This window comes from Wolffia australiana, chromosome 6 (genome assembly GCF_029677425.1).
Source record: "Wolffia australiana isolate 7733 chromosome 6, ASM2967742v1".
NCBI classification, from domain to species: domain Eukaryota; kingdom Viridiplantae; phylum Streptophyta; class Magnoliopsida; order Alismatales; family Araceae; genus Wolffia; species Wolffia australiana.
The window spans coordinates 12,149,909-12,294,087 of record NC_135840.1 but is presented as its reverse complement, the minus strand read 5'-3'; the positions used below and the strand labels follow the sequence as shown (position 1 = coordinate 12,294,087).

Here is a 144,179-nt window from a genome sequence, read left to right as displayed (position 1 = left end):
TTCTCAAAGACCCACTACGTAATATATATTCCCCAATGCCCCTAAAATCTTATGTGTGTAGCCCTCTAGGACCATGTATCATTCTAGTCAATAATTTTATTGACCAATTTAACCGAATAAAAATTAGTGGCCAACCTTATTAATTAACTATATTAACATATAGATTAAATAACTACATACCCAATCGATAGGTTAATTTTGCAGCCCGTGGGGTGTCAAGCTACACCTTGTGCTCTAAAATATACAGGGTAGTGTTCAAACTCACCTATAGAACCTTCACCATAATCAGTTATCGTATAATCCTTCATCTACGCGAGATTCTCGAATGACTTAGGGTATGGTTGATCGTTAATCTTTATTTGTCATTCAATTAGTACTGACGAGTAATGTGGATCATTGGAGAATGCCATCTCTAATATTCTCACCACCCTGGCCAAAAATTTACTTCATTATCTTTCTTTAGTCAATCTCTTCTTATACTAAGGGTGGATGATCCCTTATTGACCATGCAATCATTTTTGTGAGCTTCTTATTACATCCGACCTATGACTTGTTTAAATCCCTCGGTTAGAGACTTGTAAGTCATAGTCAAATGTAATCGTCGACCCACAAGATGTCCTTAGTGTCTCAGCTTAGTGGACCACTTATACAATCTTGACATGAATCAACCTGATTGACGTTTAGGTGTAATACCATTCAAGGATTTGTATGGATCAATTCAGTGAACTCTTTCTCCAAAGAGCACCCACTATCTGTCCTTAGTGTGGCCACACTAATAGCCACATGATCAGCGATACTTATCGTATAAGTAGCATCAGCTACTGCTATTCTATCAAGATAATTCAATGTCTGTCTCGACTATCCATCGAATATGAATATTTACAATACATATTTAAAGACTATCGATCATTGTATTATCATCTCATCATAATTCACCATGTCATTGCATGTATTCATCGACTTCATTATAAACATCACAGTACAATAATAATGAATGTAATATTTTATTCCATGAACTTAAATAAAACATGATGGTGTGAGTTGGCTTGTCGACCACATTGATGGAAATATATGTGGGCGACAAGCCAATCTGTATCACACTCACCTATCTAACCCGAGCGCGGAGGAGGAAATACAAAAGTATACTGAAGAACGTAAAGGACGTAAGGAAAGAGAGTGAGAGAAATACCGTCGTCGCGCCGGCGACTGACGCTCGTATTCGGAGATCCGTAGAGGTGTAGAAATTCGGAACGCAGTCAAGAGATGTCGAAGATGGGCCGCAGGAGAAACCATCGCCTGCAACAGCTCGCGCGTAATGGATAGGTGACCAATCGGGACAACGCCGATCGTAGGATCCGATGACGAGCACGGCCCGCACTCGCAGAGCGTTACTGGTCAGAACGGTCACCGCCGGTGGGAGGGTAGGGTGATCGGTTGGTGGTGTTTCGGCGACGGGATGAGCGGATGGGTAGATGGTGGGGAGAAGGAAGCATCGAGGTGGTGGGATGAGGAAGTAAGGGGGTGAACGGGGTAAGGGGAGTTAGCGCAACGGGGATAAGTAAAGGTTGGATGCAAGGAGTGAGAACGGGGAAGAAGTCAAGCGTTGGAAGAGTCGAGGGGTGATAGGTGGGAGAGGGGTGTGGAGAGATGTGGGAGTGATGGAAGAGTCAAGGTGGAATGGAAGGGGATCAGTGGAAGAGTCAAGTGGTAGTGGGAGAGAGAGAATGGGAATGAGATGATGGCGAAGGTGAAATTGCGAGAGGGAAACGGGGACGGTGGGAGGTGGAAAGAATGGGCGGACCGTCGTCGTGCGGGTGAGAAGATGGCGGTCAGAAAAGAAAATAAAGGGGAGAAACGACGGCATGGATGCGAGGAGGAGAAAAAAAAAGTAACAGCAGAGAGGCACGACGGAAGTTTGCGGGAGGAAGAATTAGCGCGGGGAAAAGAAAAGAAAGGAAGGGGGGGGGGGGCGCGAGGGTGAACTGCAGGGGGTAGAAAAATCACGGTTAGAAACCTGCGAGATGCTGTGTCTGACGGGAAGAGACAGAGCGACATAGCAGAGAACGGGGCGGAAAGAAAAGCACGGCCGAGCGGAACAACGGCCACGCGGGAAAGGATGAGGGAAAGATGCGGGGAGAGAAATCGGCGGCGGGGAAGGTCGAGGCGTCGGTAAGAGGTACGGGACGACGCTACGGCGGTGGAATCGGCGGTTTACGGCAATCAGACAGCGGCGTGATGGACGCGGGGAGTCCGACGGCGGCGCTGCGGGTCTACGGCGGGGGAAAGGCCATGTATCCGCTGGGAGTCTTCTCTTCTTTCTTCTTCCTTTCTTCTTCTCCTTCTCTTCTTCTTTTCCTTCTCTTCTTCTTCTCTTTCTTCTCTTCTTCTTCTTCTTCCTTTTCTTCTTCTTCTTCCTTCTTCCTTCCTCTCACGAACGTGACTCTTCCACTTCTTAAAAATAACTGTCAATTTTGGAAAGAGTGGTCTTGGGCGCCCACCTCTTCCCCTTATATAATGGTTGAAGGTGGGCCCCCTTTTAACAACAAAGAAATAACAGAAAAATAGGAAGATAATGGGTTTGTCAGGCCCATGTGAGGGGAAGACGTCCTCATATGGGCTCTTCCCCTCACTACACGATGACGCATAAGATACGAAGCAAAACGAAACAAAAGCGAAAGGGCAAAAGTGGCAGCTCCGAAGGTGACGTGCGCGCGCGTCATGCCGAGTATTTGAACTCAGGGTCGTGTGTCGCTGCGGCGGCTCGTCGTGTCGGCTGGACACGTGGCGGTGGCAGGCTCGATGACGACGGTGGTTCCTCGCGTGCAGGCTCGATGACGTCTGGAGGCTCCTCGCGTGCTGGCTCGATGACGTCCGGTGATGCTGCGCCATCAGGAGATCACTAGTCTTTAAGCATGTAATCTAAACATTCATATTCAAAGGATACACGAGCAGGACATCGAAGTATTCCGATAGAATATCACTATCTAGCCTCACTCATATGATATAAATGGCCGGTTCCGTAGCCATTAGTGTGGCGACACTAAGGATAGATAGTGGGTGATCTTTAGTGAAAAGAGTTCACAGAATTGATCTGTACAAATCCCTAAATGGTATTATACCAAACTGTCAATCAGGTTGATTCACGTCATGGTTGTGTAAGTGGTCCTTAGACTTGAAACACAAAAGACGTCTTGTGGACGGACGATTGTACTTTGACTATGGCCAACGAGTCCCTAATCATGGGATTCTAAGCGGTCTTAGTTCGGGTAGATCAAGAAGTTCACGAAGATGATAGAGTGGTCAAGAAGGGATCGTCCACCCTTGGTATAAGAGGTGACAGCTCAAGGAAGATGATGTGATGAATTTCTTGGTCAAACATGCAGTGAAATATTGAGAGAAGAGTTCTCCGATGATTTTTGAATGCATCAGTACTAAATCGGATGATCGATTAGGGGCTGACAGTTAACCATACCCTAAGTCATCCAAAGAGCGTCAAGTGGATGAGGGACTATAAATACATAGTAACAGGTGATGAAAAGGTTCCATGAAGTGAGTCGATACACACTCCCTTGTATCTTCTAGAACACGAGGTGTAGCTGGCCCCCTACCTGTTAGACACTTGACTTATTGATTGGGTTAAATTGATCCGACATTAATTATTCTATATGATGATATAATTAATTAATTTAGAAGGCCAATGAAGGTTATTGGGCCGCTGGAGTCGTTAACTAGAATGATACATGAGCCTAGAGGGTCACACACAAATGGTCTTTTGGAAGTTAGAAGATATACTTAAGTATTGGGGGCCTTCTCCTTCTTCTCCACTCTCCCCACACCCCTCTCCATGCCCGATGCGATCACAACGGCGTAACGACAATGGTGGAGGTAGAACGGGGCTCATCAAGGAGAAGGAGGAGATTCGACGTGCCAAGAATTGTGTGGATATCTCTAGAGGTTGCACATGTGAGCAGCTCGACTCGTCTCACTCCGGGATCCAAGAAATCACGGATACGATCCATAGAAAGGTATCGATGCCATTTTGATTCCGTTATGTGTCTTCTGTTGCATGGAATCCTCGTCTTTATCCATATCAAGGCCTCTAGAACCCAACAGTAATAATGAATGTAATATTTTATTCCATGAACTTAAATAAAACATGGTGGTGCGAGTTGGCTTGACAACCACATAATATCTATCAAGGAGATCAAGATCAGAGATAGCTATGATAGGGTGAGATGATGAAGATTGTCATGAGAATGAGATGACGATGAAAACAAGGATGTGGACCTAACTAAAAGGACATGAAGGACAGAAACCAATGTAAGACGAGAGACAAACCCTATATCCTTATGTTTTGCTTGGATCAAGGCACTTTTCTGATGCAAATCAGCCTCTCCACTTCTATGTTGATCTTCCCCAATCACTCAAAACACCAAGAACACCTTGATGGACCTTCAAAGCCTTCACACTCTTTCAATCATCCTTTATAGGAGGAAGTTACTTCAAAGATAGTTTTTACAAAAATATGAGGCTCTATTTATAATCCAACTGTATGGATGAAAATAGGCGGGAAAATGAAGGTTCACTCAAAATTTTAGCCCAAACTCTTTCTAGATCGTGAAATATTGCAATTTGATTTTGGATCATTCTCAGTCCGACGATTTTCTCTCCTCTAATTTTCTCTCTCCTTTGATTTCAGAAAAGTCAAATGGCCACTAAATAATTCCAAAAATAGATATTAATCAATAAAATATTAGAAATATATTTTTCTAATTTTAATTATATTCAAACTCAAAAAATTAGGTTCTTTTAGAATTTAATGTCTGAAAATCATTAAGAATACTTAATATTGAAAAAGTATAAATATCATTCCAAAAATAAATTAAATCATTTTAGGATTTTTAAAATACATATATAATCAATTTATAATATGTTTTTATCATATTATAAATTAATATGATAAAAACACGCAATACTAAAAGCCACTAAATACCAAGTGCTTTGACTTCTTAATATTAAGGATCATTGTAAAAATCATCTTGAACTTACTTCTTACTTTTGTGGGCTGATTGAAAGATAATGAGTTCTGAGATCCATCAAGAGTGTTCTTGGTGTCCAGGGTGTGTGGGGAGAAGCATTGGAGAAGAGGGGGGAGCTTATCGGCACTCATAAATTGCCATGATACTGGCAGAACGTAAGGATCTAAGGTAAGTATCTTTGATAAGCCGAAAAATCACGTAAAATTACGTGGTCTTTGCGCTTTTTAGACTTATGCAATAAATTTATAATTCCCTTAATTAATAAATAAGAATATAGAGCAAGCAAGGGGTCGATCCGCAAGGAAGCAACAATTCAGAATTTTCAAACAATTTTTATGAATCAAGTCAAGTAATTTTGAATTTTGCAATATTTAATTCAATTAATATTAAATAATATTCTTAAAATAATCAAAATTAAGTAAAACTTAATTTTGATTTCGGTCAGATAATTCCAGATAAAAATATAAATTATTAATTTCCCAATTTAATAAAATTTATAATAATTTTCAGAATTAAAATTGGGAAATTAATAATCAAGAAAGTGATTTTTGAATTGGAGTTCAAAATGGATGAATTTTCGGTTCAAATTTTATTTATGGGTTTTTATATATTAAATTAAATTCCTAAACAATAAAAACCGAAATCTAGAGAGAGAAACAAATCAAATTAACCTAGAGAGAGAAAGTGAAGAAATTGGGGAAAGCCCCAATTTCGACCCTAAATTAAAAATGTAATGAAGCAGAAATGTCCTAAAATGATTAAGAATTAATTGTCAAAAGTCAGATCTCAAATCCAAATCAAAAAGAAGTGCTGATGCATTCAAAACATGAATCTAGGGCATGTACATTTCGCCCATGCCAAGGCGTTTTCGAATCGTTCTAGAAGATGATCAAATACAATTCAGAAACTTACAAATTTGATAAAGAGATCCAGATCTGACGACTTCCAGAATGCCTCCTGTGTCCTTCCTGGCCAATTGCTTGGGGAGAGCCTCCAAAAAGTGAATTTCGCCTTTTTTTTCTGACCTCTATTTAAAGATCCAACCGTCCAGATTGTAGAGGAGGAAAAGACGAACCTGCCCTCAAAATTTCAGCCCAATCGGAGTTGTAGATCTCAAGATATCGCAGTTTTAGTGAGATCAAATGTGGGCCGTTGGATCTCTTTTATTTTCTCTAAAAAATCGGAATTTCCTATTGGCTGGGCTTGATTTTCTCGCTTTCCGTGTTTCGGGACACGTGCACCCTCGTTGTCCGCGTCGGCCGCACTTTCTGACTTTTCAAATCTCTCTCCTCCTATTAAATATCTTTTCTTCTCTCTCCTCTCTAGCTGCTCTACTCTCTCTCCTCTCTCTTCCGCTTTTCTCTCTCTCTTTTAATCACTCTATTTGACTTTTCCTATCTCTCTCCTCTCTTCTCTCCTTTCTTATTTAATTAATATATCCCTTCATTCGCCCGAATTTCGGGCGAATGACGTGGATATTCATTTTAAATGCATTTAAAATGCAAAATAAATAATCAATATATTATTTAATTAAATAAAAATCATTTCTTGCCTAAATAATGGTCAGAAAAATTCAGAAAAATTCATAAAAATATGGAAAAAATTCAGAAAAATCAGGAGATGATTTACTGACCTTAAAGCAAGCAAATAAAATCATGTAAAAATATTTCTTCACTGAAACAATGTCAAATTTCATGTAAAAAATGATAAAAAATATGAAATAATAGAAAAACGACATGTTAACTGATTTCAATGTATTTTATCATGATAACATGCAAATATGACCATTAAAACACATAAATAGAATGTATAATTCAGTAATTAAGTATATTAATTTGCATGTTATCAATCTTCGCCTCACGTTGTCTCTTTCTCGACACCATGGTTAACATAATTAGGGTCTATCATCATTCTTGAACTCTCATTTTACTCTAGTTTCTCGTCTTTTCATCCTCATCACCGTACCACTACAAATTCATTCACTATCCTTGTTCATACCATCGTCCATCATCGTGTTCATCACATTCACATCTCTTTTCTTTAAGTCAAATTAACACATAACATACATATTTTTAATCAATATCACTAGCTGATATCTTCGAATATTGTCCTAATCTATCCTTTCGTTGATCATCACTAGCATAAGAAATTAAATCCGTAATCATCATTCCCTTTGGAGACGATCTGTACTCATCACTAAGTATTTTCAAGTACGGTTAAATATATTTTTATTGAATAACCTCAATTAATGAAGACAAATTTTAACCCTAAATTTGAGATTATCACCTATCTCTTTCCATCTAGAGGTAAGCCCTCTTCATTTCCTTTTATTTTTTCATCATCTTATATGTATTGTGTTTTTTCAGAAAATGCACATATAAATTTAATCTCTTTAGGGCCCAACATCATTAACTCTAATTAAAATGCCCTTCATCTTGAGTCTATGTGATGTTCTCATCACATCTTCTCCAATTTATTATGTTTGACATGCATCACATGTTGATCAATTATCAATCTAAATTAAAAAATTTCCCCTATTGATAGTGTGTGTCCCTAATTTATGTGTTCTTATGTTTTGACTGATACCTAATGCAGGTTATTAAGTCCAGATTCCTGCATTTTCTTATCACTTAGTTACACTCTCTATGTATTGGTGTCACACTGTCAAATCTCGAGCTAGGACTCTTTGCTCGGAATTGACGTGTGCCGGCCTTAGTGCTTGGGCAGAACACTGAGCAGCCTTGATCTCTTGCAGCGGAAGCTCTTGGGATTGCTTAAGATTGTATAGAAGGGGTTAGAGGAGTGGTTGGTGCTAGGCACCGTCAGTGAATAGGTCATTGTATTAGTATCATCAAGAATACATCGTAGATTACATGGGGGAAGACGAGGGGTGTTACAAGGAACGAGACGAGGCGCCTTGCGCCGAGGTAATGTCGCCACACCGCCTCAGGGCTGCCGCTCCACGCACACGCGTCCGCTCTGCCGCTCATCCGTGGGCCGGGTCGGGCGTCGCGCGCCCGCGGGCGTGGCCATCACACACGCCACCCCTGCCTTGACGATCACACATGCCGCCAACACCCATGTCTACACTCTGGCGCGCAGTCTGCGCAACGCCGCCGCATTCGACATCCCCAAGTTGGGCGCTGTGCGCCCAACATTACCCGCAGGAGCGCCACGCGCCCACTGTGTCATCTCGGCGCTCTCTGTGCACCACATGCCTTAGTCTCCTGGCGGGGATCTCTCCCAGCCGCGCGCCCCGCACACGCAATGCGCGCGTCGCCCCCGCGGTCGCTGCGCGGCATCCCGTACAACTCCGCGCGCTGCGCCCGCGGCATGCCGCCCGGCCTGCGTGTCCCGCACCCGCGCGCAGCGCTTCCCGCTCCCATGTGCATCGCTCGCCGCTGACGGGTAACGATGACGCCCGTGCCCGGCGCTTGCACGCGCGCCCCTGTGCCGTTCAGCCCACGCGCCCAGCACGCGCGGACTGTACCTGATCCGTCCCGCCTTGGGCGTGGACGGGCACGTGCGCAGTCTGTCGTGAATCACCACCGACAGTGGCAATGGCCTAATAGATCAGGTATTTGGATATCGCTATCCATTATGAGTCAGTCCTTTAGAATGTCGTGAGCCAAACATGCGGACAAACCTTCCTAATAAGCACGTAGGCCTCTGGGCAAGGAATGCCGACTAGTTAGGGGCCTAACAATTGGAGATAGAGGCTGGACATATATATTGATATCCAATCCATTACAAGGAGCATTTGGAGCACTAGGAGAAGGAGATCTTCCTCACGTATCTTTATTTTACAACTTGACATGTATAACTTCTGAACAAATTTTTGCTTTGTATTAAAACTTTCAAAGAGTAATGTTCACTTTGCATAATTCATGTTCCATAGAGGATTACTAATCACTTTATTCACAAAAAAATAGACTATTTCACTCTACAGTTGTCTAATTTGATTTTTAATTATTTTTTCTCTATTTAACAAAAAAAATTTGGCCAAATAGATGTGCATGTCATGTGGATAACATGTGTCTTTAATTCTATGAATTTTATATGAATTTAAGGATTTAAAATTTTATTTTATCATGTTATTATTTATTTTATTTTAATATTTCTGAATTTCATAGAAACATCATTTTATCTACATTTCAGGATTTTTAAAACTAACCCTACTTCATTTCTATGGCAAGAAGTTTATTTCACTGATGAATATGTTCCGAAATTTAAAAGAATCAAATTCGGTAATAATTAAAGGGGTAGAGAGCAGCACAGGTGGTTTTTAGTGCTATTGATTTGGGATATTGGGAAAAGTCTGATCAACTTTAGTTTTAGGCTTCGAACGAGAAGTTAGATAGGTTTAAGCCATGCCTTAGATCCCTTCAAAATTTCCTCTAACTTCCCTTTTAACAAAGATTATGAGATTAAACTGAAAGATCTCCCAGAAATTCGAATTCAAGCAATGGGAAGAGATGAAGGAATGCCAAGGAGAGAAAATAGGAAAAAATAGAAGGCTATTTTAAATCATTTCCTGTGTAAAAATATTTTCTTCATATATTGATAGAGCTAAAAAAGGTGTGTTAATGTCATTGTTATCAATTCACTTCTATCACAAAGTATTTATGAAATTTTAATCTCACTCAAAGATCTACAGCAGAGAGGAAGGTTGTCTCATCAAGGATTGACTCTTATAAATAGAATTGACTAATGATTTAGAAGGCATGGATAAGGAATTCTAGAATAATAATACTAATTAGCAATTTTATTAGTATTGTTATTTGAATTCCAGATAGGAAAATGTGGAAGATAACTCTGAAAATGGTTAAAGGGAATATAAAGAGGTAGTTAGGGGGATGGATATTTGCAAGAAACAAAGGAAATAAAGCAGAAATTGAGGAGAATGAAAGAACACCACTAGGTGTTTGTAGAAATGTCTAAGGGAGAGAGATAATTTATAGCAGTTTTTATAAAGAAACTTTACTCTATGAATTGTTTTTTGAAGCTGAAATATTATATAATGAGAATAAAATTAGATTACAGAATTAAATTAATTTTTTATAATTTTGTGGAATTAGAAAATATGAGAACAAATTAATAAATTCAACTTGAACGTATAATGCATACCAACTGTTCGAGGAAATGCCTGAAATACCAAAATATTTTTATATGATTTTGAGTTACTATTTAATATGTTTCCTTGTTTTAATTAATGTGATTGCAAGATATATGAATTGAATCATGACTTAACAGATCTCGATGTTGTGAGGGATGATCATCATTGGCTTCAGACCAATCAAGATTCGCGACGTGGTCCTCCAGGACACTCATGTCTCTCATCTTCTATCACTCTCTCATAGATCTCTCTTCAGATCATGGCCCTGAACCACCACTAACCAAAAGAACCAAGAGAAAATGAAAAAGAGAAAGGATGATCTTCCCCCATTTTATATTTTAACATTCAGATTCAAATTTGGTGAGAAAGATGATGTTCGGAGCAGGAAAATTGGGGTTTTATAAGATGGGAATGCTCCAAGAAGTTTTATTGTCGATATGGGCCCAGTCCCTGCTGCTTTTCGGTGGTGAATGGGCAGAAATCTGCCCTCTCATCACCAAAATCTGGTTGATGGCGATGAAGGGTAGAAAGGGATGCTCTTGTCCCTCAACTGTCTGATAGTGTCTTGAATGGGTCAACGGATACAATTAAATCGTTGCCGTAGACCCTCTTGTGTTCCATTGGTCCTCTCTTAGTCAACAACCTTCCACGTCAGCTCCAATTTCCCAATGGTAATGCATCATGGGTCCACGTCAGCGCCCATCACTCGCCTGTCACCTATAAGAAAGAGAAAGTTATTATAATCTGTAGATTCAACCTGACCATTCGATGTTCTTACAAAAGATCAATGGTCAGGATTAAATTGTTGGCTTTAAGAAAACCCCATTCCGACATGGGCTTTAAACTGGTGAAAACATGACTTATTCTCCAACGGCCCGTGGGCCTGGTGAAAACGTGATATATCTGCTTGGCCTGGACCGAACCTTTCCAAAATATTGAATTGTTAGTCCCATATCGAAATAATAAAAATCCATTAAGGGTATATAAACTTCAAAATTTTATTGCATTTGATTTTAAAAGAAAGAGAGGAAAAATGTCTTGAGCGTGCTTGCGCGGGGACGCACACTGATTACCTTCTTGGTTTGTGCTTGCCATGTGCTCCCTTCACCTAGGACAATAGATGTGGCCTTCAACAGCCAGACTACGGCTATAGCTATGGCTGTGATTGTGGCCTGGCAGCTGCGTCGGGGCCAACACAATTTTTTCTTGCCTCTTTTTTCTTTCTTTCTTTGTAAATTTTTTTTACTTATCATGTTTAGATCATATTCACTATCATACTCGTGCTAAATTCATAAAAATGGAAAAGTTTACATAATGGGTGAATTGATGCATCAAATGGAATTTATTGATCATAGATCAAGAAATATTCTAGTGTGATGTTTATAATGAAGTCCATGAATTCGTGCAATGACATAGTGAATTATGATGAGATCATAATATAATTATCTCTAGTCTTTAAACATGTATTCTACATATTCCTATTTGATTGATAGTCAAGACGGACATCGAATTATCCGGATAGAATAACACTAGCCGATCCTACTTATACGATTAGTATAGGTGATCCTATGGCTATTAGTGTGGAGACACTAGGGACAGATAGTGGGTGCTATTTGGAGAAAGGGTTCATTGAATTTATCCGTACGAATCCCTAAATGGTATTATACCTAACTGTCAATCAGGTTGATTCATGTCACAGTTGCATAAGTGATCCATTGACCTCATACACCAAAGACATCTCGTGAGTGGACGACTACATTTTGACTATGACTTAAGAGTCTCTAATCATGGGCTTTAAATTTGTTATAGATCGAATGTAGTAGAAGCTCACGAAGATGATTGAGTGGTCAAGACGACATCATTCGTCCTCGGTATAAGAAGAGATTGACTCAAGGAAGATGATGTAGAAAATCCCTGGCCAGGGTGGTGATGATAGTGGAGGAGTTCTCCAATGATCCCCGTGACGTATCAGTACTGATCGAATGACGGATGAGGGTTTGATGATAAACCATACCCTAAGTCATTTGAGAGTCTTGCGCGGATGATGGATTGTACATATATGGTAACCGATGATAGTAAAGGTTCTATGAGAGAGTTCAAACACTACTCGGTATCTTCTAGAGCACGAGGTGTTGCTTGGCACCCCACTGGCTGGAAATTTAACCTATCGATTGGGTTAAATCGATTTGTAGTTAATTAATCTATATGTCAATATAGTTAATTAATAAGGTTAGTCAATAATTATTATTGGGCCATTAAATTTATGAACTATAATGATACATGGGCCTAGAGAGTCACATGCATAAGGTCATAAGGGCATTGGTGGATATATTTTACTTTTAAGGGTTTTTGAGAAAAATTTAAGTAAAATATAAATAGGGAAGGGGAACTCATTTCAAGCACCCAGGCCAACCAGATTTGAGAGCCCTTACCTTTCTCCACTCTCTTCTCCACTCGTCCAAGGAGAGTGTCTTCATGGTGAGAAGATTTTCAAGAAGAGTTGAGGAAGAAGACGTGGAGATCCAAGAGCCGAGTGATCACGTGGATACTTCTGGAGGCCGGACACGTGAACGGCTTCAAAAAAATCTCAGAGCGGCAAAGTCAAGGGTGGAACATGTTCCCCACAAGATACATTCAATTTATGATTTTAAAGATCGATTATGAATCGATCACCACGCTTCCGCACCCATGGAATCATGTTTTCCATGGATGAACCAAGGCACCAAAATCCAACAGTGGTATCCCTTATAATAAAAACTTATCACATTTAACGGCTCAAGAACCTATTTTTCTTCAGTACTTTTTTCCTCATGAAGATTTGAAACAGAAAACTCTTACCAAAATTTTCTTTGATTATGTGGTGAATCAATGGTGAAAATGTTTTGATCGCCAACTAAAATTGATTGTTTCACTCTTTTAATTAATCATTAGACCTAAATTTTTTACTGTACTTGTTTAACTTTGATCTTGATTTTTGCTTGGTACTCATCATCAAACTATATGTTTTACCAAACTGAGACCGTACCAAAGTTTAGATATTGGTTTAGGTTATTACAAAAAACCAATATTGAGATCAAAGCTTTCATTCCCTAGCCATGAGAGTGATCATGCATTTTGGGAAGATTTGGGGACAAAACAAGGTGCATCACATATCTTGACTTATTATGTCCCATCATCCATTCCAACCTTAGGATGTGTGATGGGACAACGTGACACATCCTAGTGTCATTGGGACACCATCCCATTAGTTGTTGGAGTATTATTAAACTGGTTTATTAAGGTTCAAAAATAATTTTTTTATAACTAATTTGAACTTATACAGTATACTAGATCTTCTATATTATGTATTATAGTTATATACAAGTTTTTTTAATGAAATATTTATATACCAATGTCATCCATGAATGACACATCATCCATATTCCTTGGATGGAATATGGAAGACATGATTACATAATGGCGTTTTCCTGTCTCCAAGTCAGAATCTCATCCTCCAAAAAAACCCTAATTTGGGAAGAGCTCTAAGGAGAGTAATGAACCTTTGTCGAAGATTGAACCTAGGAATTATCAAGATAAGATAAAGAAATATCATGTATTGTCCCCTCTCCTTAGTCCCCATTCATTCAGTATACATACATACATACTCTTACTATGATTAAATCCAATAAATACTTGAGAGAAATTTCAAGAGGAAAAAAAAGTACCATCAGCTAATTATAAACACCACACCCAAATTATAGAACTAGTAACACCTTCTGTAACCATTTGACTAATTTGATCAAATTTGGATCTTTTTATTTTTGATTTTGGAATAAATGCCTTAGTCAAATCTGCTTAGATTTTGGAAAATATAATATTCCCAATAACAGAATAATTTTACGGGGATGATGAATCCAACGGCTGAGGAATACTGATTCGTGTTGAAGTCCGCCAAGTCGGTCACTATAAATAGATCTCCCTTTCTCTCTTCACCGATCTTCTGCGTGCATTCCCTCAGAGTCGCCGTTCCTTGCCTGAATTTCTCTGGAGCGATGGCGGACGACGTGGGATCCGTGGTAGTCGATGGGAAGATGATTGATGGCGAAACGAGAGAAGAAGGAGAGTTGGAGGACGGGGAGATCGAGCTCTCGGACTCGCCAATGGAGTTACAGGTGGGGCCGGCGCAGCTTCACCCTTTGGAGCATTCTTGGACGTTCTGGTTTGATAATCCGGCTGCCAAGGCCAAGCAAACCACCTGGGGAAGCTCTCTTCGCCCTATCCACACATTCTCGACGGTTGAGGACTTTTGGGGGTATAAATGTTGTTCCTTTGACCATTTTTATGGAATTTGATTGGCGTTCTCTTCTGATTTCGTTCCTAAATACATGTCATTCTTTGTTATGTCGTCGTCGTTTTTTTTGTGTTTGTTGGGGAGTACAGATTTAATATATTTTGCTTTGTGTAATTGCTATCATCACCAAGAGGCTTGAAAGATGTCATGATCCTGATTTTACGTATCATTTATCGAAGTTAAATTTGTGATCGTGTGAGCCTTAAGGCTTTAGGTTGTAATGTAGTGAGTGTAAGTTCTCATTTATATTTAATTTTGCTTTATTACCTGTTCTTCCTTGAATATTTTAGGGGGAAATGATATCCGTAATCTTCTGTGTTTAATTCCTAAACATATGCCGTGTGTTATTATCTCGTTTTCTTCGTTCTTATGTTTGTTGGGGAGTGCGGACCACGTATTTTACTAGTATAATTAGTGTTACATTGTTTGTGGAATATGGAATCATTACCCAGAGGTTTGAGAGATATGATCCGAAAAGTCATCATCTTATCTTTTACGTATCCTCTCTGAATGATTAGTCGTAAATTCTTACGTACGCGATTTTTTACTTAAATTGATCCAATCATGATGGTGCAAGTTTAGCCCTTAGGGCTAGAGACTTGGATATATGGTAATTGTTTGAAGTATTTCCAGTCTGAAACATTCTTTCAAAAAAAAAAAATTCCAGTCTGAAACAACCACAATTATATTTTTGTTCTGTAACGTATATCACTATAGTTGGTTGAGAAAACGTAACCTTGAGTCTTTCTTATGGATCTTGATGTTCTACTGCAATACCATCCATATTTTTTAGTTCTCTAATCAAGCTAGAAGTCAACCTTGGTTAACGCCTCTAAGTTCCTAATCTTCGGGTGCCTTTCAAGGGGGGAAAAAATCTCCCTCTTGTTTCATCCTTATGAACGATTGGTTTATATTCCCTTTTCTTTTCATTTCACTCGGTGTAATCGCCCACACAGAAAAACATAAAATATAAGGAAATCAGGGCTCATTCAAATGAATAAGGTTACTAGAAGAAAGCTTTGAATCATTCGATTCTAAAGATTGGTAGATCATGAGACGGTTGGGATCAAAACGGGTGTAAAACTAAACATAAAATAGAGAAAATATTTTAAACACCTTTTTGGTAGTTTTTCGTTCTCGGGGTGTAATCATGCACACAATGAGAACCTCGTTAGACCGTTGGAGCTAAAAGAGATTATGAAACTAATCATAAAACATATCGACAGTTATATAATAGCAATAAAAGGGTGATAGCACAACTAAATGTAATGATTACTTACATAAGAAGGGTGCTAACAAAAAATAATTATTATTTACTTTTTTTGGTCTTATTTTTTATGTAGCCTGTATAATAACATACACCAGCCAAGCAAGCTTAGCACAGGAGCAGACTTCCATTGTTTCAAGGAAAAAATAGAGCCAGTTTGGGAAGATCCAGTTTGTGCCGGTGGAGGCAGGTGGACCATCACCTGCCCTAGACCAAAAGTTGACACGTGGTGGCTGTACACGGTGGAACTTTGCCCTAGATTTTTATTTTGATGAATTCCGACCTAAAAAAAATTCTGGTTGTAATACTTGTGGAAAATTTGATTTGTTGTCCTCCAGGTTCTGGCAATGATTGGTGAGCAGTTTGATCACGGGCAGGAAATTTGTGGAGCTGTGGTTAGTATACGACCCAGGCACATGAAAATAGCAATGTGGACTAAAAATGCCACCAATCGGGAAGCCCAGGTACTCTTCTGTCCAATTGTACATAGGGTTTCAGCAATCCAATCTTAAAATCTGATCAAACTCGGATTCGATTTTATCGATCAAATCGTTTGAAGTAGTCAAGTTAATCGGATCATACTGGTTTTTATTATAATTGAATAGTCTTGATCTGGTCAATTAAATCCAGTTTCAATAACTTCATCATTGTTAGTTCGATTATAGAATGGCGGTCTTGTAAATTTAATAGACGGGGGACTTTTGGGTCCTTTTGCTTATTTTTGCCACATGTCGCTTACTATTTGGCCGTCTTCACGTATTTTGTGCCATATGTCGCATACTTTTTTATGAAATTCGCCTGACTTTTTTTATTGCTATCCTTATCATTAATGGATCGATCAAGATATGTTGACGTAGTAACGATTTTTTAACCCTTTAATCTGTTATATATTTATATTTAAATAAAATAATTTATATTTATTTGTATGGGCCCAATACAGTTTACTCCCGTTGAACATTTTTTCACTGTTCTGCGTGCATTGTTCAAGTGTGGTTTTTGTGCAGTTTGTGCTCCTGTGAAAACAATTTAATTAAATAAATAGTTTTAATTAAATGAACTGAAGACCGGCTTGCAATGTATGGAAAGTTATTATTTTGTGGCATGTATTGGTGCATGTGCTTTTTTCAACAAATAAGTATAAATTTCATCAAAAGACCCTGATGCTTATCATCTCCAGTCTGTATGCCAAATTTTAGTCTCGTATTAGTTCTTTAAAGTTTAACTGTTCGGTTTTGTAGAACGATTTTTTGAGACTTAAAATTTTTAACTAATAAAAAACGTGTTTATGCAATGTCAAATTTGTACTTCAGACAGCTTTTTTTGTTATTTCTGTCTGGAATTTTTGTACGGTATCTCTTGAATGAAACAAGACTTCAAGAACGTCCTTTTATTTCTAAATAGAGAAAGAGTTAATTTTTATCGAAAAATTCATTTTACTGATATTCATATCATTGCTGAAGCATAAATCCTAGAATTTCTTTTGATCGAGCAGATTGTTTTGGATTGGAGAAGCTCTAATTCCTCAATTATGTTAAAAGTTTTCCTTAGATTTATTCAATGGTAATCGTCATATTTCTGTTAAAAAACTAGGAAAGCATCGGCCGGCAATGGAAGGAGTTATTGGATTACAACGAGTCGATCGGCTTCATCTTCCACGTAATTCTCCAAACCCTAAACCCTACACCCATAATAAAACCATGTTTAATCATTATCCAAACCGTAAACCCTAACCCTGGATTAAATTGAACTTTGACCTGTTTGCAGGACCATGCGAAGAGGCATGACAAGGCCGCAAAGGACAGCTACTCGGTGTGATTTTGTGCCAACTTCTGTTCATCGTTATGTTTTCTTGATATTTTTGTTAATCCACGGTAGTTTTATTTTACCATGTCTGCTACCAGTTGATCCTTTTTAAAATTTTCACAATCGGCTGTTTGGCTATGATCTTGTAAAAAGCAAAATATTAACCTAAATGCCAACTCTAGCTGTTTTAGATGAGCCTTTGTTATTTAATGCAGACTGTAACATTTCTTCTATTTTCCAATAAATTGACGAATACGGTTGTCAAGGTTAAGTAAAGAAATTGCCCATAGAGCTTGTTCTTAGATCGGATCAGCCAGAGTGGGTTGATCTGATCTAAAATCCAACTAATGTTTGCTTAAATTAATATAATTGACAACTCTATCTGTGATACCCAAGTTTTGACTGATGAAAACAAAATTTAACATTTGTAGAATATCCTGCCTGCGAAGAGTTTTTGAATAGGGTTTTTTGGATATTGATCAGAGTTTACCGAAGAGCTTGTTCTATGTTGGTTGGCCGTGAATGACTGAAATCTTATGCCTAAATAATTATAAAAAGAATTTCATGAAAAAACCTCACAATTTTCGACCATTTATGATTGATTTATTTGAAGCTCCCACTCAATTTTTAATATTCTATTTTTTTATTAAATTGGATAAGTCGATTCTAAGTTGGTTGACCGTAAAAGAAAAAGAAAAAAAGTGGGTCGACAATCGTTGTCAAAAAACTCACCTTCAGATCTGGGTCATGATAGTGCAGCAATCTACTGGTGAATGTCTGAAACCTTACGCATAAAAAACTACTACAAGAAAATCATGAAAACCCTCACTTTTGTTCAACAATTTGAGTTTGATTTATTCGAAGCCCCCTTTGAATTTTAAGTTCTAGTTTCCTATTAAATTCGATTGGTTGATTCCATAGACCTAATCAGTCACATCAGTCTGAATCTGCCTATTCTTCTTCCTGATTTCTCATTTCTTTTTTTCACCATTTTTTGGTTAATTTTTTTAACGTAATTTTTATTTTTTAATACTTTTTGTGCTCTTCATTTTTTATTTGTTACTCCTTATATCTATTTGTTACTCCTTATTTTTATTATTTTTACTCTTTATATCTCTCTTTTTTTTTTACACTTCATTTATAACATAAATTTTTCTCTTGAAGTTTATTTTTAATTTAATTTTTCTTTTTACTCTTAAATTTTTAATTTTCAACACTTTATTTTAATCTTTTATCGTTTGATTTAAGTTTTTCGCTCTTTTGTATTTTTAAATCTATTTGTTATTTTTCATTCTATTTTCATTTTTTCTCTTTGTAATATTATTTCTATTTTTCTCTTTAGCTTTTATTTTTTGTAGTCTTAATTTTTTGTTTTTAACGCTTTATTTTAATATTTTGTTTCTTATTTCAATTAAAGTCTCTCTTTTTTTAGTTTTTACTCTATTTGTTATTTTCACTCTATTTTTTAGTTTTCCCTCTTTATCACTCTATTTCCCTTTTTCTTTTTTCATCGATTTTCCTTTTTTAATTTGATTTTACAGTTTATTTTTACATTTTTTACTTTATTTTTAATCTTTTATATTTTGTATTCTATCTTTGATTTTTGACTGTTTAGTGTTTATTTTCGATTTTCCATTTTCAGTTTTGGTTGACGATTCTCGTTTTTGATTTTGATGTTTTATTTTAGTTATTTATTTTAAGCTAGTGGAATATTGAGTTTGGTTCGACAGTTGACGCTTAATGTTGTTGAAAGACCAAGTCTTACAAGTGGATCAAGTCTTATTAGCTGTTGACGAAGAATAAACTAAGTTGATAATCAAGTCTACATGCTCAAGATCAATGACCAAAGATCGGATCAATTTTTGGTTCTAACGAATGTTTTTTTAAAAAACTTCATTTTTCTTTATACGATTAAAATTGATAATTCAAGGCTACCTGAGAATTCACACGTAGTATAAAAACGACAGAGCCTCAAGCCACACATATTAATATAAAGCCCTAAAATAAAAAGGGGGAAAAAGAGGAACCTCAAAATTCTTTTTATATACTGTACTGCCCAACCGACCGAAAAGTCAACAAACCAGAACCATTCATTTGGTATATTCAAAGAACCTCTCCTAATCTGGGGGTTTTAATGCAATTTTTATACAAACGGCTGAACCTAAAGTCGACAACATATATCAGTCACATCAGCTACATTATGGATTTTCAAAAATCGTCCGATTTGATGGCTCAATTGTAAATAACTCGACAAGTCCCTCAACTGCCACGGAAGCTTCTGGAGGAGGATTACTAGCCAGAAACGTAGTAGGGAGAGTATATAAATATGTTTATTGAAGAAGTGTATAAACTCGTCTAGAGCCCTCTCGACGACGGTCAACTCTGCTCGATCTTGCTATTCGATCGTTGCTTGGATCTAGAAGAGCGATCGCGTCGTCTTAGGAGGTAGATCGGCGGCTGGAAATGACTCATATCCTTTGATTCTTACCAGATCGGTGTTCTTTGAGATTATCTGTTGTTTTTCTGTGGGTTTCGCGTCAAGGACGATGTAGATGTTCTCTTTTCGTGTGCGGAAAATGTTTCGATTGCAAAGATTTATCAATATTTTCTTTTGTTCTTGGAGTCATTGGTTCCGTCTCCCTTGTTATTGGTTGCCTCTTGCGCTGTGTTGTTACAGTGATGGGAATCTGTTGCGCTGTGTTGTTACAGTAATGTCCTCTGTTTCCTAATTAATCCTCGATTCTTCGGCCGGTACGCGTCATTTTTATTATTATTGGAACTTCTGTCGATTAAGTTTGGCGCGTTTGTCGGAAAATGATTCGCCTGTTCTGCAACATACCTTTTAAGTCTCGGAATCCTCTGTTCTTGTCTTGTGTGATCCGTTTTTGCTCGCGCTTTGTTAAAACATTGCTGGGAATCTGTTACAAGTTTAGCCCCGATTCTTCTGTTGGCAAGCCAAGTTCTCCGGAAATTTCTGTCGATTATGTTTGGCGAGTCTCTCAGATAATAATTTGATTGCCACATACCCAACTTTCCTTTCCTTGAATCACCGGTTCCCGTCTCTTGCACGATCGTTACAACTAGCGCTATCCTCTCACACTGCTCGTAATATTTAAACTCGTCCTTGGTTTTTCTGTCCGTACGTGGCTATTGTTTTGGTTGTTTTATTCAGCTTGTGCAACGAAAATGAACCTACTGTTCTCCATCTTTCATTCCTGGAATCAACGATTCCCATTCCTTGTCTGATCGGTTTCTGCTCTAGCTATCTAACGACATCTCTATCAATGTGCTTAATGTCCTCTTTTTCCAAGTTTATTCTTCATTCTAGGATCCGCAAGTACCATTTCTTTCTGTTGTGTTAATTAAGTTAGGCACGTTTCTCAGAATATGACTCACCTGTTACGCATCTTTTCTTTAATTCTGGGAACCATCAATTCCCGTATCAAGTGGCGTTCCTTGGAACTTGCTTACTGTCATATATTTCCTACTTTTACCCTTTATTCTTCGATTAGCACGTGAAAATCTCTTTTTTTTAATTGTTTTCTAGATTAGTAAGATTCAGTTTCCTGCCTGGTATACGCTTGATCATATGTTTCCGACAATTTGCTTTTTAATTTTACGTGTAAATTCCTATTATTCGCTTGCCCTCTATCTTTTCTTTTATTCTTCTAACTAGCAATTCCCATTCCTTGTTCGATCGATTACCAATTGCGCTATCTTGTTACATCGCTTAAGAATCAGCGTAATGCCTCTACTTTATCCTTCACTCTTCTGTCAGTTAGTGGAAATTTCTTATTTATTATTTTTCTGTTGATTAATATAATTCCCTTATTCTACATCTTTATTTGTCTTCTTCGAAACATTGATTGCTGTTACTTTTGTTCGATCTGTTACCACTTGTATTCTCTTGTTATATTGCTTTGAATCTGCTTAATATCTTATATTTCCTAGTTTATCCTTGATTCTACTGTCGACACGTGGCAACCAGAGAGAGCGCGACCGCGAAAGGGCGCAAGCAAGAAAGCCTCCGGCTGGCAAGGGCAAGATAGACGACTTAACCCCAGAACAACGGCGCGAGAGGTATTTCACTTTCCCTAAATTCAAATGATGGAAATATTGAATTAAATCTTACCGGTTTATATCAGGGATTATACTGTCTGTTTTATTTTCTAGTTAATTCTTCAATTAATGCTATGCAAAAACAAAAATTGTGAAGACTCTCTTATCCCATTCAAAACGATAATGTCTTCTTTCTTCTAATAAGATTCCCATGCCCGATAACGATAGCGGATATTGGAACGATATCGTACATACTGCTACCCAATACTATTGTCGGATAACGAATGCTTTAATCCGATATTGGTGTCAGAATCTGATAACGGTAACCATTTATGCATGAAATTTTTTTACATGATTTGATATATTAACCAATGTTTCACCCAATATCTTGATATCGGCATCGGCTGTGGATGCCAGACATTGATTAGCAATTGTTTGGCATTAATTAGATGTTAGAGCATTCGTAAACTATGTTGTTTGGACAGAGACAAGAAAGCCCTTGAGGAAAAGGCAGCAAAGAAGGCGGCTCAAGTGGTGGCAGGCGGCGGCGTGGCGGTGGACAACAAGAATAAGAGTACCACTGTGAAGAAGTAGAAGGGGAGACTGTTCATAACTATGAGAGGGGTAAGTGGGAGTCTTCTTCCAAAATGTTATTAAGAGAGGTCTGATCTTCAACGCTGTAGTATGAACTCTGAATTGTGTTAATGATTCGCGTGTTCTTGCTATACAAATCTTTCGTACTTCTTGAGTTTTTGATGTCGATTTTGTGGGTATAATATAGTTCTCAGATTTTGGAAATAAACTGAGCCTGTAGAGCGCGGATGGGATGGTTTTTTCGGTTGCTTAATGGAAAAATATTTCCCTCGAAAGCCTTGGACATTGGATGAGACGGGACGAATGTACTTAAATTTCATTTTATGAAATAATATATCTCCTATGAATTGGAATGTATATTGTTTTGCATTTGGGATGTCATATGGGGCTGGAAGGTTCGTCGCGACCATGACGGTATAGTGCAGGGACACGAATGGGACGGTTTTTTTGCCCCGAGACAAAAGAATATTCCGTCCAAGGGTTTCTACAAAATTCGGGACAAAAATTTGTCCCGCGCACAACCGGACAGGGTGGTTATCATCCCGTGGGACAAAAAAACTGTCCGTCCGGAGGTCTCGGACGATGGACGAACGAATCTAGACAAAAAACCCGCCAGATTCACATCCGACGGCTGAGATGTAGCTATACATCCGGATCGTCCCGGACGAGGACGGTGGACGAGGACGGGACGAGCTTCGTCCACGTGACCGTCCGGTGAGTCCCCCGGGACGAAGGACGGGACGATATGTCGTCCACATCGTCCCGTCCTGCATACCCTGGGATGAAATTTCGTCCCATGGGACGAAATTAAAATGAAAAAATGAAAAATCATCGCGCCTGCCCTAGGTTTTTAGAAATCGCATCGGCGGGACTGCGTGTCTGTGTATTGGTGTCTGGCGACTTGCCAGTGGCGAGCACATTCTTGGCTTGGAGAGGTGGAACCAACCTGCTGGAGCACGAATCGGCGAGTTCGACGTCTTCTTCAAGATCCTTGGAGCTCGTGACAGGGACGCGGAATCGTGCCGGCAAGGTACGTATGTATTGGTATTTCTATCTGATTTTTCTTTAGTTCTTTCTATCTAAAGTTCGACCTATCTATGTATCTATCTGTCGATCTTTTCTCAAACTGTCATTTTAATTTGTTAATTTTCTCTCTCGATCTCTCTCAATCTCACGTTTTAATTTGTTAATGTTCTCTCTCGACCTCTCTCAAACTCTCTCGATCTCTCGTTTTAATTTGTTAAATTTCTCTCTCGATCTCTCTCAAACTGTCGTTTTAATTTGTTAATTTTCTCTCTCGGTCTCTCTCAATCTCACGTTTTAATTTTTTAATGTTCTCTCTCGATCTCCCTCAAACTGTCGTTTTAATTTGTTAATTTTCTCTCTCGATCTCTCTCAATCTCATCCATGTTTGTGCCTGGAAGAATGAGGATGGGTTTATCGTTGCTGATGGCCGGCCGATGATGTGTGTCTTGGAAATCAGATGAAAAGGCCAGATAATGAAGCAAAATTGTCCACAGGCGGTCAACGTCATCAGCCTGATTACGTATCTCCGATAATGAATCAAATTATTCATTATCGGAGATACTGGACTCTCCCTTGGGTTCTTTTTCGACGATTTGGGGTTTAGCTTGTGGTGGACGAGGATGAATTTGTTGTCATCACCGCCATCCCTGGATCGACCCATGTTTGGGCTCGAACGAATGAGTTTTAGCAATGATTGTTCAGTATTAACCGATGGATGGTTGTGATGAGGATGACAATGATTTCATCATATAATGGGGAAACTGTCGTGATAGTATGTGAAGACGTCGGCTAAGCATTTGTAGACATCTTGTTTCATTGATGAAGTCAATTTCCATAGAGTATTTCAATATATTTGGCTTCTGAATTCTCATTATTATTCTGTTTGAATGAGTACTTTGCTAGAAATCTAATTTTTTGAATAAATACGTGACAACATATAACTCCATCCAAAATGAAATGCAATAAACATCTGAGTATATCATCATTATCTGCAGGTCGGTGCAGGCGTAGGGGTTGGCTGCGGCGTGTCCTTTCTTCTAAGAAGCGGTGCTTGATTACTACGTGTCCGGTACTGTTTCTACTTCTTCTATGTGTGCACATTGGTTCATCTGTCCTTCTCATATTTCTGTGTGTGGATACCCTTCCCTTTCTCCTCGATCTGGGCTTCCATTTCTATCTTTACCTCTCCCCCGACTGTCTGAAACTTTTTTTATCTACGCATCTCTCTACTTATCTACCTCTCTAAATTACTCTCTTTTATTCTCTCTTTCTCTCCTCGATCTGGGTTTCCCTTTCTATCTACGTCTCTCCTCGACTGTCTGAAATTTTTTACATCTACACATCTCTCCACTTATCTCTCTCTCTAAATTTCTCTCTTTTATTCTTTATCTCTTTCTCTCTTCGCTCTCTGTTTCCCTCTCTATCTACTTATCTCTCTGAAATTCTTTCTATCCAGGTATCTCTCTACTTATCTCTCTCTCTAAATTACTCTCTTTTATTTTCTTTATCTCTATCTCTCATCAATTCTACATCTACATCTCTCTGAAATGTATCTCTCCGTCTCCCTATATCTCTTTCTATCTACGCATCTCTCTACTTATCTCCCTCTCTAACTCTCTATCTTTTATTTCTATTACCTGCAGGTTTTTTAACTCAACGTCGACTAGTTTTGCGCAAGGGCGATGGATGGGGGCACGACGTCCGCCTCATCCTTCCGTCCCAGTTCCTCAAAAATGATATTATTTTCTCTTTCACCCACACTGTTTCTGGACCTTGTTCTTTCGACATTTAATCTCTTTTAATGTGGCGAACACTTTGAAAGTTGGGCAATTGTTCTGAATTTTAAAATTATTATGAAATTTCCTTAGCTTCGTTCTCCAGTGCGAAACGCAAATGAATGATAAATCACTGAAAACCTTGAGTGAGATTGTAATATCGTATATAATTATCAATATTACACTAATGACAGAAATCTAAGAGATTTCTGTATTATCGGATTTAGGTAAATTAAAACAACATGAGTTTTGATTTCTTGTTTAACTAAATATTTTCTTGGAGTTGAAGTTCAATGCCACCTTTATGTAAATGAAATAGTAAATAGAGGAATGCAAATTACTATTAACATAAATTAATACTAAAAAGGGGCTGATGAGCACAATTTATTAAAAATCAGCCTATATTCGTGTTCAATCTCAATGGCATTCTCGCAGAGAAAAAAATTTGTGATTAACATCAATTAATGATGAACACAATTTATTAATAATCAGACTATCTCTTCAAGAAAAAAAAAAGAATAAGCAGACTACATTCATGTTTAATCTAAATGGCATTTTCGCAGTGAAAAAAACAAAAAAAAATTCGTCCAATTCGATGGTCCACCGTCCAGACATCCCGGACGGACGAAGTTTTCGTCCAATGAGACGAAAAGTCGTCTCGTCCGGGGTTCTCCGGACGAAAGTTCGTCCCAGGTTTCGTCTAGGGACGACAGACAGGACGAAAACTTCATCCCCGGACGAAACCTTCGTCTCGTCCGCGTCCCGGATGTATAGATGTAGCCTCGCGTGTTCTCTGACGATGAGAATGGGCGTGGCGGACGTCGGGGAAGTGAATGCCGATGAAGAGGATGGGACAGGTGGCACCGGAGGGGAAGGAAGTATGGTGTCCGTAGGGAAAGCGAGGTGGCACTGGAGAGGGAAGAAAGTAGGAGCGGGGAGAGGTGGCATCATATGCCGACGACGAGGAGGGCGAGGGGCAGATAGCCAATTAGCCACTGGATGGGAGAGGTTTCTTCTTTCTATTGGTAGGTTGTGCCCTAAACGACTCAACATACAATATACCTTTAATTCAATTTAAAAAATAAAACTGGTTTTTTTCGTCCTGGATGAGGGACGGGAAAGTATGTTGCCGGGACGGGACAAAAAATCGTCCCGGGAAGACTGGACGGGACGGTTTTTGTACGGCCAAACGAAAAATTCATCCCGTCCTTTGTCCCTGCACTGACTGCGGACATCACACGAACGAAATTTGTCCCGTCCCGTCCATCGTCCACGTCCGAGACGATCCAGAACTATACATGACAGTCCTGGACAGGATTTTTTTGGACGGGACGGTTTTGGATGGGACGGTTTGAGATGACTATAAGAAACTGGGACTAGAACTGTCCCAAACCATCCAGCATACCCTCCAAGACTATAACTGAGCCGAATTTGAAAAATGTTTTGTGGACATATTTTTGGAAATTAAAATATTTGAAGAGAATTTTTGGCTTGCATTTTGGGATTATTTGTTTCCATCTGTTTCTTAGTATCTCTCTCTTTTTACTTCTATGTCCTCTCACGTCGTTATTTTCATCTATCTCATTCATATCCACGGGAGATTGGATTATTTGTTTTCTTATGTTTTTTAATGTCTCTCTTCTTACCTCTCTTTCTCTCTTTATTCCTCTTTCCTCCAACGTCCTTATTTACATCTCTCTCTCATTCATCTCCTATTTGTTTCCATCTGTTTCTTAATATATCTCTCTCTTTACTTCTCTTTCCTCCCACGTCCTTATTTTCATTTCTCTCTCATTCATATCCATGGGAGATGGATTATTTACTTCCTTATGTTTCTTAATATCTCGCTCCTCTTACCTCTCTTTCTCTCTATATTTCTCTTTCCTGCCGCGTCCTTGTATAAATCTCTCTCTCATTCTTGTTTTATCTATCTGATTCAATAAAAACCAGCTTTTTCAGTGATGCGCACATTTCCCAGGCGTCTCCATCTTACTGTTTTATGTGTGATTTCCTCTCTGTCTATTCTCTTCCTCTCTAGAGTTGAATTTTCGTTTAGAGGGGTGGCCTTTTTGCTTGGCTTTTTTCTGACAAAAACTGTATATTATTTGACTGGCAGTGTGATAGCAGTTGGGGAGCAGATCCCTTTATCTCTCTCTCCTCTCTCTCTCTCTCTCTAGACATAGTTGCCATGGTTCTCTGTAACGGCCTTATTTTTTCGATTTGAATTATAAATGGAAACCTTGTTATTTGTCATCTCTCTCTCCAACTTATCTTTCCTCATAGAGAGAGGTTCTATCTGCCATGTTATTGCTAGTTTCTGTACTTTAGAAGAGCGAGTTTTCATACAAGCTGGTGTTGATTGCTTAGTTTAGATTTTCTCGGGAATTGAATACATGGATTTATAGAGAGAGAAAATGACAGTTGGGTCTCTCGTTCACGAGACAAGCTGGAGAAGAGAGAGAGAAGAGAGAGAGAAGAGATAGGGTTTTGGCGCGATGTAGGGGCATGTATTGCGTCCGGACAATTGGCATTTACTAGACGGGACTCTACATTGTTAACTGTTGGATCTCTCTCTCTCTCTCTCTCTTCACAACATCTCTCTCTCCGCACATCTCTCCCTTCACAACATCTCTCCCTCTCCGCACATCCCCCTCTTCACAACATCTCTCTCTCTTCACAACATCTCTCCTTTTACAACACCTCTCTCTCTTCACAACATCTCTCCTTTTACAACACCTCTCTCTCTTCACTACATCTCCCCCTCTCGCTCTTCACAACATCTCTCTCTCTCTCTCTCTCTCTTCACAACATCTCTCCCTCTCTCTCTTCACAAGATCTCTCCCTTTCCAACATCTCTCGCTTCACATCTCTCTTCACTACACCTCTCCCTTTCCAACATCTCTCGCTTCACATCTCTCCCTCTCTCTCTTCACTACATCTCTCCCTTCCCAACATTTCTCGCTTCACATCTCTCTTTCTCTCTCTTCACTACATCTCTCCCTTCCCAACATTTCTCGCGTCACATCTCTCTTTCTCTCTCTTCACAACATCTCTCCCTTTCCAACATCTCTCTCTTGACATCTCTCTTTCTCTCTTTTCAATACACCTCTCCCTTTCCAATATCTCTCTCTTCACATCTCTCTTTCTCTCTCTTCACAACATCTCTCCCTTTCCAACATCTCTCTCTTGACATCTCTCTTTCTCTCTTTTCAATACACCTCTCCCTTTCCAATATCTCTCTCTTCACATCTCTCTTTCTCTCTCTTCACAACATCTCTCCCTTTCCAACATCTCTCTCTTGACATCTCTCTTTCTCTCTTTTCAATACACCTCTCCCTTTCCAACATCTCTCTCTTCACATATCTCTTTCTCTCTCTTCACTACACCTCTCCCTTTCCAACATCTCTCTCTTCACTACACCTCTCCCTTTCCAACATCTCTCTCTTCACAACATATCTCTCTTTCTTCACAAGATTTATATATCTCTCTCTCTTCACAAGAAATATATATCTCTTCATAAGATATAAATATCTCTCATTTCTGCCGTTTGTTCCTTTTCTTTACTGTGTTGCCGTTGAAGAGATACTCAGACAAAGCCACGCTTCTACCCACACAAATATTCTCGCCTCCCTGTCGTGCTCTTGATCTTTACTTCCTCTCTCTCTCTTTCATTTCTCTCTTTGTCATTGCCCTGCCGGTTCAATCCTATCCTCTTAAGCCATCTGAAAAACAGGGTGTACGCGTTAGAGATAGATAGATAGATAGATATATAGAGAGATAGATAGATAGATAGAGAGAGAGAGAGAGAGACAGGCCACCGACGGGCCCTTTCTCTCTCTGGACCCGACCGAATCTAGTCGCTGGGAAGAGAGAGAAAGAAATGATAAGAGAGAGAAAGAGAGAGTGAATAAAATGGCCAGATGACAATTCATGAAGAAGAGAGAAGTGGGTCAACACTCAACAGACATCAACGGATCCGTATGTGTTAGTTTAATGCGACTCAAACAGAAGAGAGAGAGATGAACAGATGGAGAAAGATATGGAACAATGTCGACCAATGGGTTCGGTTGAAACTAAGATATGGAGTGCGAGAAAGGTGAGATAGATGGATGTATATGGATCAGACACTAGAAATGATTTGATAGAATGAATCTTGAGATAGAGAGATGGTTTAATCGAGTGATGGGTGGATAGAGAGAGAGATGAAGAGACAAGGAATAGAGATAGAGAAAGAGACTAGAGATAGAGATCCACATGATTTTGTCACTCTGCACTCTGTAGTCTCAGCGGGCCCGCCCTGGCCCAGACTAGGACTGTCTCGTCATCTTCAATATTTACTCGTACGAGAGGTAGAGAGAGAGATAAGTGAGTGATCTCTATCTCTTACCATGTTTCTTTATCTCTATTCCTTATCTCTTTATCTCTATTTCTCTATCCACCCATCAATCGATGTGCCTACCTCTCTATCGTATGTCTGATCCATATACATCCATCTATCGCGCTATACACATGGTAAGAGATAGAGATCGAGTTGATTTTGTAACTCTGCACTCCAGTCGCAGTGGACCCATCCTGGCCCAGACTAGGGCTGTCTCGTCTTCATCAATATTTTACTTGTCCGAGAGGTAGAGAGAGAGATAAGCTAGAGAGATGAGAGAGGTAGAGAGGTAGAGAGGTAGAGAGAGAGAGAGAAAGACAGAAAGGGGGAGAGGGAGAGGAATCTCTGCACCGGTCACGGAACTTCATCGTTCTCTGCAGAACAAAGATCACGAGCTGGCCCTCGCCATCAAAAGCCCTGTCCCACCATCTCTTCTCCCTATCTTTCTCTCTCTAAATCATTCCTCAAGACTCATAAACTATTTACCAGTCAGTCCCCAATCCATCGCTTGCCCCTTAACGTTAGCTTGATCTCCCGTCCTGCTGCCACCCACGTAGCTCACTCACTCTCCTTCACTCTCTCTCTCTCTCTAACTCTATCTCTCTCTCTCTCTCTATCTCAACCTCCCTCTCCACTTCTCTGGTCCCTCTCGCAGCACCTACACCAAAGAAGAAGAAGAAGAAGAAGAGTAAGAACCAGAAGAAGAAGAAGAAGAGAGAGAAGAAGACGCAGCAGCAGCAGCAGAAGAAGAAGAACAAGAAGAAGAGAAAGACGAAGAAGAAGAGTAAGAACCAGAACAAGAAGAGAGAGAAGAGGAAGAAGAGAGGAGGAGGAGAAGAAGAGAAAGAAGAAGAAGAAGAAGAGGAAGAAGGCGGAGAAGAAGAAAAGAAAGAAGAGAGGAGAAGAGAAAGAAGGAGGAGAAGAAGAAGAAGAAGAGCAAGGAGGAGAAGAGAAAGAAGAAGAAGAGAAAGGAGGAGAAGAGAAAGAAGAATAAGAAGAAGAAGAAAGACGAAGAAGAGAAAGAAGAAGAAGAAGAGAAAGAAGGAGTAGAAGAGAAAGAAGAAGAAGAAGAGAAAGGAGGAGAAGAGAAAGAAGAAGATTGAAGAAGCGAAGGAAGGAGAAGACGATAGAAGAATAAGAAGAAGAAAGACGAGAGAAGAAGAAGAAGAACGAAGAAGAAGAGAGAAGAAGCGCACCAATGGGGGGGACGGCGGCGGCGCTGGCGTTCCTCGTCATCCTGTCGTCATCCGTCCACCCTCCCGCGTCGGCGGCGCCGCCGCCGCCGCTGAACCCCGACGTGGTGGGCCTCCTCGTCTTCAAATCCGGCCTCACCGACCCCGCCGGGTCACTCGCCACGTGGCAGGACGACACTCCCCCCTGCACGTCCTGGGCCCACGTGGCCTGCTCCCCGTCATCCGGCCGCGTCATCTCCGTCATCCTCTCCGGCTTCAACCTCTCCGGCAAGCTCAACCGCGGGCTCTCCCAGCTCTCCTCTCTCTCCTCCCTCTCTCTCTCCTCCAACAACTTCTCCGGCGATCTCCCCGCCGCCACCGCCGCCCTCCCCCCCTCCCTCCGCCGCCTCGACCTCTCCTCCAACGCCTTCTCCGGCCACCTCTCCGCCGCCGCGCTCGCCGCCCTCCGCCGCCTCTCCTCCCTCAACCTCGCCGCCAACCGCCTCGCCGGAACCCTAACTCCGGCGGTGGCGCTCCTCCGCAACCTCCAATCCCTCAACCTCTCCCGCAATTCCTTCTCCGGCGAGCTCCCCAACGCGCTCCAATGGCTGCCCTCGCTCCGCCTCCTCGATCTCTCCCGCAACGCCTTCTCCGGCGATTTCCCGGCCTGGATCCTCAACAATCTCACCGCCATCGCCGATCTGGATCTCTCCTGGAACGGGATCGGCGGCGAGCTGCCGGCGATCGGCGGAGCTCCGATGCTGAGGAGGTTGAGATTGAGGGGGAACGAGTTGGAAGGGGGGATTCCCGGGTGGGTGATGGGGCTGGGGCTGGAGGAGCTGGATCTGGCGGAGAATCGAATCTCCGGCGGGATTCCGGCGGGGTCGGCGGCGTTGTTTGAGGGGCTACGGCGGCTGGATCTGGCCGGGAATAGGATCTCCGGCGAGATTCCGGCGGAGGTGGCGCTGTGGAAGGGGTTGAGAGAGCTGAATTTGTCCGGGAACGAGGGGATGAGGGCGAGGGTGAGGGGGGAGCTCGGGTTCTTGAGGAATTTGACGGTGGTGGATTTGAGAGGGTGCGGGCTCTACGGCAGTATACCGCCGGAGCTCTGCGATTCGGGGAGTATCGAGGTTCTGCAGCTCGATCGCAACTCCCTCTCCGGGCCGATTCCTCCGGAGATTGCCAATTGCTCCTCCCTCCACCTCCTGTGAGTTCGTTCGTTCCTTCGTTCGTTCGTTCTTTCGTTTCCCCGTTGCTCCATCATCATCATCATCATCATTATTTTCATTGTGGTCATCATAATCATGATCATTATGGTCATCTTCAACATCGTAATCATGGTCATTGATCATCATCAACATCATCATCCTCGTTTTCTTCCTCTTTCTCTTCTTCCTTCTTCCTCTGCTTCTTTCTCTTCTTCTTCTAACTTCGTCGTTCTTCTTCTTCTTCTTCTTCTTCTTCTTCTTCTTCTTTATAAGCATCATTAACACCAGCATAATGGTCGTGATCAACAGCATCACAGTGGCCATCGTCAGTACATCATCAGTATCGTCATCATCATGATCATTACCATTACCCAGTATCATCACCCTCATGTATCCATCATCACAATCATTATCAGCATCATCGTCATAATAATATGCATCTTTATCATGATGGGCAGGGGGCTGTCGAGGAACGAGCTGAACGGGAGCATCCCGGGGGGGATGGGCAGTCTGGCGAAGCTGGAAATACTCAGCCTGGAGTCAAACAATCTGAGCGGCGAGATCCCTTCCTCTCTCGGCCGTCTCCCTTCTCTTCTGGCCCTTAACCTCTCCCACAACCGCCTCGTCGGCCGCCTCCCCGCCGGCGGCCTCTTCCCCTCCCTCCCCGCCTCCGCCATCGCCTTCAACCTCGGCCTCTGCTCCCCGCTCGTCTCCCAGCCCTGCATTCTCAACCTCCCCAAACCCCTCGTCCTCGACCCCCACAAATACCCCTCCCCCACCACCTACAACCCTTCCTCTTCCGCCGAAGCCCCCGCCGAGCGCCGCCGCGTGCTCTCCGTCTCCGCCGTCGTCGCGCTCGCCGCCGCCGGCCTCATCGCGCTCGGCGTCGCCGTCGTCGCCGCGCTCAACGCGGCGGCCGGCCGGCGCGCGCCGCGCGCGCCGGCGAGCTCCCGCGGCTCGTCCCGGTCCGGAGACCCGGCGGTGGGGAAGCTGGTCCTCTTCGGCGGCGGCGCCCTCCCCGACGACGTCCTCGACAAGGCCGTCGAGCTCGGCCGCGGCGCGCTCGGGCCGGTCTACCGCGCCGCGGCCGGCCCGGGGAAGCCGGTCGCGGTCCGCAAGCTGGCCGCCGCCGACGTCGTCCCCTACCACGACGAGTTCGACCGGGAGGTCCGCGCGCTGGCCCGCGCCCGGCACCCGAACCTGGTCTCGCTCAAGGGCTACTACTGGACCCCGCAGGCGCAGCTGCTGGTCGCCGACTACGCCGCCGGCGGCAGCCTCGCCGACCGCCTCCGCCGCCGCCCGCCGCTCGCCTGGCCGGACCGCTTCCGCATCGCCGCCGGCGCCGCCGCCGGCCTCGCCCACCTCCACCGCGCCTTCCGCCCGCCCATCGTCCACTACGACTTCAAGCCCGCCAACGTCCTCCTCTCCGCGCGCGGCGACGCCCTCGTCGCCGACTTCGGCCTCGCCCGCCTCCTCTCCTCTCGCGCCGCCACGTACCCCGCCCCCTCCGCCTACGTGGCGCCCGAGATGGCCTGCCGCGGACTCCGGGTCAACGAGCGCTGCGACGTCTACTCCTTTGGAGTCGTCGTCCTCGAGCTCGTGACCGGACGGATGACGGATGACGGGGATGACGCACTGGGCCCGGTGGAGGAGGTCAGGGAGAGGGTGGAGGCCGGGCTGGCGCTCGAGTGCGTCGACCCGGAGATGGGGCCGTTTCCGGAGGAGGAGGTCTTGCCGGTGCTCAAGCTCGCGCTTGTGTGCGCGTCGCAGATACCTTCCAGCCGCCCGTCCATGGCCGAGGTCGTGCAGATCCTGCAGGTCATCGGAACGCCAGCAGACGCCACCGCCTCCTCCTCCGCCGCCGCCGTCGTGGCCACCGCCAGCAGCAGCTTCTGAGCCATCTCTCCCTCTCTTTCTTTGTCTGTCTTTGTTGTTGTGGCAAGGTGGTACTGCCTGTTCTTTTTTCCTTGGGTGAAGGGAAATGTGTCTGGATGTTCATTCTTACTGATGGGTTTTTTAATTGATTGATGGGTCTGCAAGGTCAAAGCCCACTCTCCTTTCTTGGGATTGTAGTTGCGGAATGGGTTTGTTCTCTTTTGTTGGGTCTCTTTTGGCCACTCTCTTTCTCTTGGTTGTTGTGGCAAAGTAGTGTTGCATGCCTTTTTTCTTCTTTGATGAATGACATGTGTCTAGATGTTCATTCTAGTGATCATTTTTTAGTGATCGATCTTAAAGGTCACTCTCTCTGATGGGAGGCTAATGGGGGAAATGACGGGTACTATGACGATTGGTGGGAACTTAAAGGTCACTCTCGCTCCCATGGGTGCTTGCAGATCTGTCGTAATTTGCTAATGGGACTCGTGGACCCGCCCAATATGGATGGGAAAAATTTTTTTGTTCGTTCGTGAATGTGCAAACGAACACAAAGGAGCAAAACTACATCCCAACATGTTTAGGGACCAATCGTGAATAGTCAAGCCATTCGCAAACAGCCGAACCATTTGCAAACGTCTGGCATTCTCGAGGCAAGCCCTTTCCCCCCCCTCTAGTCTTCCTTCTTGTTCCCCTCTTTGGCAAGTCCCCCTTCTACCCCTCTTTGCTCTCTCCAACATGCCCCTCTCCTCTCCCCTTCTTTCCCCTCTTTGGCAAGCCCCCCCTTCTCCCCCTGGTTCCCCTCCCCTCTCCCCTTCAATACCCTCTTTTGTAAGCCCCCCCCATTTGTTGGGTTCTAGAGGCCTAGATCTGGATGAATAAATGGAAATTGATCCGCAACGGAAGACAAGCGAAATCGTACATCATCGATAAAACTATGAAACAAAGTACCTTTGCACGGATCGCATCTGTGATTTCTAGGATCCCAGAGCGAGACGAGTCGAGCAGCTCAAGTGTGCAGCCTCTAGACATATTTACACGATCCTCGACACGTTGAAGCTCCTCCTTCTCGTTGATGAGCCCCGTTCTTTCTCTGTCGTTGTCGTTACGTCGTCTCGATCACATCGCGCACGAAGAGGGGGTGTGGGGAGAAGGGAGAAGAAGGGGAAGGCCCCTGAACAATTTTGGCCTAGGGGAATTTCGTTCAGGGCCTTCCCTATTTATACTAAGTGGGTATTTTTCATAAAAACCCCCAAAACTTAAGTATATCTTCCGACGGCCAAAGGCCCATGTATCTCACTAGTTAACGACTCTAGCGGCCCAATAACCTTTATTGGCCTTCCAAATTAAATAACTATATCAACATATAGATTACTTAATGTCAGATCAATTTAACCCAATCAATAGGTCGAGTCTCCAATATGTGGGGTGCAAAGTTACACCTCGTGTTCTACAAAATACAAAGGAGTGTGTATCGACTAACTCATGGAACCTGTTCGTCATCAGTTACTTTGTACGTATAGTCCTTCATCCACATGACACTCCTTGTATATCTTAGGGTACAGTCAACTGTGAAACCCTAATCGGTCATCCAAGTTAGTACTGATGTATTCAAAAATCATTGGAGAACTTTTCTCCGATATTTCATTGTCTTGGCCAAGGACTTCATCGCATGGTCTTCCTTGAGTTTTCACCTCTTATATTAAGGGTGGACGATCTCATCTTGACCACTCAATCATCTTCGTGAACTTCTTGATGTACTTGAACTAAGACTATTTAGAATCTCATAATTAGGGTCACGTAGGTCATAATCAAAGTACAATTGTCCCTCCACACGACGTCTTTGGTGTCTAAGGTCTAAGGACCACCTACATAACCGTGACGTAAATCAACCTGATTGACAGTTCAATATAATACCATTCAGGGATTTATACAGATCAATTCAGTGAACTCTTTACACTAAAGAGCACCCACTATCTATCCTTAGCGTCTCCGCACTAATGGCTATGGAAATGACCATGCTCATCATATGAGTGAGGCTAGATAGTGTTATTCTACCCGGATACTTCAATGTTCTTCTTGCATATCCTTTGGATAGGAATATTTAGAATACATGCTAAAAGCCTAGTAAACTCAGTATTACGATCTCATCATAATTTACTTAGTCCGATCATGTATTCATTTACTTCATTATAAGCATCACACATGCACTATAATGAATATATTCTATTAATGAACATAGAACAAGATGCAAAATGTGTGATTGGGTTGCCGACCACATATATTTCCATCATAAGACCCTCCCCCCCCTACTAAGGGCTCCCTTGCCTTTAGTAAGGGCCATCGTGCCCCTATATAAGGGGCACGATTGTGACCTAGCTGATCAGACCAGAATTTCATATTGATTGTTTTTTTCAAGTTCTTGGTATCATCAGGAAGCATACCATGATTCACACGAGCAGTATTATTATGGTGTTTAATCATCTCATAGAAATTTGATGGATTCCCCTAATCATATCTCCAAAAATCATGGCACTTCGTATGCATTTCATTTTGAATTTTCTCAAAATCAAAAATTTCAATCTCCATATTTTCAAAGGCATAAATATCCAAAAAAAAAATTAAACACTTTGTGCGTTGATTCAAAATAGGATTGGATAACTTGATGATTCTTTTATAAGTGACCGGCATTTAATAGATTATTATAAGGAGTAGAATGAGGGTTTTAAATATCAATGAATTTTTAGAATGAAGATTCTCCAAAATATAATTTCGAACCTACTTCTTGGAATCATTGACATTTGGGAAGAGGAAGAATATTTTTAAAAAATTATGGATTTTTTGCAGAATATTAATTCCTTGTTGGCAATGTTGTATGAAGGATGTAGTGATGTTGAAAGTTTCTATTTTATAAGGAAAATAAACAAGATAGAAATGGATATAATTTTGTTAAACAAGCTTCAAACATTATTGAAGAATCTGAGGAGGAAGACTTTGATGAAAATCAAGTTGAATGTGAAGAATGCCACTGTGATGATATTTGTTAAGTTCATGTTGATGATGAATTTTGTTTTAAAATGGATGAATCCTATAGCAATGATATGAACTCACACGATGAAAAAAAATATTTTGAAAATGGAGATTAAAATATTTTCTTGTGTTGATGCTTGTCATTTTCAGATGTTATTTTTAGATGATCAAAATGCAATTTCTATGGATGACCATCATGGGAATGATACATGCTCAAGAAAAGAATAATTCAACGAAAATGGGTATTCAAATAATTCATGTAATGCTGATAATAATTTTGACATTCAACTATTATTTACTGATAATCAAAACGATACTTCAATGGATCAATCTTGTGATCAGCATCTGAATATAATTAAAATTCTTGGTGAACCACATGATCATGAAATCATCCTTTTATTGTGAGAAGGGAAGTAATCTTAGAGTGGGGGAGGGGGTGTGCAATGAGGCAAGAAGAAGGATGGAGGTGTTGTGAGGGGTGGGTGGTGGGGCTGCTTGCTCACCGATGGGGATGATGTTGTGGGGTTGGGGGGCTTCTTGGTCTCTGAGGGAGGGGAGATGCAGAGTTCTATTAAAAACAAATATCGTTCACGAATGCTATTTGGTAGATATTTTTAAGTTCATGTCTGTGTTTCTTTGCACGTTCGCTATTGAAATAAATATTTTTCCCATCCCTAATCTTCTTCTCTCTTTATTTCTACACCAAAAAATGATGACCTTAATTTTTTAGCATTTCTGACACACTTGGTTGATTTACCAATATCATGTGGAATGCCTAAAATTGGCTATTTTTACATTTCTCAAATTTTCAATATCACAACATAACGCCTCAACATTAAATGTCTTGAATGCTCTTCTGATCAAGCAATGACTGATCTGGTGTCTGATTGATAATATCAATTTAGGGTTTAAACATGTTAATGCGGTAGGATCCTTGTAACTTGTGAGTGCAGATAAGCTCCCCCTCTTATCTTCTGCTTCTTCCCAAACATAGGACACCAAGAACACAATTGAGAGATCACAGAAACTCACTATCTTTCAATCAGCCCACATGAGTAGGAATCAAATTAATGATGATTTTGATAGTGATCGACGCCTCTATTTATAGATCAAAAGGTATGGATGAAAAATGGGGGTAAAGAGGAAGTACTGCTAAAAATTTTAGCTTAATCAAACCTCTAATGCTTCCTCTTTATTCATTTTCAATCAAGTCATCAAAATTTTAGATATTTAATGATAGACAAAATTGCCTTGTCTTTTATGATCGTATGCTCTGTGAATGTTAAATGCCTACACAAAAGAAAAGACGAAAATATTGATTTATAATTTAATCATTGTGTGATGTGATGCTGTGTCATCGCAGACCACGTCACGAGATTCCTCCTTTTTCCTTTTTTCTTGCGAATGACACACTGATGTTTGCCATTCATGTCAGAAAGGGGAATATTCCCTCATCATTTACGGATCTGGTACATGTTTATGGGGTACAAGAGTGCACCACATGTACTGCCACAATTATTGATTTCTCTTTTACCTTTTTTTATTCTTTTCTCTCTCGAGTATCGTATCACATATATTGCGATTTAAATTGTGTTCTTTTCTATTGGTCCAAATTGCCCTTGCAAATAAAAATAAAGAGAGTGTCAGACAATAATTGACACATTATGGCATCTCGATACAAAATACCATCATTGTGCCTTTTCACAATGATTAATGCAGGTAATCATTGTTGATACTCGTGATTGGCCACCATTCGAACTAATCAAACGGTGACATGTGGTGGGCGCATATTCAAGGCAAACATAATATTAATGATCTATTAGAAAAATAATACTAAGTTACAAAAATATATAAGGTTAAACAAATCATAAAAAATATATTCTGAATTACAAAATATATTTCTTTTAGAATATGATGTCGAAAAAATGCTTAAAAATACCATTAAATCCACCAAAATCCAAATATCACTCTAAAAATAGATTTGATAATTTAAGGGTTGATAACACGCATTTATAATTTCTTTACTCATAAAATGTGTATTTTTCATAGAAATAACCTAATATGTTATCATTGATCCATGCTTTAAAAGTGATGTCATCAACATCTGATCACGGATTGCATAACTGGCTAGTAATTAGACACCTTACTAGATTTGAGTCTCCCTAATTGATGGATATTATGTGGCCGTCAAGCCAAATCACAACACTATGTTTATTTAAGTTCATTGAACAAAATACTTTCATTATTATTCAAGTGTGATGTTTATAATGATGTCCATGAATATGTGCAATGACATAGTGAATTATGATGAGATCATGCTACAATGATCTCTAGTCTATACACATGTATTCCAAATACACGATAACCGATTATGGTGAAGGTTCAATGAGAGAGTTGAACACTACTTGGTATCTTTTAGAGAAAGAAGTTTAGCTTGGCACCCCACAGACTGGAAACTTAACCTGTCGATTAGATTAAATTGATCATCTGTTAAGTAATATATATGTTGATATAGTTAATTAATAAGGTTGGTCAATAATTGTTATTGGTCCACTCAAGTTATTAACTAGAATGATACATGGGCCTAGAGGGTCACACACAGAAGAACATAGGGACATTGGTGAATATGTTTTACTTTGTGGGGTTTCATGAGAAAAACCTAAGTAAAATATAAATAGAGAAGGGGCACTGGCTGATGGAAATATATGTGGCGGGCAAGCCAATCACACAATCCGCATCTCGTTCCATATTCATTAATAGAACATATTCATTATAGTGCACGTGTGATGCTCATAATGAAGTCCATGAATACATGATCGGACTTAGTGAATTATGATGAGATCGTAATACGGAGATCACTAGTCTTTAAGCATGTGTTCGAAACATTCCTATTCAAAGGATACTCGAGAAGGACATCAAAGTATCCGGATAGAATAACACTATCTAGCCTCACTCATATGATGAGTATGGCCGGTCCCGTAGCCATTAGTGTGGCGACACTAAGGATAGATAATGGGTGCTCTTTAGTGGAAAGAGTTCACTGAATTGATCCGTACGAATCCCTGAATGGTATTATACCAAACTGTTAATCAGGTTGATTCACGTCACGGTTGTGTAAGTGGTCCTTAGAACTGAGACACCAAAGACGTCTTGTGGACGGACGATTGTACTTTGGCTATGGCCAACGAGTCTCTAATCATGGGATTCTAAATGGTCTTAGTTTGGGTGCATCAAGAAGTACACGAAGGCAATTGAGTGGTCAAGATGGGATCGTCCACCCTCGGTATAAGAGGTGACAGCTCAATGAAGATGATGCGATGAAGTCCTTGGCCAAGGTAGTGAAATATCGGAGAAGAGTTCTCGGGTTTGACAGTTGACAGTACCCTAAGTCATCCAAGGAGCGTCAAGTGGATGAGGGATTATACATACACGGTAACTGATGACGAACAGGTTCCATGAGTGAGTCGATACACACTCCTTTGTATCTTCTAGGACACGAGGTGGAGCTTGGCACCCCACGTGTCGGAGTCTCGACCTATCGATTGGGTTAAATCGATCCGACGTTAATTAATCTATATGATGATATAGTTAATTAATTTGGAAGGCCAATAAAGGTTATTGGACTGCTGGAGTTTTTAACTAGACTGATACATGGGCCTATAGAGGGTCAATAGAGGGTCACACGCAAATGGTCTTTTGGACATTGGAAGATATACTTAAGCTTTGGGGGTTTTTATGAAAAATACCCACTTAGTATAAATAGGGAAAGGCCCTGAACGAAATTCATCCAGGCCAGATTTGTTCAAGGGCCTTTCCCCTTCTTCTCCACTCTCCCCACAACCCCTCTCCATCCATGATGTGATCAGGACGACGTAATGACGCCGACGGAGAAAGAACGGGGCTTGTCAACGAGAAGGAGGAGATCCGACGCGCCGAGGACCGCGTGGATACATCTAGAGGCTGCACACTTGAGCAGCTCGACTCGTCTCACTCCGGGATCGAAGAAATCACGAATGAGATTCGTGCAAAGATGCATTGTTACAATGTTTTCGTTGATGCCGTTCGATTCACAAAAAGGACTTCTGCTGCGCATCGTTTTGTTCTGTTCATCCAGATCTAGGCCTCTAGAACCCAACACTCGCTTCAAGCACCCAGGCCAGCAGAAATTGAGAGCCCCCTTTCTCCCTTCTCTGCTCTACTCAACCAAGGAGAGTGTCTTGATGGTGAGAAGATCTTCAATATTTTGAAGGAGAGTTGAAGAAGAAGAGGTGTAGATCCAAGACCAACTTGATCGTGTGGACATGAATGGCTTTAGAACAATCTCGGAGTGGGAAAGTCAAGGGTGAAACAAGGTCTCCATAAGGGAAGATAAACTGAATGCAAAACCACTTTAGAGGGAAAATTAAGGAATTTTAGCAAAATGAAGTGCCATACAGAATAGGTGAAACAAATGCATTAAAGTTACTAAAAATTATTTATTGGTTGAAAATTTGTGTTGTAGAAAATAGGAGTTAATGTTAAATGAGTTATTGGGGAATTGATATATGGAAACTGCGGATTGAAGAGATAGATAAAAGGTACATATTTTGAAGTAGGGATTAATATCATTATTGAGAGCTTGAATCAAAATAATTAACTACTTAAGATAATGAGTTAAATTGGAAAACAATGAAGTATATTTCATTCTGTTGGATTTTTTTTTTGATACAAGTATTATGAGATATACTTTTGGAACATTTTGATTTTGTATTAAATCTTTTTTTGTGTTAAATATTTGAGTTATGGGCTAAAGGAATGGTGATTTTGAATATGTCCCATGTGGAAACAACCAAAGTGTTGGTGGTAGGAGAAGGCAAGGTTTTATGTGAAGGCTATGCAAGCCATTTCAAAAAAATAAAAGAAGCTGCATCCTCAACTTCTAGAAAGATTCTTATTTTTTCTGAATTTCATTAGTGACCCTATTAATTAATATACGGATAAATTATGTAAATCATTGATAGGGATATATGAGAGTTCCCAACACACATTTCAGTTTTATCTCCAGCATAAATAAATCCCGATGTCTTTTAGTTCATGGTACTTTGTTCTTTATAATGAACTAGATATACCTGGAACATATATATTCAATAGATAGATATGTACATACCTAATTAATTAAAATTTTGAATATGTAATTATCTTCCTCCTAGGTTTCCTTATTATGAACCATTTAAAATATTCAAAAACCAATCAACATAATGTGGACCTGTTATTTATCTTTCACCCTTCTTCTATCATTATCTATAATTATCTCATCCGTTATGATGAGTCTCTTCTTTCTGCTTCTCCACCAATTATCTAGTGATGTACGATATATGTTTGAATGGCAGTGCCGTCAAGATCTTCAATATTTCCAGTTCCTTCTCCACTACAAAATGAAACTATGAATCATTTTAATTATTTCATACACAAATATTGCCTCCAGAGCATAACACGTGGAATTTACTTGAAAATTAAATTTTGTCAATATCACCAATTCAAACCAAAATTTAAGAATAAAATCACACAGTTTTATTTATTTTTTCATTGCGTGCATTAATGAAAATTAATCACCATGGTTTTTTCAAAAGAATAAATATTTATATGATTATATAAATTAAATAATGCTTATAAATTTGTATCATTAGATAAAATCATAAAAATTATATTTGAGAGTATCATACAAATTTCTCTATAGTTTCTAAAATATTATATTTTTAATAAAATAGACACTTTATGAACGGATTAGCGATTTTTTATTCAAAATAGTTTTATTTTATTGAATTATAATTAGAAGAGTAAGAATTAAAATGGACACAGATATGATCTTCAAATATTACTCATTGTCCTGTTAATGATATGAGTCATCACTTGATAATAAGATCTCATGATGTGGACAATATTTAGTAGGTTATGAAGTGCAAAAAATACTTAAAGTATAAAAAAGGCATAATTAAATTTGGGTAAGTGATATTTATCATTGATCTGAGATATTTCATGAATGTATACCTATGCACCCCACCCTTTAAATGTTTGTTCTATAGACCTGTTCAAGGTATTTTTTACAGATAATAAAAAACCTAGACCTACTGGATTCACATTATTCTATCCCGATTCTCTTATTTTATGTTACACTATATCCTATCCTCATTTTGGACCAATCATCACACAAGTACGCTGCAAAAATATATATTAACCATCAATTTCAAGTTTTCATTAAATATACAATAATTTAATATATGAAAATATATTTTATATTTCTCAAAGTGTTTTTCAATTTTATTTCTCATTTTTTATTTAATTTTAATTTTTTGCTCTGATCATACATCAAATGAAGGACGTCAATCTTTTCCATCTAGGACCTAGTAGCAAGATAAAATATTTGTCGCATATTAAAGCGACATAATAGGTGTTCATCATCAACCAAAAATGACATCCGATGCTTCATTCCAAACATATCACACATAAAGAAAAATAAATTTCTTTCATTGTCAAATAGGGCTCTTGATTGGCTACTTTGTATGTATTTTCTTTTATCAGATATGAATTTGTATAATGTGATATGACAAAATTCATGCTTTATACACAAATTAAACTGTGATTCATTTTATTCTATCTAAAGTACAAAAACGTTTAATTAAATTTGAAGATAAATTCTGTAATTTCATAATTGAAAAGAACATTATTTTTCATGACTAACTACATGGAGTATAGTGAAAATTAGATATTGATTTCAAATTAATAGTCTAATACATGCAAAACAGTGAGCCTGAGGTCAAACCAATGAATATTTTCCAACTGGTATCCCTTTTATCATATCTTATTTTATGTGAAAAATGAAACATTCATGCAAGAAGGAAATCACACTAATATATCACACAAAATCAAATGAATCATATAATTCATCGAAAAATCGTACGAAATCCAAATGAAAGAAATTTTAAATTTTTTAATATGATAATATATTATATTTATTAGATAAATTATAGTTCAAAATTGTCTGCAAATGAGTTGAAAAATCAAAGGCTAACCCGGTTCCAGTATAAACAAACATGTTCATTGCATCTCAACTTCTCACCATTTCCGCTCTCAAATAAAACACTTGATTCCAGCTTCAATTAGTCCCATTATTCTTGATTGAATTTCCTAATATTAAGGACTGATGAAATATCTGCATCCCAGCTCTTCAGAGAACTGAAAATCTCACTTTGGCTCAGTGTATATGTTTGACAATGTATTAAAGAATTGGAGTTTACCGACAGGCAAGAAAAGAACAATATAGACACATTTTATTTCAAATGAAAAGGGGTTGATGTCTGGATTTAATGGGATGGTGATTATTTGATGTGTTCGTAAACTTTTTTCCAACTCTTTAATTAGCTTAGGTTGACTCTTCCAGGGTTGGTCACAAAGATGCACACTATGATGCTCTCCAGGATGCACCATAGAATTCACACCAGAATGAGGCAGGCAACTCCTTTTATATAGCTCCTCGGAAGCTTTTAGAGACCCCCCTCTAGAATATGTCCACACCTTTATATAACATTTCGAAAGACTGATAAGATTCTATTAGGATCCATTAGCTTCTAGAATATTCTAGATGATTCCATAGGATTCTAGAAGCATCTAGAAGACTCAATAAGCATCTAAAAGATTCTAGAAGAGTCTTGAAAATTCTAGATCATCACAGAAGATTCTAGAACATTGGAGTTCAACAAGTCAACCCTCAAAGACTTTTTCTTAGAATTTTGGTTGAGTTAGTCTGGGATGAAGTATCATTGGTTGCGTTGAGTTGAAACCGTCCATGACGATTTGTCTTAGCCAAATTATAACCTGTAAGCCTATAAACTTGATCATTTTTCCCATTAGCCTATTAGCCTACTCACTCAACCTTCTTGCCTGCTCCATAGAAAATCTCAAAAAAATAGCAATGACATGCAATTTTAGAGTAATTTTTTAATATCATATTTTCAGTTTTCTTATCTTTAAATATTATAAAAGCAGTGGACAGTAAGTTTAAGCATGATTAATGAATGTATTTATAAAACAAACTATAACGTACACATTTCAAACTCTCGTAGAGAATAACTAATGATCAATGTCGTATAAATATATTATCAATATTCAAAGGCTGTTCTACATTACAATATATGGGAGATACCTTGCTAATATATGGTGGCTTGACTGGAGCGTGATCTTGGTATGTGTTCTCATCATTATTTTAACTCTATGAATTATATTTGAGTGTTACACCAAAACAAAGCTTAGTCCTCGAGGTATCCTAATCACCAATGTGGACTTGTCATGTGTGATATAAAATTTACTTGAAAATATCATATATATATGAAAAAAATAAACAAAGTTGTCTGGTCTTGAATATAGAGAGGCATGAAAATTCTAAGTTAACGCACGTACTGGGTGGTTATTATCAGAACTTTTCTTCTAATTGCTGTATGTAGTAGGTTAGTTGATTCGTTAGCACCAAGCCAATTTTTATTTTGACCTAGTAAGCAATTTGATTTCTTAAAAAATCAGGTTAGATTGACTACTTGGGAGACAACTTTGTTAAAATTAAAAGCTGGGAGTTTTTTTTGTTTGACTTGTTTTTAATCTATGTCTACTCAAAAATCAGTTTTATTTCAACAAATTTGGCATCAATTTATCCAGATCTCTTTTTCGTTGTGGGTTTTTTATTCAATTTAATTTAGCGTAGATTTATATGTTTATCGGATATATCATCATTCAATAGTCCAACACCATTTCACCACCTACAATAATCAATTTTACATACTCAGATGCATTATAGGCTATAATGTGGAATCACATTATTGTTCTTATAAACGTTTAATTATCAGAGGACACAAGTCACACTTTGTTTAAACTCCCTGGCTTATTTGTTTATTTATTTCACAAGAGTCAAAACTGTTACCAATGAATACTATTCCAAAATGTTAAAGGATAAACTCTCATTAGTTAAAAGCACACTTTGATTTCTCCTGGTTTCTTCTACCTGATTCAGCAAAGACACCTCTAAAAAAAATGGATCACATTTATTTTCAAATGCTCCAGATAGTTGTATAACTTAATTTATATCCCCATCGTCAAGGTTCGTTAGGCATCTATGCATGTTGACACTGACCTTGGAATAAAAAATTTATTTATTTGAGAGATTAGTCCTATTGAAAAATTCATTAATTATTATTTAAGTATTTCATGAAGACAAATTTGAACATGGGTTCATTCCCATTAACTGTTGGAGTTGAAAAAGAAAATTTAAATCATGTCAAATGAGGACATTTCACAACACTCAAATTGGAACATCATCACTGCTGCCCTCAACCTTGCACATTGACTACATTCTCGAGAAAAAAATGTAAACAAAAAAATTTCCTCTAAAAAAATTTGGGATATAATGGATTATTAATATAATTTTTATGGGATGAACTTTCTATAAATCCTAAAACCACAACTTTTGAGAAATAATTTAAAGCAATTTGTTCATATGTTTCTCTACTTAATAGTGAAGACCTTCATTAAGCCTAAGAACCAGAGCTCTACGAACTATGTCCAGGTGGGCGGAGAAGAGCCCGGGCTTGAAGATCCTCTGGCTATGGACCTTCGGTACTGCTGCTGGTGATTCCCCTCTCTCTACTCCTTCTACCCATCTCTCTATCTATCTCTCTCTCTCTATGTCTATCTTTCTCTCTTGGGTGGAACCCTGATGAAGAGTTTTCTTGCTGGCTGGTAGTTCTTGTGACCAGCGTCGTCCGAACAAGATTACGGGACATGGAGCGATTTCTAAAGGAAGAAGACGAACCCTTGCCTTCCCAGCAAGAGGGCATCGCCGCTGCAGACGCCGATCTTTCTGACAGAGATTCTAGTTGAGTAATTGTCGCCATTGTCGATGAACGCATTCAAGAAATTTTTGTTGAAATTTAGGCTTTTGCCCTTTTCATCCCTGCGGATTTTCTGATTAATCGCATCAGCAGCGTAATTCTTTTTCTTTTGTTACATCATTTTTTTTGTTTCATTGGGGAATTTCTTCTGGCCATGTCCGTACTATGAATATTGATCCCTTATGATCTGAATTTTCGTGTCAAATTTCAGTCTTTCCGGCGGATTTTAAGCTTATATGTGTTACCTTTGGTAAATTTCTTCTTAATCTTTCTAACCGATTGTTTGATTGGGGGAATTTCTTCCGGGCATCCGACGTGAGGCCTCAGGCCCTTGTTGTCTGAAATTTTTTGAGGAAAATCCCAACATCGCTCAAGAACAGAAAATTGAACATATATTAGATCAAGATTATGAGCTTCCCTCTTTCATGCTCATGTTTATTTCTGAGTTAGAGGAATTGAGTCGTGCTGGATTTTTGCTGGCCAAAATTGAATAGCTGTTGTTATGTCACTCTTTCTCTCTGTATCTCTCTCTATACGTATCCCTTTATCCTTATATCTGTTCCTTTCCTTCTGTCTCTATATCTCTATCTCTCTCTTCCTCTCTCCTTAGCCCTTTTCCTTTCCCTCTCTCTATCTGTGTCTATCTCTCTCTCTTCTCCTCTCTCCCTTTCTCTCTTCCTTCCCCCTCCTCTTTCCTTATCTCTCTTCCTTTCCCTATCTCTCTCTCTCTGTGTCTATATCTCTCGCTTCTCTTCTCTCTCTCCCAGCCTCTCTTCCAATCCCTCTCTCTTCCTCTCTTTCTAACTCTCTTCCGTTCCCTCTCTCTTCCTCTTTCTCTATCTCTCTTCCTTTCCCTCTCTCTCTCTCTCTCTCTCTCTGTGTCTCTATCTATATCTCTCCCTTCTCTCTCTCTATCCCTTCCTCTCTCACTAACTCTCTTCCTTTCTGTCTCTCTGCTTCTTTCCTTCTCTCTGCTTCTTTCCATATCTCTCTTCCTTTCCGTCTCTCTCTTCCTCTCTCTCTCTCTCTATCTCTCTCTTCCTTTCCCTCTCTCTCTCTATCCGTTCCACTCTCCCTAGCTCTCTACCATTCCATCTCTCTCTCTCTCTCTTCCTATTTCCCTATCTCTGTTCCTTTTCCTCTCTTTTTATATCTCTGTTCATTTTCTCTCTCTATCTGTGTCTATATCTCTCTGTCTTCTTCTCTTCCCATCTCTCTTCCTCCTCCCTCTCAATCTCTATACATATTTATCTCTCTTCTTCCTCCCTCTCTATCTCTATACATATTTATCTCTCTTCTTCCTCCCTCCATATCTTATCTCTGTCTGTATGCATCTCTTTCCTACTCTCTACTTATCTCTCTTCCTTTCCCTCCCTCTCTCTCTCTCTCTCTCTCTCTCTCTTTATCTCATTCCCCTATATAAAAAGTAAAAATTTGATAAGTATTAATTACATTTCCAAAATATTTATGAAAGAAGATTGCAATTCTGGGGTGGAAAAAACAAGAGAATAAAAAAACGATAAATGGTATTGGATTAGCTGTCCGTTAGCGGAAAAATAAAAAATCAATAGAGTCATTTATTGAAAATTAATAATTATATTTCCAAAATAATAAAATAGAAATTGCATCTGAGGTGGAGAAGATAAGAGATTATAAAAATAAAAGCAATGTATTAGATTACCTGACCTTTAATAATAAAATGAAAATTTAGTAAAGTAATTTATTTGAACAAAAAATGACTACGTTTCCGAAAATATGTCTCAAAACTAGAAATTGCATTTCTGGGGTGGAAAAAATAAGAGAGAATAAAAAACGATATAACTTAATAGATTAACTGACCGTTAAAGAAAAAATGAAATTTTAGTGAGGTCATTTATTTGAAAATTATTGTTATATTTCCAAGTTATTCATAAAATGAAAATTTAGTGAAGTCATTTATTTAAAAATTATTAGTCATATTTCCAAATTATTTATAAAATGAAAATTTAGTGACGTGATTTATTTGAACAAAAAATCACTACATTTCCAAAATATGTTTTAAAATAGAAATTGTATTTATGAGGTGGAAAAAAAAGAGAGAATATAAAATCAAAAAAAGGTACTAGATTATCATGTCGTTAATGAAAAAAAGAAAAAAAAACTACTGAAGTAATTTATTTGAAAAATATTAACTACAGTTTCAGAATAGTAATAAAATAGAAATTGCACTTCTGGCGCGGAGAAAATAAGAAGCATAACAAACGGGAACGATATTTTAGATTATCTGACAGGTAATGGTTGAATGAAAATTTAGTGATGTAATTTGTTTGAACAAAAGTTAATTACTGAACATAGAAATTGCATTTATGGGTTGGAAAAAACAACAGAGAAAAAAAATGGAAACAAAGCATTAGACTATTCGACCCGTCAAATGAAAAGATGAAAGTTTAGTCAAGTAGTTTATTTGGAAAAACTAATTATATTTCAAAAGTAATTTTAAAAATAGAGAGAACAATATAATAAAAATAATGCACAGATAAAATTTAGTGAAATAGTATATTTGAAAATACATACTGATTACGGGGGAGGTGAGGAAGGGGGGAGTCAGTTGGAAGTTGAGGCGTCAGCCGATGGCGAGCGCTGCAGGCGTAGAAGCAATTCGACGTCTGCCACTCGAGCGCAGTTCGATTGATCGAAGGGAAGTCCGCTTCTGCCGATTCGTGGCGCGTCGTCAATCTCCGGGTTAGATTACTTGTTGGCTCTCGTGATCTCTTCATGTATCATGTTGAATTCACCTGCAAGTTACATCGCAGCTCGTCTGCGGTTTGTGAATCTTCGTATATGTGCTCAGAACGGAGTTGATTTTGGCTTATATGGTGTTCTGTATCGTTTGTTTGGCGGAAGAAGTGGAGTGGTTCGAGAGGTGATGGAGATCGGTAAATTATTGTTGAGTGAGAGATTTAATGATGAAGTAGGCGGAATTGGGGCTGGTTATGGTTTTTAGTGGGGAGTTCTGGGTTCATGTGTGTTTGAAAAGTGAACCTTCCTATATCTGCTCAAAACGGAGTTGATTTTGGCTTATATACTGTTCTGTATCGTTTGTTGGGCGGAATAAGTGAAGTGGGTCGAGAGGTGATGGAGATCAGTAAATTATTGTTGAATGAGAGATTTATTGATGAAGTAGGCGGAATTGGGGCTGCTTATGGTTTTTAGTGGGGACTTCTGGGTTCATGTGTGTTTGAAAAGTGATCTTGGTCAGTGTAGGTGTGTGTAAAGGCAAGGCAGGGGTTATTTTTGTTCGGTTGAAGAATATTTGTCCCGAAGCCATCTCGTTCGTTGAAGAAAAATAAGTATAGTTTAATTGGAGTTTTCCAAATCTCGTCAGCATTTTGTGAAAATTAATATTCTTTCGGACAAAAGGATCTGTGTGGAAGTGATAATAATTTTTTTTTAGTACTTACGCCCAGATTGTTCAAATCGCCGATAGCTCTGTTTCGGTCACATTCTGCTAAAAAAAATCTATTTCTAACGCATCATTTCCCATAACTTTTTGTCTGACATCATTGATAGTTTGGTTCATTTTGGGGAACTATTGTTTCGTTGTTTCAATGTTGGTTTTCCAATCGAACGCTGACCTGCCATTGGTGAATTGTAAGATTAAATCTTTCATTAAATGCGTTCTAGTGATTTGGGGCTTCTTCCTCATAACCCTATCTTCACTCCCGGCAATCTTGTCAAATCCTAAATTTGTATGAGGGCTCCATAGCATAGCTCCTTACGACGGATTGGAGGGTACATAAAAAAGGGTTCGTGGACAGCTGACAGACAGAACGGAACTAAATCTAATTTGTGGCATCTGTCCTGACCTTGGAACAGAAAACAAAATGAAACCCTCTCATGCCTCCTGTTGCATCCCGTTGCGTACCATTTCCAGTTTGTGCTTGACATAAGTGTTTACTATATCACTTTTGTACCTGATTTTGGTCATCCTCTAATGGGTCCTTATTGGATCATTAATTTCTATTTTTACCTTATTCCGCTGCAGCTGGTACCTAATACAGCCTTTTTTAGTGAGTAGTAAGCAATTGCATTCTACAAACCCAGCATAACATTTTTTGCTCAAATTCTCCAGTGTAAGTCTGATCCAATCTGTTATTGGTTATGTCTAGGTCCTTGGATGGGAAATGGAATGAAACTACAGACTCTGTGACAGAGAACTGAACAAATTTCTGTTCAGCCTTCTGCTGTTTATCCCATCTGTTGTGTGTCATCCTTCCACAAACCTTAGTAGCAACAGACGCAGTATCGGCAAAGAATGATGATGTCACGGAGAGTCCTACTTGGTTGGAGATCCAGGAGAGATGTTTTGCTTCACCTGTTCATTATCATGTCTCTGTTCATCCTCATAAACTTGAGAAACAAAGGGAACCACTTCTACAAGGGCAAATCTATCTGATATTGGTGCTAAGAGCTGGTTCTTGTTGAGATTATTAAGTCCTGCAGGGATCACTCTGGTGAGGCATTCAATGGAGGAAGAGGATGATGGAGAGTCCCTGCACTTCCAACAGTGAGGCACAAGAACAAGTCATCAAGCCGAAAGACACGAAATAGGACTCTGCTCTAAACCATCGTGCCATGGAATGCATCTCATGGAATGTTCGTGGCCTCTGTAGGTGAAAGTGGGCTTGGAATTGTGGGTATTTACTTGTGAGAATGGGGGCCAGAGTGGCGTGTTCACAACACAATGTTAGAAAGGTGTGAGGCAAAGGAATGTAATGCACTGGGAAATGGTTTCCTTGAGGGTTTCTTTGCAGTTAATGCAGTTGGGTAGTTCGGGGGAGTGGTGTTAACTTGGAATTAGGTGGTGTTCTCCTAAATGGCTTCGTGGATGGGTCAGTTTGCTGAAGCAAACAAGCTAGAACAGATGAATGACGATTTTGATATGGTTGTCATCTCGGTGTATGGTCCTGCAAATGCTAGGAGGAGAACGGACCTATGGAGGGAATTGACTGATTTGGTGTGCATGTTCCACAGGAGCCTGTTGCTGGTAGGGGGAGATTTCAATGTGACTCTAGAAACAAGGGACTGGCCAAATGATGCTGGAGGGAGAGGTCCAGATTCTGAGGAATTTTGAATGTTCCATATTAGAGGCAGCACTACAAGAAATCTGGCTAACTGACTGCATGTAATCATGGAGTGGCATGATGGGACGGAACAGGCATTCGAGACTGGACAAGTTCCTATGCGAGCTGTGGTCTATCCTTGGCAGCAGAGGCTCAATGTGCAAAGGCTCTGGGAACACCGATTGGTAGCCTCGCAATGAGATATCTGGGTCTGCCGTTAAGTAGAGGCCGGATGACTATGGCTGATTGGCTGCCGATGATAGAGAAGGTCGAAAGGTGGTTGGAAGGATGGGAAGCCAAAGTGTTGTCCAGAGGTGACAAATATAGAATTGAGAAGGGAAGAAGTGAGAAGGAAGAAAGAAAGAGTTTTACTACACCGAAAACGTCAAAACAGCACATGCGATGTGTATCGCTTTTTATACAAGCCTATAACAGCTAGTTCCAACGGTCATATAATGGCTAGAAAAAGTAGCCATTATTGATCGAATGGGTTGGATAGGCAACCCGATATTGGGCTTGAAATGGTCCGGTACAATGCCCCTTTATCCTGGGCTTCCCAAGCAGCCCATGTCTTCAACGTCTTCGACACTCCCCCTCAAGTGCAGGAATGTATGTTCTTCATTCCAAGCTTGGATCTTAAATATTGAGTTTGCTTGATAGGTAGCCCCTTGGTGAAGATGTCTGCACTCTGTTCATCAGAGCTTACATATTCTGTTTGTAGGTTCCCTTGTTCCAAGTGGTCTTGGATATAGAATCTGTCAATGTTTACATGCTTCATTCGATCATGGTCAACAGGATCATGAGCTATACTGATGGCAGACTTATTGTCACAGCGGATGATCATTGGTCTTAGGAAGTTGATTTTCAAGTCTTCCAAGAGATTCTTGATCCATATTGCCTCGTCGATTCCCTTGGACATGGCACGAAATTCAGCTTCAGTGCTTGATTTTGATACTACACTTTGCTTCTTGCTTCTCCAGGTTACTAGATTTCCTCCTTGCATTGTGCAGTACCCAGTGGTCGACCTGTAGTCAAGACGAGAGCCAGCAAAGTCAGAATCAGTGTACACAATAAGGTCAATCTTACCTGTTTTTTGTTGTGCGATGCCCACTCCTGGTGTTCCTTTTAGGTACCTGAGAATCCTGTTAGCTGCTTGAAAATGCGAGTTCCTAGGCGAGTGCATAAATTGACTTAACACATTCACAGGATAACATATGTCAGGTCGTGTATGCGACAAATACAAGAGTTTTCCTATTGGACTCTGATAAGAGTTGATGTCTACTTTAGGTTCATTTTCATTTCTAGTAAGTCTATGGTTAACTTCGATTGGTGTTTCATTCACGTGGCAGTTTATATGTTTTGTTTCATTTAGGAGATCTAGTATGTATTTCTGTTGTGTCATTAGGATACCTTCACTTGACCTCGCAAATTCTATACCTAGGAAATATTTTAAGGGTCCTAGTTGTTTAACTTGGAAATTTTTACTCAAATGTTCTTCAAGGATTCGTATTTCTTCTAGGTTATTCCCAGTAATTATGATATCGTCTACATATACTATCAGTATTGTTAGTAGTTTGTTTTCGTAGTGTTTTATGAACATAGTATGTTCCCCATTACACTGGCGGTATCCTAATTTTTTCATAGTTTGAGTGAATCTCCCAAACCATGCTCTAGGGGATTGCTTTAGTCCATATAGAGCCTTTTGAAGTCTACACACTTTTCCCTTATCTTGATGTTCTTCATATCCTGGTGGAATATCCATATAAATCTCTTCTTTTAAGTCCCCATGTAGAAATGCATTCTTAATGTCGTATTGATTTAGTGGCCAATCCAGGTTTACAGCTAAGGATATTCGAATCCTAATGGTATTAAGTTTAGCAACCGGTGCAAATGTCTCTTGATAGTCAATTCCATAAGTCTGGGTGTATTCCCGAGCTACTAATCGTGCTTTGTACCTGTCTATGCTTCCATCTGGATTACATTTTATGGTGTATACCCATTTACATCCCACAGTTCGCTTGTCCTTAGGTCGATTAACCATTTCCCATGTGTTGTTCTGTAGTAGAGCTCTCATCTCTTCATCCATTGCTTCTCTCCAATGTGTACTTTTCATGGCTTCTTGGGGAGATTTGGGAATAGTTATAGCTTGAACTTGCGTCAGGAACATCCTATATCGATGTGAAACTTTCTGATAATTGAGATAGTTCGCCATAGGGTATAGTGGTTATTTTGCACACTTTCTTGTGCCCTTCCTTAGGGCTATTGGCCAACACATTGCTTCGTTGTTTTGATCTGCTAAATCTTCAGCATATGTGTGTTCCCCTTTATTTGATAGTTCTCCCCCTTCTTGGGATAACTCTTGCTCTTCAAGTGACAACCTGTGTTCCTTTTCCTTACCCTTTTGTTTTCTTTGATAATACTTAGGGTATGGGGAAATCCTAGACGACTCCCCCTTTTCCCCATTCACATCTGGTGTTTCGGATTCCTGGTCTTGTTCAGGTCCACGCAGGTGGCCTTGAGAGTTTACTTCAGCCACATTATCTAACAATTTTTGCTTTTCTAAACCGTGGTCACCTTTATTATTTGGTGATTGCTGGTCGACATCTGAGTGCTCAATATTGAGCATACGTGATACATCTTGATGAGACTCATTTCCTTGAGGTTTATAGTAGAACAATTTCTCATCAAATACAGCATCCTTAGTTACCTTGTATTTCCGGGTTATGGGGTGATAAAATTTATATCCCTTTTGTGTAACAGAATAACCCAAAAAAACACATTTTAATCCTTTTGTTGACCACTTATTCTGCTTGTGTGCATTATTATACACATAGCCAACACATCCAAATATTTTGTGAGGTAGTCCAGTTTTCAATCTTACACTTGGGTAATATGATTCAAGTAATTCTAGGGGACTTTTAAGACCAAGGCTTATCGAAGGGAGTCTATTGATCAGATGTGTTGAAGTCATAACAGAAAAACCCCATAAATTAGTGGGAAAATTTCCTTGTATCAATAATGTTCTCCCTTTATCCACAATGTCTCCCATTTTTCTTTCTGCTATGCCGTTTTGTTGGGGAGTATATGGGCATGAGGTCTCATGTCTAATGCCCTCATTTGTAAAGAAATCCATGAGTTCATGATTCATAAAATCTCTTGCGTTGTTGGTTCGTAGTCCTTGTAGTGGATCCCCAAACTGTCTCTGTGAAACCCTAACCTAGGTTAGGAGGAAGAAGATGAGATTGAGAGAAGAAGAATAATCCCATAATAGTGAAGGTACATGAGTTGGGTATATATACCCTAGGAGAGAGAAACGAGAATAAGAGGGTAATGGGCTAAACATAGAGGCCCATTACCCATACAAGATATATCTCACTAATAGTCTCTTAATGAGACTACATAATCCTTTTAGGTTCTTAGTAACTTCATGCTCGTGTTTCATCAAGAAGACCCAACTATACCTACTACAGTCGTATATACATACCAAGAAATATCGATGTCCTAATATATCTGTTTGAGGAGATCGACCCCAAACATCACAATGAATCATTTGGAAAGGTTTTTCCATTCTAGTAATACTGGGAGGGTACATCCCTCTCTTAAATTTCCCCAAATGACATGCTTCGCAATTCAAATGTTCAACCAAAACATCTGTAAACATGTTTGGATACATGTGTTTGAGTAAGTGGTAGGATGGATGACCCATTCTTTGATGTGTCTCCATGATGACTTCGTCAGGTGGTCTCTTTACTGGGCCACCCTTGAAGCTTCTCCTCGTGGTGGTCTTGAGTTCTGCCAGGGTAGGTAGTAGAGTCCCTGGTGTACCTTAGCTAGTCCAGTCTTCCACCCGAGCTCCTTATTACATAAATAGGCATCAAGATTATCAAACAATATATTATACTCTTTAATCTTTGCAACTTTTTGTACTGAGATTAGACTAACGAATAGTTTTGGAACATGTAGAACATTCTTCAATTCTCCAATAGGTTCACTGTTTAAACTGCCCACACCATTACAGGTAGCAACGTGCCGTCAGCAGTTTGAACATACTTACCTTGGTGAACCTTTTCATATGTCATGAAGAAGTCTTTCTTAGATGACATATGATCAGTTGCACCTGAGTCCAGGATCCATGCATTAGATGGATCCTGGGTAAGTAAAGCAATATTGTGAAATAAATTTTCTTTACCAGAGTTGGCCATTGACGTTGACCCAATGATTGATCCAGAGTTGATAAACGTTTCTGGCTCTGTAGTTCGTGCATCATTTTCTGGAAATCTTGTGCTGAAGGTAGATCATTACTGCCATCTCCTTGTTGCGTCATGTGGGCCTGAGCTATATGTGGAGGTTTGCCATGCAGCTTCCAGCACTTGTCCTTCATATGCCCCTTCTTTTTGCAGTAATTTCAGAAAATGTCTTCTCTGTTTGGCTTCTTTGAATCACCCCTTTGGTGATTCTGGCCTTTTGTTGCGTATGTAGTGCTTTCAATACTCCCTTTATTCATGTTTAGACGGCTCTCCTCCTGCATTGCCTTAGACACGGCTTCATCAAATGTGGGCTCATCTTCTCGGTTGTAAAGTTGGCTTCTGATGAGCTCGAATTCTGGCCTGAGCCCTTGCAGGAATTGGCACAGACGATTTGTGGCTTCATGAGCTCGGGCTACTGGATCGATGGAGGGAGGTCGACAATGATCTAATTCATTATGGATTTCCCTCAACTTATTTGAATAAGTGAGGACATCCATATCCCCTTGTTTGAGAGTATAAGCCTGGATGATCAGATTGATGATTTTGCTTTTATCATTCTTCTTGGAATGATTTCGATGGACGGCCTCCCATATTTTTGGAGGTATCATAAGGAGTGTATGTGGTAAGTTGCTCGGATGAAATTGAATCAAGTAGCCAACCAAACACGAACTCCTCTTCCATGACAAACTTCTGATAATCTGGATGGGACTCACTTGGGCAGCTTTCTGTTAGGAGATATATGAGTTTTCTCGGCTTCTATGCAGCTTGAATCGTCCTTTCCCAGAATAGAAGATTGCTTCCATTAAAGATATTGCATTTGGCAAGAACAGGAAGATGAGTGAGCCATCGATCTGGAACAACTGGCTGATTTCCAGCAGGAATAGCTAGTCCTGTTGGAGCCTGAGGTTTGGTCGACACTTCTGCCATGATCTCTTAGAAAGACTGCTCCAGGGTCTTCACCACTAGTCTTCCAATGGGATGACTATGAAGAAGAAGGCGAGCTCACTTGAAATGCCTCAGAACCAAGAGCTCCACCACCAGTCTTCTCGAGGGACAAATCAAAAATCAAAAAACTTCTCCACAAGATCCTCCCGAAGGATGATCCTAGTCTTCACGAGGTGTAGAGCGTTGCAGGTCACACCTGCTCTGATACCATGAAAAATATAGAATCGAGAATGGAAGAAGTGAGAAGGAAGAAAGAAAGAGTTTTACTACACCAAAAACGTCAAAACAGTACATGCGATGTGTATCGCTTTTTATACAAGCCTATAACAGCTAGTTCCAACGGTCATATAACGGCTAGAAAAAGTAGCCGTTATTGATCGAATGGGTTGGATAGGCAGCCCGATATTGGGCTTGAAATGGTCCGGTACAATGCCCCTTTATCCTGGGCTTCCCAAGCAGCCCATGTCTTCAACGTCTTCGACAAGGGACAGTAGGTTGGTGCTATTGAGGGCGATCCTGTCAGCAATCCCTATATTCTATCTTTTTGTATTCAAGATGCCTACTGGAATCGGCCAGAGACTCGAAGGCTTGATGAGACATTTCCTCTGGAAAGGCAATGGTACCGATCAGAGTCGAGGGCTCGCACTGGTTGCATGGAATACCGTATGCAGGCCCACCAAACATGGCGGACTAGGAGTATTGCATATCCAAAGCATGGATACGGCATTATTAGCAAAGTGGGTGACTAGGATCATGCAACCAAGAGATGACCTCACCATATGGATCTTGAGAGACAAGTATGGTCGGGGATTGAACTGGGATAAGAAAGTTCTTCCCCAATAAAGGAAATCAATAAAGGAAAATAAATAAGAAAATGGAACCAATAAAGGGGGCATCAACATTTTGGCAAGGCCCTAGTCAAATCTTCCCCAAGGTCCGGGAGTTCTACTCTGTCCGAATAGGCAATGGCCCTCTCTTTAAATTCTGGACAGACCACTGGTTGTCGCGCGGCCCCTTGCGAGAATAATTCCTCAGCCATTTACACTCGCGCAATGCCCCAGGCTACAGTAGGTGAATGCTGGGACAGTACCTGGAATCCGGGGATTGAAGGTGCCTTGTCAGATCAACGACTAACTGATTTCTTGGGCTTGCAACAAGGTCTAAATCAGATCCGCCCTAACCTGGGGGAATTAGATGGTTGGGATTGGACAAGAGCTCCTTTCTCAGTGGGAAAAGCCTATGCACGGAACCGACAGGGCAATAAGGAAGACACAAATATGATCCAAGCGTGTTGAGCGATTTGGCATCTAAGGTTCTGCTTAAGGCCAAGATTTTTGGGTGGCTCCTGCTCCGAAAGAGATTAATGACCCGCGTCTTTCTCAAGAGGATTTATCCAGATGCCCAAACTAGTATGCGTGGTGTGCACCAGAGATGACGAAGATTGTAATCATTTATTTTTTGGATTCCTTTCGCACGCACAGTTTGGGCCACCCAAGCACAGTTGGTGGTGAACACGTCATCAAAAGAGGCCTTTTGGGACTCCATGCAGAGGACTGGTCCGAGACATAGAGAAGTGGGGGGCCGAGCACTGACAGTGCTTTGGGGAATCTGGCTACATAGAAATGAGGTGATCTTCTGAGGGGGGAAGGCCTCTATGGACGGGCTCGTCCATGAGATAGAAGGTCTCATAGCATCATGGTTTTCTTGTGATGGGGATGAAGAGGAAAAAGGAAAATGTATACATGTAATAGAGTCCTAGGGCTCGAACCATGTACTTGTTCAGGTGGTTGCCGATTTCTTCGGGTGACCGCCTTATATGTTTTCAAAAGAAATCATTATTCAACTAAATGGTGCTTCTTTTGTGCTAGTCAAATCAGATAGCTGAAAGTATTTTCTTCAAAGAAAATACATTTTCAGATGATTGTGGACTTATGTAGAAATTGACATAGTCCAATAATTGACTTACGAAAGAAGTCTCAAAAAAAGCATCTGAAAGGCCCATTTTGCTCTCAGTGTGGGGCGAGGTTATTTACCTCTCTTGATATCGTGAGGCTATCCATGGATGCCAGAGACAGATTAGAATGACATTTGATGTTGTTTTAGGTGACTGAGAGCTGTATTTTGTTTGACAGGAGAACACAATTGCGTTACATCATCAAATTTCGATTGACTTCCCTCATCTCTTGTCTCTTTTCCCCCTTCTTTCCATAATCTTCCCCCATGCATCTAGCATCTCCTAGCGATAAAAGAAAAGTTTCACATCAAGTGACTTTTGATATTGGATGTTCTTTAAAAAATATGTATCTTGACGAGTTGTCTATTCCCAGCCTCTGATCATGTATGTTAACTGAAAACTAAGTGTTAGGTTGAAGTCTTATCGTAAATCACCCTCAAAAGCACCAGTCTTTTTTTTTATCTTCCTAGAGATCTCTTCTAGTCACCTCATTTACATGTGTGAGAGTTTGAGTTTCTGTATCTTGCTTTAGAGTCCGCTATATTTTTCCTTATTATTTATTTTCTGATATGCAAAAAAACTATTGGCAGACGCAGAAAGAGCTTGGCGTAACAACATTTGGAAGAGATATGTGATAATAAATGTCAGTTGCAGCAGTAGGGGGGCATTTACTGTATGTTTAGCTCAAAAAAGCAGAGGTTTTGGGGCAGAACCAGATAATAAGGCAAGTATTTCCCTTTTTTGTATATTTACCCGAGTGCTTGTTTCACTGCTTAATCATCAGTTTCACTTGTATCACCAGTTCAACCGGGATAACATGGGGAAACATTTTTATGGGATACGTCGGGATACTGATCATATCTTTAAGACTTTGATAAGGTCCCCTCAAGGACTTATCAAAACTCGAGGAAGAGGATTTAATCGCACGTGCGAGCAAGAATAAACGGCAGGAAACGCTTCCTATAAATAAGGGTCAAGAAGACAGAAAAGGGGGGGATCATATTTTTGAATTCAAGAAATTGCAGAGCTGTTGTTCGGGTGGAGGGGGAGATACTCTGGGCTTCTGAGGAGCGGGATTGATTTGATCCTTCTCAGTTCTTCCTCTGAGGGAGATTGATCCAAACTATCATCGTCATTCTTCCATTTCAAACTCTATTTCCTTGTTGCTTCTTTTGAGAACTATTGTGTTGAAAGATCTGCCGATCTGCCTATAAAGGCTTAGATTCAATCCAGGATCGCCACATTTTGGTATCAGAGCCAACTATCCTTGGCCAGCAATGTCAGATCTCGAGTCAAAGTTGAAGATCTGGAGAGTCGTGTCATGGAGGATCAGAAGAGAGTCACCAATGTCCTCGAACACCCGATGCAAGAAGTGGCTTCTATCTCGGCGATTTTGAAGGGCAAGTCGACAATGTTACCTAATCACAATCAAGTTGCGGTCGAGGCTATACCTCAAAGAACTATGCCACACCAACATCTCCATGATCCAAGGTCAGTACGATTCTAGATTTAAACGAGAAGATTTACAGATATTCAGTGGTTACCAACCTGATTCGTGGCTTAAGAGCATAGAACGGTATTTCCGCCAACATCATTTAGCTGATAAGGATAAATTGCATCTCATTGCCTTAAATTTGGATGAGCAGGCCCTTACTTGGTTTCTTTAAGCCGAAGTTGAATTTGGCATGACGATTTGGCTAGATTGCAAAGTTCAATTCATAGACAGATATGGAATGTCGACACATTCAATACATCAGAGTATTTTTGAGGTTAAACAGACTAACCTTGTGCAAGAATACCGAACTGAGTTTGAACTTATAGCTTCTCAACTGCCATTGGTTGTGCCAGAAATTAAAGAAAGCGCATATCTCTGAGGACTATTACCTGAAATCCGAAGTAAAGTGTGGTTTGAAAGAAATGATGGACTTATCGATTAGAGAAGAGTCTGATTTAAGTGTATTATATCAAGCTTGGAAGACTCCCCCACCTTATGCAGGACTACAAATTCAAGAAGCCCAAGGTCATCGACATCGAACTCCAGCTCAACCACAACAACAAATAGTACCAGCACAACCACTTCAACAAGTGGCTCCCAGGCACCGATCATATAATAGCCTGGATTTGGCTCATTATGCAGCTACTTCATCTAATTCAGTGCCAACTGCTTCAGTACAGCAAAACAAAGATAGAAACACAAGAAGGAACTTAAGAATAACAGACAGTGAGTTTCAGCAGAGAAAGGATAAGGGCTTATGCTACCATTGCAATGATTGTTTTGCTCCGGGACATAGGTGCCGAAGAAATCTTAATTTGATCTTAGTCAAAGATTAAATACAAGAATTACTGGATGAAATCGAAGATCTTATGCAGACTGAGGAAGATCCAATTATTGAGGGGGCTCTATTCATGGCACGAGTAAATCTGAGGTTAGCGCAACGAACTTGCCCTACCGGAGCATTAAAGTTTTGGGGCAGGATCAATGGTTTTCCGGTGATAGTTCTGGTAGATAGTGGGGCCACGCACAATTTTATCAACCCTGCGATATTGCCAGCTCCTATTTTAGAGAGTCCCAGATTTGATGTGTTGATGGGAGACAGTGCTCTCGAATCGTCTGAGGGTATATGCATAAATGTACCTCTGCACATTCAGAGTTTAGACATCACTCAAGACTTCCTCTGGCTTTGGGAATATTTCACATAATATTGAGAGTACAGTGGCTGAGATCATTAGATTGGTTTCTCTGCAACTACAATCTTTTAAGTCTCAAGGTGTTATGGAAAGGGCGTCGACTCAGAATTTACGAGCCCAGGAAATTCTTAAAGGGAAATATGTCAAATGGAATCGCAGTGATACGATAATGCGATCCAGCGAAACTGTTAGAGTACTGAAGAATCTATCTTCATATGTCTTATTGGAGTAGAACCGGCGAGGATTTGATAAGATCCGAAGAGAATTTGTCAAATGGAAGTGGTCAATGCATAAACCAGTAATCTCAGTCAATTGCAGTGATACGATAAGGATACCCAACAATCCAAGTGTTTGTATGACAATAGACGAAAGATCAACGGATGCAGAAGTGAACGAAAGAGAATCAAATATAGAAGATGGAGAGATCTCCCTTTGACGAGAGAGCTGTACTGTCCGGATCGGTCCAGCACCCGCGCGAGGAGTATCTCTGGTCGCTCTAGGACTCGAACAACTTCTTGATGCCCTTCTGCTTGAATCCCCCTTCTTATTTATAGCCTCGCGTCCTCTTCTTTGGAGTTGCTCATTTCCCGCTTTATATCAAACCTTCTCGCACATGTGGATCAGCTCGCACGTGCCGGGGTCCCGATCTTTCTTTTCTTCTTTTCGTAAGTTCTCAAGGGATGTTTATCAGAAACCCACGGTACATACTCTAAAACTGACTTCTGGTTTTGAAAAATATGAAAGTCTCTATCCTATTGTTTTCAACCCTAGCGGTACATTGCCACCCAAGAGAAGTTCAGATCATAGAATTTATCTTATTCCGGGATCTGAACCAGTAAATATCAGACCATACAGATATTCACATTTGCACAAAAATTAAATTGAAGAAATTGTACAGGGTTTGATAGACTCAGGAGTAGTGAGACCTTCTACAAGTCCTTTCTCCAGTCCAGCTTTGCTCATTAAAAAGAAGGATGGTGGATGGAGAATTTGTATCGATTACAGAAGTCAAAACAAAATAACAGTCCCAAATAGATATCCGATCCCCATTGTAGAACTGTTTGAAGAATTACATGGGGCTTCCATATTTACCTAGTTGGACCTAAAGTCAGGATATTACCAAATAAGAATACATGAAGAAGACATCCCAAAAATGACTTTCAAGAGTCATATGGGGCATTACGAGTTTACAGTCATGCCTTTTGCTCCACCGCTCCTGCTATATCTCAGTCTCTGATGAATACTATCTTCAGACCATATTTAAGAAAATTTGTGTTAGTATTCTCTGATGACATACTGATCTACATCTCAAATGGGTTATGGTTGTTCTGCATGACAACCACTTATGTATAAACTCTAAGAAATGCAGTTTTCATCAGCACATGATTGATTATTTGGGACATTGTATCTCAGACAAGGGGGTCGAAACAGTCGACGCTGACAAGATAAAGGCTATCCAGAATTGGCCTAGACCCTCTTCCCTAAAACAGCCTAGGGGATTCTTAGGCCAGACCAACTACTATCGATGATTCATAAAGAATGCCGTGCGTACACAACCTCTCAACCGCCTACTCAAGAAGAATGCTTTTCAATGGACAGAATCAGCTGAAGAAACATTCAAAACCTTAAAGATAGCTATGTCCTCTCCACCAATACTAAAGTTACCAGATTTTACCAAGCCTTTCACTTTAGAAACTGATGCTTTGGGTTCTGGCATGGGTGCAGTTTTAATGGAAGACAATTATCCTATAGCATATTGATATGATTCTAACCAAATCAAGAAACGAATTCTTGAAGAATATAGAATTGACTCACAATGTAGTGTAGCAATACAATTCTTCAGATAGAGGAAGATCCCAGATCCATAGCGCCTTCTCGAGCTCCCCAGCCGAATGCAGCTTCAGCTCAGCAACGCCTCCAATCTCCAGGGTCTTTCTCCAAGTTATCGATGCCCCCTCCTGCCAAAGGGGTTATTCCTTATATAGGAGCATGATGTCCTTGCTCCTAGCCTAGGCAGTTAGTTACTGCCCTGGGCGGTTACTTTTGATCTTGGGCTACATGGACTCCACACATGTGGGGCCCAATGTGGCCCCACATGCAGAGTTATTCCCTTTTTCTCCTCCTTTCTTCTTTCTCTTATATGTAATCTAAGGTATCGTGACACATACTTCAGCATGGCATTATCAGATCAAGCTCAGTCCAAATCTGCTTATGAGAGAGAATTGATGGCTTTAGTGGAAACAGTACCTCATTTTCAAGAAGTTTTGTATCCATACCGATCAGGTTACCTTAAAATTTCTTCTGAATAAAAGAGAAATACCGCTATAATTTCAGAAATGGATTTCCAAGCTACTGGGGTTTGATTTTGAGATCAAATATAAAGCCGGGAAGCAAAATATTGTTGCTGATGCACTATCACGCTCAATGGAAGAGTTATCCCTGGGAAGTCTCACTTTGACACATTGGCTAGACCGTTTGACTTTGGAAAACCAAATAGAAGCAGATCCAAAATTACAAGCTGTCAAGCAATCTTTATTAGTAATCCCAGCTGCATCATACTTGATATCATTAATTTTAAAGGAGCTGCATGACACTAAGATTGGGGGACATGGTGGATTCCTCCGTATGTATAAGAGAATATCGCAGAAATTTTACTAGCATGGAATGAAAGGCAAAATCAAAACTTATGTGTCAGAATGCCACATTGGTCAGACACACTAATCCTCATCGCTAAGGTCAGGCAGTCTCCTACAACCTCTACCGATACCCTATCAAATATGGGAGGACATCTACGTAGACTTCATAGAAGGTTTGTGATACACTCCCGTATCGGAACGGTAAAGAAACTGCTGATAAATGGTACTTACAAATCGGATCCATGCTCCTAGCCCTTGTTGTATATGAACACCCGACTTCGTCTTCGTTCTTCTCTGTAGCCACGAACCCTGAAGAAACTCACGCCGAATGCAACCCTCTCTCCTCAAGAATAGCTATTCTCCCAGAAAATACCAAGCCTCCGTGCCCCTTCTCCTTCCCGTCACCTTTATTTATAACCTCCGCTTTCTTTATTTCCTTTCTAAACTATTATTCAAGAAACTTAGTTATTTTGCCAGCTCAGCGCCAGCTGGCCCCTATCTTTCTGTCCTCTTCTCTTTCTTCTTTCATACATCCTTATAGGGACTGTATCAGTTCGCCCATATCTCATGGTTTCAATGCGATCTTGGTCGTGGTAGACAGATTGAGCAAATATGCACACTTTCTGGCAGTCAGGCATCCCTTTTCAGCACAAACTATTGCAGAAACGTTTCTTAAAGAGATTGTAAGACTACATGGTATTCCTAGATCTATTATCTCAGGCAGAGGAAGTACTTTTATAAGTGTGTTTTGGAAAGAACTCCACAAGCTACAAGGAAGTACTTTTATCAGTGCGTTTTGGAAAGCACAGTTCTTCTTATCATCCTGACACGGATGGACATAGGTAAATTACTAACAAAGGTCTGGAATGTTACATCCAATGTTTTTCGTCCGAATGTCCCAAACAATGGATGAAATGGCTACCATGGGTCGAATACAATTACAACGACTCTTTCCATTCATCTATAAAGATGACGTCTTTCAAAGCAGTTTATGGCAGAGATCCACCTGACATCGTTCGCTATGGCTCACCAAATACACCTATAGACTCATTGGACATCATGTTACAAGGAAGGGATAGCATGTTGACACTATTGAAGACCCATTTGTCCAAGGCCCACAATTATATGAAACATTACTCAGATAAACACAGGAGAGGCATCCACTTTTCCGAAGGCGACAAGGTCTATTTGAAAAGAAGACCATATCGTATGAAATCGCTGGCAACCAAACCATTAGTGAACTTAGCGCCCAAGTTTTTTGGTCCCTACAAGATACTACAAAAAATTGGCTCAGAAGCGTATAAGCTAGACTTAACTTCTTATGCCAAAATTCATCCTGTTTTCCACGTATCTAGACTGCACAAAACTTTGGGAGAAAATCAGGTTGCCTTGGATATTCCTACTAACCTTGCTGATGATTTGGAATGGCAGGTACATCCAGACTGCATCTTGTCTTATCATTTCAATAGAAATGGCCTCCAAGTTCTCGTCAAGTGGAAGAATCTTCCTAACTATGAAGCGACATGGGAAGACCTGGAAGTCATACGGAAGCAATTTCCAAATTTTACAATTGGAGACCAATTGCTTTTTCGGCAGGGGAGTAATGATAAGGTCCCCTTAAGGACTTATCAATCCGCCAAGAAGAGAAAGAGTTAATTGCACGTGCGAGCAAGAATAAACGACGGGAAACGCTTCCTATAAATAAGGGTCAAGAAGACAGAAGGGGGGGATCATATTTTTGAATTCAAGAAATAGCAGAGCTGTTGTTCGGCCGGAGCGGAAGATACTCTGGGCTTCCGCGGAGCGGGATTGATTTGATCCTTCTCAGTTCTTCCTCTGAGGGAGATTGATCCAAACTATCATCGTTATTCTTCCATTTCGAACTCTATTTCCTTGTTGCTTCTTTTGAGAACTATTGTGTTGAAAGATTTGCCGATCTGCCTATAAAGGCTTAGATCCAATCCAGGATCGCCACATACTTCAATCATTGTTTTCGGGTGGCCATGGCGATCCACCATTTTCAATCTCCTCCACTGATTCTCCTTCCATAATCTGCTTGCAACCTCGGAAATTCCTGATTCGAGTGATTTTCCCGCTCTTCGATTGATGAATTTGAACAACGACGATCGCTTCCTGGTTGATCCTGTGCCGGAAGCTGATTTCGACTGGCACCATTTGCCCTGGAGGGACTTCGATGTCTACGAGTTCAAGGAGAAGGACAAGGAAGGCGAGTCTGCTTCGGTGAGGTTCGCGTCGAGATTGGGAAGTGTAGCTGTTGGGAGGGAGGATCAGGCTGTCTCGCGCTTCAATTTTTTGAAAGTCATCTCACTGGCGGAAGGGATGATGAACTAGGGCTTGGCGCGGAAGAAGGGGAGGTCGACACATCGTGTCGCTTGTCCTCGTAGATGGTCTCCACTACGCGGAGGTCTCTACTATGACAGAAAATCAGGAAGCAAGGGAACCATCGGCGACAGAGATCCGCGGCGGAGCTCCGCGACGGTCGGAGATTGGCGACCCTTTGGCAATCTGAGATCCATTGGCGATTGGCGATCCGAGACGATGACGGCTCCCGTGGCAATCGGAGATCCACAAGTAAGATGGTGCTCTTCACTGTGTTGAGGAAGGAGAGGTCTCCGATTTAAGGCCAGAAGCCTGGTGACTCGGGCCTCAGGAAGACGGGCTCGGTGCTGAAGCCAGAGGAGACCGTGGAGTGGCTGCAGAAGGAGATGGGCTATGCAGGCCCGCTGTCAAGTCCGGAGGTAATCCAGAAGATGTGCAGCGGTAACGCGGTTCTGGTTTGGAGTTTCAGCCTACAGTGGGTCAGATCGGAGAAGGTGGCAACGATGCGAAGGAATATAATGCTCATGGCTCGCCGATCGCAGAGGGGGCCGCTGGCGCCGGAATGCGCGACATGGAAAAGGACAAGTTCGATTTGGAAGAGATGGAGGCGGCAATTCGAGAGCAGGATATGGCTGAAGAGGAAGTGGGGCTAAGCTGAGGGCCATAGTTAGATGGTAGCGGAAGGAGTTGAGGGCTCCAACGAATGAGATCTCTAGGGAAGAGATGGAGCAGAAGAGAATGCTCGAGGAGAGGTCAATTGCAAGATATGCGAGGAAGCTGAGGTCACGTCAATTCTCGACCATAAGAGTACTCCCTGCGAGTACAAGGCCAGTGGCAAGTGCAGGCAGTGGCCAGGACAAAATTCATGGGGGGATCTGCGAAAGAGATGCCCCTGAAAGAAGCCGTGCAAGGTTAGTTGGAGTGCCGCAGCTTCTTCAAAGGGCCGGAGGAGATGAGCGAGATTGGTGGCAAGCTCTAAGCCGGCAGGTCCCCTACTCGAAAGCAGCACTGATACTTCGAGCTCAACGTGGAAGAAAAGATGGGGATATTGTGTATGACAGAAGATGGAGGCCAGAGGGTGTGGTAGAAGAGGTTGCTTGGACACGAAGTGAAAAGAATATTAGTAAAACTGAAGGGGGGGGGTGACCGAAATGGGGGCAAGACTCAGTGTACTCACACTTGGCAGTTCGCGGAGCCCGCCCCCCAAGACAAGACGATGTCCATGACACAGGCAGTAGATCACCGGAATGGCATGGGACAGACCAACTAGTCGCCCATAGCCGCTCATAGAGTAGGGGAAGCGCATACATCAGAAGCAGAGGAGGCCAGATGGGTGAAAGTTGGGCCACATATGACGCAGCCTCAGTACACAAGCGGTGTAGGAACAGGACTTGAATCAATAACCCTTGCTTTACTTGAAGGTGCCAAGTCCTCAATCCACAGAACTAGCTTCTCCAACCCTTGAATCCACAAGGGGTTGTGCTTGAACCCTCAAGCAACTAAGCACTCTCTAGCAAAGAGAACTCTAAGAGGGGAGAAACAACAGTTTAAACAAACCAATACACTTCAATAATGTTCCTTCAAGGGTACCTGGGGGCCTTATCTGGGCTACAACAAGTGCAGGGTCGTCCATAATGACTGCACCCATGAAATGACAAGTCAAAACATTGAGAAAAACAATTCTGACAATAGAAAACAGAGGATAAGCAGGCTGACAGGCCTGAGCAGAGATATCCTGCATATTCTGGGGCCTGTAGAAGCTGTCAGGAGATATTTGTGTGGCTCAAGAAGATTCAGATGAGACAAAACAGAAGACAAGCAGCTTTGACAAATTAGAGCAGAGATCCTGGCAGAAGAAGAATATGTCAGAAGATCCTGTCAGAGAAAATATTGTCAAAGAAAATCCTGTTAGAGAAAATATTTTTAGAAGATCCTGTCAGAGAAAATCCTGTCAGATTTTCCTGTCAGATAAAATCCTATCAGAGGATTTTGAGGGGCTTTAGGTAAATTTCTGTAGATCCTGTTAGTTCTAGAAGAATCTTCTGCTTGACCCCCAAGCTGCTAATAGGCCTCAAAAAACGGGCTTCTGGGCTACATCAACGTAGGCATAGAAATCCTCATTGTCGCACACATATAAAAAGGGAACAAATAGAAGCATGCTGCTATAGAACAAGGGAGTGGGGGGGCAACTTGGTATGCCACAAATGCATAGGGACAGGTCACAGACAAGCAGAATATCCTGAAAAAGCTGGAGTAGGGGCCAGGATTTCATTCACCATAACTGCAACCGAAGGCAGGATGGTCCACTATCCAACAGGTGATGCTCGCCTGTCGATTAGAGCGATGAAAAGTCAACAGGGGGCCCACAAGGGCTGCCTGGTGGGGGTGGTCACACAGGGATCCCCACACTGAGTTAAGTACAAAGGGGGCTCCTATAAAAATTTTCAGCCCTTGACAAAGCTGAAATCTGGCCCCCTCGAGTGGGGGCACTTCTTTCTCTGTGGGACCTTAGTGGCAACGTATATTGTCGTGATTGGCTGGGGGCAAGAAGTTGGAGGAGGGGGTACAGGTGACATGGTGCCGAGTTCTTCCATGCGATGGTGCAGTAAGGAGACTTATCTACACATCTATTATTGAAGCCCGAAGCATCCCTATGGGCCACAGGGTAGGACAGGCATTGGAGGCACTTGTTCGACCCGTGGGCATCCACAGACGGGTCATCTCTGATGGGCTAAGGTCGGGAGACCCAAACAAGGTTGAAGGGGCCCACACTACCACTCCGTCGCGTATCCTCAATCTCTGGGGCCTGGATGGGACTTTTGAAACTCCACCACTGCCACCGCTGCCACTGCCGCTACCTCAGTCACTGTCGACGAAGAAACAACCAGGTGGGATTGAGATAGCGCATCCGAAGACCTCCTTTGCAGAAAGGAACTCGACATCAGGTTGGAAGGAGGCTGAGATCACCATGGGGCATCCCAAAACCACCGCTCCCAGTTAGACAGAATATAACACAATGGGAGGGAACCTTCAGATGTAGAGGAGACACCATATACTAGAGGATGGGAGACAAATGGGAGATGTATTGATAGGAAGGAAAGAAGGGGATCCTATGAACCCAGACTTGGTACTTCCCTTGGGAGACAGTACGTTTGGAAGGACGACGGCGGCCGCAGAAAGCGGTACAGTAATGAGCAGTCCCCCTCGGCCCAGCAAAAAAAGAGAACAAGGTTTGGCGAGTTTTGTATACAAACACAAGAAACTTGGTATCCACCATGAGAGGAGAATTGTTGCGTGGGCTAAGGTTGGTAAAAGCGGGCGACTGCTACTAGCCGCAGAGAGTGGGATGAAAAGCAACACCAGAGCAGAGCGCGGTAAGAAGGGGGAAACTGAGCCTCGGGGGAAAGAAAAGGAGAATTGGTAGAAGCCTGTCGTGGTAGAAGACTCTCTTAAGACTCCTCGTGCTAGCGATGACGGCAATAGGACTGAAGCTGTCACTGGGCAATAGCTACTCCTCGTGAAGAAGGTTTACCATGAAGTGCATCGAGTGGTGGGAGGCCTCCGAGACAAAGGTAGGTGTAGAGTGGTGGAAGGCTACCTGAGAGAGTGGGGGGCCTCCTTGGCATGCTTACAAGAGACCATGCTGGAGCACTGTGAGCTAAGAGAGTGGAATATAATAGGCAGAGGATTCCTTGAGGGTTTTCTGGTGGTCAATGCGATCGGGTGGTCTGGGGGTGTGGTGGTAGCAAGGAACAAGGCGATTTTCTCATAAGTAGCTATGCAGACAGGACAGTTTGCCGTAGCAGTAAATTCAAGCAACCTAGTGACAATCATGAACTGGTTGTTGCCTAGATATATGGCCCAACTAATGCCCAACGCAGAAGTGAGCTATGGACAGAGCTAGTCCGAGATAACAGACGTTCAGCGAGTGCCCCATGTTGTTAGGTGGAGACTGCAACATGACACTAGAGGCAAGAGATCGACCGAATGATGCTGGAGGGAGAGAAGTAGACTCAGAAGCCTTTTGGCTTTCATTGTAGAGATGTCACTACAAGAAATGGGGCCTTTTGACTGCATAGATATGTGGCGGAGCATAACGGGACATAACAGGATGTTGCTTTTGGACCAGTTCCTTTGCTCAGTTGAGCTCGTAGAGTGCTCTCCCGCGTCCTATTTGGGACCATACACCAAACACATGGGTCAGAATGAGACTCCCAAGAGACCCACACACTGCAAGGTAGACAAAACGTGGCTGCAAGAGATTTGCTCCAAAGATGAGGTGAAGGTAACGTGGCTATCACAACCAAGATTACATTCCGGGACAAACGCTAGCCGCCCAAATACATGGACTGAGACAGCATTAAGTGGAGTTTCGCAAGCGAGTACACGAGCACAGTAAGAAGACAAGAAACGAGGCTCTGTGCAGAATCAAACAGTTGGATGATCTGGAGGATACATGGTTCTTGAATGGAGAAGAATCAATTGAACGAAGAAAGTGGAGTAGGCCAGTACCCGAGAAAGACAAAAAACTTGAGATGGACTGAAGGCAGCGGTTTCGATAGTTGTGGCCCTGGACAAGTGACGCGAACACGATATTCTTCCACCTAGCAGCAAATGGTAGACATCAGATTAATAGCATCTGGAAACTGATGGTGGGAGGCCATGAATATGTTGGCTCACAACCAGTGAGCGGTGCAGTTGCAGACCATTTCCGCACTTTTAACAAGAAAGGCAGAGGCAATGCATGGGTATGGTGCGGAAAGGGTGGTCGGACCTTGGACCCCTCACGCAAAGAGGAACTGATGCGGCCGTTCTCGGAGGAAGAGGTCAAGGAGGCAATCAAAAGCCTCAATGACGAAGGGGAGCTAGGCTCAGATGGACTGCCAGTTTTTTTCTATAAAGAATTGTTGGAATTGGTGAGACCAAATGTGATGGCCACGCTTGAAGAGTTCTGACAAGGGATAGGCAGCATGGAGAGACCAAACAGGGCATATTTGGTTCTAATACCCTAGCATCAAGGTGCTGAACGGATTGAAGACTTCAGACCAATCTCCTTGTCCAACTCCATATACCTAATCATCGCAAAGGTCGTGGCAAACAGGCTGAGATAGGTAATTGGAGAACTCGTAGGACCCTCTGAATCTGCCTACATACCCGGCTATTTTCTGGTGGATAACACCATAGCCACAAGCGAGATTCTAGCGACATGGGACCGAAGGTCTTATGTGGAAGGTCGACTTTGCGAAGGCATATGACATGCTTGACCAGGGTTTCCTCTGGGCGTCAATGAAAAAGAGGGCCTTCCCATAGGAATGGTTGAAGTAGATGAAGAGATGCATCACAACACGTTCCTTCTCAGTGTTGGTGAACGGAAGGCCCGAAGGTGTGCGCATAAAACTGCAAAGGGGGGTGAGGCAAGGGTGCCTGCTTTCACCCCAATTATTTGTACTAGTGGTAGACACACTTGCCACATGCACTGATCTTGCATGTACACGTGGTCTTCTTAAGGGCTACCAAACCGCTAGCGTCCCCGAGGGTATCCCATTACTGTAGTATTTGGATGGCACTACTTTTTTCGTAAGCTGTGCTCTCTCCCAGGAAGAGGAGACACAATGCACAGAGGAGTTTAGAACAGCGACCAATAATCTTCCCATGAGATACATGGGCCTTCCATTAATCAAAGGGCAGATGACTAAGGCAGATTGGCAGCCGGTGATCCAGAAGGTCGAGAGGCGGCAGGAAGGATGGCAAGCCAACGTGTTGTCTAGAGGCGGCAGGTTGGTGCTACTGAAGGCAATCCTATGAGCAATCCCCATATTTTATCTCTCAGTATTTAAGATCCCTACTGGAATCGGTTGGAGAATCAGGGGCCTGATGAGGCGCTTCCTTTTGAAAGGCACTAGAAATGACCAAAGCCAAGGGCTGACACTGGTGGTGTGGGATACGGTTTGCAGGCCCACCAAACAGGGCGGCCTAGATGTTTTGCATATCCAAAGCATGAAGACAACATTATTATCAGAATGGGTGACTCAGATTATGCAACCATGCGAGGATCTAACCATCATAATCTTGAGAGACAGTTATGGCCGGGGCTTGAAATGAGACAAGAAAACAGCCCCTATAAAGGAGGCGTCGGCATTCTGGGTAGGCCTTAGACAAATCTTCTCCAAAATCCGGGAGTTCTACTCAGCCCGACTTGTTGATGGTTCTCTTTTACAATTTTGGGTAGACCATTGATTGCCACGCGGCCCCTTGCGCCAAGCATTCCCTCGTCTATTTGCGCTCGCCGGATGCCCCGAGGCTACCGTGGGAGCGTGCTGGGACAGCACATGGTCCCCGAGGGTAGACGGTGCTTTATTGGACCAAAGACTAACCGACTTATTTCTTGAGTATACAATAAGCTCTGAGTCAGATTTGCCCTCACCCCGAGGTAAAAGATGGTTGGGAGTGGACGGGAGCCCCTTTTCAGTGCGAGAAGCCTATGCTTGGACTTTCCAAGGTAAAGAGGAAGCCCACGTAACAACCCAAGCATGTTGAGTCATCTGGCATCTAAAGGTTCTGCATAAGGTAAAGATTCTTGGATGACTCTTGCTCAAAAAGGGGATGGTGACTCGTATCTTCTGCAAGAGGATGTAATAAGATGCCCCGTCAGTATGCGTGCTGTGTACAAGAGGCGACCAGGATAGTAATCACCTGTTTTGCGGATGCCTGTTCGCCCGCATGGTTTGGGCCACCCAAGCACAATTAGTGGTGAATGTGTCATCAGAGGGAGCCTTTTAGGAGTCCATCCAGAGAATCGGTCCCCGACAAAGAGAAGTGGGGGGACGAGCATTGATAGTACTCTGGGGTATATGGCTCCATAGAAACGAGGTGATCTTCAGAGGGGGGAAGTCTTCAACGGACAGGCTAGCCCATGAGGTAGAAGGCCTCATGGCTTCATGGTTCCCTCGAATTGGGGGTGGAGAGGGAAGAGGACGAACAAAGATGTAATAGATCCTTAGGGCTCGGAACATGGACTTGATGGGTGGTTATGGATTAGTTCGGGTGACCGCCTCATGCATTTAAAAAAAACTCATTTTTTTCAATCTTAGTGGCTAAAAAGCAGTTAATGTTCAGAACTTGCATTTTACAGACTAGTTCCCTGGATTTGATATAAAGGGTAGCGAAATCTGGGACAATCATATGGTATTTAATTTGATGCTAATCCCTATTTTTGTCATTTTCTATCGTCTTCCTCCAGTCAATGGAATATCCTTATCATCTTTGGCTTCTGAATTTCCTTCTGACTACTTTCTCTTCATAAATAAATAAATAAGAGCTTCTAAGTGTGTGTTACTTTTCAGTTGAATTAATTGAATTTTAGGGCTGTTTAGGTCAACAGTTGTGTTATCTTATATTATGGCCATCAGAAAGCAATGTGGTACATTTTTTTAATGGATGACTTGGGTTGGCAAAGGGATTCTGATCATGTAAATTAAGAGTCAGCATAACTTCTAATTTCTATTTTGTAGTTTGAATGGAATTTATCCATGACAAATACTGGTCTTATTTGCAGAATAACAGAAATGCAAGAACAAAAGAAGGTAGAAGTGCATCAACAGACCCAAGGTACAATGTTCTATAAAGAAATATAGTTAATTCTCAAAAATTTTCACCTCATTGCTGATTGGACCTGGCTCAAGTTGTTCTCTTGACAAAACCTGTCATTTTTTATCTGGGTGCAAGTCATGGGCTTTATTGACTTTTTAGTTTCTGTTAATGCAGTTTTCTTCGCAATGCAGAGTATGTTGTGGTTGCGTAGGTTTAGATAGATGTTCTCGCTGGCTACGTGAGATGCTGGCTGGGTCTAGACTGTAGTTCTCTCTTCGTGGATTTGGAGAATCCATCAGATTTGTTGTAAATATAAACCAGAGATAGAAAATTATGTAGGAGCATGAGAAAGCACTGAATGCCCTGGATCATAACAAGGGCAGAAGGAAAAGTATAATTCACTTACTGCTTGTCTGCGTTACATAGTAGACTAATGTATCGAAGTGGTTTAAAATTTCCTGTCAAAGACGAAGGAGTCAACAGAGACACGAGGGAAAGGTAAGGAGATCATGAACGAGACCAACAGTGAGGAAGTAGAGACTGACCAGCTGCGTAAAGCTAGTGAAGAGGACCGTATTACTAATCCTCGGGCTAAAAGAGTACCGTCAACCCTGGGTCTAAGGTTGACACCGATTAAGACAGGGGCCAAAGATAGTTCATCATGAGATGCATTTCATGGAACGTTCGAGGCCTCCAAGATGAAGGTAGATGGAGGGTGGTGGGGGGCTACCTGCGAGAATAGGGGGCATCAGTGGTATGCTTTCAAGAAACCATGTGGAAAGCTGTGAACCAAGGGACTGGAATGTAGTGGGAAGAGGCTTCCTTGAGGGGTTCCTAGCGATAGATGCGGTTGGGCAATCTGGAGGAGTGGTGATAGCATGGAATGAATCACGGTTTTCAAAAGTGGCCGCATGGAAGGGGCAATTTACTGTAGCAGTGAAGCTAAAGCGCTCGCAAGACAATTTCGAGATGGTTATAGCCTCGGTATATGGTCCTGTAAATGTCCAACGGCGAATTCAACTATGGAAGGAGCTCACGACCTTGCAAACACACTCCAGGGGTGCGCCATGTTGTTTGGTGGAGACTTTAACATGATACGAGAAGCAAGAGATCGGCCAAATGAAGCTGGAGGGAGAGACGCCGATTCGGAAGCCTTCTAAGCCTTCATTTTGGAGTCATCACTTCAAGAAATGGGGCCCTCAACTGCATTTATACACGGCGAAGTACATCAGGCCAAAACAGGATGTCGTGCTTGGACAAATTTCTATGCTCAGCTGAGCTCATTGAAAGATTCCCACTAGCAGACGTGAGGTCACTTTCGCGCTCGATATCGGACCACTCACCCATTGTGTGGACTGCAAATGAGTTGATCAAGAGGCCGACATACTTTAAGGTAGACAAATTGTGGCTCCAGGAGGCTGGTTTCAAAAACGAGGTGACAAAAAAGTGGAGGTCACAGCCCAAACTCAGATCAGTGACAGAAACGTTAACCGCGAAAATCCACGGGCTGCGACGTCATCTTGTGGAGTTCCGAAAGCGCATACATATGCAAAGAAAGAAGACCAGAAAAGAAGCTTTGAGTAGAATCAAGCAACTAGATGACTTAGAGGATGCACGGTGCTTAGAAGCAGAGGAAGCTCTCGATAGAAGGAAATGGCGAGGGGTGGTAGCCGTGGAAGATAAGAAACTAGGGACAGACTGGAGACAAGGTCCAGACAGCTGTGACTACACGCCGGAGATGCTAACACAAGATTTTTTCATCTGGTTGCAAATGGGAGGCGCAGGTCCAACTATATTGGGAAACTAACAGTGGGAGGCCAAGTCCACGACAATCCACAAGCAGTGGGTCGTGCAGTCGCGGATCGTTTTCGTGAGCTCTATAAGAAAGGTAGACGCAATCGATGGATGTGGTGTGGAAAGGGAGCTCAGACTTTAGCACACGCACACCAAGTTGAGTTGATTCGGCCTTTTGCAGAAGAAGAAGTCAAGGAGGCTATTTTAGGCCTCAACAGTGAAGGGGCGCCAGGCCCAGACGGTGAAATCTGATGTGATGGCCACGCTAGACGAGTTTCGACAAGGGTCAAGTAGTACGGAAAAATTAAACAAGGCATATTTGTTCTTACTCCCAAAGCAGATTGGTGTGGAAAGAATTGAGGACTTCAGGCCAATCACCCTGTCCAACTCCATATACTTAAATGTTGAAAAGATTCTGGCGAACAGGCTGAGAGAGGTGATTGGGGATCTCGTTGGACCGTCCCAATCAGCATTCATACCAGGTCGCTTACTGGTCGATAGCGCAGTCACAGCAGGAGAGATATTAACGACATGGAAAAGGCATGGAACCAAAGGGTTCATGTGGAAGGTTGATTTTGCTAAGGCTTACGACACACTAGATTGGGGCTTTCTTTGGGCATCAATGGGATGGAGGGGCTTCCCTACTGAATGGATCATGTGGGTGAAAAGATGCATTACATCACATTCCTTTTCAGTGTTGGCGAACGGAAGGCCAGAAGGCGGGTGCATATAACCACAAAGGAGGGTGAAACAAGGATGCCCTCTTGCACCTCTACTATTCGTGTTAGCAGCGGACACACTCGCCACATGTACGAATCTAGCTTGCGCACATGGCCTCCTAAGGGGATACCAAACACCTAGCTTTCCAGAGGGGATACCGCTATCGTAGTATGAAGACGACACCACCTTTTTTATAGAAGGCGGAGAGGAAGAAGCAAAAAATCTTTCCACAGTACTCAACTTGTTCGCAGATTTCTCGGGTCTGCAAATCAATCGAGCCAAGTCAGCTTTTGTGAGCAGTGGGCTATCTCAGGAGGAGGAGACGCAGTGCGCTGGGGCGCTAGGTACATCAATCGGCAGTTTTCCTATGCGATATTTGGGCTTGCCATTGACCAATGGGAGGTTGTCGAAAGTGGACTGGCAACTGGTGATAGAGAAAGTTGGAAGACGTCTGGAAGGTTGGAAAGCAAAGGTTCTGTCTAGGAGGGGACCGGTTGGTTCTTCTAAAGTCAGTACTGTCAGCAATCCCCATCTTCTACTTCTCCACTTTCAAAATGCCAGTTGGCATTAGTCAAAAGATTAGAAAGCCTGATGAGACGATTCTTCTGGAAAGGCGCAGAATCAGACCAAAAACGGAGTTTGGCACTGGTGGTGTGGGACACGGTCTGCAAACCCACCAGTCAAGGAGGGCTAGGAGTCTTGCACTTACCAAGTATGAACACGTCATTACTAACTAAATGGGTGACAAGGCTTGTGCAACCTAGTGAGGACCTCGTCATCCAGATGTTGCTGGATAGCTACGGTTGGGGTTTGAATTGGGAGGATAAAACAACCCCAATCAGAGGGGTGCCACCTTTCTTGCAAGGCCTTCGCCTAATTTTCTCCAAGTTCATGAGTTTTACACAGTTATGCTAGGAGGCGGCGCCATATTTCTCTTCTGGGCAGAAAAATGTGCACCATGTGGCCCCCTTTGTGATACATGTCCGTGGTTATTTGCGCTCGTCCAAAATCATGAGGCCACAGTGGGCGAATGTTGGGACAACATTTGGAACCCGGTAATTGACGGCGCTTTGTCAGATCAATGGGTCGCTGAATTCATGGACTTGCAGCATGCCTTGCACCCCATTCGACCATGTTTAGAAGCAAAGGACGGTTGGGTTTGGAATAATGCCCCATTTTCAGTCAAAGAAGTCTAGACAAGGATCTGCCAAGGGATTGAGGACCAAACGACAATATTGAGGTGCGGAGCTATATGGCGCCTAAAAGCCCCCTAAAGGTAAAGATCTTCGGGTGGTTACAGTACCGCAAGAGACTGGTGACTCGCGCCTTCCTGAAACGGTTGAACCCGACGATTTGTATCTTTTCCACGCAAGGAGAAGAGGACTGTGACCATCTGTTCTTTGCATGCCTTTTTGCACGATCAACTTGGGCTACTCAAACACATCTGGGAATCAATACGACATCAGCTGAGGCCTTTTGGGAATCCATGCAAATAAATGGAAATAGATGAAAAGAGGAAAGGGGCCGCGCACTGACGGTGCTCTAGGGAATATGGCTACATAAAACGATGTGGTTTTCAGGGGGAGGCAGGCCTCACTGGACGGACTCACCCATGAGGTCGACAACCTCATTGCAGCATGGTTCTCGCGAGGGGGGAATAGAGAGAGGAGTGGTTAAGCATGTATCACATGGGCTCTAGGGCCCATGTACTTCTCGGGTGGTTACCGACTCGTCGGGTGACTGCCTTTTATTTATTTAAAAAAAAAAAAAAAATTTCCTGTCAAAACATGATGACAAACTCCCGATTACTGATAAGGTACCCTTAAGGACTTACCATAGCTCTAAGAAGAGGCAAAGCTAATCACACATGTTAGTTGGAATAAAGATGGGCTTGATGCACTTACTACAATTAAAGTTCGACAGAAGGGCCATTGATTTCTGAAATTCAAGAACCATAGAGTGGACTTCGGCCGGACAAGGAGATACTTCGGAAGTGTTGATTCGACCTCTCCTCTGACTTCCACTTATAAGATCTGATACATATTGTTTCAAAAAAAAGGATCTGATACATATTCTCTTGCCACATTCCTTCTTCTACTGAATGCTGATTTTGCATCTTGTGTCCACTCATTGTTGATTCCCTTTTTTCTTCCTGTTCCTCGGAGATGCAGATTCGCTTGAATTATTTCTATTGAATAATAGTTTCATTGGAGATTATTGGCAGAAGCCTCTTCAAGGAGATTCACGATTGAGGATCTTAACAATTACAAACACTCCCTCCACGATGGTGAATTAAATACATCATTATGAGCTCAGAGATTGTGCAGCAGGACTAAAGACAAAAGGATGGGGCTACAATGTACGAGGTTAAAGCTGGCATGTTGTTTGATCTTGTCAATACTCTTGAATGTTTAGTGCTTTAAAAATGCTCCCAACCTCCTCTGATATATTAGTGCTGATGTCATAATGATCTGAGTCTCCTTAATTTAAGGTGATTACTGTTTTTTTGACTCGTCACACATGAATCATGCTCCACTTTCATCTTGCTGATCTTATTGCTGACTTTTTTCATCCATGCTCTCCATTAATTGCTTGAGCTGTCTTTGGGATGCACTTAATTAGAAATCATGTACTACAAAGTGTATCAGGGGCATCACAATGTGCTCCATCCAGCATGCCTCCTCATATTGGTGCAGGAATTTGATTAGATCCTCAACCCCTGTGAGGGTTATTCTGGTCATTCATCATTGGTCAAATTTGTTAAGTTGGCCCCATTTGGCAAAGGGAGATCCTCCCATTGTCACTTTCTGTCTTTTCTTTCCATCATCCCGTCTTCCCTTCTAATATCCTTCCAAGATAGAGATTGACAACATCTCTATCAAAATCCAAACTGTGAGAAGCATCAAAGGTGATCAACACAAATGGTGATAAGAATAATTTCAAGAATAGTTTAAGAAATCATTGGAGATCAGAATTTCTTAAATGATTTGTTTTGAAATATAACAAGGGATGAACACCCGACGAATCAGTGAACCTCCCAAATGAATCTTACAGGCCCTTCACCCTTCTTTCAATCATCTTCAAAATCTCTCTTCTCCTCCCCATGCTAGCCTTATGTTCTTCTGCTTCATATATAGCTCCCTCTATAGAAGCCGTTTTTCCTCTGAACAACGCTTCGTTTCTGTGCAACCAGACGGTCCACAAGACCGCTAGTGCTTGGCCACCTATTCTTTGTTTCTTCTTCCCTCGCAATTCTGTGCCGAGTCCCAGAAAGCCATTTCACATGCCACCTTCACCTCTTAGAGTATCTGGCTGGCACAAACCGTGCGAGCAAAGGAGCATTCAAACAAAAGATGGTTGAAATCTTCTTCACCATTCAAGCATTGCATGCATTGCGACAGAGTATCTGAGTATAACCTTTGATATGATCTACCTGAAGGTCTATGTCCGTAAGCAGACCGGTCACGGGCCCGACAAGCTAGCACCGGCCCACGACGCCCTTTTCCCTACTTAAGGAGAGGCACCGATATGACAAGAGGCAGGCAATCACAAGTAAGGTCTCACTTCGCTCTCCTACCTCCCTTTCCAGGTTTCCCTCACCTCTCTCTTGTGGTTCGTAGGTCGACATGCCCTCCTCGACGCTGAGCTGACAGCCCCCTGCCCAACCTTTCCCGTTTCTCCTTTTCTCAACACCGGGAAATCTCCGTTCCCCCTCCCCCTTCCCTCTCCTATCTGCTATCAGTCATATCAGCTTGAACTTTTTCCATTCGGATTGTTGAATTACAAGTGTGTTACAGGATATGTTCCGAGTAGGATCGTATCAGCCTTTTGCGAAAGACTCTTGTCATTAGTCTTTTTTGTGCTAGCAGCCACCCAAAAAACCTCGCCTTCAATGGGAGTTTTTGTCCCCATATGATCTTGCATGTCCTGACCAATGCCCTGTCTTCCTCTTGCCCCTCAAGGATCATCGCATAAGCCTTTTGGACAGAGAAGGGGCCATTTGTCCACATCCAGCTGTCATGTTCCCCATGTTCTAGTTGTAACTGGAGTATGGATTGCTGTGTATCCATGAACTCAGACACACGCTGGTCTGATAACGCCCTCTGTATGACTGGGTTCCAAGCGCCATCTGAGCAGTCATGCACATGGGCATTTTGATCCTGAGAAAGTGCGTACGGTGGGGGGAGTGTCTCATTAAAGTTGACCCGTGGTGACTAGTCATCTCTCCAGTATTGAAATGTCACCCAGCCGCCTAACTTGGCCGGAAAAAACCTTGCACTCTTAGAAAACCTGTCTGACTCCTTTCCGGAACGGTGGTGCTTCATGATGCGGATCTGCCCTTCTGTCCTAATCCAGTCCCCTACCATAGATGTCTTGCAATAAATTGATGATGAGATCCTCTCGTTGATTCACAATTCTCTCCATCCATTTGGTTATTAGTGCCGTCTTCATATTCTGCATGTGTAGCACCCCCAGACCTACCGCCTTTATGGGGCGACATACTTTATCCCATACCACCATCGCAAGTTCCCCTCTTTGTTCTGGCCCAGATCCTCTCCATTGGAAGCATCTCATCATGCCTTCTATTCTCGTCGTGATTCGCATAGGCATCTCGAAAATTGAGAGGTAGAAAATCGGAATGGATGATGAGACTAACCTCAGTAGCACCAAACATCCCCTCTTGATAGTACTTTTTCTTGACACCTTCTCAATGACCAGTTGCCAATCTGCTTTTGTTAACCTCCCCTTCTTCAGTGTAGGCCCAAATATCTCATTGGAAGTCGCCCGATCGATGTTCTTAAAATCCCCGTACACTGTGCCTCCTCTTTTGGCGATATCCTGTTGCACGTAAAAGCTGATTTGCTCCTGTTTATTTGAAGTCTCGAGAAATCTGCAAAAATATCAATTAATATGGATAAATTTCTTGCTTCCCTCACTGAGCCTTCAATCAAGAAGGTGGTGTCATCAGCATACTGGAGCAGGGGAATTCATTTGTTTGCTCGGATAATTCATTGCCTCGCAGCAGGCCCTTTGCGTATTCTTGCTTAGTACAAACTGTGCGTGCATCTGTTAAGACTGCATGAGCGTGCTACGGTCTGAATATCCGGCAAATAAACTCTCTTCAATTGTAAAAGATCACGGTATAGAAACAACCAAAATCGTAGAGAGAATGTTGCGTAACAGCAATAGTGTTGATAGAACTCGAACATGAATGTAGATAAAGCAAGAGAGAATTGGAGTTTGCAGAGTACAAAGGAAAAAAAACTAAGATAGGCGGTAGTACGCGTAGGAGAATCCTGATCGGCGCCTCCCCTTTGCAGGAATGATGAGAGCTGAATCGGCTCCCTCCGTCGACGAGAGAATCTCCCTTGTAACTGATTCAAAAAAGGCGCATTCCGTTCTATCGAGATTCCTTTTTATTCCACCTTTAGGTTTCCCCCCTTCATGCTGTTGGACATCCACAGTCCAGGCTGACACGTGACTCGGCTCCTCCCCTTCTTTTGCTTTGGTAAGTACTTGGTATGTCTTTAACATCATCCACTGCCAAGACAAACAGTAACGGTGCCAGGATTTCTTAGATAATGATCATATTTGAGCCACTTTGGAGCCGGATAAAAGGTCAGCATCTTTGGTGGTGGAGCCTTTGAATCATGCTGACCACCCAATGGTGCGTTCCTCCCTTAAATATTTTGCATCACTCACTGGACTTCCCACATGCATCTCTGCTAGCACACATCTCCATCAGCATCTTTTAGTATCAGATCAAAAGTTATTTATATATTTCATCCTAGCTTTGGGAGGTTCCTTTTCGAGTCTCAAATGAAGTTCATAAAAGGCTATGCCCGGATACATTGTCGGCATGTGTGTTATGCTCAAGAGGGGAAGAGGACTTCCAACAACTATTTTTTAAGAGCCCTTTTGCCCTCACAACTTAGGCCTGCCAAGAGATGAGCGGTAGATGTGAATTTGGAAAAACCTTTTTGGGGCTCAATCCAGAGTTGCAGGGATAAATGAAAGAAGTAGAGGAATGAGTTGGATAGGAATGAGGTGCAAATTTGGGGTGGGTACTGGTGATACTTTGGGCCATATAGTTGCATAGGAAGGAGGTGCTGTTCAGGGGAATGAGAGCTTCCACTGAAGGGGCTATCCATGAGTATGAGGGACTTTATAGCGATCTGGTGTCCTTGGCTTGTGGATGGAGAGAGGATTTGAAAATGTTTGGATAGACCTAGACTGGCCTGTAAGGTTGTAATGGCAGGGTCACAAACTTGTCGGGCGATCATCCCTTTTCATGTTAAAAAAAGCCTCAAATGAAGACCAATATAGGAGTGCAGAATAAGGAAAACTGTTGAGGATCAGTTATGAATCCTTTAGTGTTTCTTAGTTGTTATCTGATTTATGTAAGTGGTCTAGTGTTATTAGTGGCTCACTTGTTATGTGTCCTTTATGAGTTATGTTAGTATGCTATGGACCCTTCTTACATTAGTGGGCTTTCACATGATTGGAAAATTTTTTCTATACATTCCACTTGTTCAAACTCTATGACGGCAGATAGTGGATTATTGAAAGCTGAGCACGAAGATAAATGATTTGTGTCTCACACTGAGTTTCATGGAGAAAGTCCATTGAGAAAGTCCCTTCTTACGTCAGAGGTTGAATGATATTTCAATATGAATAAAATTTTGGATCATGAAGAGTTTGCTAGTTCTCCAAAGGGGTTGGGACTGCCCTTTGTGATTGAGAGAAAAAAGAACCTACTTTATTAGACATCTTGCTTTTTTAAGTACATGCCTTGATAGTCATAGGGCTGTCCCTAATAATGACCATATTGGAATATTAAGGGTTTTTTTGGATTGACAAGGATGAGAAAAATGCAAAAGAAGAAATCTACATAGAGCAGATAAGAGTTCAGCTACCATTTTGCATTGCATGGATAGCCTAGAGCCGGAATAGTTTTCTTGGGTCTGGACAACTAGGCTTTCCTTCATTAGTATGATTTCCAATTTCAACTTGGAAGACTTGGTGTTGCAACTTCTGATCCAATGAGCTTTCTGGTTAGTATAATTTCCTTTAATTGGCTTTGTTGACCAAATTGGTGGAAAGGATTGAGAGAGCTGAGAAGGATTTGGTTTTGAAGGTCTGAAGTCAGATATGGCTCAGAGCTTGATTGGGAAAGGTGCTCAATTAGAGTTCGCGGAGAGTCTCAATTCTGGCATAGTATGAGACCAGTTTTCCCCTGCTTTGGGAGGGTTACGGTGTTTGATTCTGGATGGATAATTGGTTGAACAAGGCTATTCTAAAGGCGGCGTTCTCCAGGATGTTGTCTCTGGCGGGGAACTCAGAGGCCATGGTCTGAGAATGATGGAATGGAGCATGGAACCTCTCTTGGCCAGAGCTTTGTCGGACCAATGGTTTGAGGAGTTGGTTGGTATGCAACATTTCATTATTCATCTTAGCCCTTCCAGTGAGTCAAGAGATTGCTGGTTGTTGCGTGGGACATTAGTTTTGATAAGGGATGCCTACATGAAGATCAGAGGTGGAGCTCTGGAAAACTCAGTGATCAGCGCCGCATGAGTCATGCTGTGAAAACAAAGAGTCCCTCTCGACGTACAGATCTTCAGCTGGTTGTGAGGCGGCGGCGAGTGATGACATGAGCCTTCAAAAAATGACTGGTCAGGACAGCATCAGCAAAATGCCCTATGTGATCAACGGGCGATGAAGATTGTGCTCACCTTTTCTTCACATGTCAGTTTTCCCAAGGAGTGTGGATGTCACAGCAGATTTCAGGGGTGGAAATCTCGCCCGATGAGGCATTCTGGGTCGTTATCAACGACAGCAGATACAGGAGCAAGCTGGACTGGGGGAGGCTTCTTGCGGTGCTATGGTTAATCTGGCTGCACCACAATGAGGTGGTATACAGGGGCGTCAAGTTGATCTCCAGTTTTCAGATAGTCTTCCTTATTTACTTCAAAAAAGAACTACAGTAATAAATGGTTGGTCTCTATGTCCAGGATGCTTTTTAGCTTATGAATTTTCAAGTGTGTGATATGAACCTTCCACACGCATATCAGAGAAAGCATGAGAAGAAGCCTATTCAGTCAAGCTGTCATGTGGCAGTCAAACAGAGTTGGCCAACGAACTCTAGACCATTTATGAAGAGGGCACTTCGAAGAAAGATGGGTGCGAGAAAAGAAGTTGGTACCACCAGAAGGCTGGAGCTCGGTATTGCGATCTCGGATCCAGAGGAGCAGACAACAGATCCAGCATCCCTCCACTCCACCGATTCTTCTGTTATCTTTTCCCTTTCAAATACACTGTGAATTTGATACATTGTGATTGTTCAGAGTCTTCCGGGAAGCACGCATATTATTTTCCTTTACATGAGCGTTTTTGTCAACGATTCTAGGATTTCTGTTGCTCGTTTGTAGTAACAGTGTGCCATGGAATATGGAATTCTTCTATTTTTAATAGCATCAGGTTGTTCACTGTTCTCTGGTCTTCTTCCCCATTTTTTTCAAAAAAAGGAATTTAACAGAAGACATTTTCTCAAAGTTTTGTTATCGTAGAAAGAAATTTCTTGCTGAAATTATTTATTTATTTTTACCCTAGACTTCTGTATTTTTGTTTCATTTCAATTTTGTTTTTATCTTGAAATATTTTTTAGACTGTTTCCTGATTTCTGTAGGTTGACGCCTGTGCAACCTGCATCTGTTGACTGTAAGTATTTATCCTTCCTAATAAGTGATCTTGTATCTCAGTTTGTTTTTTGTCTCGTAGTCACAAGTATCACACTTTTGGTTGAGAAATCTGGAGAGCCATCTCATGAGGAATTCCAAAGTTTGTGGGCAAACTTTATTTAAATTTCATATCCAACCCTGTTGAAGGTTGGTATGACCTTGGAAAAAGAGTGCTTCTTGCATTTAAAGCTAGCAGAGAGTGATTTGATGGTGACCTAATGAGTTTTCTCTCTTTGCGAATTTCCTATGAGATGTATTGCTGTCTGTTGTAGTTTTATCTGTGCACTGTATTCCTATTTGAGGTTGGGGAATCCACAGTTGAAACTTGAGTTGGGATGATTACCTTCTCCCATTTGCCCAACTCCCGGGGGAAAGGAATGGACATTGCAGCACTGCTCTATCTCCTGTCTCTCCTCTCTCTTCTTATAAAAAACAAAGCCACTACAGCAGACACCATCAAGAGCAGAAATCCCTCATCCAAAACTTTATGTATCCCAGACATATATGGAAATATCCGCCTAAAAGTACTGATAATGAGGTCTTCATTTTAAGGTCAACCCTTGTTTTTCTAGTGTAAAATTTAATTCTGTTACTTATTATGATTCAACTGTTACATCTCTTAGTTATCCATCATTTTCCATGTTCATATCTGAAAAATGTATCTGTATGCCTTGAACCTCGTTTTTTCATCAGTAGATTTCACATTGTCACTATGATAGCTTTCCTTTTATCTGTACACTCCTTTAAGGATTTTATTTTGCTTTTTTCTGTGCTATTCCCACTCAGATGTGGGCATTCTTATACCATGATAGGGATGTTCAGCATTCTACAGTTATTTGAAAATTTTCCTTGTTGGAATAATATCAACATAAATGGGTGTTGAGGGCAAGCCTAACCTCAAAGTGTTGAATGTCAATCAGAAGCTTCCACGGAGAAGTGATTACCTCTTTTTTTATGAAGTATCATGAACTGTTAGTTAATGTATCCTAGTTAATCATAAAACTTTCTTCAAATGTAGCTATGTTCATCCTCATTTCATGTGCGCACCATGCATATACATTTATTTACGGACGAATTAAGTGGTCTTAAGGGAAGAGGTTAGTAACATGTATCTTAGATGAGATATGGGAAATCCTTTGTTGCATTGCATGTTCACCAGATTGAGATCTAACACTGGTAGGTTTTCAGGGCTTGGAATCATCTCTGTTACACATTTAGTTTGATCGCATAACTTTTAGTTTTTCTCATTGACTTTGTGAAGTATCTAATTTTTTTTTTTGAAACTTTTTTGTGAAGTTTCTATGATTGCATCATCTTTAATGTGGGCATCACCATTGAATTGAACTGCGATGGCGGCAGCCCACATGGTTCCCTTCATTTTTTTCATAAGTTTAATGGATTCTTAAAAGAGCGATTACAGAAAACAAACAAACCTTACCTGGCTGCAACTTTGGGTGTAATTGCTTAATTGATGCAATACTTAAATGTGGGATCCTGATATGATCTCTTTGGGAAAATTGAAGAAAATCCAGAGAAATCCCAAGTTGGATGAAAAGATCTTCAAGGGAGATTTCATAACAATGTCTGATCATTGAGTAAGGCTACAGAAAATATCCAAGTAAGGCAAGGGAGAGGTAGAGTATGAATTTGAGAGAGAAAAAATGGAGAGGAATTTTGGATAGATCTTGCCCTCCTCAGGAGCAGGACGATCTCCATGTTCTAGGCTGACATCGCCTCAGCAACAAATTTGAGAATTACCTGATGCTTCCCTTAGTTACCTCCCGTTTGCTTTTTATATCAGGCGTTTTCACTCATTCCCAGGTAGTCAAACCTTTTTGTTTGGTCTCCCCATGTAGGTCCACGCCAAATGCTTTATAATGAATTATCAGATACACAGGACAAAAACATATGGATATGTGCATCTTAAAGATCTTCTGTTTATCAAACCAAAAAAAGCTGGAGATGTTTTTTCTGTCATTTCTTGGAATGTGATCTAACACATTTGTGATTCTCCAGCATTTGCAGGAGCACCAGGAGTAGGTGGTATTGCTCCTGGGAAACCTAAAAATGTATTATCAGATCGACAGTTCATAGAAAGACTAGAAGTTGTTAAAAGGTGAAATACTTGGCCTGTCTGCCTGGAGAAGCTTTCTGTAGAGTGTTAGCATCAATATAACCATGTTTTAATTGATTAATTATGAATAAAAACCAACTTCATTCTGAGCTTTGCAGTTTTTCAGCTTAAAGCAACTTCATCCTGACACAGTGTGCATGTTGCACTTGAATGTTTTATTTCATCGAGGAAAACCCTCCTGAATTGAGCTATTCAAAGAAATAGATAACGGGAAAAATCAACGCTGATTCTCCTGTGCTTGGTTACTTTCACTTCCCTAATGATATATATATATATATATATATATTGAACAAAATGTGGAAGACCACCCGAAGCCGGTGGACTACCTGATACCATTAAAATGGAAGTCATGTACAGACCATATACCATCCAGACCCAAAAAAGGGTCTACCTTTCAGCTCCCTCCAGCCCACCATGACACTAGCGCCTGAATGTCGTGGATGACATTGTCCATCGAAGCTGTCCTCCCCTTAAACACCACCTCGTTCCCGTACAGTGCCCATAATGTCGCTAGCAGTTTCCCCCACTCCAGTCTGCTCCTGGGTCTCCGAGTGTGGTTGAGGACTCTTATAGCAAACAACTAGCGCAAGCCTACTCAACTCATTTACTTCGTAATACGCAACTAACTAATAGAAAAAGACTACTACTTCTTAAACATGAGATTTGTTGAGTGCTCCGCGAGTCTGAGCTTCCCTCTATCCCAGGAGATATCCACCCCTGGGCACTGTTGTGATGCCCATATTCCCTGAACAAATTGACATGTGAAAAACAAATAGGAGCAGTCTTCGTCTTCTTCTCTTGTGCACATAGGACATTTGGTGGAGTCTGTTGGGGGCCACCTCCGACAGAAAATCTGTGTGACCAGCTCTCTATGGCTCAACAACCAGCTGAAGATCCTCACCTTGAGGGGAATTTTTTGCGTTATCAGCATGTGGCATGTCTTGTTGGTTGTCGAGTCGCCCCCCGCTCCGTCCGAATCTTCAAATATGCGTCTTTAACCAAGAAGGATTGTCCCCGCCATACCCAACCATCTCGGGATTGAGTTGACGGGGTTAGTGGTAGAAGGATCTCTTGCATTCCCAATAGCTTCTCGAAAAGTAGATCCGATAATGCCCTGTTTCCACTTTCAGGTTGACCAATCCCGTTACCCGGCAGGCCCAATTCAGCCCGTCGTTCCCGACAGTGGGCCGAGTGCGGTTTCTTTTCCCACGATCGGCCGACCATGGCTCATGGCGAATCCACCCCAAGATGCAGACCCGCACATGGGCCTAATCGGGCCTCTTCTGGGCCAGTGTCTAGGAGGTACTTTCGGTTGGCCTCCAACGGGCCCACCCCAGCTAGACGACCCAATATCTGCGTGGTCCGGTATGTTTTTTCCAAAGACAGGACCAATGGGGCTCCTCGCTGGGCTGTCTCAGCCAGGGCCATCGTCATGGGCTCATGTGGGCACCCACGTCTTAACAGGTCCCCCGGATGCAGCCCAAACCGTCCCAGAGGGGCAAGCGAATGCCGACCCGTGGGTGCACGATGACCCGCAGGACATCAACCGCCCCGACGATCAACCATCAACCACCACTCCCAAAGTCTGAGTGGGACACCGCCCCCGAGGCTGGAGTCATGCAAGGTCCTTATCAGTAATGGGAGTTGGAGACCGACCGCAGGGATCCCCGCTTGGATCTTCCGGCACAGCAACTCATGGCTCGACCAAGGTCCCTGTTCCGTCGGCCCGGCCAACCAGGACTCCAAGCACCCCTCTTCGACACACGCGGGGACGACACCACCAATACTTTACCCCGTCAACAGGGGCCCCGCCAGCTGCCTCGTCTTCCACCGGTCATGCCCAGCCATGATCGCGGGCTGGTGCACACCATTGAGGACGAGAACTACGAGTGCTACTATCAATCCCAAGGACACCCTGTTTGTGGCCATCGGGGTGTGCCGGTCACCCACCCTAGGGAAATCGCCACCGCATGGCCGACCTTTCCGTCTTCTCTGGCGGTGATCCTGAGTGGTGTCTGCGACGCATGGAACAATATTTTCAGGTCTACCCAGTGGATGATGTGGAACGGATTTGCTTGATCTCATCCTACCTGGTTGGGACAGCATCCCCTGTTTCTGCTACCTCAACGATCGCATGGGCTTCCAGAGTTGGGCAGACTTTAAACGCCAAGTCAACTGGCATTTTGGACTCTAGCCCTGCAACGCCTACCGCCGCCTGATCAGGCGGCACCGTGGATGAGCTTGTGCCCGAGTTCATGGGCGTAGTTGGCTACCTCCCAGACCTTGCTGAAGAAATGGCCATGTACGCCCTCCATGCTGCCTTTCAGCCCAAGATCTGACGTAAAGTCAACCGCTATGATCCACAGACCACCAATGACCTCATCGACTGTGCATTCAAAACGGAAGCAATCCTCCGGGAAATCGAGGATCCCTTGGCCACCACCTCCAACACAGGCGCTCTCAAGGATTCCACGGTCTCAGCACTCATGACAGCGACCAGCAACCGTAGTCCATCCACACACCCTTGCCAGCTCACCAAAGAGGAATTTCTTGCGCGCAAAGCCCAAGGCCTTTGTTATCAGTGCAACAAGAAGTTCTCGCCAGGGCATCACTGCTTTAAAATGCTCAACATCCACATTGTTATGCCCGATGGCGAGCCACTTGCCGACGACATCCAAGCCAACCCAACAACAGATGACAACCCACCAGCTTGAGGACAAGCTGTGCTCAAAGCGGGGATTATTATTACGACCCACTAAGCCCACTAGGGGCATTATCATCTTTCTGCATTTCCTTGGTGTTTTCCTTTATGTAGCCCTCCTCGTTGGAGGCCAGAACATGACTTGTTAGTGTTACTTCCCTTCAGTAGTCTCTCCGTCTCTCTCGATGACGTCCACTCCGTCGAGTCCCGCTCCTCCGGCGACGTCCACTCCGCCACTCTGCATCTCTTTCCCCTTGGCGTCGTCCATTCCGCCAGGACCAACCTCGTCCTCGATACGATCCCGTCCGAGATCCTATCGTATGCTTACAAGAAAGGATGCAGGAAAATTATGAGACTAGAGAATGTAATCCAGTTGGTCGAGGTTTTCTTGATGTTTTTGTGGCGATGGACAACATGGGACACTTGCGTGGAGTCTTGGTGGCATGGAACGAGAATGTGTTCTCGAGAGTGGCAGATTGGAAAAACCAATCAGTGGCGGCAGTCAAGTTAAAACAGAAAAGTTGAGACTTCGAGATGATAATAACCTTTGTCTGTGGCGCAGCAAATATCACTAGGAGTGGACTATGGGGGGAGTTGGCGGAGTTGATGTCCACATTCCAAGGGTTTCCAATAATCTTTGGGGTTTATTTCAATGTAACTCTGGAGGCAAGAGATCGACCAAATGACAAGGGTGGACAAGACCCTGACTCGGAAAATTTCTGGTCTTTCATAGTCAGTGCAGCTGTACAAGAAATGAGACAGTCAGACTATATATTCACAAGGAGGAGCATGGCAGGAGGGGAGATGAAATAGAGCCTGGACTGTTTACTATGCTTAGTTGAACTGGCCGAAAGGTTCCCAAATGCTGACGTAAGATCACTGCTGAGGCCCTTATCAGACCATATACAAATCATGTAGGTGACGGATGAGGCACAATGGAGACCTACATATTTCTAGGTAGATAAATCATGGTTTCATGAAACCAGATTCAAAAAAGAGGTAAGCCTTGCATGGCGCACGCAAAACGGAACCGAGTCAAACGTAGAGACTCTAGCCTTGAGACTAGAAGGACCGAGAATGCATCAGATTGGGTACCGGAAAAAGTCAGGGATGACAAGAAGAGCAAGAGAAACGAAGCATTAAGCAGAGTTAAGCAGCTGGATGGGGTAGACGACGCAGAATCTTGGACCAAGATGAGGTACAGGAACGAAGGAGATGCAGAGGAGTGGTAGAGGAGGAAGATATGAAACTGAAGATGGATTGGAGACAATGTTGGAGGTGACTATGGCTCCAAGCTGGACACGCGAACACAAAATTTTTCCATCTGGCGGCAAATGGCAGGAGGCAGGCAAGTCAAATCTTGAGACTAAAAGTACAAGACCAAGAATTCATTGGTGCAGAGGCTGTCGGACATGCGGTAGCTGATCATTTCCGAACTGTCTCTAAGAAAGGGGGAACGGAGCAGTGGAAATGGTGTGGTAAGGGGCTAAAAGGGTAAGCCCAGAACATTGAGAGGAACTGATTCGTCCTTTTGCAGAAGAGGAGGTCAAAAGAGCCATTACGGAGCTAAACTGTGAAGGGTCACTAGGCCCATACGGCATTCCAGTGTTCTTCTACAAAGAGTGCAGGGAGATGGTGGGATTAGAGGTGATGGCCGTGTTAGATGAATTCCTTCAAGTAAGAGGGAACATGATGAAGTTCAACGAGTCACATCTTTTCTACTGCCGAAATGCTGGGGCACCAAAAGAATTGAAGACTTCAGACCTATCTCACTGTCCAACTCTGTATACCTGATTATCACCAAGGTGCTGGGAAACAGCCTGAGGGCCAGGATTGGGAAGCTTATTGGACCCGCACAAGCTGCTTTCATTCTTGAAAGACTATTGGTTGACTGTACAGTATCAGGTTTAACATTGTGGAGAAGGAATGGCACTAAAATTTTTGTGTGGAAGGTCGACTTCGCCAAGGCATATGATTCACTATAATGGGATTTCGTGTAGGCCTCTATGCAATTGAGAAGTTTTCCTAAAGAGTGGATCACTTGGGTAAAGAGTTGCATCACCTCTCATTCATTTAGGCAGTTAATAAATAGACCTTAGAGGTGGGATCCAACCAAAGAGGGGTTAGACAAGGGTGTCTGTCCACTTGCACCACTACCGGTCGTCCTGGCAGTGGATGCACTTGCAGTCTGTACTGACTTGGCATGTTCAAAGGGACTTCTGCAAGGCTACCGAATGGCAGATCAGAGCACCGGGATCCCCCTACTGCAATATGCAGATGATACAACTTTCGTTATTGAAGGGTCAGCACGGGAAGCAGAAAATCTTTCTATCATTCTGGATCTATTTGCAGATTTCTGCGGGCTTCATATCTGCCGGAATAAGTCAGCATTTTTGATCAATGGTCTATCCCCAGAGGAGGAGACACAATGCATGGAAATACCACGCACACCATTGGGGAGGCTTCTAATGAGGTAATTGGGCCTACCATTGACGATGGAGAAGATGAGAAAAACGGGTTGGCAGACGGATTGGATCGTAACAAAGCCAGGGAAATTCACTTGAGGCATGGGACAGTGTGCGTTGACCTGCCAAAGAAGGGGACTTGGGGGTTCTACTCCTACAAAGCATGAATACCGCTCTATTGTCCAAGTGGGTGGAAAGACTCATGAACCCTCAGGACGACGTACTCACCCGTCTGCTGCAGGAAAGTTATTGTGGGAGCCTTAGTTGGGAGGAGAAGTCAAAGGTGCTCCAAGGGGAGTCACTGGTCTGGTTCGGGCTTAGAGGCATCTTCCCACTGGTGCAAAGATTATTCTCAGTAATGCTAGGCGACAGGTCGGCATTCAAGTTCTGGTTGGATGCATAGTCGCCGAGAGGCATCTTGAAGGAAGCCTTCCCACGATTGTACACACTTACACGACATAAAAGCACTCAGGTCCAGGACTGTTGGGATGGAATGTGGAATTCGATCATACATTGGGCCCTATCAGAGCAGCGGCTGTCTCGATTCCTGGACGTGCAACAATCCCTAATGCAGCTAGACTGAGGGAGGGGGAGTAAGGCGACTGAGAATGGTCAATTGGCCCCTTCTCTGTCCAAAAGGCCTACAACAAGATTAGGGGGGGGGAGAGAGGAAGGTAGGTCATTAATCAGGGCATGCACATTCATATGGCGACCAAGGGGCCCTTAAAAGTGAATATTTTTGGATGACTGCTACCAAGAAGAAGGTTAATGACAAAGGTCTTTCTCAGGGGACATATATATACGGCAGTCCTTGCAATGCATGCCATGCCCAAATGTGGAGGAAGAATGCAACCGTCTGTTCTTTGAATGCTTATTTGCTCGCATGGTTTGGGCAAGCCAGACATTATCAAGGGTGAAGGTGGCCTCTGAAGAGGCCTTCTGGGATTCAGTCCAGAATTGCAGATGCAGCATTGAAGAAGGTGGCTGTGCGGTGGCAGTGTTGTGGGCTATATGGCTGCACAAAAATGAGGTGCAATTCAAAGGAAGAACGACTTCAGTAGATGGAGCTATATACAAAGCAGAGGGATTTAAGGCGGCATGGTTACAGGGGGGTCAGGAGGAGAGGGGATACTTGCGGTACAGTTGGTTAAAGGATGACGGGACTGTAAGGACCTGATGGGATATTCACCATTCTTTGGGAATTCATCCCTTTTATTATTCACAGTGGGTGAGCTCATTTCTACCTTCATGCAACTTGTGGGACACTGCATATTAGTCGTCGTCTTGCCCTCTGTGTGGATGTTAACTTTTCCCACCCCGGTAAATTGCTCAACCGATCAACTATGTGGTTGAGGCTGAAGCCACCCTTGGCAATACGGAGGATCTGGACAACCAATGGTTGGGATGCCCCTGTGGCCTCTTGGGGTATTACTGCCTTGACCTCCCCCTCCAACACTGGGGATGCCCCCTTCCTGGAACATGATTGCACTCTTCCTGACTGGCACATGGACTTAACAAAAGAGATGTCAAAGACATGCTGAAGACATGGGCTGCATGGGAAGCCCAGGATAAAGGTGCATTGTATCGGGCCGTTTCAGGCCCAACATCGGGTTCCCTATCCAACCCATTCGATCAATAACGGCTAGTAAAACTAGCCGTTATATGACCGTTGGAACTAGCCGTTATAGGCTTGTATAAAAAGCGATATACATCGCATGTACTGTTTATTCTTTTTAGTGAAGTAAAACTCTTTCTTTTCTTTCTTCTCTTCCTCTTCCCCTCTCAATTCTATACTTGTCAAGAGAACTTCTTGCAATTCAAGTCTCAAGGCCTCTATTATCGGTGCAATGATCAGTTCAAGCTTGTGCCACAAGGACTCGCATATCCAAATCATCACCTAATGACCTGATGTTCTGGCTCCAACCAAGAACAACCCCAGCTACAACTTTAGTCAATGATGCCGGACCAATCAAAGCTCGAGCAAATGTCATCCTAGTCGAGTTGCAGTCAGCCTCTGGGACAACGTCATACCTTGATCTTGACATTCAGGGTGACATCAGTGGGTGCACAACAGGTCAACTGGTTGATATTATCGCAAGTTTCATCTGCCATTGCTGGGCCTATGATCTTCAAAATTATACATTTAGCAAAACTACAACTTACCAGATTTGATACATCAATGCAAAGTCTCTCAGGGAAGCTGATATGATCCACAGGAAGGTCTACGTCCTTAAGCGGACCGGTAATGGGCCGGGCAAGCCAGCACTGGCCCACGACCCCCCTTCTCCTACTTAAGGGGGAGTAGTACCATGACAGAAGGGAGGCAATCAAGAAGTAAGCATTCCCTCCCTTCCCTTACCTCCCTCTCCGGGTTCTCTCATCTCTCTCCCTCACGTGGTTTGTAGGTTGACGCGCACTCCTCGACGCGGAGCCGACAGCCCCCCTCCGACCATACCCGTTTCTCTCCTTCTCTACCCCGGGAACCTCCTTCTCCCCTATCTCCATCCTTTCAGTTGAACCCATAGACGTTGAATCTTTCAATCGTATCGTTGAATTGTCGGAAGTACAAGGAGTTACACGATACGTCCGAGTAGCATCGTATCAGAAGCCAGCACATCACAGATGTTTCATTTTGCAACATGTTCTTGTTTTGTTACAAATCAACAACATTTGGCAAACATAAGAGGTAATCCAGACACCAGCAGTGCTGCAAATCCTCACTGTAAAGCAGTCCAGCTGAGGTACACTGATCATGCTTTACATTTCACCATCAGGCCAGTCTAGCAACAACACCTCCAAGTCGGAATTAAGGATGGCCATGTTCCAACAAACATTGCCACTGAAACCACATCTTTTGCAGTGCAACAAACTTCTTATGGCTATCTGCTGTCACTTCTTATTCCTGTTATTCTCCTAGACTGTTAGTTTGTTTCGGTTCCAAATTTGACATCATTTTGGAAAATGTTGGACAATAACACATTAACTCAATACATACCCATCTGGGTTGTATCATAGTAAGTCATTGAGGTTTAATTGTTAGATACGTAAAAGCTTAAGGTACTATCTGATAGAAATTTTTTTATACATGATAACACATTACTTAATTAAAATTTTATCAAGTGTGTTTTGAATTTAATTTTCTAAAAAATTGACTTTGAACTTTATTTCTGCTCAGTGTGATAACTGCAGGCGAATTCATTACGTTATAACCATTATAATCTATCATAGTATCTAATTGAGACGTAAAGTTCAATAATCCACTTAATTGTGGAAAATTGATTAAGTTTCTAATGTATATCAAATTTTTGCAAACAAGTATTGTAGTTTTACAAGTGTACCTATTTGTTCCATTCATTCAGTAGCGCTTACTCCTCTTCAAAAATGTTCTCTAAATTTTTATTTTTTCTGTCTTTTTAAATATGTTGTTTTATGGAGATCTATCGTGTTCCTGTTTTATGCCAAAATTGGGCAGCAACTAAGAAATTTTTTGGGAACCTCTTCTCAGGTCTGCGCAGGAGAAGAAAAAGGCCGAACAAGAGAAGTTCACTGGGGAAATTGATTATGATGCGCCAACTGTTTCAGATGCAAAATCAATCAGCATTTTTACTAAGGTGCAAGCAAAGTAATTTATCACTTAACAAAATAAAAAACTTTTTTGAATTATTTATTTGTGAAATAGCATAACACGTGAAATTTGATGAATAGGTGGGTGTGGGAATTGCTGTTGTCCTCTTTGGTTTGATATTTGCCTTTGGGGACTTTGGTCCTTCAGTAAGGTAAATTTATTCTTTGTTGCCATTTTCCTATCTGAATAATGATTTATGGCACCATTTTCCAAGGGTTGTTCTTCTAATGTATTTCCTTTGTCGAGTAGAATTTCAAGCTGACTGTGTTTCCAATCTCATAGTTTTAATTTGTATTCATGATATTGTAGTGTTAAAGAGGAACAGTCTGCTGTTGACGAGAGCAAACTATCTGAAGAAGAGAGGAAAATACGGCAGGTTGGTTTTTTCATATGACCAAGATTGTTTCTTCTTGTACCACGATGGATACATGATTTTCAGTTAAAATGATAATTTACCTGAGTGACTGATTGAATGCTCCCTTCTTTTGGAAAAATGGGTTTTCCACTGACTTAGCAATTTCAGGGTGTCACATTTTGTGCTGATGGGTTTTCCTCTCATTCAGTGTTTGCTTTTCCCAGTCGTCACCATTACCATCCCAACAGATACCATCCTTATAGGTGTGGCTGTAAACAATGAATAATCAAAGCTACATTAATGAAGTCTAAACTCCAAATGTAAGCTGCAAAAGGGACTGAATAAGACTTGTGATGTCTCCATAAAGAGGATTTTGGGGAAAACATACTGTTATGACATAGCACTTGACGCTCACGTGCTGTGTCCCTTTAACCTAAACTAGCCGTTAAAGTGGCCGTTGTGCCCTAGATGTATATATTGGCATCTCAAAGAAATGGAAGGTAGATTGTTCTTGTTCTCTCCTTTCTTCCTCCTCTATGTGCCCTAAAGGAGATCTCTCTCCATCGTGGTAGCTCCGAGGGCAAATCTGGCATGGCATGAGAGCAAGGTTGTCTCTGCTAACATCCTGAGCAGTGATTGAGTTGCGATGACTCCCGACTGACAGGGAAATGCAGGAGACAACGGAGACGACTAGATGAAAATGGAGATGACGACAATGTCCCCATTCTCTTCTCGTCTCACTGATTGAGAGGGACAACGATCCTCGAGTGTTTATGTCTGATTGAGCTTCGCCGACTTTCGATTGACTGGAAGATGACAAAGAAGACAACGTTTTTTCTATCACTTCGGCAACTTTGTCTTCCGACTACTGGGAAGGCTATCTCGGGTTTCTGCTTCAGCTGCGTCAACCCTGATTGACTAGGAGCTTATGAGAACTTCAGCCTGGCTGCACCAACACCAATTTTTGCTTTCCGAATCAGGTGTGAATGTTTTTTTTTAATGAAAAATCAGGTGTGAATGTTCCTTTCTCCTTTTTGCCAGCTCCTTACTGATTCCTTAATACTTGTTATTATACCGTGAGTCTACTTCTCATACACTAGTATTGTTAAAGAGGAGGCTACGGTAGAAATGCATTTTGGTTCTGGTCAACTTCATCTTGGGGACAAGTGGTACACTCACCTACCTGTTACTGCCACCCGTAATATGTTTACTGGCCACAATCTATATCAGTGGTCCAAATATATTACAATGACATTCAGACCATGGAGGAAACTCTATCACCTTATGGAGTTGCCTCTTTCAGAGTTTGATAAAACATTTCAAACGTAGCGCTGTGAAGAAGACATTCTCTTTACATGGTTATTAGATTCCATGCTGGGTGACCTGAATCGACATTATATGGATCTTGACATGGTCAAGGAAGTCTGGGATGCTGTTCAGAAGTACTATTCTGTGTGGGAAGATGAGTCACACATTGCAGACCTAGTAGACAAATCTATGAGTCTTTTTTAGGAGCACCCGACTGCCATAGCATGTCTAGCTACGGGCACGACGGAAAGAAATTGATTTTTATTGACCTCCCACTAATAACTCAGTGGATCGTGGATATGTTCTACGCGACAGGGTCTACTGCTATTTAAAGGGACTGCGACTGGAATTTGAACCCATTCAGACCCAATTATTCAACTGTGAAAACAAGCTCAGCTTTGAAGGCACTGTAGTGCAGGTATGTAAAAAAACTCGACTTGAATCACTTTCTAGTGTGGTTCCTCCTGAGGAATCCGAGAGCAATGCATGTGCTTTCAAGAGTGCAAGGGTTCCAAGGCTGCAAGGACAACAGCAGGGTGCCCCTCAGAGAAGAACAACCCAGATATTACAGCTTAAGCCTCCAAAGGGGGATGACAAAGATCACCTCCATTGTTGTCATTGTGGTCGTCCACGTCACACTAAGAAAACATGGTGGAAACTCCATGGTCGACCTACATGGGCAAGTAATCATGTGAGCAAAGGACACAGAGTCAGTATGAGCAAGGATGGTGCATCTGATATTGAACCAGGTTCCCCAGCAACATCCTTTACTTTCAGTAGAGATGAACTCCTTCAACTCAAGCATCTGTTGAGGTCCTCAACAAATATTATTGGTTCCACCTCACTTGCCCACTGTGGTAATCCATTTTGTTTTTCTCTTACTCATGCATCGTCTCATAAGTTTACCTGGTGGATTCTTGACTCTGGGGCCACAGATCATATGACACTATGTAAAGATCAATTTAGAACGTATGAACTCTGCAGTAGTAATAAAAAATTGGCATTGGAAGCATTGAGGTTGCACCTATGGGATTAATAACCTTCACCCTTCACATCCCACAACTCTGCATTAGTTTACCCTCTGTTCAACATCTAGCTCAATTATCCTCCTATAAGTTGATTTTGGATGGCATTGATGCCTTTCTTTGTGAGAAAGTGGCGGGTCAGAAGCAAGGGCTAGCAAGAATTTCAGAGGGTCTCTACTACTTGCGTCAACCACAAAAACTGAGGAAAGTGCCTCTCCAAGCTCCCATTGCAGTCACCACTGGGAACAAGCAAGTCTGCTTATGCCACCGCCAATTAGGACATCCATCTTTCTCTATATAAGTTGATTCTCAAGGACATGTTTCCAGATTTTTGTTCTCATGTATGTGTAGACACTTTGGTGTGTGATGTATGTCAATTGGCTAAACATAAACGTTCTGCATATCCCGCTTCATTAACTGTAGCTTTTCACATGTTTGAACTTGTGCACTGTGATGTTCGGGGTTCGTCCCCATTTGCAGACCTTCATGGTTTTCACTGGTTCTTAATTCTTATTGATGATACGAGTTGTTTCAGCTGGATGCATCTAATGAAACTTAATTCCCAAGTTCCCTCTATTATCTGGGGAGTCCTAACGATGATTTATGGCCAGTATGAGGTGACAGTCATGCTGTTTTGAACTGATAATGGACGAGAATTTTTTAACTCTGAAACATAACATTTATTTGAGGACCAAGCCATCCTCCATAAAACTTCATGTCCTTATACACCTCAGCAAAATGAAGTGTCTGAGAAAAATTAGGTCATATTCTGGAAAAGACAAGGGCCCTCACAATTCAGAGTATGATTCCCAAAGGCTTCTGGGGTGAAGCCGCAATGTTCTCTGTCTACTTAATAAACAGTTTACAGACTGCCACTCTCCTTGATCAAACACCCTTGGATATAGTTAATACCACCTATCCGAAATCTAGGTTTCAATTAAAATTAGACCAAAAACTCGTTAGAGGTATGTGTCGCCACACTTTGGGTTACTTATAAAAGAAAGAATAAAGCACTCAGCTGGAAAGAAAGAATGGGGAAGAAGCCGCATGTGTCAATACACGTGGGAAGTCAAACGAGTTCATAGCTGCTACATACCCACTGGTAGGAAGGATTTCTTGGTTCTATGTAATGATACCAACCAGGGAGAGAAAGGACATCAACATTTGGCTGGATTTGAGGATCTGGAGGCATCTAAAGGGCTTGAGGCTGCATTCGGCAGAAGCGTTAGGGAAGGGGCAACTGTTTTGGAAGATCCCCTTTCTCTCTGAGAATCGGTACTGCGGCAACTCTCCATGCGAGTAATCCTCGTTCAAGAATTCATGTCTTGATTTGGTTGGGACCATAAAAGTATGGCAACCAAATAGCTGATAAACACAGAATATGGATGAGAGTAGTAGTAGTAAGTAACCAAGTTAGAGTCAAAATATTTGGTACTTGAATGAGGCAACTTTTGAAGAATAACTGGGATGGGGATCCCTCGGATATGGCACATGTTTCTAAGAAACCTGTGTTACAAGAGATCTAGGAACTTGGTCATAAGAAGATGACAAAATGGAGGAAATTTCTGAAAGAAGTAGTTGAGGGAGCCCTCATAGAAAACAATCAGTGTGAGCATTAGAGGACCTTGGGGAATGAGAAGGGAAAGACATGAAAAAGAGGCCCCCCTCTCAAAAGGGTAAAGTCATCTAAAGTGAAGTGTGAATGGAGGGACTTCAAAGTTGAAAAACCTTTTCTAGATGGAATACCATAGAAAAAATTGGAGAATGGTTGGATTTGTGTAAAATTTTGGCTGAACAGTCCCTTAGTTGATGAACTTAATATGCACACCTGAAAATATTTGGGGACAACTGAAACAAGGATCTTCTGGGATAGAGGATATGAAAAAAGTTAAAGTTTGAAGGACTGAAGATTACAGCAAATTCAGAAACAAGACTGAAATGATGACATCATTGCCAATTGGAGGGCGACTGGTTGTGAGGTGGTAGTTACAATGACATTAAAATTTGTTGAGAGTTGTGTAAGGAGCCTTGGTGGATGATGTCGTGGTGCCAAAGGAGTGTCATCGTGCAAGAGCTGAAATACTATATAGGATTACCAGAACAAATGCATCAAATGGTTTGCCAGCCTTGGCGCATATCTCTGTGTGAACATGAATAAGACATTAAATAACCTGGGATCATCTTGGACGATACTTCATTAATAGACATGAATAAGACAATTGTGGTGATTAATATATAAGCCAGAATACCAAATTCAAAGTTTGGAAGACACATGGTTCAGTCTCTATGTCAGAATGAACTTAGTCAAAAGCTCAACTGGCACAACTTATTCAGGAAAGACTTGAGTTTGGAATAAGATATGTACCCCAATATTTTTACAAATTTAAAGAGGAGATTTTTTGGTTCAAATAATAGGACAGGATGAAAAGGGTATGGAAGTCTCCATGGACTTCAGGAAATAGAAGTTGACTTATGAGGCAAGTCTTCCATACCTTGCTCTGTTCCTCGGGTACCCTTTATGGTTTGGGAGTCATGGGACCTCTAGATTGTCCTGTGCCGGACCATACCTCAGGTAGTAGGTAGAATCTGGTCTCGCTTATCTGGATCAAAAATATTTTTTAAAATTTGTGGACAAAAGAAACATTTTTGCTTATCTGAATGGCTTAATCAGACCTGTTCATGCCAATAGTTGTTCCAGGTGGGGCACAGAATTATGAGGAATCCTTGCCAAAAGGGGCATTTGATTTTGAATTGAAACTTAAAGTTGGATCGCTAGATCTTTTTTGTTTCCAAATATTGGGTTTTAAGAGTATGAATCCACGAAATCAGATTATTTGTGAAAAGTAGTTTTCAGATAATTTTGTCATTTTATAATTGGATTTAAATCTTTGTCTCAATGTTACAGATAAAGCTTGAGGAATATCAGGAAATCTTGAGCCGCTCCTCTGATGATCTTGCCGCTCTCGAAGTGAGGACGGATCTGCAACACCCATATCTGCTCTTTTTACTTGTTTTTCATGTTGGCGTATTCGTTTATTTTGATTTTCATTGCTTGTTTGCTTCACAAACATTGATAAAACATAGTTCTAATATTCTAATAGATACGGACTAATGAGCCCTTCTCCGGCACCATATGATCTCGTCTCTGGTTAGCAAAGGTGTCAAGGAGAACTTCATATTTGATTCTCATCAGGCTGTTTTAAATGTCTCCCTTCAAATAAGTGGGATGGATACTTGGTAATTTAAAAATGCTAAGTGGGGGCCACGTAAAATACTGACGTGCTTGAATAAAAAGAAAGTATTTTATGAGTGTACTATACTTATGTAATTGTGGGTGCTTTTTAGACCTAGTCACATAAGATAAAAGCAACAATATCTAGATGAGATACTCAACCCTCATCGAACCCTGCCCCGCGACCCTCCTCTTGGGTGCCTTGGGATGCCTATCCTCTTTGTAGTAGGGTTCCTAATAGGAAATTACATTTATGTTTTTATCTTCAAAACACCCTAAAGATGGGTTGAGGGTACTGCACACTTCCAGGAACATTGCGTCTTCCAAGAAGTATCATGTTTGGACAGTCCACAGATAACTGTCTGGAAGAATACAAGGTGAGTCACATTCTGGAGACAGATCATGCCGGTTTTTTTCATTCAGTCTCTATGTATCTTTGGGAAAAAGTTACTTCCACTGTTGTTTATCTCACTAATTTCCTTCCCACCTACCATTACAGGTCAAGCTCTGCTTGAAAATATTTATGTTTTCTTCCGTTGAAATAATGACATTCTCATCACATTCCATTACCATTATCTTGTTATACTGGATTCAAAAGCTACTGTCTTCATTTACCATTTTGGTAGCCAAAGGACCACTAATGCTTCCATCCATCCTCTTGCAAACCTAGTATCTCCCTATCTCACAGATCTAGGTGATTTCTTCCTCATATTTATCTTTGCCCAAAATGTAACCTGCTTCATCCTCACTGAGAGCACTGTTTCTCTCGGACCTTATCTGGGAGTGAAATCCTGTCCATGATAATTGCTCCACCTCCTGGCCAGTCCTGAGTGATACTTTCCTTTCACCTGATCCATACAGCTCCACCTCCTGACCAGTCCTGAGTGAGACTTTGCTTTCACCTGATCCATACATCTCAACTGACTGTTGACCTTATCCTCTACCTTTAAGCAACCTCACTTGCAATGGCCCTTCATCCTATTGAGTTCCACGAACATAATTTTACCATGACGATCCATCTGAATCACTTGTCATCCTGTTGCCGCTTCTGCTCATCACATGCCTTACAATCATTTACTCCTTCCAAACATATTGAGATGACGCTAGTCATCAAATAATGAAGGGATTCTAATGTGGAAAGTGGATTCTTTCAGCGGATAACTTTTGGTGAGTGACATGTTGGTTGCAATTTGTTCTTTGATGTCAAATAACATGTTGATGTTCAAGTGGATGCTGAAAAGTAATGCAAGGTTGTTTAGGGTTGAGTCCAGTGATAAGATTCTTGATTTCAGTATTGCGAGAAATCAGAACCTCCAAGGAAGAATTATTCTTGATAACCTCGAGTTGCACGAGATCCCCGTGGACCAATAAAGAAAAACAGCTGAATGCGAGAATAGATGTCTAGAGAGAAGATGGAGGAAGAGAGAACTAAAAATGAAAAGAAACAACCAAGAGCAAGCCCGAATTGGTTCTTGCTCATCCAGGAAGGAGGATCTCCCCCCAGACTGAATGCCAGAGTGACTTCAACTTCCAAGAATCGATGCCTCCCTTTCTTGGCTTCAGCCTTTATTTATCACCTTCTTTTCCCGCTCTTTTATTCAAACTTCTATACGTGCCACTATTGGATCGCACATATGATGTCTCTTATCTTGTTCGTTCTTTGATATGTCTTCATGAAGCTCTTATCATCCAGCAATAGGGCTTTATGTTTTGAGACATTTGCCATTTTCCCAAGATGAACATTGCTGGTAACATGATTGTGTTAGGACTCCGAACTAGTAAATAGGGTACTCCACCATCAAAAACCTCATTTTCGGGTATTAATCTTGGAAGTAGATGTGGGGAAGTGGAAGAGAAGCTGGTGGAAATACCCTTTCATTAGTTCTGTGGTGAGTGTTAGAAGTGGGAGAGACCTGAAAAAGTAAGAGTCTATTGGAGAATGCAAGACATCTCTCTAATGAATATCACTTTATTTTCATTTCCAACAACCATCTTTTTCCCCTTCCACCCACTTTATCAATCTCTAGATACCCTATAGACTGATGTAGTAGCTCATGATATCTCCTATAAAGTTCCATACCCTGACACTGAGGTTCTCCAGCGGAATGGGTGGGGTGGGTAGGAAGATGTATTACATTGTACGCTTTCTCGGTGCTGGTGAATAGACGCCGCAAAGGTGGCTGGATTCAACTAAAACAAGGGGTTAAACAAGTATGCCTTGGCCGTCTTGGCCGTGGATGCTCTTGCCATTAGCACAAGAGAGTATTGCTCTAACAGGGCTGCTGAAAGATTTTCGGACACCCAATTTCCAGGCAGGTATCTTACACGAACCTGCTAATTCGTATCGGGGAGAAGGTGCGAAGGGAGGGAGAAATCGCTGGGATGGTCGTCGGCGTGCCGGGACGGACTACGGCAGGAGGGCAGGCGGAATGGACGTCGCTGGAGTAAGCCAAACACATTCTTGTGATACTTCTTGGCGGCCCTCCTCAAGGGGGGCTGTTCTATTTTAAGGGATAACAAAAGGTCCAAATGACCTAAATGCCCCTATTGGGCAGAATGATGAAAGACCCTAGGTATGTTGGGTTCATTTCAGTATCCCTCTTCTGCAACATGCAGACGATACCATTTTCTTCATAGAGGGGGCTGAGGTGGAGGCTAAATACATATTCGTCTTGTTAGACTTTTTCCTGGATTTTTTGGACTACTTATTAACCACGCCAAATCAGAATTTTTTAGTTTTGGACTATCGTAGGACGAGGAAGCTCTCTGTTCTAATGCCTGGGGGACACCTATTGGTGCGTTTCCCATTGATAAATCTTGGTCTGCCATTGACAGAAGATCATATCAAATCTGCAGATTGACATCCAATTGTGGAGAAGGTAGAGTGGGAGTTGGAGGGATGGCAAACCAGAGTGCTGTCGAGGGGACAATCGGTATTGCTAGCACACATGCTCTCAGCGATACCCATCTTCTACCTCTCAGTGTTTTTTTATTGTTAGCATTATACCATTCAGTTTTGAAACTACTAGTGGGGGCCAAGAAGCTTCTTGAAGGTATGATCAGAAGATTTTTATGGAAAAGCTCAAGATTGGATCGCTCTCGTAATGTGGGTTATAGTGTGCAGACCAGTTTGTTCGGGGGGCTTAGGAGTACTGAAATCGCAAGATCTCAACCTTCCATTATTGGACAATGTGCAGAGACTCATGGGATCTTATACAGCTATGGTTACACGAGTTTTGAAAGACATTTATGGCTTGAGCTTGGACTGGGAGGTTTTTGGGACTCCAGTACACATGGCCTTTGCATTCTAGCAAGGGCTGAGACAGGAGTTTCCTCAAGTCCGAGATTTCTTCAAAGCCAAGTAAGGAGATTGCACAGCATTCTAGTTTTCGCTAGATGCATAGTTACCCCAACACCTGTTCACCCTTGCAAGGACCACCCATGCCAAAGTTGGAGAGTGTTGGGATGGTGCATGGACCCCATGCTTGGCCGACACCCTATCCAACCAAAAGAGTGGAAGATTGTACAAAGATGCAAAAGACCATAATACACATATGCCCGCTGGTAGGGACATAGCACAGGTGTGAGCGGATAGGTGCATCCTTTTCTGTTTGAGATACTTATGTGAAGCCCAGCAGCAGACTTATAAGGAAGGAACCAAGGATCCTCCGTGCTTGTCGCATCATATAGCTACCAAAGTTCCCCCTTACAGTGAGATTTTTCTGTTGGCTACTCCGTTGATGAAAACTAGTGGCAAAGGTTGTCTCAAAGAGATGGCTCCCAGAAGCTTTAGCACAATGTGCTATCCGTGAAAACTGTGATGAGGATTGCATCCATCTCTTTGCGTCCATTTCTTTGAATGCTCTTTTGCCGAAGCAATGTGGGCCAATCAACCAGTCACAGGGTTGGATGTCTCCTCAAAGGAGGCCCTTTGGGACTCTATACAAAGTTGTGCACTCAAGGTGGTCAGAGGGGTGGGTTCAACCCAGAGCAGTGCTACAAGCAGGAGATCATCTTCAATGAATGGGAAACATCAATTGATGTTGTGGTTCAAGCAGCTGTGGGCTTATCTGATACATGGTGCAAAAGCTAGTACCAAGGCTTCGATCGGCCTTCTAGGCCCTACGTGTAATTAACAATCATATCTTTTTATATCATCAGGATGAACACCGACTTTGTATGTTATCCCCTATCTTTCTTTCAAAAAAATATCTCTTATGAAGTTCCAATTGAAAGTGGGAGATTCACTACCAAAAAACACCCATTGGGATGGTATTATTTACTCATCCTTGAGATTTGTGCCAAGAAATCTATATTGATGCCAAGTGTGCTGGATCAATTGTAGTTTGACGACATATATCTTGCCATTATTCTTTTTTAGAAAATAATTTAATCACCTCATCAAGCAAGCAAAACAGGCCATGCTCTAGTGGCAGAGCAAAATTAGTAACTTAACACGAGATGATAAGTTTTGTTCATCTCACAAGACAGTACAAGTACTTCAAATTCCATCCCATATGCTTGTACAATGCATATTGAAATAGATCTTCATCTTAGAAGTGGGAAACTTGAATTAGTTTTCATATCTACCTCACCTTTTTGATTACTGAGAGCTTTCCATCTTTTCAATCCTTATCTCTAAATTCTCGCTGAGATTGGATATTATTCTCCCAATTGGAATGGAGTGTATGTTGGTTATCTTAATGGCTTGCAAAGACAGACATTTGTCTTCTTTTGTATTTTATTTAATAAACCTGTATATTTGTTTATGCTTCGTACCTTGGCTATTTTTTACTTTGATACATGACTATGGATGCCCTAATAAAGGGACCCTTCATTAGGTATACTTGGGGGGTGGAGGAAATGAGAGCTTAAGGATTAAGAAAGAGCAGGGAGTTGGGGGGGACCCTGTTAGTAGGGTTTTGGCTAGAGGGCTCCTGGATCTTGAATGAACTTCTCCAGAAGCTTGCTTGGTATCTCACTGTTTCTCTATCTTGCTCACCCCTCTTCTCTCCCTAATCTCCACGTTCCAGCTGAGATTGGATAATATTCAATCTCCTGATTGAGGTCGTGCATTTCTTGGTTACCATCTATCTTAATGACTTACTAAGACCGTTATTTGTCTTGTTACTTACTTTCTTCAACAAACCTGACTGTTTTTTATGCTTTTTACCTAGGCTTTGTATACACAGCTGTCACACGGTCAAACTCTGAGCTAGGGCTCTTGCTCGAGTCTGGTGTGTGCCGGCCTCAGTGCTCTGAGCAAAAGACTGAACAGTCTTGATCTCTTGCAGCAGAAGTCTTGGTAATTGCTTACGATCGCATAGAAGGGGTTAGAGGAGATGGTAGGGATGCAGCCCCGTTCGGGAATAGGGTCATTGCATTCATATCATAAAGATTACATCGTGGTTGGGACAATTACATGGGGGAAGACGAGGGGTGATACAATGAACGAGACGAGGCGCCTTGCGCCAGGGTAGTGTCGCCACTCCGCCTCAAGGCCGCCGCTCCGCGAGTGCGCCCCTGCTACACAAGTGCCCCCAGGCTGGGCGCCACGCGCCCGCGGGAGTGGCGATCACACGCCACCAGCACCCGCGTTGAGACCCTCGCGAGCGGTCTGTGCGACGATGCCGCATTCGGCACCTCAAGTTGGGCGCTGCGCGCCCAACTCTACCCGCGGGAGCACTACGCACCTCCCATGCCGCCTTGGCGCGCTCAGTGCGCCACATGCCTTAGTCTACTGGCGGGATGTCTCCCAGCCCTGCGCCCCACACACGCAATGCGCGCGCTGCATGCTACACACGCGGCACGCCGCCCGACTTGTGCATCCCGCGCCCGCGCGCAGTGCTTCCCACTACCGCGCATATTGTTGGCACCCGCGCATGGCTCTTTGCGCTGGCGCACGACGCTTGGCGCGCACGCTCACGCCTATTGGCCTGCACCCAGCACACGCGGACCATACCTGATCCGTTCCGCCTTAGACGCAAACGGGCACGTGCACCATCCGTAGTGTATCACCACATGCGGGGGCGATGGCCTGAAAGATCAGGTTGGGCATCGCTACCCATAATGACTCAGTCCTTTAATATCGTGAGTCTAAAACGCGAACATGCCCCCCAATAAGCACGCAGGCCTCTGGGCAGGGAATGCTGCCTAGTTAGGGGCCTAAAAACAGCCTCTAGGTGTTGAAGCTAATGTGTATTTATATTTAAGTCCTGCCATTATTGTGAAATAAATGATTGCAAACTTCTTCAGTTTCATGCATTGCCCTGGGGTTTATCAAGACATGTCCTCATCAATTTTTCTGGTTTTTCAAATTCCCTTTCATGTATCTCTTTTCATAGAAAAAATATCTTTAATGTATAATAAGGTTTTGTTAAAAAATGATGTGTTTCTGAATGTATTATGAAGGGTGCAGCAGTTACCTCCGCAGAACTTGGGGACTATGGTCTGGCATCCAGCCTACTAGAGAAACTCACAAATGTGTGTAGTACTTCACTCAGGTGTTTTTTTAATGTTTCACTTTAACCTGATGTTCACATTTTCACATGTACACAGCAAAAGAAAAATGACCCAGATGCCTTTCGATTACTTGGCGAAGTCAAGTATGCACTGCAAGATTTCGAAGGAAGTGTTGCAGCCTATAGAAAAGCTTCTTCTGTTAGTACTGTCATGACTCTTTTTTTTTAATGAAGATAAGATGAAAGTAAGCATTTTGAGTCAGTTGGTCTACTGGTGGTGACATATTATGTGATATAAACATATTTAAGAGCTAATATGAAAATCAATTGGTGGGAGAGATATGTCTTTTTTTATTTTTGGTTACCTAAATTCAAATCAAAATGATGTGATCTGACCATTTCTCTTCTATGTTAGGTCTCAGAGACTGTCAATTTTGAAATTCTTCGTGGTCTAACAAATGCATTTCTTGCTGCAAACAAGCCCGCTGAGGTATGATGCAGGGTATTTTCATATATGTATGAAAGATACTCCTTAATGTCATATCTTGTGGCCTGATTTCAAAAAATATTACGATTCCGATTCATATATAAAAATGTTGGGCATCTCTCCCATTCATATCTCAAAATTAATGAGTCTTTTATTCATTTTATCAGAGCAGCCCACTAGTATTGTTTTTTGCTGCCCTCGTCTTTACTTACAGAGCTGGTTGTGTTCCTTATGTTACTGCTGCCGCACAGCTTCCAAAATGTTTGGATTTTACTGTCATCTTGTTATGTTTGAAAAGCTCTTTCTCCCCATATTATGTTGCTTTCATACAGTTTATCTGTGACCCTCATGATGTACTTGCTGTCTGTGCCATCATCTTTATTCATTGTGCATTTTCTCCATCGCAAATTCTATATGTTGTACCATCTTTGCCCTCGCCTTTTGCCTTTAGCATCACCCTGTGTCATCTGTGCACAGCCCATGCTGGCTGTGGCATTAGTGGCTTGTCAGACAGATTAGTCTACTATTGAGTCAGTCAACTTTTGATAGCTTTAAAAAGTATAGTTTAATGAAAATTATGGCTGACGTTATGAAGTTATGGGTATCTCAATGTGGACCCCTTGGTAGAAGTGATGTAGGACAACTAATGAAAAGGGCCATTGAGGGGATGGATATGACAACGATGGGTGAAGGGTGCTAGATGGGTTTGAATAGGAAGGATAAAACGGACCACAGAAATCCACACGGATGAATTCGGAGTTTAAAGCTGATGAAATACCGGTGGTGCAGCTCCGATCCTCGTCGAGGGCGGGAGCACTGTCTTCACCCACCGCGACGATGCCGAAGCACCAAAATCAATACCTGAATTCACGTCACGACAGAAACACTCGAAGAGGATTTAGGAAAATCCAAATCAAAACAAATCTTACGGCGATGGAGATTTCTCGTGGAATACTGGACGGAGAACACTTCGACACCAAAGAGTTCAGGCGTACCTCGACACCGTAGTGCGTGAAGAGGATGCGGGAAATCCTGACCGAGGCAAGGCTGGGCGGTTCCGGGCGTGGAGCGGCCCACTAGTCGATGGGATCTGGGCGTTCCGGGCGTTGTACGGCCCTGGTGGAGAGTGAGACGGACGAGTGCAGGCACGAGCGAAGCGGGGCAAGAGGTCTGGTCTGGCGGCTTGGCGGCCTTTGGGCGACCTAGGGCGAGCAGCCTGGGGTGGCCCTTAAGTGGCCTTGGGCAGGCGGCCTGGGATGGCCTGGGCAGCCCTGGTTGGGGACGGCCTGGGTGGCCCTTGGGCGGCCCCCAAACGGGCAGCTGGGGGGCGGCCTTGGGCGGCCCTGGCAGGGGCGGCCTGGGCGGCCCCTTGGTGGGCAGCCGGGGCGGCACTTTGGCGACCTTAGGCAGGCGGCCTGGGGGCGACCTTGGCAGCCCTGGTCGGGGAGGCCTTGGCAGCCCTGATCGGGGTGGCCTGGGCGGCCCCAAGCGGGCAGCCTGGGCGGCCCTAGGCGGAGAGCCTGGGCGGCCTTGGGGCAGCCCTTGGCGGGCAGCCTGGGCGGCCTGAGGGTGGCCTAGGGGCAACCCTAGGCAGGCAGCCTGGGAGGGCAATGGAGAGAGAGAGAGAGAGAGAGAGAGAGAGAGAGAGAGAGAGAGAGAGAGAGAGAGAGAGAGAGAGAGAGAGAGAGAGAGAGAGAGAGAGAGAGAGAGAGAGAGAGAGAGAGAGAGAGAGAGAGAGAGAGAGAGAGAGAGAGAGAGAGAGAGAGAGAGAGAGAGAGAGGGAGAAGAGAAGGAAGAGAGAGAGAGGGAGAAGAGAAGGAAGAGGGAACGAGGGTGGAAGGCTGGTGATGCGGCAGCGGCGGCGGCGGTGCAAGGGCTGGAGAAGGGTAGGGAAGCTTGGGCAGTCTTCCAAGAAGAGTTAACAATAAACTCAATTCTTGAATAATGACTGCCTAACTGTTTCTTGAAACACTGGCCTATATATAGGCCTTGGAGGAAAGAGAAAGAAACACAACTTAGCGACGAGAAATTAAGACGAGCGACGTGCTTCGTGTTACGCTAAGGGGCAGTTGTTGATCTGCCGTTGGCGACTTGTCATGACTCGTGAGGGAGCGTGCGTGCGTGGAGATGTGCGTGACGGTTGCAGCGGCATGACTCTCGGTTGACTGTGGCGGAGTCTCTGTCGTGGCGGCGTTGACTTCGGTTGACCGTGGAGCTCGTCCAACGTCCAGGCCCTGTAGTGCTAGGTTTCCACTCAAACATCAGGAAGCAGGGCCAAGCGAAAATCTTTTTAAGCAAATTTTGTGAGATAAAAATGCATTGATGTAAACCTTCTCAAATTCTGCTTTGAGATCTTCCATGGTATGCAGGTTTTATAATTTGACTACGCAGTTAAATACCGAAATCGCAAGGAAATTCATCGCCAAAAATCGTCTCAGTCAGAAAAACCAGAAGTGATCATTCTGATAACATAACATATCTAGCTCATTCCCTTTCAGATGTATTGTGACCAGTTGGAACCTCTCATGCAGACTGGTGGGGTGGAGATGAAAATTCTGACTGATGCGCCACAACTACCCTCAACACAGTGATAGAACCTGCACAAGTGACACAAGTGATAGACTCGCAATGTTGGAAGATTCTTCCATTTATTGTTGTATGGCGGAGAATCTGCACTTTGATTCAGGGACTTATAACAGTCTGTTGGCGTACATCTTAATTTGGCTTGAGCAAGCTGTTTCTCTGCCTCTAGAAAGTGCTTAGAATGATTTGGAAGCCTGGGTACAACTAGTCATTAATTGACACATTATATTTGACCAGAGAGAATAGAAACATTGATTGGTGGTATGTCACCTTTTGTATATTCTTTTCACCTTATGATGCTGAAATATCCACATTAACCACAGGCTCTTTGTTGTTTTCAATTGAAAATTCCACTATAATATTACCCAAAAGTTTTGAGGAAAACAGAATATTTTTCTGCATCAAATTTATTTTCATGGAATTGCGTCTCGCAAAATCAGACTCCTGTTATGGTAAGATGCAACAATACGATTCAAGTAGGGATGGTCGTTTGGTGCGACCGGTGCGATTTTAGGCCGACGTGTGGTTCGGTTCGAATTTCCGGACCGCATATCGGACAGCGTTATATTAAATCGCACCGCACATCGGCCAAGGTCCTGTGCAGTGGGATTGTGCTGTTTTGGGCCGGTTTTTTTCTCTGTTTTTGATAAAGAGATTAAGGGTCTGCGAGCTGCGGCGATGATCACGCGGTGATCAGGAGGAACTACGCGAGAGCGAAGAAAATAGACGAGGCGATCTACACCTTCAACCTGATGGACAAGCACGGAGTGGCGCCAAACCTGGAGGCAGTCAATGGCCTACTCATGCGCTGTGCAAGTCCAAGAATGTGAGAAGAGCACAGCAGCTGTTCCATGAAATGTCACATCGGTTCGCCCCCGACTCGAAGACGTTTAGCATACTGATCGAAGGGTCGGGGAAGGAGCCCAATCTGCCAAAGGCAAGGGATGATCGAAGAGGAGTGCGAGCCAGACGAGGTCACGTATGGGATCATGATCGAGGAGGAGTACTGGCCAAGGCTGGGAGAGTGGAAGAAGCTGTGGGAATTGTGAAGGAGATGGAGTCCAGAGCATGTCCCTCTTCTTCCTTCATTTGTCCGATTTTTTGCGATGTGCGGTTTGAGCATGCCCTTTTGTGCGATCAAAAAATTTGCACACCGGCCGGAAAAATCGGACCGGACTGCACGACCTTCTCTAGGTTCAAGTTATGTGTGGACTGAAAATGAGGTTAAGGATCACATTACTCTTCCATCTAAAAATATTCTTCAATGATGAATGGGAAAATATTTTTCAGAGACTTGAGCACATCTTCTCAAATCTTGTCTCTTGTCAGCAACACTTGAGAGAACTTAGAACTTCAATGTTGGGTATATTACAGAAGACAATCTCTTTCCAGAGCAGCACATGATGTGGTTTACTTCCAAGTAGCCTGGATTCTTCAAAATTATCTGGAAAGGAGAGCATTGGGAGGCGATGAAGGTGATTTCTCAGTATATGATTGCATTGATATTGAGAGGTTAATATTTCTCAGCATATGAAATATTTTTGAAGGCAAATCAACAAGTTTTCCATTGCAAGGAACTCGAGAAAGATATTTCAGCACAATACACACTCATCCTCACCTTATTTTATCAAATTTACAGAACAAAGTCAATGTTGAGCCTGTTGCAGACGAGCGTCTGTATTTATCAGCTCCGACACCCACTGAAAATTGGACAAGGCTACCGAGGAAAAGGATGATTCTCTTGACTGATGAAGAAGTTCATTTTAGAAAGGAGAATGGATTGTGTAACCATTGCAATGATCATTGTGTACGGGGCGGAATAGCCAACGAGAGCTAAATATTTCTCTTGTGCAGGAAGATGTTAGAACACCGGAATTGATTGCAATACAAATCAGGATACTCGATTGAAGTCCTCAAACACGAGGTTTGAACTCAGAGTGAATAGAAGCAATCACGCTCTAAGATTCAAGCTTGTGAATTGAGATAGAGGTTTGGCAAGTCAGGTACAAGAAGAAGTCGCGGTAGGGATAGTCGGGTCGTCGGTTGTCTGGATCTGGCGTCCGCTTCAGCTCTGGGAGGATCTCCATGGAGAGTCAAGAACACATCAGATCTACTCGATGCCCTCTTCCTTCCCACCTTCCGCTTATTTATAGAATCTTGAACAGCTCCCGCCCGTGTATTTTCAAATGTTCGCATGTGTGGATCCTTCCGCATGTGGGGCCACTTCAGCTCTTCTCTTCTTCGACTGGTACGTCTTTAGGGGAACTTTATCAGAAGCTACAAAGGAAGACTTGGCAGAAAACGAGGACATCATGATAACTGATGAAAATCCAATATTGAGAGGCACTTTATGTGAAGTGTACATTATCAATCATTCTAATTGATTGAACTGAATTCCAAGAATTTCCATAAATAGTAGTCTCCTAGGATAGAAGAATTCAAGGTGTGGAGATAATAGCAGCTGAAAAAGAGGGACAGAAGATTTATAGAAGAGACAGCAAAAACTCATCAGATCAGTCTAGTCTCCCAAATGGATCTCTTGCCTGGTCACGGCATTAGCTGACTCCAAAAGACCATGTATTCTCTCATCATTTCCCCTTCTTTATAAGCAGATACTCCGGCCTTTGGCCCCTCTTTTTCTCACACACTATTTGAGTTATGATGTGAATGTCTAACATGCTTCCTCCTTAGGTATTCTCAAGGAAGTTATGTATCCGATACTGAGTCTGCCATGAAAATATAAGAGGACTGAACATCCTCTATCAACGTGACGGGTGCATGGTCAACCAAATAAAGATGATCTTTAAATAAAGGGACAGGAGGACTTGAAGGGCATCGACGCTTTCTTGCAATTAGTTTTCAAAGAAATTAGCTGGAGAGCAGGAGATTACTGATTCCAGTAAGCCTAGTTCAAACATCTTTTTCAACTTTCTGGTTCGTCCTCATTCTCGTTCCCACAATTGTACTTCTCTCTTTATCCCTTGTGCAGAACTCTACGTTCTTGGATATATTGGAAGCTTGGTCTCTACTCCAATCAACGGTGTGAAATTATGAGGGGTAACCCCTAAAATCCAATGATGTGAAATTCTCCAACTTCAATCAGTAAATCTACAATCTGAATTACCAGTTCTGACAGAAGGTTGGTAACAAGAGGGATTTATATAGACTGAGAGAAAGAGAATACCACCTGGCCTAAGAGTCGCTGTACTGCTCCAATTCCTCCTATTTGATGGATCCAAGAATTTTGAGTTAAGGGACATGGTTTGCCTTAGGTTTGGAGGAAAGAGTTCAGAGAAGGAATAAGATAAGAGTCAACTATGGTTTGCCATACCCTCCAAGTCATCCGGCATCCCCCATTTGTTCTCATTTTCAATTTGTCTGGGAGCACAGCTTATTGACAGGGAAATACTTAACATGATTATTTGCTGTAATATATGAAAATTCATGCTTCTCTGTTAAGGAAAGAGACTCCAAGGGAATGTATTGACTTATTACGGAGCAGGCTACTGTTAAAACCCGAATTCACTGATTGAAGATTGTCGATAACAACACTGATGCTCACAAGTAATCTTCCGAGAGAGAGAGAGAGAAGAGGGAAACGGTGTGGAGTGAGGAAGAGAGGGAGAGAGAGAGAGGTAGCTGGCGGAGTGGACGACGCCGGGATGGAACGATCCTTGCTCCTCGCGTGCAGAGACGATCAACTGCGAGAGGAACAATGAGATGGAGTTGAGGAAGAGGGGATGTGCGGTAGCACTCACCTGTGAACCAAAATTCCTCCATCCCGTGTCGTGGGCGCCCTAAGAGCTGCTGTGGCCTGGCCTGCCGTGGGCCAGGCCTTTGGCCTCGTGTTTGGGCTGATGCCGTCTTTCGTAGATGCGCTTTAAGATTGCATCAGCTACAGACCAAAGGTGCTGATATCTTGGAACTATCAATAAACCCCAACAGCGATGCCTCTCCAGAGAGTCATATTTTTGCTCTTATCAAAAGATTCTCTTGTTCTCTCTTTTTCATATCTTCTTTGCTTTTATGTCTTTGGACTGGAAAAATATTATTTTATAGTTTGTTTCTATATAGACTTAATAAAATATTTTGCATTTCAATTTATTAGCATTCATAATTTCAGTCGTCTTTGCAGTTTCATTTATTTCATTCTCATTCTTTCCCTCTTGTCTTTGCCCCTTTGATTTTACTGAAGGTTGCAACTAATTTTACAGAATAGATTAAGACCTGTGAAGCTTGCCTGCATTTCCTAGTATTTGGAATCATTTTATTAAAAAATGAAAGATCTTTAATTTCCTTTGTTTGTCTTACTCTCGAGTTTAAATTTCCATAAATTTATGCAAATATCGTGCAGGCTGTGCAAGCTCTTTTGTCTGCTCGCGAGATACTGAAGTCTGGATCAGGTGACTCTTCAGTTTTAAGTGGTATGAGCAAGGAGAAAGATCTGGATATTATTGATCCAATTCAAGTGAGTCATGATGACCATATTTCAATACCACTCTTTATTCAATCTGGGCCATGTGTCGGCCTTTCCATGCACAAGACATTTTTTATATGCCCATCGGTGACAATAATGTGTACTCTAATTTTTTACCTTTTCAATTCAATACTAGTAACTGATATCACCACTTCCCAGAATAATCTCAGGAGATTGTGGATCTTGATTTAGGAATGTAATATGAAAATCCATATCATAATGTAGCTTGATTCACGAACAGCAACAAGAATAGAAAATAGAGTTCAGAATGGTGGAAAGGTAAACGATTGTATTCGAGTCGAACAGCTTCCCACCAGCCATAGGCTCTCGCTGCTCCAGCCTCCGGTAGCTCAACCTCTGGTTCTTGACAAATCTCTGTCTTATTCTTCGTGCGCGGTGAAGCTTTTAAAGCACATTCCCACATACGACCACACACGTAGCCATGACAGCCTTTCTTTGTCTTTTTCTCCTTCTTTGATCATTACGAGTGAAGAATGCATCAGTAACATACTCAAATTTCCATGCCATCTTCTGTAGTTTCTGTGTAAAATTTTTGCTTAAACGGTCCACAATGACTAGAATAGTGTAGTAGCCATTTGAAGTAGGCAATCCTTCAATGAAATCCATCGACATATCCTCCCATATTTGAGTCGGAATTGGTAATGGTTGTGACAACCCAGCTGGAGAAAGGTTAGATGCTTTGTTCGGGCATTGAATCACATATCTTTTTATGGTTTTTCGCATTCCCTGCCAAAAACGTTGTTGGGAAATGTGCTTGAAGGTGCAAAGATATCAACCATGCCCTTCTAATTGGGAATCATGAAATTCCCTCAGGGGACTACTGGAATTATAGAGGAGTTGGTAGTGAGGACAATCTTGCCTTTATAACATAATAAGCCTTGGTTCATGGAGTACTTTCGGTAGGAACTAGGCTACATTTTTAAAGTAGTTTTAATATTGTTCAACTTGGTATCATTCCTTATTTCTTCATCGATCTTGGGCTTGCCCATCTAATGAAGTACTATAATTGACGCACAAGTCTCTTTGTCAACCCCAATTGATCTTGACAAGGAATCAGCTACAATATTGTTTTTCCCTGCTTTATAACATTCTTCGAATATGAATCGCAAAAGCTTTGCTAAATACTAGTGATGGTGATAGATCCCAAGTCTTGTCTTCATCCAAGGCAGCCAATTCCTCATCCAGAGGAAGCCAACGCGGCAGCCAGTCTTCGGAATGGCAGTGGAATCAAGATGGGTGAGAAGGGTGCGGTAAGACGGGGAGAGGCGATGGGAGGAAAGATAATTGGCGAAAGGGTATAAGGGGTTGGAGGTGCATGATCGAGAGGCTTTCCAGAGGGCAATGGGAAGATCACTAGAAGATGGAGGGGAGTTTGGGGTACCAGTGGATGGTGTAGGTGGCAGTACAAAGGCAGTCAAGGGAGGAGGCGGGCAGCGATGGTATGTGGTCCCATCAAATTTCGATGGAGGAGCCGAGGTAGGAAGAGAAGATGGAGGAGTAGTCCAGAGAAGAGGAGAGGAGGGAGGTGTAAGTAGAACAAGAAAAGCAAGGGACTCATCATATGAATGAGAAGAGGAAAGCGAGGACGTTGAGCCAGAAAGATAAATGGGAGTGGACTCGTCAAAGGTGACATCTTTACTGAGAATGAAGCGATGAGTAGAAGGATGGTAGCATTTATAGCCCTCTTGATGAGAAGAGTGACCCACAAAGACACATTGGAGCGCCTTAGCATCAAGCTTGTCCCGATAAGGATGATGGCTGTTGATGTAGCAAGTGAACCGAAAAAAACATGGAATGAGATCAATTTTCAAGGAAGCCATGGGATAGGTCTGATGGTGAGCATCAATAAGGGAAAGGTGGGAGAGAACACGAGAGGGAAGGCGGTTAATGAGGTGGACTGCAATGAGAGAAGCTTCACCCGAGAAATATTTGGGCATGTTCATGTGAAGAAGAGAGAGAGTGGTATCAAAGATATGACGGAACTTGTGTTCCGCAAGACCATTCTGTTTAGGCGTGTAGGGACAGGATGTTTCATGAACAATGCCGTAAGAGGTGACGGTGGAAACAGTAGAGTTAACGTAATCACGGGCATTATCAGAGCAGAAGCATTTGAGAGACGTAGCGAGCTGAGCTTGGATGAGAGCATGGAATGAAATTATAGTTTGGGAAAGATCAGATTTATTCTTGAGGAGATAAGTCTATGTAACGCAGGTAAAATCATCCACAAATGTTGCTAACCATCGGACGCCTGAAGTACTAGGAACAGGAAGGGGGCCCCATAGATCACTGTGAATGAGGGAGAAAGGAGAAGATGAACGCGAAGAATGGTCGGAAGAAGGATATGTTGTCCACGTATGCTTAGCTAACCGACATGGTTCACAAACAAACCCGTCCACAGGATGTTGATGAAACAAACGAGGAAACATGACTTTCGAAGTAAAGAACGAAGGATGTCCCAAGCGAGGGTGAAGAAGCCAAAAAGGATCGGGCGATGCAGTGGCGAGAGCCATGCCGAGAGCAGGGACCAAAGGAGAGACAAATGGAGAGTAGTGAAGGATGTAGAGGCCACCTTGTTCCTCAACAAGTGTAGTCGTCTGCCCCGATACTTTATCACAATAGAAGCAAGAATGAGAGGTAAAAAATATGTCTTGACCAAAGTTTTGAACAAGGTGATGAAGGGATAAGAGATTGAGGGTGAGAAGAGGAACATGAAGATCATGGGTATGGGTAAGATTGGAGGACAGTTGGACACTCCCCACACCGGCCAGAAGACGGAGATCACCAGATGCAGTACTAACTTTATGAGACCAAGGAGAGGGAATGTAGGTGAGAAAACACTGGGAGAGAGGAATCATATGGGCGGTGGCACCGAAATCAACAATCCACTGCACATTGGAAGAGGAAAAAGGTTTACCTTGATGAACGAGGGAAGGAGAGTCCATCAATTTGGATTGAAGAAGCTAGCGCAGTTGTTCGATTTCATCACGTTGGACCTGGGCTCCCATTGAAGATGTGGCTTCAGCAGTTGGTGGAGATACCTCAGGAAGAGACGGTGTAGGAGTCATGGACTGCCCAGAGGGAATAGGAAGATGAGTCACCAAGTGGCTTTGATGAGCATTCTTCCGCTGTAGCTTGTAGCGCGTCTCCTTGGCATGACCTCGTTTCTTGCATTAGTTGCAGAAAAGAGAAGAGTTACCATGTACTGTAGGCACTGATTGCTGGACTGATGGGTTCATCTTTGGTGGCGTCACCTTAGGAGTAGACATATACGTTGGCACCACCCGAACAGATGTAGACCGTGAGCTCCCTAGCTGTTGAACAGCCATCGCCAAGACAAGTTTGGAATGGAATATACCGAGGCGCATTTATTCCATCTGAATGGCCACCAGGGCTTCCTTCAAGGTAAGAATTTTTTCTCGATGAAGTAGTTGGCCGCGTAAAGACTCGTACTCGGGATTCAGTCCCATGAGGAACTTGAACACCCAGAGCTGAAGAACATATCCACCGTCGACCGAATGAGGGTTAGGTGGCGTGTAGTGGTCCAACTCAGCCCAAAGAGACGAAAATTCCAGGTGATAGGCCCGAATAGAGCATGGACCCTGGACCAAGTTCGTGGAGCGAGTTACAAGGTCATAGATAATGGCCAAATTGTTTCACTTCGAGTGGGATTCTTGAGCCGCATCCATATCTCCTTGGCAGAATTTAGGGACAAGAATTCAGCAGCACAAGATGGACTGATACTGTCCAGCAGCCACTTGTGAACTACACCCTCAACATAGAGCCAGTGCTCATAGTGAGAGGCAGTAGGAGACGGCGGGTCCTCCACAAGATGCTTCATGAGCTTCCCTTTCAAGGTTATTTGAACATATTGCCGCCATTGAAGAAGATTCAAACCAGTAAATCGGAATTCAGATGGCATATGTGGCAGGGAGTAGTGCCAAGAGTTCAACTCAGATGAGTGAGGAGGCAGCCCCGGTGGCATAGTGGTAGCTGAAGTGGTGGAGTCGTTGGAAGCCATTCATTAAGGTGAATTGGCGCGAGGAAGGTCCGAAGTGAATGTCCCTCCGAAGTGAGCCAAAGCGAACGCCACCAGACGCGAGCCTGTAGAGAGCCTGACCTAACTCGAGATCGGACAGAAGTCAAGCCGACCGAGCAGGGAGGAATCGACGTGAGCAAGGCGGAGATAGGGCTGCGACGCCACAGGGTGAGCGAGCTGCGGCTTCGGCTGCGGCTTGCGACCTGTGACTTGCAAGGACAGAGGTTGCGACCCCGCAGGGTGAGCCAGCTGCGACTTCGGCTGCGGATTGCAACCTGTGGCTTGTGAGCACGGAGATAGGGTTGCAACCCCGCAGGGTGAGCGAGCTGCAGCTTCGGCTGCGGTTTGCGAGCTGTGGCTTGCGAGCTGCGGCTTGCGAGCAAGACAGAGCTGCGGCTTGCAACCTAGCAGGGTGAGCTTAGCTGAAGTTTGAAGGTGGTTGAGCTAGACGAGCTATGGCTCTAATACCATGAAGAAACCCAGAGAAGGATGGGTTTGAGAGAAGAACAGAAAAATTCTCCATAGGTTAGAGGTTCCATAACAGGGGTACAAATAGAGAGTAGGAGAGAGAGAGTAAATCAAAGAGAATAAAGCATTGAGAAAGACGTATTCAACACCTTTATAGTATAGTCGGTGGAGGCCATACTATAGACAAAAATGAATGATCCAAGCTGGAGCTGTAGCTGACACTCCTTGAGCTAATATCAAGGAAGAGATCCGCACGAAGAACAGCCAAGTAACGAAGAGAACAGCCAAGATGGTTGTCAGTGCTGTAGTTGATGCCAACAAACGCCGAAAAACCACTGAAGAATAGCCAAGGAATGAAAAGGACAGCCAAGATGACTGTCGGTAATGTCGTTGATGCCATGGAACAACGGGAGGTAGTTCCGTTGCCAAGATGATGGATTGAGCTTGTGGGTTCGTCACCCACTGTGGTCGCCAAACGACATGAGAAGATGAACGACTTCTCGTGAAAGCTTTCTCTTGATACCAGCGAGGAGATGTCTGGAGACTTCTCGTGAGAGCTTTCTCCAGTGGCTGAAGGAGAAGGCTAGCGAGAAGGCTGAAGCTGAATGAGAAGGCTGAGCAGGAAAGCTTTCTCGTGAAAGCTTGAACGAGAACGTTTGCCGGACGGCTGAGCTAAGTTGCTGAATGCTTGAGCGACTGAGTTAGGCTAGCGGTGGCTCTGATACCATGAAGAAGACCAGAGGGAAGAGAATAGGTCAAAGAAAGAATAATCTCCTAACCCAAATGTTCTGTTTGATGAGATACATATAGAGAATAAGAAGAAAGAGAGAGAGTGAAGTGAAAAAAAAGAGAACAATGGCCCATATAACTAGGCCCATTACATTAAAAATAAAGCCTATTCAACTTAAATAAACCACCCTTGCGCTGGTCCCTCCATATGTAATGACACCAGGTTTAACTTCAAAGAATCTGGAACTCTATTTACCTTAAAGAATCTTTCAACACAATTAAGCCATGTTTGGGGATGCATACCATTGAAATATGGTAAATCACCTTTGTAAAAATTTGACTTGTTCTCCACCATTGTGTCTTGATTCAAAGATACTCTGCCATATCTTTGGAATGAGGACCTCGATGGCCGTCATTTTGCTGTTGTGTTCCCTTCAATCTTCAGATTCATAGCCTTTAATTGTTGAAGAATTCCTGATAGAATTTCTGCCGTATCTGGTGATTCTGATATCGGCGCCTTGCCTTTTTCAATCAACTCCCCTGATGCCTCTGCATTATTTCGACTGTTTCATCTTTACTGCATCATCCTTCCCTTGGATCTTGCCTTTTCTTGAATGGCCTCTGCATTATTTCGACTGTTTCATCTTTACTGCATCATCCTTCCCTTGGATCTTGCTTTTTCCCTTGGATCGTAGGCTCTGATACCAGTTGATACCACCACTTCCCAGAATAATCTCAGGAGATTGTGGATCTCGATTTAGGAATGGAATATGAAACTCCATATCATAATGTAGCTTGATTCACGAACAGCAACAAGAATAGAAAATAGAGTTCAGAACGGTGGAAAGGTGAATGATTGTATTCGACTCGAACAGCTTCCCACCGGCCACAGGCTCTTGCTGCTCCAGCCTCCGGTTGCTCAACCACTGGTTCTTGACAAATCTCTGTCTTATTCTTCCTGCGCGGTGAGGCTTTTAAAGCACATTCCCACGTGTGACCCCGCACGTATCCATGGCAGCCTTTCTTTGTCTTTTTCTCCTTCTTTGATACTTACGAGTGAAGAATGTTTCGAGTTTTTTGTAACCATGTAAATCATCACGATTTATTTAAAAACAATTTAGATTGTACTATGTGAACTGTCAAACACCAACTCAGATCTCAGAGATCTATGAAATCTCTAGCCCACAGAATTTGTGAATTGATCAATAACATCATTTTTCCTCCTCTGAACATATTTGTAGAGAATTCGGCTTTTCTCGTGTTGAGAGAAATATGCTTGTTAACTTTTGTCATTTTTTCTGATGATGTTTGAAACAACCCCTTTTTCCAGGTTGATCTTCTCCTCGGAAAGGCCTACTCAGATTGGGGTCATGTCGGTGATGCTGTTGCTGTCTATGACCAACTTATCTCTACATATCCAAATGATTTCCGTGGATACCTTGCGAAGGTATACCATTTTTTCTCTACTATTATTAGGTCAATCTTATTAACAAACTATTATAATTTTCTCAAAAAAGTTAACCTGGATTATGGATTTGATATTAATACTTGTAAAGACAGATTTTTGACATTGACATTCATATTTTTCTTAGAATCATTTGAAACTATCTTCAAGCTGAAAAAAGTATTTGGAGGTTGAGGTTCATGCAATCTTTCAGTTAGTCTTGTTGACTGCTGTTTATTCTACTTTGGTGTTATTTGTACCACTATGCCCCAAGTTTTGGTCATGTCTGATGTTTGCCATCCAAAAAATTTGATGCAGCCTTTTTAGGGCATCTCTTCTTCAATCTAATCCTTAGAATGGTCAACGTATCAAAACACACATTGATTCTTCTAATGTCTCAAAAATCCAATGAGAAGGGAAGTAGGCTGATGAAAGAGAAGGATAAATATTCACAGGGTTTTGGAAGAAGGGGAATGAGTAGGGAGCAGTGACAGCTCGGAATTGTGTGTTGGGGTGGGGTGGGGTGGGGTGGGGTGGGGGGGGGGTTGCACTTCCACTCCACAGAGAGAGATATGCTCTTGGTCAGGCAGGGAAAATCACGTCTGTAAATCTTGCCTTCCCCCAGAGAGTAAGTGCTTAAGATGTCCCCTAGTCAACAGTGGGGACCTGTTAGATGGCCGGGTCCCATTTATGGGCTGTGTAAGATCTATGAATGCTGCCTTTTATTCATTGAACCTTTCGTCAAACCACATGTCCTAGGAGTAGAAATGTTTGTATCGAAGTGCTATATTTACTGGAATCCTTGTTGGATATTTTTGTGACATTTCTTGAAGCGCGGACTAGAAAATCTTTCATGAGTTGAGTAGCTCTTCCTGCAACCCAATGTTGTCTTCCTTGATTGTCTCCAGATGAGTCTCCTAATGACTCCTAGCTGTCATGCAAATGTTATATCAGTATTTTGAAATAATGAACAAACCTGGCTTGGAGAGACAGACTGTTAATTCAGCAGCCTCCAGACCGGGAGGTTCTACTGCCTGCCATTCCCCTCTCTCATATTAACTTCCTCTTCTGAGCCCAGAACACTCGCATGCTTGTTCAGGGATCACAACTGTCAGACATTAGGTTTACTGGTAATTTTTACTAAGGATTACCTCTCAATATCTAAGGGTAGGGAACCCCTTCATGGTAACCTGTTGTGGTGTTTTCCTCTTCCATCATCTCAGCTCTCATGCCCAATTGATTTCTTCTACCCTCTGATTCTCTTGCCTCTTGTGTTCGCTATGTATCGACCCAGTGGATTTTTACATTTACGATAGGTGTGCAAGGCCTAATAATGCTCTTGCAAACATACAGTGTCAGCCAAGGAGTGTATCCTGTCCCTTCGTTTGGTCCTTTGTCTTGTACCTTGTATCATATATACTTGTGTACTTGCCCTTGTGAAGTTCCCTTTCAAGGGTCCTTTTAATAGGCCCAGTAAGGACAACTCAATAAGGGTGGCCAGTATTGTAACTGTATATATTTTAGCAGGAACCATTTATGGTAATGAAGGAGTTCAATTATTTTTGTCGTCTACCTAATCAGCATGCAGTTTTCTGGAGGTACCTACTGAGAACGGCTTGAAACACCAGTTTCTGACAGGTGTAAGCAATGTTAAGCTTAAGATTGCGCCCTCATGCAGTGCTGACACTATAAATACAGGTTAATGACACATTATTTTTTGGAGCATGGGGACATTGGAGTAGGCAATAGGAGTGCAGATAAAACTGCGCGGGGATCAATAAGCACCAGAAAGGGGCAAGGGTTGGAATAATGTACAAATCTGCCACTGTGTTCAGAATTTTTAACTTTGTATGTGAGAAGCATCAGTCATATAGCTTATTGGTGAATGAATCCAGCAGCTTCAGAATTTCAAGCTATGAGATCAAAAAACTCTGGCCTCCTAAGGTGTTGATTCCTTGATAACAAGGACCTTTCAGGATAGAACTCTTCTTTTGTGCCAAAGTACCAACCCATCAATATGAATAGTTTATGATCGTAGTTGGAGTTGAACAAATAAGAAAGCACCAAGGTCACTGCCGATATCTCATGGAGAGGATAATTGAAGTCAATGAGGCGAAGGAAGAAATTGGGAAAATCAGCAGTATAGGGGAAAAAAGAGATGAAGAAAGGAGAGGATGTCGTAGCCAGTGGTGCCACCCAGATCAAACAATCTATTTTGATGCAATGAGAGAAACAAGGCCGTATAAGATGATCTGGGCCTCGCTAACTTGGCCCGTTTGGATCTTGGGCCAGTGATACTCGCCAATAGTATCAAGAATGAATTCAATTAAAGTGGATATCGTAATCCAAATTTAGTCTAGGATTGACAATGTTGCTTTAAATAAGGGATTGGGAGAGATCTCGACGGCTCCTCCTCTCCAGGTGAAGCTCCTTCTCAATCTTAGGTGATTCCTCCACTCTGGCAAACTCGTCCCTCCAGATCAGCAAGCGAGGTCTCTCTCCTCCTGCTCCAGCGTTCTCAACCTCTAACTGCCAAGTCGTGATTTCAAGAAAATGAATCACGCTCATACCTGGATTGGTCGCCATTATTTATAGGGATGAGTCACCATCCCTCCTGTCTTGGTCAACTCAAGTGGTCAGCAGCCCGTCATACTAGGATCCTAGGGGGTAGTTTCGTCATGTTAGCCCACAGGGCCATTTCAGTCATTTAGCTATCATTGTATTTCCTTTAAGTAGGGATGCCCTCCCTTCAGGAGGGCAGCCAAGAAGAAGAATGAAGTAATGTTCTTGTCTCCCCTCTTCACGTCTAGGTCTGGCCTCCCTCTCTCCCTCAACGATCCCGGCCCTCGTAACTCTCTACCTCACCGCGTCTTCAGGTGGCTCGTTCCTGATCGATCCCTGGCCCATCCATTCGACCCTTCCTCGGATCATTCCCGTTTCTCCTCTCTACCCTGGTAACTTCTACCTCACCTCGTCCTCTACCCTCCTTCCGATACGAGCCTAGATCCAGGTTCGTATCAGAATCATGCTCAAACCTAGATTGGTTGCCATTATTTATGGGGACGAGTCACTGCCCCACCTGTGTTGGTCAACCCAACTGGTCAACAGCCTGTTGACCAGATCTGTGTTTCCTCCTTTGGTACTTCTTTGAATAACATCTATCAGCCAGCAAAAAATTCTTCACTTCAACAATGCATTTTGTCAACCAGCTTGTTTGCTCGCTCGAAATATGGAAATTATATTTAGAGGATTGCAGCTGTTTCCCATATAATCTCAAATTCAGGTAAGCCCGTTCTATGCGATAAGAATTAGCTAGCCTAATGGGCATAGTTTGAGGACCCAAATAACATTACCAGGTATACATAGTGGCATTGGTGGGTGTAGAAAGCCATTTGAGGCATATAATCCTCACTCATGTAGACCCATTTTTAGCCTGACTTAACATTTAACTTTGAGAAACCATCTCATCGTAGAGTTCATTGATCATCTTGATGTGGAAATAGTTTTGCTTGATGATATTTCCCAAAGTATTGTGGTAGATGCAGAAACATCAGAGGTTGTCCTCAATTCAGAGATCGGACTCAGACATGAGCTGCTGGAAGTTCATTTGGTTCCAGCCTTCAGCTGCTCCTAGATGAGCTTAATGACGAGTCCTGAAGATGAGAATTTAGGAAATTTTGCTATTTTTTAAGCTCTGATGCATACAGCAGTGTGATGGCTAATAGTAAAAAAACCAGGTGTGTTCCAGCTTGATGACCTAGAGATATTTGTGTTCCCAGGATGAAAAAAGCTCCTCCTGTGCATCTATTGTTAGTGTTAATCCCAAATGTGAAACACTGTAATCTAGTCCAAAGGCCAGTTCATACACATTGGCCTTTGGCCCTGGTATCATACTGGTGATCTAACTTAGATGGCTAGTGGCAAGATCCTTGTGAATGGGCATTATAAATTACCCCTTCAGAAACATAAAAAAACTTGTAGTTTTTGTTCAGCTATTCAATTGGGGACAGCCATTAAATTCCCAAAATAGTTTCAGTGACCATCCTGTCCAGTATTATAGCCCTGAATGGTCAATTGCAGTCTCTAGCACTATTGATCACAATCGAACCATCTCAAATATGGCATCACTTTAGATATGAGTGGTGTCATTAGATTTAGACATTTCTTTTGGTGGGCATGTATGTTTCTGATTCCTGTATGGTTGTCCTCTCATTCTCTCACTTATTCAACTGAACTGACTGTACACATCAGTTCCTTTTAAAATATATCTAACGGCTTTAAACTTTCCTTACGCAGGGAATAATTCTAAAACAGAATGGAAATTCTGGTGATGCTGAAAGGATGTTCATTCAAGTAAGTTTCTTTCTGTTACTTGATAGTTTTAGGTACTAATTATAGATATCACTTGTATAACTCGAATAACAGTCATGGGAAAGCCACTATTTTTTAGATCCAGTATTTGTTTTTCACCTAAAAAGGTATTAAGTAAACACAAACACTTTCAAGATCAACGAGACCAAAACTTACATGTACTACATATTTATTTTAAAACTTGAGTATATCTCTATTAGATATGTTTAAAAAAATGAATCAATGAATCATTTCATGCTCCTTTATGCAGGCAAGATTCTTTGCTCCAGATAATATCAAGTCATTCGTAGATGGATACTCAAGAAGATGATGACCCCTCTATTCCTTGTGATATCTCTTCAAAATCAGCTGGTCCAATATTGTTACCTACCTCTGGTTCTTGGTATTGAAAGTTGTCTTTTGTGCATTAAAGATTCTTCCCCTGATGTTTTAGAACTCCCGATTCACTCATGTATTTATGATTCAATTAATGGATTTATTTATATTTTTTCTGATTTTGTTCATGGTGAGGGGAAGAATCACTGATGTTGTCCAATTTATGTAGAGTTCAATAGTGGGATAGTATATGAACTTGATACTTTCAAAATGTTGGGTTGGGGCTGCTAAAATGATTATTATATTCAATTAATATACATGTAAATTAAGGAAACAAGCAGGGAAATTTTAAAAACAATTATAATATCAAGCTACTCTTTCCATTGGTTGAGGGGTTTTACTGCTTGCACATGATTTATATTTAATGTGACAATAGCCTATAATGATGTCCAAAATAATCCTCAAGTTCAGAGTATGAGATGTTGTAAAACTAGAAACCATGTAATTTCATAGGCAATTAGGGTTGTTTAGTCCCAAATGTCTGGAATGACTATGAAAATTAATGAGAAGTTAGAAGAATACATAACATACTCCCACCTAAGTGTATTTTCAGTAGGAAGATTCATTCTTCCAGTGAGAAACATCACTTCCAGCATCATTTCATCTAGATAACCCTAACCTAATGCCTACTCTTAGTTTAACCTAAAACATGGTTAATACTCTGTAGACTTTGGGGATAAATGGCCTTAGACAAGTGGTGAATGCAACAACCAACTTACTTTGTGGATAATTATGTGAAGATATTTATTCTTGATTGGGAGTCAGTTTAAAAACTAAACATGAGATTTAGAGATTTGAAATGGTGGCCCTTAATCCTATAGCTTTAGTTATCTGGACTTCCCTTCATTCAACTAACCTAAAAGTTAATAGTTATACTCCCATGCTATCCTGAAATCAAGGAAGTTCCGATAATGGTAAAAGTAAGTGTGGGATTCTTAAGCGAACGTCAAAATGATAAATCTATCAAATGTCAAATGTTGAAAAAAATCTTATCATCCATACTGACACAAGATATATATCACATTCTGAAAGCACATGGAAATCAAAGAAAATTATAGATGTCTTATAGTCATATTATATGAGGTGATAAAGGCATGATTATTTAGTATATAAGTAGGTAAATCTAAGAATGGTATCATTTTTATTGTGAAAAAGTAAATGATAAGATCATCCATTGAGATCTTGATAAAGATGTTTAAAGTGATCATAATTAGAAGGATCTATGTTTTATTAATTTCTAGTATTAGTCTTTCTACATAAACATGAACAATTTGAAAAAGAGTATGGAAATAAAATGGGAAATATATCATTAAGAGGAAGGTATCATGGTCGAGTTGATAGTCATGTCATTTAATATATTAATTAATGCATATTTATAATTATTTACTTAAATATCATATATATTTATGTGTTATCATAAACTATATCAATGTTTGAGTATATTGATTGTGTCTCTAAAGATTTTTATTCACTTTTATTTTCAAGGAAATATAATTATTTAATAAGAGTCCTTCCATATTTTGTAATTAATTTTTTAGATATTATATTTAAAATATATTAAACTGAAGTAAGGACATGAGTAGAGGGATTGAAAATATTTTGCAATATGGTTAAAACATAAGGTGAAAGGCTGTAACCTGAAACAGTGATAAGACACCAGCTGAACCATACCTAGATGTGAATGGAGAATTAATAGATTAAAAACTACTGCTGAAAATGAAATGCTGGAAAATGGCACTAGGATACGCCACCTAAAATGGATGATCAACATACAAAAGTGGACACTCAGGACCACATATCAACACGGAAGTGAACATGGATCACCTAAGGTTTTTCAAACTAATTTACTATTACATCTTTTTAATGTATTCTGGATGCTATTAGATAATCATGGTCTACTACTAGAAGGTTCATCTAGCACCTTACTTCACTACAGTAGCTCATCATGAAACGATGAAGAAGGTTTTTCTATGTGATCATCATGAAAAACGTTTTTATGTTATCGAATAACTGGTGTGTCTCAGAAATAGTAACCATAAATTTACTATTCACTCCCTGATATTTCATCCATTTTCCACTTACAACATACCTAGGGGTACTGAGGCAGTGAAATTCATTCTCAACCCTCTCATCCCTTCCATATGTTGCTCAGAAATGTTCACCCCGAATCTATGTTTCCAGTATTACTCCATGTGTTACCCTTAATGATAAATATCTCACTCCAATTCTCCCAGAACACCTATATCTATCCAATGTCGTACGATGACTCTAAGCTTCTATAAGGTACAAGGCAAGAAAGTTTTTTGAATATTATTATCTAGGTCTTCTTGTATTACTACAATATTTTGATAAAACTCAAATTTCAAGTTTTTTGTGGCCAAGTTACTGTATTTGTTTCTTGTATTATTATATACAAAATTGATTTAGCAGAATAATTTGAATGTCTCCAATCATACTTGACGGGGATAAAGGAGGAAAGAAATAATCAATAATACAAAATTTTGCAACTTTACAATGTGATATTTAATAATCCAAAATTTTACAACTTTAGAATGTGTGCTTTTGAGGGTATTTCTATTTTCTCTCCATCATCTTATCTATAAATGAACCCCCTCGGTAATGCGAAGAGGTCACCCTTGTATTTTTTCTATCTAATTTTAACGGAGTTTTTAGCTAATTAAAAATCATTTTTGGTTACATTATTGACTTTCAATATTGAAGGACTAAAGGCATCATGATTTGATCCAAAATTTTGAAGAAAAAGAACCACGTCACCTTTTTGCACGTGACAACGAGGTTAGTGTGATCTTATATCTTTTTTTAGCATCATTTCTTTTGCTTTTTTTTTAGGTTATATTATTGGAGGACAGAATAGGTTATCCTTTTTCCATACACAACCATTAACTCTGTGACTCGCTATTGTGTATCTGCCATCCATTTTTGTCGTAACCATTGGCATATCCTCATCCCTCACTCCACTGTACCAATTTTTTACTTGATCTACCAATATTGTTTTCACAACCAGCCATAGTGTTTCATAGACCCAGTCTATTCCATGCACACATGCTTATATACCCGTCACCTAGTGCTACCAACGACCGGCAAATGCATTTTAATTTGAATAAATCATTATTATTACCATAAAATTCCATGTATACAAAAGTTTATTCCACAAAATTTCTAGATATTAGGTGAAAACTAATTTAACACCTCATTAGGATTATTTTTAATTTACTTTAACCAGTTTTCTGATATTAAAAGGTTCTAATGTATAAAAATAAATATATATTATCCTTCAAAGGTTCTATATTAGGTAAACATATATAAATTTAATTTTACATATAAAAAGAAATTTTATTTTTCATTTCTTACTTCTATCGACCTAACTTACTTTTTGCTCTTAAGAAAAATTAAAGGTATTTTTAAGGAATAAAACGCTTTAAATGATCAATGTGGTATATGGCTTAGCAATAATATATGACAAGTACTTAGAAACAAGAAGAATATGTGTACCTAAAGTGGAAGTATGAGTGGCTGAAGAAACTCCACAAGACTTGACCATCTTAGCCAGTTTGACTATTGGAGCACCAAGGAACCTGGGCATGGAATTATAAGAGATAGGTTTAGATATGTACATACGGACCATTTAGATGTAATCCCACTAATTGATCCTACCAATATCATTGAAGTGTGTAAAAGTTGGTGGCGCCAAGTGGGGAGAGGAATATTTATTTAAATGAAGGCATGAAACTTGTTGATGTGGTTTTGAAGAGAGATATGTCTCTGTTTTCATGATAACAAACACTCAGATAAATTAATGGTTGGATTTTATGTGGCATGTAGTATCTCCAATGTGCTCATTTTCTAGGTTAATAAGCATCTATGCCACTCAGCATAATTAGATGCAATGAAAATAAACAGCATTGACATTAAGTGTAGAAAATGTCTGTGGCCCTTGAAGAAGATCTATAGGATGGAAGCCCATGGCCCATTATCAAGTATACCGGAGGTGTAGGAAACCTATAAAAGATGAGTAGTGAAGGTAGTTGAGGGGGTGTGCATATCAGATTTAAAGATTGATGTATAAGCATAAATCTTCAATTAGGAATTTTGATGAATTTAATACATGGTCAAGAGTCAATATTAAGGTGTAGGTTAAGGATAATAAAAGTATATAGTTTTATTGCAATGCATAAGGTGAGTGTAAATTGTATTTTTTAATATATTCTTTTTACAAGAACAAAATTTTATTTCCTAGTTTACCCTCAACAATAAGTAAAAGCTACGATAAGTGTTACAAGGGCATTTTTGTAAAAAAAGGTAAACACTAGTGATATAGAAATGACGAAACGTGTGTGGAGGCCAGGGTTTTTTCTTTACATGCGAACAAGCAATCTTGAAGTGCATTGGCAAGCTGAAATCTTGGGGCATTGGCGAGCTGAACTCTTGGGGCATTGGCAAGCTGAAATCTCCACATTGACGATCTGAAATCTTGGGCCATTGGTAATCTGAAATCACACATTGACTAGTTGAGCACCTTGGAGCATTGGTGAGCTGAAATCAAGACATTGGTAAGCTGAAATCACAGCATTGGTGAGCTAAATTGGGGCGTTCAAAATCTGGAGATAAATATTGGCATTCAAAAGTCTGAGTGAGAATTTCTGATAATCATTATCTGAATTTGCAAATCATGATTTTCATAATATGGATTTAAAACTTCTGACATTCATAAAGAATTTTGGATATTTATAATCTGAATTTACAAATCGTGATTTTCATAATCTGGATTTACAAATTGTGACATTCATAATTTCAATCAGAAATTTTGATTTTTATAATCTGAGTTTAGAAATCGTGATTTTCATAGTCTGATTTTAGGAATCGTGATTTTTATAATTTGAATTTAGAAATTGTGATTTTCATAATCAGAATTTAGAAATTGTGATTTTAATAATCTGAATTTACAATCGTGATTTTTATAATCTGAATTTAAAGTCCTGATTTTTTTAATCTTAATCTAGAAATCGTGATTTTCATAATCTGAATTTAGAAATTGTCATTTTCATAATCTGAACTTAAAAATCGTGATTTTAATAATATGAATTTAAAATCGTGTTATTCACAATCTAGACTTAAAAATAGTGGCATTCAAAACCTAAATATAGAAATCGGGACAGTCTTAATCTGAGTTTGAATTCTTAATATTCAAAACAAAATTTTCAGTCTTAATATTACTTTTCAGACTGATGATCTGGATTTTTCTTTCTATTATCTCTAATTTTGACTGATTCAATCTTAATCTTCCATCTTTGATCGCATTGTTTTTGATAGAGAGAGCGAGAGAAATCTAGATCTCAATTTTTTTTTGGCACAAGTTTTTACAGTTAAGGAATTTACATACCAACTTTATTTTTCTTTCTAAAGGTTGTGGAATTAAAGAAAATTAGATCTCAATTTTTTTTTTGATGTTGCAAGGTTTTGAAATTTAAGATATTCTGAGTATCTGCTGACACAGCTGATCAAGAAAGACCTATATTTCAACTTTATTTTACTGTGGAAAATTTTACAATCTGAAGAAATATTAGTTACCTGTATTGTGTTGCTTTCATTTGTATGTTTATTACAGGGTGAAGCCGATTGATTGACAAGGTATAAAAAATATTGTTTAGTATTATTGAAATTCATCCCGCAGAACTTTATCACTCCAGCATCTTAAAATTGATGCTCAAGTTATTGTTGTAGTCATCAAGTTAGATACTGTCATTTTTTAATTTCTGTGTATGAAGACTGATTGGCTCCTCGTACACTCTCCCGATATTCAATAGAATTCCAAACTTGCAACAAGTAGTCTCCGTGAACAGTAAGAAAGGAATGAAGTTCGAAAGATGGGAAAGATAGGGAAGGGCATGGCTCGGGAGGAGGACGCCCAAGCGAGAGGGAGGGCACGGCAATCTCGTACTCGATATGTCTGCCTGGAGCTCCTGGAGAGTGCACGGAAGGGGACGGGTTAGGGAGCGAGAAGGAGAGCGGGAGAAGTGTATGAGAGTTTTACTAGGGTTTTTGTATGAGAGTCCTAAAAGTGTATCACCCCCCCACCCTTCTCTTATGACTCATGGGGCTCTGTGAGTCATGACCCTTCTTTGGTTTGGGCCTGTTCGGCCCCCCTTTTGTGGGCCGAAAGGGCAGGGGGTCTTCTGGGCCCTTGCTAGCGTTGATAAGTCTGGATTGGGGTCTTAACAAAAACACTGACTGTTAGTTACATTTACATATTATGGATTGAAAATATTCATGTTACATTGAACATTTTTATATTGCAAATTGGAATACTTTTGTTTTTAAGCTAACATTTTAGGAAATTTGAATCACAAAACAAAGACAAGCTTCTAAATATTTTCACAAGTTCTTCAAGCTCTTGTGAGAAGATAAGTACAACATTGAGTGAAGGCAGATTGGGCCAGCTGTGAGGGTCTTGAGTAGTCCATTGGAAGAGGAAGTGAAAGCATGCATACCTTCAAAAGCTAAGGGGGCTCAAGGGCATCTGCGTTTTTGATTTCTTGATAGGAGATATCCGTGTATCCCTATTACGAGGCTGTTTTAGCTTTGGGGGCTATAAAAACTTGGTTAGGGGCTTATTAAAAACTCTGGTTTGATATTCCGGGACAGGAGTAAGGGACTAGCCCTAACCTGTATAAAAATCTGGGGTGTCCTCTATTGTTTTACCATCCTTAGTAAATAAATATATAAAATTAGGATTATAGTAATACTTAAAGTAGTCAATTGCATAGTTGAATAATTCAATAACATTTTTGAGAGGCATCATAGGAGGAGAAAATGCACCGTTGTATGTTCCATCATGATGATGCTCCATCAAAAGGTTGGGTGTACACAAGTAGGGATGAGAGGGCAAGGCAATAGCGTTAGATACTACGGTCGGGGGTTGGGTAAGGTGTTAATGTGGGCACTCAAGTGAGCATTATGCCGGGGGCTCTAATGTGTAAAGCTTATGTACAGAGTTTCCATCTCGATGTCCTTCAATTGGGTCAGATTATGATATTTTCTGAAAAGAATTGAGCATGATGATTTGATCTTTATAGAGTCTTCAAATTTAATGGAGATATGACAGGAGAAAGATGATGGCTGCAAGGAGGTCATCAGAGATGATTTGGCATGTGATGAAAGAAGATGATGCAATTGCTACAAGCAGGTGATTATGTGGTATATGTGGTAACCTATCAATGATAGTGATGTGGCAAGAAGATTAGGCATGTGATGAAAGAATAGGTTAATATGAAGGCTGCCACAATAGGAAGGATGACATGGCAAGAAGACAATTATTAACGTACGTACAAAAAGAGAATCAATGAATGTGGTCATGGTAGGGACACAAATAATGAGCCACCAGTTATGGTCATGAGCACTACCACTAAAAAATAAGATTCCAGCAATTAGTGACAACATAGTGATGTTAGTAGGGGTAGGTAGTCTGCCTGACGGTGCCAAAAGGGCAAGACACAATAGTGAAAGTGGTATGGCAAAGCACATTGGTGTGCATGCCTGGGCGACAAAGTAATTGCATGGGTGGTGGGACAAAAGTCTGAATGTCAAGATAGTATCCACAATGGTTTAAGCAAGGCAAGGTGATAACACCCTAATTTCTGTCTTTATTTCATGTTATTAGCATGATTTTATGCATTTAAAGAGCTTAAAATGGGGTTGTTATCATATATTTACATGAAAATAGTGTTTTCTAGTGATTTCTGATTTTTCCCTAATTTTCTGTTAATTCTATGAATTTTAAAGGATTTATTGAAGCTCGAAATAATTATTTTTGAATGAAAATGGCATATTTAATATTTTATTTCGACATTCATCAGCATGGGAATGAATCAGTGAATTTTCTAGAATTTTCTACGAATTTTTAGGATATTTCTGAGATTTATTTGATAAGGAAATGTATTTATTTCAAGGAAAAAAAATATATTTATAATAGAAAAAGAAGTATTTTTATGATTTTCAAACTTTCAAGGGCCTTTTTGCGAACTTTCGTTGCAAAAGACCCTAAAAACAGCTCTCGGTCGCCACTACAGCCGAAAAGATCCAATTTAAAATCTTACAGGGTTTTATTGCAATTTTTAATATATATTTTTAATGTTTTTAGGAGAAATCGGAGGACAGAGAGTGCGCTAGGGGCATATACGCAAATACTTCTTGGCGGCGCCCAAAAGCAATTCCAGGCTTTTTAAGGACTTTTCTGCAAAAAGGAGGATTCAAAATGCGCCAGCCAATGAGAGAGAGACACGTCATTGCGTGTTTAAAAACAAAATTAATAAATAAATCAATTTTAAATCTAATGGATTAAATTGATTTAAAAATGATTTATTTAATAACTTTTGATCCTGAAGTCCGATTGAGATGATTTTTTTATGGATTTGTTTGTCTTGATCCCCTCTTTCTATCTATATGGTTGGATCATTCAGATCCAGACTAAATTGATAGATAAATATTAAGTACTAAACGGGTGTAAAATGGTGATTTTTACCATATAACCTAAGTATAAAAGCTAAATTTCGAGAGGGGGAGCTCATTCTTGATGGTTCTCTATCACAGCTGCAAGACAGAGAGGAGTCCCACCCTGGATCAAGTTATCTGGTACTTTTTCCTTGACTGTATTTGGATTTGTGCATTTTGAATGAGATTAGTTCAATTTTTTGTTTCTTGTTCTTGGTTTTGATCTGAAATTCTAAATCACTTGGCTTGAGCGGCATGTACAAGCCCTGATTAGGATTGAGAGGAGAATTCGAGGGATTCAACTAAGCATTCAGCTGCATTCAAAAGAAAAACTCTAAAAAGATTAGTTTTAATTCTTAGGAGATTAAATTACCCCCATTTCAGTTCTGAATTATCAAAGTTGCAAAAACAAACCAAACTCAAATTAAAAATTCCCTTTTAACCTCTCTAATTGACCTCTTGGATCCTTTTTGATGGCGCATCACCACCGGTCGTCATCGAGCCAGCAGCAGAGGAGCAGCAGGACTTCCCCGACCCAGCACACGAGGAGCCGTCACTACCCAGCTCACCACCAAGACGGATCCAGCCACCACGACGAGCCGCCGCAGCAACACGGGATCCCGGATTCCGTTATACGGCATGACGCGGACGCCGACCACCGGAGCACACCGACACCTTCGGTTACTTTATTCTATAGCTTTTCGCTTTTATCGTGTTGTCGTGTAGCGGGGAAGGACCCATATGAGGAACTCTTCCCCCCCCCCTTTTTATGTTGGGCCTGACAAGCCTGTTTTCATTATTTCCTTTCCTTTTTTTGTTTTATTTTGTTGTTTTTGGACTTAAGGAAGGGCCCATCTTCACCCATATATAAGGGGAAGAGGTGGGCGCTTCCCCTCACCTTGACCTAAATTTGAAGAATTACAATTTGAGAAAGAAGGGTCAGGTCGTGGAGAAGAAGAGAAGAAGAGGAAGAAGAGAAGAAAGAAGAAGAGGAAGAAAGAAGGAGGAGGAGGAGAGAGGGAAGGAAGAAGGAGAGGGAGAACAGGGAGGAGGTGAGTTGCACCAGCCCCGCTCCCGCCGCCACGAGCCGCCAGCCCCGCCGCCGCTCCTGCTTCCGCGAGCAGCCGCTCCGGCCGCCGCTCGAGCCACCGCGCGGGCCGCCGCCTCTGCCGCCGCTCCGGCCGCTGTGAGCGCCGCGCGTGCCGTGAGCGCCGCTGCGCGAGCCGTCGCGCCAGCGCAGCGCCACGCGCCGAACCGGACCTCGCGCGAGCCGCCGCGAGCCCCGATCCTATCGCGCTCCTGCCACCGCGGCGAGCGTCGCCGCCGCCGCTCCGCCGCGCGGACTGTCGCGCGCGCCGCACAGCACCGCCGCGAACCTGATCTCGCGAGCACGCGCGAAGCCGCTTTGCTGCCATTCCGGCAGCTGTACCGCTGCCGCGAGCCGCGCTCGGCTGCTGCGAACCGCCACCGCGCCGTGCCGCAGCGCCGCCGGCGCGGTTGTCACGCCGCCGCGCGCGCCGCCACACTCGTCTCCACCGTCGACGCCCCGCGCGTGCTGCCGCTGCATCCGCGACCTGCCCGAGCTAGGCTGCACCGAGCCCACCTGCCCCGCCCGCCGTTGAGCCGGCCGTCGGGCCGCCGGGAGCCGGCACTGACCTCGCCTGCGCCGAGCCAGCCCGCACCGGACTCCGCTGATCCTGTCGTGATCCTGCACCGAGCAAGTTGCACCGACCGCCGTGATCCTGCACGACTGGTGCGCTGCCGAGCCGGATCTCCTCGAGCCAACGAGTCAGGCCACCTGGGGCGAACGACACCAAAGCCCCGTCGCCAGCGCGACGAAGGTAGCTCCTCCACTTGATCCTCGGTTCCTTATTTCTTACAGTACTCTTTCGTATTGCCTCCACCGCGCTCGGGTTAGATAGGTGAGTGAGACAGATTGAGAGAACGACGAAGCAAAGACGAGCGTCTTACCTGTCTGGTACGAGTCGGGACGCCCCGACGCGTGTGAGCATTCCAGTGGGAGTTACCCCATTTGACGGCGTGCGCGCCCTCGACCCACCTCGGACGACTTGGAGGGCTGGTTCGACCCAGCTTGGCGACCCCGTCCCCGCTCTGGGTTGGCTCTCATAGCTTGGCGGCGCATTGCACGTACCATAGTAGGACCATCATCCTCGTTATCGTCATTCAGACATTTCTGTTCTCCGCATATCCATCGGTTGACGTCGTGGACGTGAACCGATTAGTTAGTGATACGACACCGAGTTCCTACCCTCGGTGACGGTCGGACGCCGTTGAGACGACGTCCGACATCACTTTTATTAGGATAAAAGAAGCCAATTTAGAGCTCCATATTTCTTCTATTCATCTCAACTCTTCTACCCCCCTTTCTAAATTCTCATCTAATTAGGGTGACTTGATCCTCATTGAAGATCAAATTCAGTTTAATCAGAGTGAAACGACCAATACAATCACCAAATCGAATTCCTTACTAGCTTCCCTAAGACGACACTCGTACTTATCACTATATGTCTTAAGTGGAGTTCTTATAAATTTTATTGCATAAGCCAAAATCCACAACGACAAGGGCTAGAAATTGCATAGTTTTTACCCCTATCTTCGGCTTATCAAGGGAGTCCCAAACGAAGCAAATGTTGGAATCTCGAGAACAAACCAAAAGACTACTGGAGAGCCTCAGAATGGGGACTGCTGAACATAGAGGTAATCGATTAGCACATAACTGGCAATCTAGTCGATTTCCTAGCAACCTGTTATTAATCCATGCAATTTATTCCACATAGAAAATTCTGTCCATGAAGAGGGCAATTAGGCAGATCTCGAAGTTCTAACTATCTCAAAATTTAGAAGTGGGAAAGAACTTCAGGATCCTGATCAGAATTCTATAGAGAATTCAAAGGATGAAAATGAGCAGGTTAGTGAAGAGAGAGAGCCATCTTATGAGAAGGAACCTCTACCTTCAACCATGCTTAGGATGTTCCTTACCCCTGAACTTTAAATAGAAAAGAACCAGTGTGTGATTATGAAACTAGGTTGTTAGAAAACTTCAAACAGGCCACTATGACAGTGACTGTAGAAGATATGATTAAATGTGCTCCCTCCTTGAAGAAGTATCTTAAGGATTCCTGCACTAGCAGGAATCCTTGAGAAGTAGTGAAGCTTTCAAAAAATGCCTCTACCATTCTGAATGCAATTCCTATCAAGATGAGAGATCCAGGAGCTCCGTTCATCACATGTGAAATCGGAGGAAAAAGTTTCTAGAGAGTTCTATTGGATATCGGAGACAGCATAAGTATCATCCCTACAGCTCTATATGAGGAATATGGATTTGGGGAAATAGAGGAAATCCACATGGATTTGCTGTTAGCTGATGGCACTGTTAGGCAACCCGAGGGGAGATTGACGGATGTCATGATCAATGTAGAAAATTATGAAATCCCTGTAGGTTTCATAGTAACCGATGTGAGAATCTCAAGGAATATAAGTTTAGCCCCCATCATTCTAGGGAGACCATTTTTAGTAACAGCTAAGACGATCATGGACTAGGAGCAGGGGACTGTAGAATTTAAGATTGGGAACGAAAGAGTCCAAATTGATATATCCAAAATGATGAAGTGCACCTTAGGAAGCAGTGAAGAATTAAAATTTTGTGCAGAGGAAGGACATGTTGAGGTGATGAAGGAATATCTATCAATTGTAGAAGGGTTGAATTTAGAAGATGAAATTACAGAAACCCCTTTAGTAGAAATCGATCTAGAGTTAAAACCGTTACCATCCTCCCTCAAATACGCATATTTAGATACCTTGAAGACCTTACTCGTGATCATATCTTCATCACTTACACAATCCCAAGAACATGATCTACTTAAGGTACTTAGAGATCATAAGAAGGCCTTAGGGTGGACATTTGACGACATACGAGGGATTCCTTCCTCAATCTGTGAACACAGAATATTCTTGGAAGAGGAATCTAGACCATGTAGAGAGCATCAAAGGAGGCTTAACCCTTACATGAGAGAAGCTCTTGAGAAGGAAATACTAAAATGGCTAAATGCTGGAATCATATATGCCATATCTGATAGTAGATGGGTGAGTCCTGTCCACATGGTACCAAAGAAGTCCAGAGTGACTGTAGAAGTGAACGAAAAAGGAGAAGAAGTGCAGAAACGTTTGACAACCGGATGGAGTGTGTGCATCGACTATAGAAAGCTCAACAAAGCCACTAAGAAGGATCATTACCCATTACCCTTCATGGATCAAATTTTAGAAAAATTATATGGGCAAAACTTTTTCTGTTTTCTCAATGGATATTCAGGATACAACCAAGTGAACATTCATCCTAAAGATCAAGAGAAAACAACCTTCACCAGTCCTGTAGGGACGTATGCCTTCAGGTGTATGCCTTTCAGCTTATGTAATGCCCCGACAACATTCCAAAGATGCATGAATGCCTTATTCTCAGATTTAGATGGACAATGCTTATAAATCTTCATGGATGATTTTCCTGTTTTCAGATCTACATATGAAAATTGCCTCCTAAATATCGCCAAAGTATAAAAGAGATGCATTGAATCTAACCTTGTACTAAGTTGGGAAAAATCTCATTTTATGGTGCAGGGGGAATGGTGTTGGGGCACATGGTAAGCAACTGTGGACTGGAAGTGGACAAGGCCAAGATTGAAATCATCTAGGGCCTTCCACCGCCAACCACCCTAAAACCCTTAGAGTTTTTCTTGGCCATGCTGGTTTCTATAGACGATTGATTTGGATTTTGCTAAGATTTCTAAACAACTTACTAATCTACTATCGTCTAAGAATCATGAATTTGAACTCACCGTAGCAGCCAAGACTGCATTTGAAACTTTGAAAGAAGCACTAGTGAATCCACCCATTTTACAAGGGCCTGATTGGACCCTACCCTTTGAATTAATGTGTGATGCTTTTGATTATGCTATAGGAGCAGTCTTACGCCAAATGTTAGGCCCCTTACTAGGCAGCATTTCATGTCCAGAGGCCTGTGTGCTTATTGGGAGGGCGTGTCCGTGTATTTTTGGCTCACGACATTAAAGGACTGAGTCATTATGGGTAGCAATGCCCAAATACCTGATCTGTCAGGCCATTGCCCCTGTATGTGGTGATACACTGCAGACGGTGCACGTGCCCGTCCACGCCCAAGGTGGGACGGATCAGGTACAGTCTGCGGGGGCTGGGCACACGGGCTGATCGATGTGTGCACGCGCACGGCAAGTGCCAAGCGCCAACGCCAAGTGCCACGCATAGACGCCAATGCTACGCACTAGCACCGAGCGCTGCGCGCAGGGGCGGGAAGCGCTGATCGATGGTGCGGGACGCGCAGGTCGGGCAGTATGCCGCAGTTGTAGTGCGTGGAGTTGTGCGGCCGCGCGGGCAGCGTGTGCATTGTGTGTGTGGGGCGCGGGGCCGGGAGACATCCCTCCAGGAGACTGAGGCATGTGGCACGCTGAGAGCGCCAAGACGGCCCAAGGGCATGTAGCGCTCCCGCGGGTAGTGCTGGGCACGCCGCGTTCAGCTCGGGGGCGTCGAATGCAGTGGCGTCACGCAGACTACGCACGAGGGTGTTGACACGAGTGCCGGTGGCATGTGTGATCATCAAGGCAGGGGTGGCGTGTGTGATTGCCATGCCTACGGGCGCACGGCACTCGGCCCGGTGCATTTGTGTAGCGGCAGAGCGGGCGTGCGAGCGGAGTGGCGGCCTTAAGGCGGTGTGGCCACACTACCTCAGGGTAAAGCGCCTCGTCTCATTCCTTGTATCACCCCTCGTCTCCCCCCATGTAATTATCCCCAATGATGTTGTACTCTTTATGATATCAATGCAATGACCCTATTCCCTAATGGGGCTGCATCTCCACCATCTCCTATAACCCCTTCTATGCGATCTTAAGCAATCTACAAAGCTTCCGCTGCAAGGGATCAAGGTTGCTCAGTGTTTGCCCTGAGTATTAAGGCCAGCACATGCCAAATTTGAGCAAGAGACCTAGCTCGGGATTTGACCGTGTGACAACCGATATTAGAGCTAGGTTTGATCGCCCCCCCCCTATGCATCTGACTCCGGTTGAGGAGATGGAGTCGTTTCGCGCACAGTTACGTGAAGAGAGACGACAAAAGGAGAAGGAGCAGAGGCTGACTACTTGCCTGCTGCACAAGAACATGTTGGGTTTGAAGACCCACGTTGATAGGAACTACGATGAGTTAAAGTCGGATGTAAAAGACTTGTGGGTGGATACCTGCAGAGGCACGAGGTCCTCGAAGAAACTAATAGACAACACGAAGACACCATCCCGCAGCTGACCGAGATGGTCCTGACCCTAAAACTCAAGATGGAAAAGCTGGAAGAAGGCGCCATCAGTCGTCCCAGCAGCGACGATGGAGAGAAGCACTTACTCCCTCAACCGCGGTTCGACAAGTCTCGTAGGGAGGATGGAGTGGTGGATTTCCTATTGACTACGACCAGTAATTTGGCAATAGATAACTCTGAGACGAAAGGAAAATACTGTAGGCTAGCTACTTCCTCACAGATGAAGCGAAGTTGTGGTGGTGACAAAGGGAAGAGTGTGGAAATTGGCCACCTCCTACATACGGAGACTTTGTGCAGGAAATAAAGGAAAACTTCATGTCGCACAATACGACGTGGATTGCGAGGGGAGAAATTGAAAACCTCAAGATGACGGTTAATCAAAGGGAATATGTGGGCCAATTCGTGTGCATAATCCAGAGGATCACTGACATGTATGAGGCAGACAAGCTCTACCGCTTCGCCAAGGGCCTTCCTCACTGGCTCCAGACAGAGCTGGAGAGGAGATAGTGTAGAGACCTAAACTCGGCCTACAAGGTCATGGAAGGAATGGAGCTCTGCCCTCTAGTCCTGCCAAAGCAGAGGATAAACCTACGAAAGGGAGCAAGCCACGCCAAGAACGCGTCGAGGCACCACCAGCACCAAGCAATCAAGGCCTGAAGAGGAAGTTCAAGCGAGACCAGGGCAAGAGCCCGCCCGAGACTATGGAAACAGAATCCAGGCGGTGGGGGCAACAAGTTGACTTGTTTTGCTTGTGGAGGCCCCCACTTCATGAGGGATTGCCCACGAGGGACGGTAGTGGCCACCAATGTTAATGCGATGGTCATACCGCTGGCCCAACTGGATGTTCCCGGGGGTAGCAGTACGGTGACCCTGAACCCCCTCTAGTGCTTAGCCACACTATAGGGGGACACCCTAGTCTAGTATGAGGGTTTGAACCTCTTGCACGTCCCAGTACTGATTAACGTCAAGCCCTCCACGGCCATGGTCGACACGGGGGCGATGCACAATGTCCTCGCTGAGAAAGAAGCCAAGAAGCTCAGCTTGAAGCTATCCCCAAGTGCAGGGAAGATCAAGGCCATCAACTCGGAGGCTCGAGACATCGTTGGCGTGGCCAAGGTGGTGCTGCTGCAGGTGGGAATGTGGGAGGGCTGGACCAACTTCATGGTGTCCCCCATGGATGTCTTCACGGTCATCCTGGGTCTCGACCTCCTAATGGGGTACACACTATTGTGTTCCCCCCAGTACCGCATCATGCTGTTCCCGGAGGGATCTCGCTCATGTTTTGTGAGGGACCAAGGGGTCTAGAAGCCCTGTAACACCGCACTCCTGTCCACCATGCAAATCAAGGACGGATTGAGGAAGGGGGAACAGACCTTCCTCGTCACCATACGAGGGCCAGCACCCCAAAAAGGGTGAAAGGCAGTGGTGTGCACCAGCTCGTTTGGCGGCACTTGGGGTGACGATGACGACAACAACCCCGGTGCAGCGTGGGTGGACTATTGGGGCCGATTGCGGGCGTACTACGAGAGTTTGCGGGGGTGATGCCCGCGCAACTCCCCACGAAGCTGCCGCCCAGGTGGGATGTGGACCACGAGATCGAATTGCTCCCCTTTACAAATCCCCCTATGCGGGCACCTTACAAGATGGCCCCCCTTACCTAGAGGAGCTGAGGAAGTAGCTTCAAGAGT

General features: G+C 42.3%; 4 protein-coding genes across 7 annotated transcripts; all 4 read left to right on the top strand.

Moving 5' to 3' along the window:
* Positions 1 to 14,121: 14,121 nt before the first annotated feature.
* Positions 14,122 to 17,750, top strand: EIF4E (eukaryotic translation initiation factor 4E). The gene is made up of 5 exons (XM_078577048.1): positions 14,122 to 14,446; positions 15,829 to 15,994; positions 16,091 to 16,216; positions 17,343 to 17,408; positions 17,517 to 17,750. The coding sequence occupies exons 1-5, from the start codon at positions 14,187 to 14,189 to the stop codon at positions 17,565 to 17,567; spliced, it is 669 nt and encodes a 222-aa protein (XP_078433174.1). The 5' UTR covers positions 14,122 to 14,186; the 3' UTR covers positions 17,568 to 17,750.
* A 2,114-nt stretch (positions 17,751 to 19,864) lies between these two features.
* LOC144704563 (uncharacterized) lies at positions 19,865 to 22,362 on the top strand. Its single transcript, XM_078577025.1, has 3 exons — positions 19,865 to 20,025; positions 21,533 to 21,635; positions 22,100 to 22,362. Exons 1-3 carry the CDS (start codon positions 20,019 to 20,021, stop codon positions 22,206 to 22,208), a joined length of 219 nt encoding a protein of 72 aa, XP_078433151.1. The 5' UTR covers positions 19,865 to 20,018; the 3' UTR covers positions 22,209 to 22,362.
* An 8,081-nt stretch (positions 22,363 to 30,443) lies between these two features.
* LOC144704908 (uncharacterized) lies at positions 30,444 to 33,791 on the top strand. Its single transcript, XM_078577492.1, has 2 exons — positions 30,444 to 31,766; positions 32,226 to 33,791. The coding sequence occupies exons 1-2, from the start codon at positions 30,586 to 30,588 to the stop codon at positions 33,661 to 33,663; spliced, it is 2,619 nt and encodes an 872-aa protein (XP_078433618.1). The 5' UTR covers positions 30,444 to 30,585; the 3' UTR covers positions 33,664 to 33,791.
* Positions 33,792 to 49,148: 15,357 nt separating this feature from the next.
* Positions 49,149 to 127,750, top strand: LOC144704071 (Tetratricopeptide repeat (TPR)-like superfamily protein). Of its 4 annotated transcripts, none has more exons than XM_078576300.1 (16): positions 49,149 to 49,304; positions 59,422 to 59,555; positions 74,051 to 74,103; positions 85,286 to 85,317; positions 87,354 to 87,453; positions 96,143 to 96,248; positions 96,343 to 96,413; positions 96,572 to 96,638; positions 101,856 to 101,918; positions 108,594 to 108,665; positions 108,741 to 108,842; positions 109,059 to 109,133; positions 116,068 to 116,181; positions 122,775 to 122,891; positions 127,185 to 127,241; positions 127,510 to 127,750. In XM_078576300.1, exons 1-16 carry the CDS (start codon positions 49,193 to 49,195, stop codon positions 127,567 to 127,569), a joined length of 1,335 nt encoding a protein of 444 aa, XP_078432426.1. In that variant the 5' UTR covers positions 49,149 to 49,192; the 3' UTR covers positions 127,570 to 127,750. The 4 variants fall into 4 exon arrangements, with proteins under 4 accessions (XP_078432426.1, XP_078432425.1, XP_078432427.1 ...); XM_078576299.1 differs by having other exon boundaries at positions 85,265 to 85,317; XM_078576301.1 differs by lacking the exon at positions 108,741 to 108,842 and having other exon boundaries at positions 85,265 to 85,317.
* Positions 127,751 to 144,179: the final 16,429 nt, after the last annotated feature.

Coding starts and splice junctions, on each gene's coding strand:
- EIF4E (XM_078577048.1), top strand. CDS start 14,187: ATGGCGGACGACGTGGGATCCGTGGTAGTCGATGGGAAGATGATTGAT. Junction 15,995..16,090: donor ACACGTGGTGGCTGTACACG/GTGGAACTTTGC, acceptor GTTGTCCTCCAG/GTTCTGGCAATGATTGGTGA. Junction 16,217..17,342: donor CCACCAATCGGGAAGCCCAG/GTACTCTTCTGT, acceptor TTAAAAAACTAG/GAAAGCATCGGCCGGCAATG.
- LOC144704563 (XM_078577025.1), top strand. Junction 21,636..22,099: donor CCAGAACAACGGCGCGAGAG/GTATTTCACTTT, acceptor TTGTTTGGACAG/AGACAAGAAAGCCCTTGAGG.
- LOC144704908 (XM_078577492.1), top strand. CDS start 30,586: ATGGGGGGGACGGCGGCGGCGCTGGCGTTCCTCGTCATCCTGTCGTCA. Junction 31,767..32,225: donor TGCTCCTCCCTCCACCTCCT/GTGAGTTCGTTC, acceptor CATGATGGGCAG/GGGGCTGTCGAGGAACGAGC.
- LOC144704071 (XM_078576299.1), top strand. CDS start 49,193: ATGGCGAGCGCTGCAGGCGTAGAAGCAATTCGACGTCTGCCACTCGAG. Junction 49,305..59,421: donor GGCGCGTCGTCAATCTCCGG/GTTAGATTACTT, acceptor AACTATTGGCAG/ACGCAGAAAGAGCTTGGCGT. Junction 96,639..101,855: donor AAGAGAGGAAAATACGGCAG/GTTGGTTTTTTC, acceptor TCAATGTTACAG/ATAAAGCTTGAGGAATATCA.